Genomic DNA, 144,179 nt, shown 5'->3' with positions numbered 1-144,179 from the left:
TTAAAACTAGGTGAATACTACTTTCGACTACGTCATTAGCATAAACTCCAAAAGACTGAGCTTCGCTCGGTGCCTGGCACTCGGCCCAAGACAAACTTGTATATGCGTGATTCTCGAAGTATGTGTTAGCATAATCCTCGTGTTATTCTTTAGTTTTAAGTCGTGGGGTGGTAAATCAGTAATTTCAATTGAATTAGGAAATTCTGGCGTGAATTCAATTCCTCCCTTCTGTTTATCCTTCACAGAATCATAAATTTATGGGATATTTATTCTCCATGGATTCGTTGTGATTTCCGCTGCTGGCCCTTTTCTAACCGTATATTTCGTTATGTGTCATTTCCGTTTATGATACAATTTGATCATTGCTGTCGTTGGTCTTCCAACCGTAGATTTTGGTTTCATAATTTTCATTTGTGATTCATTGTCATGTTTGTTGTCGTATGTTTTCTAACCACATCTCGCTGTGCTTCATTTTCGTTCATCATCACCTCAAACATTTTTTCCATGCCTTTGTTTTAGCTTTTCGGATTCATTTATCATCTTGTATAATTTTGCAATATGTTGTAGATCCCAAAAAACTTCTTTTCCAGCTTTCCTCCAGTAATTATACTTTCTTTAATTACGTTGTTGGAAAATTCAGTAAAAAACAGGCATATTCCATTGCATGTACCCTTAGAAATATTTAAATTATCCATTAGCATAACTATCGTATTTTATTTAATTTTAAGTCATTGAGTGGCAAATCAGTTATTTGTATTGAATTAAAAAAATTGTCGGGTAAATTCAATTCCTCCTTCCTGTTTATTTTCCACAGAAATATGATTTTAGGATTTATATTTTCCTGTGATGCGATTGATAATCTTAGCATCAATTATACTTACTTCTTTTTGAGTGGCGCTAAAATCACACGTTTCTTCATTCCATTGTAATATTCGATTTATCTTTTAACAATAGATTTCTGTTTGTAGCATTCTAATTTGCTGTTCAATGTGATCCTCGCTATCGCTTGGTCCATAAATTTTGCTTTAGCTGTCTGAAGTAATTTGTCATCTTTTATAATTGTACATGTACCATAGATGCTAAAAACAAAACGATCATTCAATGAAAAAATTTTTCCACAAAATTAAGGTTCTAATTGAGTTTTCGCAAATCGTGACCAATCTAGATCGTTTTATCGGGCCAGAAAGTGTTAGTATGCCAATTTTCGTACAAATTATGATCGTTTTCAGCCGTTTCAAAGAAAAAATACATACATAATTATTACTCGCTGAAAGAGAGTAGATATAGCAAAGGGAGGTTTTGAGGGTCTAAACCCCTTGTAATGCAAAAAACTGGACAGAAACTTCAGCTTTTTTGTAGTGATAAAAACTTTAGGCAGTTGAACCCCTTTCCCCCAAAACGGGCGACATTTCTGAAGTGGAATCCCCGATGCATCCCAGGCTATATTAGACTTTAAAGATGGAATTAGCATTAAGGTGATATTCACGATTTCGGAGTCCTGAATGTATATGTATAAATCAACCAATAGGTTGTTCAATCCCCATTCTATGATAGTTTAGCCAGACTTTTATTGCAAGGGATTTATCATTAACACGTTGAATGTCAGGGCAATTTTCAGAATTCCGCTCTAAAAAGCCAATCATAGTAAATTATCAAAAACCCTGATTATATTAGTTATCATAGTTATTTCTTTATTAATAAATTTTGTGTTCATGTAATTCAGCATTGATTTTTTCTTCCCTTCCTAGAAGCTGGCCATCTATATTAGCGCTGCTATACTACGAGTTTAATTGTAGCTGCACAACACAGTACGAGATAAAGTGTAGTCGTTGTCCTAGTAAAGAAAGTAATCTACGAGTTATTTCGTAGTTAGCAGTCAACGCGCTAAACAACATTAAACAGAAATTTGATTAACGTGCTAAATAGTTATTAAAATAATCTACTAGGGATTCCCAATCATGGTAAAAGTAGTGATTTATTCTATTTGACATTTTCTTTAAGGTCAAGAAGTGAGGACTTTTATGGACAAGTGGTAGTTGTTACTAGCATTTATGAAAACGACCTGATCGAAGCAGAGAGAAACCGAGTTAATTGTAGAAACTCTTGTGACTAAAAAATTTTCATTCCTTTTACTACTACTACTACCACTACTAGCAACTCAACACAGCACCAAGCCACCTGAGGCCAACACAGCTACGCACGCTCCTCTTCCATCCCAGTCTATTCAAAGTCTCCCTCTTTGCACCCTCCCAAGAAGTTCCCGTTTCCTTTAAATCTTTCTTTTTGACATCCTCCCATCCTAGACGAGCACGACCTGCTTTCCATTTAACCCTCTACGGTTGGCCAAAAAGGACAACCTTTGGCAATCTGTCATCCTTCATCCGCAGAACGTGCCCTAACCATCTCAACCTATCTTTGGTCGAAACATCCTCTACCTTTTGTAAAACCTCTCTGTTCTTCTCTTAAAACTTTGTCTACAGCATCTCTCAGTCTAAAAAGTATTGTACTACTAAGTAATTTACTACCTACAGAAATTAGATTCATGCCTCGATAATTACGACACTCACTCTTATCACCTTTCTTATACAGTAGTTTAAAAAAAGTTTTCCTAAAATCGTTCGGTACTTCCCCTTTTTCAAAAATCAAATCCATACTCTTCAGTAACATATTTATAACCTCGGAGCCACCATATTTAAGAAACTTATTTACCACACTATCAACCCCCGGAGCCTTATTATTTTTTATCCTTTTAGTATTGTCGTTAATTGTTCCTTACAAAATAAATCACCAAGTCATCACAAACTTTTTCATTTTCCTCTATATCTTTTCCTACAGCTGTATCTCGGTTTAGCACATTCTCGAAATGTTCCGCCCATCTCTCTTTAACTCTTTCTTTATCACTGATTGAGGCCCTGTTCTTGTCTTTAACTGGAACAGGTCCGGTTTGACTCCCTCTCAATTTATTAACATGCCAGTAAAATATTTTACTATTATGTCGTCTAGCTGCATCTTCCAGATCCTCAGCAAAAACCCTTCTCCTATTTATTAAACATAAAGCTTTTTAACTAATATTCCTAGCTGCAGTCTTCACTTTCTTCCCTAAGACACCATCAGCAACTTCACAAATTGTTTTTCTACGATTATTCCTACCATCTTCGGCATTGTCAAATTTAAACTCTCAAATTTAGGATTCAACTGCTCCTTCAAAGTTTCTCTCAAATTCTCATCCTGGAGTCTACCGACATCATAACTTCCCGCGAGATAGTTACCCTTCGGAAATTTCAGCTTTAAATTAACCCTAGAAACTATAAGATGGTGATCTTTACTTTTAACATCAATAACAGCACTCCTATACACCCAAGTATCTTGTATTGATCCTGCCAGTCTTTGGTTTACTATAACATAATCAATAAGGTTTGCTGTCTTACCATCACGTGACTACCATGTCAACTTACGAGCCGTTTTATGGCCAAACACCGTATTGTTTGTAATTAGATTGCTATACCTACAAAATTGCAAAGGTCTGTAGCCATTACCGTTTTCTTTTCCTACACCAAATTGACCTAGGCTAGGATACCATCTATCCCTATTTCTACCGACATGGGCAATGAAATCTCCTAGTAATAGCACATATTTTCCACCTTGGGCCCTGTCTATTTGCTTTTTGTAACCATAAGTAAAATTCATCTGAGTCACTAGTATCTCCGTCAGTCGGTCCAACAGGGGCATATACTATTATAACTGATAGCCTGAACTTTTTAGTCTTAAAACGAACAACTAGTATTCTATTATTAATACCTTTCCAGCCTAAACAAGACTTAGCAGCTTCTTTATTCATTATTGAGCCCTATTCCCTGCTTATGGACCCAATCCCCCTTGTGCCTTAAAATTGTGGAGAACCAGGCTAGTGTTTACTTTCTGATCTATTAAATTTTGCCAACGCTTCGGGAGAAAAAGTACCGTAAAACGCTCTAAAATTGTACCACTGATTAAAAAATTGTACCATATCTATTTTTTTGCGTGTCGTGCTACGGGCACGACGAAAAAAATTTTTTTGCGCTACGCACAACACGTGGACGATCGGAAAATTACATTAGAATAAAGAGAACAAAGTATCAGATATCTTCTTTCAAAGATATTTGGGAGACCTCCTTTCTCCTACAGAGACCATTTTGGTGTCACTCCTCCAAATACCTATTTTCACTCCTCACCTATTTTGTACTTACCGTACAGATGGCTGTGCTGCTTCACGCTATATTATGACCGCAAGAGGCCAACAACAGGCACTTAAATAAATGTGTAAAGGAAAACTTAAAACTCTAGAAGAGAAAACAAATAAAAACTACAATTCCCTCTGCTCACTGCATCCTGACGCCCAGTCAAATTTTATTGTACGATATTGTACCACATTTTGTAAAATGTGCCAGGAAATTTTTGATTGTATCAGAATGTACCTTCAGAGGTGAAATGTACCAAAATGGTACAATTGTACCACTGTTGGCAACCCTGGATCTATTTAGTTGGTTTTAAGATCAGTCAGGTTTTAAAAGGGGGAGGGATTCATTTGTATTTCCATTAATGCAGAATATTGTGAATGGCTAATGAGAATCTATCACATGTGTTAAACAATGAAACATATTTTCAATCGCGGAATTATAGGAAAGAAGTCTCATTCTTTTTCGTCAAAAATAGGAATAAGGGACAACCTTGTTTCTGACTTATAAGAGTTTACCTTGGTAAATACTAGGACTAGCTGGCTAAACTAAAGGATTTACGAAATTTGGGCTTTTCCATTGACATATACGGAGACTTGGATCAGAACAATAGCCTGTATTGACTACGATTGCAATAAACAGTGCGCAGCTCCTTGCAGGAAACTAGGGAAGTTCGTTTCTCTTTATCCCATGAATTGATATTAAAAATTTATCCTTTATGTTGCCTTTCATATTTCTTTATTTCACGTGTTCTAGCTTAAAGTGAAGCGACGACGTTACAACACGAAGAAAAAATTACACGGAGGTAGTTCCCCGGACAGACTGGATTGGCAATCGCAAGAACTTGATGGCTAAGAAATACGAAGTTCCCAGCTTTCTTTTTTATATTTGCGCGATCTTTCTTTTTGTGTTCCAGCAGTCGGACCAATGAGCATTAGAACGAATCAAAATGAAAATAAAGAACAGAGAAATGTGTGATTAGGACGTTAGAAGATATACGACCGCGGGAACGAAGAAATATGCAATTAGAAGCTAATCAGAAGCGAGAATTACAAGCAACAGCAAAAATCCGAGCTTGCCAAAGATGAAAGTGAAGAACAGAGAATTGTAGGATTCGCAGACACGCTAAAGCAAGAATCAAGAGTGTCAAAAATGACAGTGAAGAACAAAGAACTGTACAGTCAAAGGATAGCAAGAATCAGAACGAGTCAGAAATGAAAATGCAGAAGAAAAAAAGGTACTTGTGTACATAATGGTACAAACTCGAGAATAAACCGGTTTTATCTGTCTGCATTAAGAGACATTTAGCTTGCACTCAGTGGAAAACAAAGGACGGGTGACAGAGTATTTTGGAATTATTTAATTTTGACAATATATTTGCAAATTAGTAAAGGGGGAGGGTAAAGTATTCGGACAGCGTGAAGTTAGAAAGCAATTCTTACTTCAAGATACGCAGAATAATTGTAGCTAACACATTTTGCATATATATATATATATATATATATATATATATATATATATATATATATATATATATATATATATATATATATATGTATATATATATATATAAATATATTTATATATATTTATCTTTTTTATGCTGGGAATGAATTTTGCTTGCAAATTAAATATATAGAGGGGGCCCCGCAAAAAATCTAATCGGGTCCGGCACCTAGTTGATCCGGCCCTGCGGACTATTAATCTCTAGTTACTAGAATGTAGGTGAATAGTATTATATAAACTTATGATATTATATATAGTTATGGAGGAAAACTCGGGAAATTATTAATTCGGTGATTAGACCAGCTTCCTGTATTCCCAATCTTCCTACTTAACTGGTTTAGAATGAAAATACAGTGGAAGATCCAACTTTAGTAAAAAACTTCTCTCTTTTCTTTTTTTGCATGAGTTGGTGGGAATACAGAAGAGCGAATTGCATCAGGATCTCCTTCTGCTAGTGAAGATGACCTAAAATATATGGGTCCGTCTTGCCTAAAGTCCAATGTCCTTGAACCTGTAACAGAGATTGAAGTTACTAGACTTTTTTTGGACTACATGGCTCTTCGTTGTCTGGACCTGCTTATATCCCAACAAAAGCTATTAAGCACGTTCTTCCGGCATTAATTGCTCCTTTAAATAAACTATATATGGCGTTTGAGCAAGGCGCTTCTCTCAAATCCCTCAGGACAGCTAGGGTGATAGCATTATTCAAGGATGGTAATAGAAGTGATCCCTCTAATTATAACCGATTTCTCTACTGTCTGTTTTCTCTAAGGTATTTGAGAAACCTATGCAGAAACGGCTTCTTAGATGTATGGAAGCTAAGGAATTTCTGCATAAGCACCAATTTGGTTTCCGCCCTAAGCACACAATGGATCAAGCTTGTGCAGTTTTATTAAATTTCCTTCATAGTGCCCTTGAATCTGGTAAAATACACGCTGCTATATTTTCTTCATGTAAAAAAGGCATTCGACAGTTTAGCTCATCGTATTCTTCTGGTTAAGCTTTCCCATATAGGTATAATATGATCAACTTTAATATAGTTTGAATCTTACCTTCATGAAAGAAAAATTTTGTCTAATCCACATATCGTCTTTTAATGATAATTTTGGTGGGCCACAAGGTTCTGTCCTCGGGCCGACACTGTTTTTAATCAATATGAATGATCTTTATAATGATGTTTCTAATAATTTTCCAAGCGTTTGTTACAATCTGTTTTACAGCAACGAATTCCATCCCTCGAATGCTGATGAGACTAATAATAATGAAATTTTATTGGCGTTTGCTAATGATAGTAACTTCGCCTGCACTGAGCGGACAGGGTTGGCATTGAGAGCCAAACTTGAAACTCTTGTGGAAAAATATACTTGCGGTTTGACTCCAATTTGCTTGCTCTGAATATATTAAAATCACACTTTCTGATATTTTCGAGGACTAAATAGATATATTCATCATTTACTGTAATTCAGACATCTAATGGACTATTATGCCAATCCCAGGAAAGATGTGTGAGATTTATTGGTGTTTTATTGGATGAAAATCTGTCTTTCAAGAAGCATATTGAGATGATCAGAACAAAACTTTCACGAAATAGGGGCATCATTCGTAAATTAAAACACACATTTCTGGGATCAATTTTACGTAAACTGTATTTTTCTCTGATTCAACCGTATCTGACTTACTGTAACACTGTTTGGATGTCAACATTTCCTTCTCTGCTGCACCAAATTCAAGCAATCCAACAGAAAGCTGCTCTAATTATTAAAAAAACACAAATTTGTATTCTCAACGTGACCTCCAAACTAAAGATGCTGTACATGCTATGTCGTGTGCAACCCTGATTTTTAAGTTCCTCCATGGTGAGTTGCTTAGGTGCTTTGAATCTTTTTTCCCAGATTTTTATGCAAGATAAAAATTCGTATATGCTTCGAAATAGAAACCACATGCAAATTCTGCAAACGAAAACAGTCAGGTCTGATTTTAATCCTTCCGTCGCGTGTCCTAAAGCATGGAACACACTTCAGAATGAAATCCGTGGTAATCACTCGTTTGGTACTTTTAAAAGTCAGCTTAAGAATTTTCTTACATTAAAATATAAAATGGAGATTTGAAGTTTAATTATGACATTGATTAGTTTAATTTTAATCTATTTGTTATTGTTTGACTTATTATTATTATTACAGGGGCTTGGGTGGTTGCTGTTTTTGCCCTATGCACTGGGTGGGGTCAAAGAATCGATAGGTATAAATGTGGGGATGGATCAAGGATTGGTGTATTCTCTTGTTGCTTGAGTTTTTCGTATTATTGTATTAACTTGGTGAAGTGAATTCTTTTGTTTATTTTTTAGGTTAAGTGGTATTTAGCCTCCATACTACGGGCCATGGAGCCTTATGGAGACCATTGGAATAGTGCTATTGTAAATATTTTTGTTGTAATAATAAAAGGAAGGAAGGAAGGAAGGAAGTTACTGCATCTTAAATTTTAGTTCAACTCTTGTTTTTTTTTGTTAAAAAAAGGAAAAATTGTCAATTAATAAATAATAAATAAAATTTAGAATCATGAAGGAGGTTTGATATGCAACTACGCGAATAGCTGTTGGCCCAATAGAGTAAGTTAATTTGTTAGATTTTAGGAGTCCAAAGCCCATCAAAATTTGAAGATAAAAAAAAATGTTTTTTCTTAATTATTTATTTGTTACTTAAAGGTATTTTCGTTGCTATAGTTACAAATGAGCTGAAATTACCTTACACCTCGATGCAGCAGTTGCCCAGTTCTAGTAAAGGGGGTTGAAATTCTCTAAAGCTAAAAATTGGTAAAACAGATGAAAATTGAAGCCTTTACAGGAAAAAGAAAGAAAAAATGTTTGTATTCACACCCTCCCCTGAACAAAATTCCCCCTAGGACTGTAATTCATCACTCCCTTTTTATGATTTATATTTCTAATCAAATGCTGTACAGATTCGATCATTCCTAACATCTTTTTTCCCTTTTTAAATAGAGGAAAAATCTATTGTTTTAATTGCTATTGAGGTTGAAATTGTATTTGAAACTAAGCAATCTCGATCTCATTAAAACTATAGAAGGGCCATGAATCCCCACCCCAAAATGGCTTCTTTTACGTAGATGGGGCCAGTTGACATCTGAATTTGTAAATGTAACAGATTTGTGGAAAATAGTCTCGTTTGCTTTTAGAGTGATTTTTTTTGCAAGTAATCAGTAATGATTCCAGATCAAGATTAAACTTGTTTTGATTGGAGGCATTATCTTTCTTTGTTTAATTTTTTTAAACTCTATTTTTCTTCGAAAAAACGATATTGATTGGTACCTAGCGAATACATTATCTTGGTCTTAAATTGTTTAAATACAATGGATGATCGGCTTTGACAGAATGACTAACTTATTAAACAAGTCAGAGAACAAAGTCCCATGGGAGACTATGGCCGCAGCTATCAAAAAAGTGTTGTGTTATATAACATATTTTACAGAAGACTAAAAAAAACAACTGAAAACACGTTTTGGTCTTTCGACCGTAAGGCTAGATATTGTAGAATATGTAAAAATATTTTGTTTCTGCATCCTCAATAGAGATACGCAACGTCACTTGGGAAGACGGATAAATCTAAACATCTTAAGGAATCCAACAAGATACAGGAAAACGGACTCAACCAATCGATGAGTGGGCTCAATTTAATGGACTAAGCTGTAAATCAGTTCTCTACCAGATTTGTCCGTACTTTGTAAAAAAGGCGTTATTTCACATTTACTGTCAAAATGAAATTTGTAGCCACATCCCTAAATTGAGCTCTTCAGATTTATTGGTGAAATGTATTTATCCACGTCTCATTTGCTTCTTGAGGGCTCGCTCAAAGCTTTTAGAAGCTTTGATTTTCCGAATAGCACCATGGTCCTCTTCTTGCTTGGAAAAAATATTCAAAAATAAATTAATCCGTGTCAAATTTTCCTTTTCCAAGTCTTGAACGCCTTTAGAAAATTGATCTTCTACTAACAACCGTTTTTGTGAACAATCCAAAAGCCAAAAGACGATTTTCAGCATATATACTCCCCAGCAAAATGGATATCTTCTGTCTTACGACCTTTGGATGGCACAAACAAAATTTTCCTCTAGCTGTTCACTGGCTTACCGTAAGTTTTTGTGAAGCATTGGTTAATTTGTTTTATACCCCCTCATTAAGAAAAATTAACGAGATGTGGCACATCATTTCTTACTTAGTTTATTATCCATGTGCGGCATAATGACAATGATGCACTTCTTTTTTACTAAGGTGTTTCAATTAATTTTCTACCCCCACTTCTTCCTTAATTGTAAGACTTAAAACGTGAAAATATTTATGAAAACAGTTTTTATAGTCTGATTAAACTTTTAAAAAAGGATATTAAATCGAGTTTACGTTACCCTACATCCCTTGTCTGTGATTCTTAGGATTTGAGATGAATTCTATATCGAATAGGATATTTATTTCTTTGTTTTATTTTTATGTCTGGGATTCTTTTCGTAGCCTTTTTGAGCTTTACTGGTTAGGAGGGGATAATGTAGGACCTTTAAAAACCTTCCCAGGCCCAGCTTTGGGTATAGGTCCTTGATCTTTCCCCGAAAAATAAGGTTTCATTTCCTTACCACAAACACTTTAAGTTCACGAGATGTGTGTGTTATAAAGTAAGGAAAGATGGTTAAAGGGGAGCTTAAAAACCTTCTAAGCCCCTAAATTAGGCTTTAAATCCCATCTTAAACTGTTATTTACCTAACCCAAAAAAATGTTGAGTTACCAAAAGCTGACCTTCCCAGCTTGGACCTAAAGATGATAAATATATAGAAGAAACAGACTTGCATTTCATCAATTCATAATCACACTTTCCTGCAGTTTTTTGTTTTTAGCTGAATTTTTCATTCTCTGAAGTGAATTAAAACCAACTTGAAACTGTTCCAAAGTGAATAATTCAGGCTCCTGTTAATAACCTCTCGGAAATCTAAAAGGCAACTTGAACGGGGACTATAGGAGGCAAAATTTTCACGGCCCAAAGAGCTCAGTCCATTGTGAAGTTAACTATTTTGCTCATTTTTATGAATTAACTTTCAAAGCCAAACAATTTGGTAGGGGGTCTACGAACAAAGTTCAACCGGGGCCTCCAATGTAACTTTTCCCAGTCTTCCATGTAGTGTCGTTTCGTTGCGTGTTTGTTCTCGCACCTTTTCCTTACCAACGCGAAATTGAAACATAAATTTCTATTTTTTTCTGAATTCTAAGTGTTTGGTCTTTGATCATACACTGTATAAAGTACTTAGGAACACACCCACCAAAAGGTATCTTTTGATCATTTTTGTTTTGATCTCTTTAGTAGAGTAACATCTTGCCCGATAGAAACAGAAGTTATAGAGATTGGAATCATTGCTTCGATATCTTGATGCACATCATGCATCAAAACCTTACGTTTTAACAAATAATGTTTTAATGTTTATGTGTTTACAAACTTTATTTTCCGGATGTTTCGTGGAGACATCGGAGAACCCAATTTTCTGTTGTGGAAATTCAGAGAATTCCCTGAAAACTTGAGGGCACTGGAAGCACTGTCGTGACCGGTCCTTATCCTCTTTTGTCTGGGCAATCAAAGACTCATATGGCTCCACTCGAACACAAGCAAAGTCAGCTTCTAGCAATACTCACAAAATCCCTATCAAACAGTTCGTGGTTTAACTGTAGTAAGGAGCGACCCGGCTCAATAGTAAACGAAACTCTAAAAAACGGAATTTTGATGCTAAAATATACATCAAAAGAATCAGATTTTCATGCTGATGTTAAATATATAAGTTTCATCAAAGTTAGTCTCTGTCATCAAAAGTTACGAGCCTGAAAAAATTTGCCTTATTTTAGAAAATAGGGGAAAACACCCCCTAAAAGTCACAGAATCTTAACGAAAATCACACCATCGCATTTGGCGTATCAGAGAACCCTCTAGCAAAATTTCCAAGCTCCTATCTACAAAAATGTGGAATTTCGTATTTTTTGCCAGAAGACAAATCACGGGTGCGTGTTTATTTGTTTGTTTTTTGTTTTTTTTTTCTCCAGGGGTCATCGTATCGACCAAGTGGTCCTAGAATGTCGCAAGAGGGCTCATTCTAACGGAAATGAAAAGTTCTAGTGCCCTTTTTAAGTGACCAAAATAATTGGAGGGCATCTAGGCCCCCTCCCACGCTCATTTTTTCTCCAAAGTCAACAGATCAAAATTTTGAGATAGCAATTTTGTTCCGCATAGTCAAAAACCATAATAACTATGTCTTTGGGAATGACTTACTCCCCCACAGTCCCTGGGGGAGGGGCTGCAAGTTACAAACTTCGACCAGTGTTTACATATAATAATGGTTATTGGGAAGTGTACATTCGTTTTCAGGGGATTTTTGTTTTGTTTTGGGGGTGGGGTTGAGGGGAGGGGGCTATATGGGAGGATCTTTCCTTGGAGAAATATGTCATGAGGGAACAGAAATTCAATGAAAAGGGCGCATGATTTTCTAAAATTAGTATAAAAAAACAATGAAAAAATAAACATGGAAAAGTTTTTTCAATTGAAATTAAAGAGTAGCATTGAAACTTAAAACAAACAGATTATTACGCATATGAGGGGTTCTAAAAATACTTTAGCATAAAGAGTGAGGTATTTAGGAGGAGATAAATACCTCGCTCTTTATGCTATTGTATTTTTAGTAATTTCAACTATTTATTCTACGGCCTTTCTGATTCAGGGGTCATTCTTAAAGAATATCTCAATTTTTTCCATAGGGGAAAGGAATTTTGTGTGCTTGTGTATTATACGCCACTCACTCAAGTTTATACGCTGCGCAACACTCAAGAAAACATGTTTCTTCGTTAGTTTCTTTCAGCTTAACACGAGACAACACAAAGACAAGTGGCAGAATAGATGGGAAATATATAATTCGGGCTATATATATGCAAATAAAGGGGGGGGGGAGGGGTAAAGTATTTGGACATTTTGAAGTCAGAAGACAATTCTTACTTCATAATACGATGCAGAATAATCGTACCTAGTGCATTTTGCATGAAGACCCGCTATACTTTATCCCCCTCCCTAATGTGCATATATATACCTAATTTTGTTTCTAAATATAACGAAGAAACTAACGAAGAAACCGGTCTGTTTTCCAGTTTTAGACATCATAAACTTGAGTGAGTGGCGTATAATACACAAGTGGTGGAATTTTTCACGGAGAGAAGGCCGGATTTCTCGGTATTATTTAAAAAGGATCAGAAATTAAATTTAAAAAAAAAAACAAGTTTCAACTAAAAGAAAGGAGCAACATCAAAACTTCAAACAAATAGAAATTTTTACGTATATGAAAGGAGTTTCCATTCCACAAAATCTTGCTCTTTATGCTAAAGTTTCGACATTTTGTCCTAATTCTTTAAGAACGATTCCTGAAACACAATTGCCTTTTAATTAGAACAAAAAGCTTTGTTCTAAAGCTCTATAAAAAAAAACTTTACCGTAAAGAGCGAGATCTTGAGGATGAGGCAACCCTTTTCATGTACGCATTAATTTCTATTCATTTTAAGGTTTGAGCTTGCTCCTTACTTTCAGTTGAAAAATTTGTTTTTTTTTTACCTAATTACTTACAGACAGTATCTGTCAATTGAAAATATACGGAATAAATTTTTTTTAAAGGAAAGTAAAGAGCCTCATTGAACCAAACATGAGCAGAAATAAAGTCAAATAATCTTCAAAGTAAAAACTATGAAGCCTAGTAGAAAACAAAAAACAAAAAGATATAAAATATATTTTTTATGAAAAGGACTGTCAATAAAAATGAACAGAAATTAATTTAAAACTTTTTCTAAAAAACAATTTTGTCAAAGAATAGTGAAGAGCGTTAAGCCAAAAATGAGTAGAAATAAATTCAAATAATTTTCCTAGCGTAAAACTACCACAAATCACCATCAATAAAAGAATTAAACCCAAAACGAACAGAAATTATAATAAACTAGCTGTTGGGGTGGCGCTTCGTGCCACCCCAACACCTAGTTGGTGGGGGCGCTTCGCGCCCCCCAAGCCCCCCCACGCGCGTAAGTCGTTACGCGCTATATTAGTTACGCGCCATTGTAGTTGTGTGTCCCACCTGTGAATATATATATATATATATATATATATATATATATATATATATATATATATATATATATATATATATATATATATATATATATATATATTATATATATATATATATATATACATATATACATCTATATATATAAAAATAAGTTGTCTGTCTGTGGATGGATGGATGGATGTGTCAGGTGACGTCACCTGAAAAAACTGGATTAGGTGACGTCAAAACTGAAAAAACTAAAAAAAGGCAAAAACTACAAAAAAAACTAAAAACTAATAAAAAAAATAAAAAAGCTAAAAAACTAAAAAAACTATAAAGGTAAAAACCAATAAAAAACTAAAAAAAAACTGAAAAAACTAAAAAAAGGCAAAAACTACAAAAAAAAACTAAAAACTAATAAAAAAAGTAAAAAAGCTAAAAAACTAAAAAAACTAAAAAAACTAAAAAAAGGTAAAAAACTAAAAAAAATAAAAAATAAAAAAAAAACTAAAAAAAAGGAAAAAACTGAAAAATAAGCTAAAATAAAGGTAAAAACCAATAAAAAACTAAAAAAAAAGGAAAAAACTAATAAATGACGACACTCAAAGAGAAAGCGACCAGGACAAAAGGAATGTTCGATTAGCAATCAACAAAGCACCGGGACACAGGGAGTATAAATGACGACCAGGACATAAGTAAAAAAAAACAAACTATCTATATATATAAAAATAAGTTGTCTGTGGATCGTGGATCAGGTGACGTCACCTGAAAAAACTGGATCAGGTGACGTCAAAACTGAAAAAACTAAAAAAAGGCAAAAACTACAAAAAAAACTAAAAACTAATAAAAAAAATAAAAAAGCTAAAAAACTAAAAAAACTAAAAAAAGGCAAAAACTACAAAAAAAACTAAAAACTAATAAAAAAGCTAAAAAACTAAAAAAACTAAAAAAAAGGCAAAAACTACAAAAAAACTAAAAACTAATAAAAAAAATAAAAAAGCTAAAAAACTAAAAAAACTAAAAAAACTAAAAAAAGGTAAAAAACTAAAAAAACTAAAAACTAAAAAAAAACTAAAAAAGGTAAAAACTAAAAGAACTAAAAAAGAAAAAAATAAATGACGACACTCAAAGAGAAAGCGACCAGGACAAAAGGAATGTTCGATTAGCAATCAACAAAGCACCGGGACACAGGGAGTATAAATGACGACCAGGACACAAGTAAAAAAAAAAATTAACAAAACTAAAAAGAAGGTAAAAACTACAAAAAAACTAAAAAGAAAAAAAAACTAAAAACTAATAAAAAAACTAAAAAATCTAAAAATCTAAATAAACTAAAAAAGAAAAAAAAAGGAAAAAAATAAAGGAGAAAAACAAAACTAAAAAACGAATGTATATACAGACCGGTACACCGGGATACAAATGACGACCGGGACACAGGGAATATAAATAACGACCGGGACACAGGGACACAACTACAACGGGGACACCGGGGGAAACAGGGGGATATAAATGACGACCGGGACAAAAAAACTAAAAAGAAATAAAAACTAAAAACTAATAAAAAAAACTAAAAAATCTAAAAATCTAAATAAGCTAAAAAAGAAAAAAAAAGGAAAAAAATAAAGGAGAAAAACAAAACTAAAAAACGAATGTATATACAGACCGGGACACCGGGATACAAATGATGACCGGGACCCGGGACACAGGGAATATAAATGACGACCGGGACACAGGGACACAACTACAACGGGGGGGAAACAGGGGGATGTAAATGACGACCGGGACACCGGGACAGGGAATGGTCGATTAGCAATCACCATCAACAAAGCTCAAGGGCAATCATTAGAATCATGAGGTATAGATCTGAATACAGATTGTTTTCCCATGGACCATTATATGTTGCATGTTCAAGAGTCGGTAAACCTGACAATCTATTTATATGCAAAGACAATGGGACAGCAAAGAATGTTGTATATTCGCAAGTTTTACGTAGTTAAAACCATATATATATATATATATCTATATTCACAGGTGGGACATAGGGACACAACTACAATGGCGCGTAACTATTATGGCGCATAACGACTTACGCGCGCGGGGGGGCTTGGGGGGGGCGCGAAGCGCCCCCACCAACTAGGTGTTGGGGTGGCGCGAAGCGCCACCCCAACAGCTAGTATATATATATATATATATATATATATATATATATATATATATATATATACATATATATAATATATATATATATATATATATATATATATACATATATATATATATATATATATATACATATATATATATATATATATATATATATATATATATATATATATATATATATATATATATATATATACATATATATATATATATATATATATATATATATATATATATATATATATATATATATATATATATATATATATATATATATATATATATATATATATATATATATATATATATATATATATATATATATATATATATATATATATATATATATATATATATATATATATATATATATATATATATATATATATATATATATATATATATGTTTTTAACTACGTAAAACTTGCGAATATACAACATTCTTCGCTGTCCCATTGTCTGTGCATATAAAAAGATTGTCAGGTTTACCGACTCTTGAACATGCTTCTAATGAACATGATTCTAATGATTGCCCTTGAGCTTTGTTGATGGTGATTGCTAATCGACCATTCCCTGTGTCGCCGTCGTCATTTATATATCCCCCTGTGCCCCCCGGCGTCCCCGTTGTAGTTGTGTCCCTGTGTCCCGGTCGTCATTTGTGTCCCGGTGTCCCAGTCTGTATATACATTCGTTTTTGAAATGGTATACGATGAAATCAATTTTTATATTTTTCCCCTTTTTTTCTTTTTAGTTTTTCTTTTGGTTTTTACTTTTTTTTACTTTTTTTAGTTTTTTTTTTCTTTTTTCTTTTTATTTTTTTTTTATTTTTATTTTTTTTAGTTTTGTTTTTCTCCTTTATTTTTCATTTTTTTCCTTTTTTTCTTTTTTTTCTTTTTTAGTTTTTTTTAGTTTTTTAGCTTTTTCAGTTTTTTATTAGTTTTTAGTTTTTTGTAGTTTTTACCTTTTTTTTATATTTTTTTTAGTTTTTTTTTTTACTTATGTCCTGGTCGTCATTTATACTCCCTGTGTCCCGGTCGTCATTTGTTTCCCGGTGCTTTGTTGATGGTGATTGCTAATCGAACATTCCTTGTGTCCCGGTCGCTTTCTCTTTGAGTGTCCCGGTCGTCATTTATATTCCCTATGTGCCGGTGTCCCGGTCGTCATTTGTGTCCCGATGTCCTGGTCTGTAATTTTGTCAGTCGAAAACGTGACGTCAGTCGACACACAAACATGACGTCACTCGACACACACACACAAACACACACACAACTTATTTTTATATACACAGACAACTTATTTTTATATATATAGATAGCCAATTCAAACTCAAAACGAGTAATAATTAACATGAGTAGGCCTGACAACCTCCACACCTCCTCGAGACCAGTTTCTTTAGTTTAACAATTAAAGAAGTATTAAGACTATTAGAAGTATTTAGAGTATTAAGAAGTATTGAGACTCGTTCTTGCTGCGACCTGATATTTAGCTTACGTCTTCCACTGCAGGAATCAAACGAATCGCCAGTGCAGATTATTTTAGTGTTTATAGACTTCTTGAAAGCGTTTGACTCTGTGCACCGAGAGGTAATGTGGAAAAATCTCCTAGCGTTTGGAATGCCTCCGAAAATTATGAATATGGTTAAGGTCCTGTATGATGCACAGGTCCAGTGCAGTCCAGACGGAGAATGGGCTGTCCGAGTAGTTCCCTGTCGAGTCTGGTATGCGTCAAGAATGTTTACTATCTCAAATATTATTCGCAATACTTATAGATTTTGTGCTTCGAGCTTGTCACTTTAGAGGAGGCATACAATTAAGCCCCGACCGTCAAATACACGACTGCAATTTCGCTGACAATATTATTCTCATGGCTCACTGCCAAGAGGACATTCAACATAAACTGAATGAACTAGCAGCGAAAGCTACCCATATGAGCCTGAATATTAATGTTGATAAAACAAAAAGTCTGTCAAACGCAGTTGTGACGACCATTGCAGCTGGGATTCAGTACGAAGGCACTGATATAGATGAGGTCAGAGAATTTAAGTACCTCGATAGTACAATTACCCAAGATGGAAATTATGATAGGGAAGTTTGTTAAACATAGTGTATGCAGGTGGAGCCTTTTCTCAGCTGAAGAATATTTGGAGATGTAGATACTACTCTCAGAAGTTGAAGTTGTGATTGCTTAGGAGTAAGGTACTCGCTGTACTTTTGTATGGATGCGAGTCCTTGAGCCTTTCAAAGAATGCTGAGAAAAGACTACTTGGCTTCGATAATAATTGTCTGCATAGAATCCTTGCGGTACATTGGACCGACAGAGTAACGAAAGCCCAGATAGGGCTGACACCGAACAACCAGTGGTGTCCGACGAGATCAGAATAAGAAGATGGAAGCATTGGTGGCATATGGCCCGCATGAGCGAAGGACGCCTCCTACACGATTTATAACGTTGGACCCCACCTAGCATTCGAAGAAGTGGAATACAATGCAACAAACTTGGTCGATCTCTGGAGAAAGAGGCAACGAGTCTGAACCACTACGAATGCACTTCGGTCTTTGGCACAAGATCGGTCAAGTTGGAGGTCAACTGTTGCTTCCCTAGGCGTAGGAGGGTCCAAGTCTAAGTAATTAAGACTGTAAGGAATAAATATCAGAATATATATATATATATATATATATATATATATCAAAATACACGTTTATTTGTTTTTGTTTTTTAATTTCGTTTTTTTATTTTTTGTAAGTGCAAATTATGTTCTGGTCTTGAGAAGACATGGGTGTTGTCAGCAATCGTTTTGAGTTTGACTAGGCTACCTATTGTAATTCATTCTAGTTTTGGGTTTCATTTATTTACTAATGGTGATTTGTGGTAGTTTTACACTCGGAAGATAAGAAAAAAAACTCGTATCTATCTTCCCGGGAGTGTTTCAAACGGGGGGTGGGGGTTCTGGGGAGTTGACACTTAGAATCCTTCCTTAGCTAGTTATATTTTTGGAAGCTCTGCTGTAGCAAAAGGCATTATTTTCCCTTACTGAAATGAGCAAAATCCAGATTAGTTTATAAGGCTCCGATCTAATTTGGCCTCTCTCTCTGGCCGCCCCCCCACTCTTTCGTGGGATTTCTTATTAAATGGATAACTTTAGAAAAAATTTTGTCCCCTATCTTGCTGCCTTGGCCCTTGTTCTATCTTCTTGTCTCTTAGTTTATTTCTATGTCTGATTGCTATAAGCTTTCTAGTATTGCCCTCAAAATTAAAATTGAAGGGCTTGGATTCCTTAGGAATACTATCAATAATACTTAACATCATTCTTCCTGTGTATTTATTATAAAGCTTCACGTTAACTAAACAACCATCCTTCAAAGCTGAAAATGAAAGATTTTAAGCTTTCCTACCTGATTGTTTACTATTGATGAGCAAAAATTTCCAATATCTACATAATAACAGAACCAACGTAAATTTTTATCTTTAAACATTATTAAATATGAAAAAAATAACTCTTTTCAGCTGAAAGTAATGAGATAAAATAAGTGAAGTTTTTAGTATTGTTGGAAAAGCTTCTTTTTCTAGTTAAACAGTGCTTGTGTTTCAGGAGTTGCTCTAAAGATTTGGGACAATCAACTTTAAGTCAAAACAAGTTTAAGTTCAACAACAAGTCAAACTTTAAAGTAATGGACAAGGTACTGAAGAGAGGGCCATCCCCCTGAATGTATAAAATGATTTCTGTTAGTTTTGTTTATAGTTGCTCTTTACTTTCAGTTGAAAAAAATAATTTTTTTCTTTAATTTCTAATGGTTTCTCAGATAATGCTGGGAAACCTGGCCCCTCCGTGAAACCCCACCCCAAACGAAAAATTCTCAGCTGAAGTATTTTTCCATGCAAAATACTCACCTCGCCAAAAAATTCCCTCCGAAAAATTCCATTCTCGTTGAACCTCCCCCCCCCGTAAAATTTTCTGCAGACGAGTCAGTCTGAAAAATTCCCCTTAACATACTTTCCTTTGAAAAAGACATTAATTTCAAATTGTTTTTCAAAACAAAATGGAAATCTACTCCCCTGTAGAAGGAGTATGGCTGACAACACCCATGTTTTCTTAAGACCAGAACATAATTTTCAGTTTACAAAAAAAAGGAAAAAAAAGAAAAAAAAGCAAATAACCGTATGTTTTCAGTTTGATATACATATTCTAGTATTTATTCCTTATAGTCTTAACACTTCTTTATTTTTTTAAAGTAAAAAAAGTAAAAATATTTAAAATGCCTTTGTTTTCAAAGAAGTCCAAATTATGTTCTGATCTTGAGGAGGTGTGGGGACTGTCAGCCCTATTCATGTTAATTATTGCTTGTTTTGAGTTTGAATCGGTTATTTATTGCGATTTCTGTTCGTTTTGGATTTAGTTCTTTTATTGATAGTGATTTGTGGTAGTTTTAAGCTTGGAAAATTATTTGAATTTATTTTTGCTCATTTTTGGCTTAACAAAGCTCTCAACTAATCTTTGACAAACTTGTTTTGTACGAAAAATTTTTAAATTAATTTTTGTTCATTTTTATCGACATGGTCTTTTTGTTTTCTATTACACTCCATATTTTTTACTTTCGAGATCATTTGGCTTTATTTCTACTCATTTTGGCTTAATAAGGTTCTTCACTTTTCTTTAAAAACTTGTTCCATATGTTTCCCTTTACCAAATACTATCTCTAAGTAATTAAATAAAAAAACAACAAGTTTTTAAATTGAAATTAAGGAGCAGCCTCAAACCTTGAAACGAACAGAAATTATTACATATATGAAAGGAGTCACCTCCTCTTCAAAACCTCGCTCTTTACGCTGAAGTTTTTCTTATCGTATTCTAGAACAAAACTTATTGTTCTAATTCAACAGCCATTGTCTTTCAGGAATGATTATTAAAGAACTAGGAGAGAAAGGCAAAAGTTTCGCGTAAAGAGCGAGGTCTTGTAGAAGGGGAAACTCATTTCATGTGCGCAATAATTTCTGTTCGTTTTAAGTTTTGATTTTGCTCCTTACTTTCAGTTGAAAAAACTTTTTTTAAATTTAATTTCCGGTCGTTTTTAAATAATACCGAGAAATCCGGCTCTCCCTTCATGAAAAATTCCCGTCCTTGCATATTTTACGCCACTCACTCAGGTTTATCGATCTGTAAAACTCGAAAACAAACGGATTTCTCCGTTACTTTCGAAAAATTTGGGATATATATTTGCACATTAGGGGGAGGGGAGAAAAAGGTAAAGTATAGTGAGTCTGCTTACAAAATCTGTTGAGTATAATTATTTTGCATCCGTATTATGAAGTAAGATTGGTTTTCTGACTTCAAACTGTCCAATTACTTTACTCCCCCCCTTATGTGCAAATAAATAGCCCAAATTGTATATTTCCCATCTATTCTGTCACTTGTATTTGTCTTGTCTGATGCTAGGCTGAAAGAAACCAATGAAGAAAACCTTTTGTTCTCGAATGTTATACAGCGTAAACTTGAGTGAGCGGCCTATAATACACAATTACTAAAATTCCTTTTCCCAATGGAAAATAAAAAAAAACATAACTCAAATAAAAATATAAAAATACAATAATTTGGAAATCCTGATTTTCCGCAGGGGGAGGGGTCTTTTCTCGTGGGCATTTTCCGGGCTTTTTTTTTTGGGGGGGGGGGGGTAAACGCCGGCCACCAATTAATTTTTAATCACAAGTCCCTCTTTGTAGACTATTGTGGAAAAATATACTCACTGTTAATTGTGGGCTTAAATGTATACTAATTAAAGGTCTATACACTCGTTTGGAATGGCTTTAAAAGTGATTGAAGTAATAGAAAGGCGAATGAGCTTTAATGTGAGGAAAGAGATTTCAAGATTCAAAATTTAATGACAGAAACTTGTTTTTCCTTAATGAGCCTATGCATAAAAAGTATTTATTATGGCGTTCGTATTCTTTTTTCATCCATTTCAATATGTTGAAATATTCTAAGTTTTCCTTGATTATTACATATTTTGTATAACTATCTTGAGTATCTTTTTAGTTTCTTACCAAATTTTTTTTTTAGCTGAGCTTAATTGTGGATCTGGACGTCATCATCCCTAGAAGCAGTTTTGGTTCAGCCAAGGTCAAGGTGAAGGTATAGATGAATGAAAAGTTAGCATTTCTCTTTGTGTTTTCAGAATTCTTTTTTTGGCTTTGCTAGGCAGTGACAACTAGCATTTGTTATTTTCCTGTAGACGAGCCAGTTTTTACTTTTATTTAAAATTCACGTCAATCTTTCCAAGAAGAATTGAATGAAAAATGTCGAAGCTATGTCAAATAATCCACAACATATTAATATCCATATTTTTACTACAGCATAGATTTAGTTGTTTTTTCATAAGCATCAAGTTCACAGTTTACCATATATATAGGCTCTTTTTGGCCAGTATATCTTCAGACTATACTACTCTCTCTGGTAGCAAGAGGCTAGGGATTCTTAACAAAGAACTAAAAGTTTGTAAAAAGACACCAGTGCATGTGGGACTGATCATTTGTGAAGATTCCATCTCTTTCTATGATCTGAACAATATTATTTTCTGGCTGAAAGCCCTGGGGATCCAATTTGTAAGTGTCCATGCACCTTTGATGGAAGAATGGCAAGGTGAAGTGCAGATTGAGGGTAAGTCATGCTACTATGTAGTTTGTCTAAAATTGATCTTAGTGTTTTTTAATAAAAAACGTTTTTATTCTTTAAGATAGATAGCTTAATGTTTAGGGGAAAATGCAGGAAAGGAACCCTGACTTGGCATAGCCACATGACAAAATCTATAAAAAGCCATTTTTCAAAATTTAGGGATCCTGTGACAGGGTAAAAAGTTTGTTAAAGTCAGAGACAGTTCCATTGTTCATGTAGAGACAAAGTGAAGATAACAAATAATGTCTTTTTTGTCCATTATCCCATTATGATAATTGGTTAATTTTTAATAGTCTTGAGTTACACCATAACACCTCAATAAAGTGAAAATAGTTCTTTACCATTAAATTCCTTTGTTCTGGCTTCTTTTCAGCACAGTGCTCATTACTCTGAAAATGCCCCTCCCCAATGGTCTTAGGTACACCTTAATCCAAGATTTACATATTCCTTATTAAAGTCTCAAAAATTCAATGAAAGAATAGACCTGGTGAGTTAGGATTGCCTACAAACTAAAAACTAGGGAAACTTGTTTTTCAATATTTAAACTTAATAAAAGTTACCTTTACATTATAGACTATTTTATACAATTATTCTGCTTTGCAACAGTTATCTTAGATTAAATGTATTGATGATAAGCTATATTACATATGTCATATAGGTAATTTGTTTGGTCAATGTTGGTAGTACCTGAACAATTGTTTGGGGTCATGAAACTATTGTTAATAGATACATTTTGACTTTTTGAATATCTTTTCTCTCTTACAAAACTACCACAAACTCACCATTATGGAGTTATTCCAGCCCAAATATTCTTGTATTTACATGAATAGAATTGTAATCACTTCTGCTTTTGTTGATTGGATATTTGAAATCACAGATCTCTAATAGTTTAGAAACAAATTTGTGTTATATATTTGCACATTAGGGGGGGGGGGTTAAAGCATAGCATATATTAAATACATAAACTAACCATTGCTGTATTTGATATTTGCTATGCTTCCCCCACCTCCATCCCCTAATGTGCAAATATATAATATCTGTAATGGTGAGTTTGTGGTGGTTTTGCAAGAGAGAAAAGATGTTCAAAAAGTCAAAATGCATCTATATGGGATCTGAGGATCCCATGTTATGTACTGAAGTGTTGATTTTATTTGTTGTATTAGCATTTAGTTTTACTAGTTGCTCCAAGTGTTTTATTATACATCTGTATTTTTGCACAGCAAGCAGAAAACTCTGTGCATTGTGATAACAATAAGTATGATTATTCTACAACAATCACCAATTAATTGTCATGAGGAAAAGAGCCTTGCTTTTCTAAAAAACATGCAAATGTTTACAGTTAGTTGTATATTCATCCATTATGGACTAAGGGAATCAATGTGCTTTTGTTGTTTAGATAAGTAGCCTATGTTTTTCATCAGAATTAATTATTTTTATCATTTGATAAATTAATTAATAAGCTCAATCATAATTATTGGTATTTTTTTTGTACTGTCAAATAATTTTGAACAAGGTGTCACTTTAAGAAGGGCTCAAAATAAAATTTGCAAATGAAGTAATTACTAGGTTAAATCTAGAAAGAGCATGAAAAGATACAACAAGTGGTGTGCTCACATTCTGCCTAGCTAAGAAACAGAAAGAAAATCCTCAAAATTTACCTATTTCCCAAGAGAATTTTTGAAAAACATCTTGAAGAAACTTGAAAACTTCAATATAAGAACTTTTATCAACCTGGCAAGCAGTAAAACTCACTTAACTTCTTGGGCCCTTGATGTTTTTCTCTAAGTCATTCAAACCTTGAGAGCTGTCTTCTTTTTTTTAGCCATCATGAAAATTAAGAAAAAAGCTCCTTGTTTTTCTTCAATTTTGGCTAAAGTGGCATCTTCTTTTCCCATTTTTTTTGTTACTTTTTCTTTCCTTAAATCTTCTGTAAATTTGGCAATTCTTGGGTCACAATGTTATGCATTATCCACTAGTGAACAAATTCTTGTGCTTCCTTGTTTTTTCTTCTGGTTTATTCCACCTAGGTTTCTAGGTGGTTTAATCAAGATTTTAAGATGATTCAACTATTTAAGTGGTTATTAACTGTCTGATTACTCGGTATCTTAAACAATGGGTTTTATTGAAAAAATTACTTTTTGAAATAAATACCAGAATAACAAAATTCCTTATTAGATTTTCCCATTTGCTTCCAGTATAAACACATTTTGCCCTGTTCTTTGCTAATGCCAAGAGCCAGATATACTCATTGGGTATATTGAAAAGTTTGCTGACTTTGCAATATAAACCAACTGTTAATCAGAAATAACTGAAAAAAATTCAAACCAGGAAAATAAGTATTTTTTGGGTTTTTTAGCCTAGTATTGGGCTATACTCAACCTGTCAGAGGGGGTGGGATGCAGTTAAACTGCATCCCTATGCTTGGACCTAGTTTTCATCCCCATCAACACACATTAAGCTACTGTTCAAATTGACTTATCTGACAAATAATTTAGTACCTAGTTAAGACTAAAGCAAGGTTAGAACTAGAGAGTGTTTTAGAGGTGGGCGCTTCCCCCTAGAAGGTCAAAAGATGCACCAATTACAGAGGTAGAGGTAAAAAAATTCAAAGGTGTCGGCAGGATTACCCCCCCCCCTTAGCTGTATCCCTGTTTTTCAGTAGTACAGACAGTTTTGCCATTTGACCAGGACTCTGCTTTGCATTGATAAACTTTTAAACAAATCTCAATCTATCTTGATCCATGTTGTTGTCTGCTTGAACAAAGGAAATTTGTTTGGGCTATTGGTTATTATTTTCCTAAAAGATCCACATGTAAGAGCTTTGGCTATTGAGAAATCTATTAATATAATTGATGTTTCCCATCAGCTTCAATATCTTGTAAGGAAACACCTTACCATTGAAACTACAGATTACTATTTCTACTTTACATGGTATGAAAAATATAGCATAATATTAAGACCTGAAACAAGTAGAATAAAAGTCACATGGTGAGTCAAATTTAAAATAACTCGGGGTGAAAAAAATGAAACCTAAAATGGTCAGAAATTAAACTGGATAATTAAGTCAAACTTAAAAAACAAAAACAAATATATACAGAGACAAGAATGCCAGAGCTGTTGCTGATCATTTTAAGTACACTAATTACTGCCTTTGCAAAATATGAATTTTCAGAGGAAAAAAAAATCACAGGAACATGTAAAACCTGAATACCAAGATGCAGCATGATTTTTCACTGTTTAAAAAAAATTGAAAAGAATATAAAGATAAGTGTGCTCATCAATATGAGAATGTCAGAAGACATATTAATGACAGTTTTCTAGTATGGTGCTGAAATGTGGGTGCTTTGAAAGGTTGAAGGAAATTAGCTAAATGTGTTTCCAATGAAATTGACTAGGGATAATTTAGCTACTCGTTTGATTGACTGTATATTGAATAATAAGCTGTGCATAAATGTGGCTCCATACCAATTTTGAAAAAAAAGTTTTAAGGTGACTAAGCCACCTTTTACAGATAAAGGATGGCAGATTAGAAGATTGAGCTTTCCAGCAATTTATCTGGGAACAAATAAAAAGCAGGTTGCCCCTGAAAGGGATGGGGAGAGATTATAAGAAGGTATTTAAAGGAACATGAAACTTCATGGTATGACGTAAAGGTAGAACCTTTGAATAGTGGGCGGAAGAGGAGCATATGCAGCTGTGTTGGCCTCAGGCAGCTTGGCATTGGAGTGAGTTGTTAGTAGTAGTAGTATGGTGTAATATATGTAGTTTTTATGATCTAGTGAATTAATTTGGATGCAACTGTTTACAGTTTCAACATAGACATTTTGAATAATGAAACACACAATCTTGAAGACATTTTGTTTTTCAATCATATGCAGCAGCAGATCCAAGACTTTGATAAAGATCTTAATGCTACTAAATGCTGGTTCTAATATGCATATTCAATTATGCCTCAGTGACATCCTAGATGGGGAAACAGATAGGAAAACTTCAGAGACAAAGCTACCATGAGTTGCCAGTATATCCTCAAAACTTTGAAGGTAAATACATAACTTTTCAACTGTTTTGAATCAGTGACTCAAAAATTTTGAGTCACTTGACAACATTTTGTCCCTGTTCAGGCTAAATTTGTCATTTTGTTGCACAAAATGACCAAAACAGTACTTATGTATAAGCTAGATGTCAAATGAAGCTTTATTGACCTTTTAGTAGTTTCCTAGTGTTGTTGAAAAAAAACTAAATTAAAATTTGACCAAAAAACTCAGTGGAAGGAAAATTTTTGGCCGAAATGATACCTGTTTCTGGCCATGGTGATTCTTATTTTGATTTTCTGCTGACTTAAGGAAGTTTTGGACTTCATTGAAAATTCCCAAAAAATTATTGCTATTTACTTGAATCTGTATCATAGTTACAGTTTCCAAATCAGCTTCAATTGCAAAATTTTCCTCATCTAATAGTTTCTTTGAAAAAATATCTGTAAGTTTTCAGTTGCTACTAATGTCAGGTTTTGCTCTTAGCTTCATTACAGCTACTGATGCAACCATTTTAAGGCTACATGCATGTAGAATGTCAAAATTGTCTGTGGAAGATTTTGTTTTAGAAGGGTGATGGTTTGATTTCTCTTTCTTTTTATTAGTCAAATTCAGATTTGTGTATTTTTTAACTTTTTTTGGTAGATGGCTCTATTGCTATTGGTATCTTCCCTGCATGGATATATATATATATATATATAAAAATAAGTTGTCTGTCTGTGGATGTGTGGATGGATGTGTGGATGGATGTGTCAGGTGACGTCACCTGAAAAAACTGGATTAGGTGACGTCAAAACTGAAAAAACTAAAAAAAGGCAAAAACTACAAAAAAAACTAAAAACTAATAAAAAAAATAAAAAAGCTAAAAAACTAAAAAAACTATAAAGGTAAAAACCAATAAAAAACTAAAAAAAAAACTGAAAAAACTAAAAAAAGGCAAAAACTACAAAAAAAAACTAAAAACTAATAAAAAAAGTAAAAAAGCTAAAAAACTAAAAAAACTAAAAAAACTAAAAAAAGGTAAAAAACTAAAAAAAATAAAAAATAAAAAAAAACTAAAAAAAAGGAAAAAACTGAAAAATAAGCTAAAATAAAGGTAAAAACCAATAAAAAACTAAAAAAAAAAAGGAAAAAACTAATAAATGACGACACTCAAAGAGAAAGCGACCAGGACAAAAAACTAAAAAAAAAGGCAAAAACTACAAAAAAACTAAAAACTAATAAAAAAAATAAAAAAGCTAAAAAACTAAAAAAACTAAAAAAAGGTAAAAAACTAAAAAAACTAAAAACTAAAAAAAAACTAAAAAAGGTAAAAACTAAAAGAACTAAAAAAGAAAAAAATAAATGACGACACTCAAAGAGAAAGCGACCAGGACAAAAGGAATGTTCGATTAGCAATCAACAAAGCACCGGGACACAGGGAGTATAAATGACGACCAGGACACAAGTAAAAAAAAAAATTAACAAAACTAAAAAGAAGGTAAAAACTACAAAAAAACTAAAAAGAAAAAAAAACTAAAAACTAATAAAAAAACTAAAAAATCTAAAAATCTAAATAAACTAAAAAAGAAAAAAAAAGGAAAAAAATAAAGGAGAAAAACAAAACTAAAAAACGAATGTATATACAGACCGGTACACCGGGATACAAATGACGACCGGGACACAGGGAATATAAATAACGACCGGGACACAGGGACACAACTACAACGGGGACACCGGGGGAAACAGGGGGATATAAATGACGACCGGGACAAAAAAACTAAAAAGAAATAAAAACTAAAAACTAATAAAAAAAACTAAAAAATCTAAAAATCTAAATAAGCTAAAAAAGAAAAAAAAAGGAAAAAAATAAAGGAGAAAAACAAAACTAAAAAACGAATGTATATACAGACCGGGACACCGGGATACAAATGATGACCGGGACCCGGGACACAGGGAATATAAATGACGACCGGGACACAGGGACACAACTACAACGGGGACACCGGGGGAAACAGGGGGATAACCTGACAATCTATTTATATGCAAAGACAATGGGACAGCAAAGAATGTTGTATATTCGCAAGTTTTACGTAGTTAAAACCATATATATATATATATATCTATATTCACAGGTGGGACATAGGGACACAACTACAATGGCGCGTAACTATTATGGCGCATAACGACTTACGCGCGCGGGGGGGCTTGGGGGGGGCGCGAAGCGCCCCCACCAACTAGGTGTTGGGGTGGCGCGAAGCGCCACCCCAACAGCTAGTATATATATATATATATATATATATATATATATATATATATATATATATATACATATATATATATATATATATATATATATATACATATATATATATATATATATATACATATATATATATATATATATATATATATATATATATATATATATATATATATATATATATATATATATATATATATATATATATACATATATATATATATATATATATATATATATATATATATATATATATATATATATATATATATATATATATATATATATATATATATATATATATATATATATATATATATATATATATATATATATATATATATATATATATATATATATATATATATATATATATATATATATATATATATATATATATATATATATATATATATATGTTTTTAACTACGTAAAACTTGCGAATATACAACATTCTTCGCTGTCCCATTGTCTGTGCATATAAAAAGATTGTCAGGTTTACCGACTCTTGAACATGCTTCTAATGAACATGATTCTAATGATTGCCCTTGAGCTTTGTTGATGGTGATTGCTAATCGACCATTCCCTGTGTCGCCGTCGTCATTTATATATCCCCCTGTGCCCCCCGGCGTCCCCGTTGTAGTTGTGTCCCTGTGTCCCGGTCGTCATTTGTGTCCCGGTGTCCCAGTCTGTATATACATTCGTTTTTGAAATGGTATACGATGAAATCAATTTTTGTATTTTTCCCCTTTTTTTCTTTTTAGTTTTTCTTTTGGTTTTTACTTTTTTTTACTTTTTTTAGTTTTTTTTTTCTTTTTTCTTTTTATTTTTTTTTTATTTTTATTTTTTTTAGTTTTGTTTTTCTCCTTTATTTTTCATTTTTTTCCTTTTTTTCTTTTTTTTCTTTTTTAGTTTTTTTTAGTTTTTTAGCTTTTTCAGTTTTTTATTAGTTTTTAGTTTTTTGTAGTTTTTACCTTTTTTTTATATTTTTTTTAGTTTTTTTTTTTACTTATGTCCTGGTCGTCATTTATACTCCCTGTGTCCCGGTCGTCATTTGTTTCCCGGTGCTTTGTTGATGGTGATTGCTAATCGAACATTCCTTGTGTCCCGGTCGCTTTCTCTTTGAGTGTCCCGGTCGTCATTTATATTCCCTATGTGCCGGTGTCCCGGTCGTCATTTGTGTCCCGATGTCCTGGTCTGTAATTTTGTCAGTCGAAAACGTGACGTCAGTCGACACACAAACATGACGTCACTCGACACACACACACAAACACACACACAACTTATTTTTATATACACAGACAACTTATTTTTATATATATAGATAGCCAATTCAAACTCAAAACGAGTAATAATTAACATGAGTAGGCCTGACAACCTCCACACCTCCTCGAGACCAGTTTCTTTAGTTTAACAATTAAAGAAGTATTAAGACTATTAGAAGTATTTAGAGTATTAAGAAGTATTGAGACTCGTTCTTGCTGCGACCTGATATTTAGCTTACGTCTTCCACTGCAGGAATCAAACGAATCGCCAGTGCAGATTATTTTAGTGTTTATAGACTTCTTGAAAGCGTTTGACTCTGTGCACCGAGAGGTAATGTGGAAAAATCTCCTAGCGTTTGGAATGCCTCCGAAAATTATGAATATGGTTAAGGTCCTGTATGATGCACAGGTCCAGTGCAGTCCAGACGGAGAATGGGCTGTCCGAGTAGTTCCCTGTCGAGTCTGGTATGCGTCAAGAATGTTTACTATCTCAAATATTATTCGCAATACTTATAGATTTTGTGCTTCGAGCTTGTCACTTTAGAGGAGGCATACAATTAAGCCCCGACCGTCAAATACACGACTGCAATTTCACTGACAATATTATTCTCATGGCTCACTGCCAAGAGGACATTCAACATAAACTGAATGAACTAGCAGCGAAAGCTACCCATATGGGCCTGAATATTAATGTTGATAAAACAAAAAGTCTGTCAAACGCAGTTGTGACGACCATTGCAGCTGGGATTCAGTACGAAGGCACTGATATAGATGAGGTCAGAGAATTTAAGTACCTCGATAGTACAATTACCCAAGATGGAAATTATGATAGGGAAGTTTGTTAAGCATAGTGTATGCAGGTGGAGCCTTTTCTCAGCTGAAGAATATTTGGAGATGTAGATACTACTCTCAGAAGTTGAAGTTGTGATTGCTTAGGAGTAAGGTACTCGCTGTACTTTTGTATGGATGCGAGTCCTTGAGCCTTTCAAAGAATGCTGAGAAAAGACTACTTGGCTTCGATAATAATTGTCTGCATAGAATCCTTGCGGTACATTGGACTGACAGAGTAACGAAAGCCCAGATAGGGCTGACACCGAACAACCAGTGGTGTCCGACGAGATCAGAATAAGAAGATGGAAGCATTGGTGGCATATGGCCCGCATGAGCGAAGGACGCCTCCTACACGATTTATAACGTTGGACCCCACCTAGCATTCGAAGAAGTGGAATACAATGCAACAAACTTGGTCGATCTCTGGAGAAAGAGGCAACGAGTCTGAACCACTACGAATGCACTTCGCGAAGCGCCCCCACCAACTAGGTGTTGGGGTGGCGCGAAGCGCCACCCCAACAGCTAGTATATATATATAAATATTAGAGTGTTTTTTTCCTTAACTGTAAATTCTTGTCATTATTTTACTGCCTTTTTGCTAAGCTTTGTAAGCTTTGTTCTCTTATCAAAACATGTGCCTTTCCCCTAAAACGTAATCAAAATGATTTTAATTAGCTGTTTTCTTTGTCCACTCTTCCTTTCTGTCAATTTTTATGGCACTTGGCACTAACCAAGTGACATATAGCAATCATGAATTCTGTTGGTCTGTCTGTCCTGGTTTTGCTAGCTTAGGCACTTCCAGATAAGCTAGGACAATGAAATTCGGCAGGCGTATCAGGGACCAGACCAGATAAAATTAGAAATAGTCTTTTCCCCGATTCGACCATCTGGGGAGGGAGTGGGGTGGTGGTTAATTCAGAAAAATTAGAAAAAATGAGGTATTTTTAACTTACAAACAGGTGATCAGATACTAATGAAAATTTATATTTAGAAGGATATCGTGTATCATAGCTCTTATTTAAAATCCCGACTGGATCCGGTGACATTGGGGGGAGTTGGAGGGGGAAACCTAAAATCAGGGAAAACGCTTAGAGTGGAGGGATTGGGATGAAACTTGGTGGGAAAAAAAGCAAAAGTCTTAGATACATGATTGACATAACCGGAAAGGATCCACTCTTTTTGGGGGAGTTGGGGGGAGGGTTAATTCTGAAAAAACTGAAAAAATGAGGCAATTTTCTTATGAAGGAGTGATCGGATCTAAATGAAATTTCATATGTAGAAGGAACTCGTAACTTAGATCTCTTATTTTAAATATTTCAGATCTTTTAAATTTATTTTCTGACCAGATCCAGTGTCATTTGGGGGAGTTGGAGGGGTAACCGGAAATTTAGGAAACACTTAGAGTGGAGAGATTACGATGAAACTTGGTGGGAAGAATAAGCACAAGTCTAAGATACATGACTGACATAACCGGACCGGATCTGTTCTCTTTGGGGGATTTGGGGGGGGGTAATTTGGAAAAATTAGAAAAATGAGGTATTTCTATCTTATGAAAGGGTGATAAGATCTAATGAAATTTGATATTTAGAAGGATCTTGTGCTCCAGAGCTCTTATTTCAAATTACAACCAGAATGGGTGATTGGATCTGAATGAAACTGATATGATGATATATGTAGAAAGATCTCATGTCTCAGATGCTCCATTTTCATTTCGAATCGGATCCAAGGCATAGGGGGTCGGAAGGGGAAACAGAAACCTTGGAAGTTGGAAATCTTGGAAAACACTTAGAGTAGAGAAATTGGGATGAAACTTGATGAGGAGAATAAGCACAAGTTGTAGATACGTGATTGACATAATTGGAAGGATCCGCTCTCTATGGGAGAGTTGGGGGGGGGGGTGTTAATTCAGAAAAATTAGAAAAACTGAGGTATTTTTAACTTAAGAAAGGGTGACCAGATCTTAATGAAATTTGATATTTAGAAGGAACTCATGTCTCAGAACTCTTATTTTAAATCCCGACCAGATTTGGTGACGTTGGGGGGAGTTGGAGGGGAAACTAGAAATCTTGGAGCACACTTAGAGTGGAGAGATCAGGATGAAACTTGGCGGATAGAATAAACAAATGTTGTAGATACGTGATTGACGTAACCGGATTGGATCCGTTCTCTTTGGGGGAGTTAAGGGGGATCCAATGCTTTGGCGAGTTTGGTGCTTCTGGATGTGCTAGGACAATGAAAATTGGTAGGCATGTCATCGACCTGCAGAAATTGACTTGATAAAGTTGTTTTCCCCGATTTGGCCATCTGAGGGGGGGGGGGGTTGAAAGGAGAGGAAAAATAAAAAAATTTAGGTATTTTGAACTTACGAGTGGGTGATCGGATCTTAATGAATTTTGATATTTAGAAGGACCTTGTGTCTCAGAGCTCTTATTTTAAATCCCGACCGGCATTAAGCCTCTGATTTTCCTTTTAAATCAATCTATTTATTCTTAGAATTTTGCTAGAGCTCATGCCATATGAGCTCTTGGCTCTTCCGACCTCGTCTTAAGTGCCATATGAGCTCTTAGCTCTTGTTTGTTATTATATTGTGCTTACTAGTTGCTTAGGAAGTTATACCACATGGTAGCGCATTCTCGTGAAAAGTCACTTAGGCTTTACAAGATAAATGGTTAAAATGGACAATTAACTTGTCCTCTCTCATTTTGTGATATATTTTATTTCAATTCTTGTTTTGATCTTAAATGGTATTTGACTGTTCTGAAATTTATTTCTTTTCTTTTTATAATTTTTCATTTTCTCAACTACTTTTTAAAAGCCCAAATCATTCTAGAAACGTGCTCAAGGAATGATATCAAAATATATTGTTGCCAAGCCCATGATACAGTCCATTCCATACAGAAAGTGACAACTTTAGAAAAAGATGTCAATGCAGATCAAGCTATGGGCTTCCTCTTGAAGCACAAATCACCTGAGCCAGAGTTGGTTCTTCAGTTTGGTTTACCAGGTTTATCTTTAGGATATTCTCCCTTGAAACTAAGATTCTCTACCATTGTGTAAGTTATCTATCGATTGTTTACATGCTAAATTTATAGGCCTATATCTTTGTCCTACTCCGCGGTTTGATCATAAAACAGGTAATTGGCAAACTGAATGGATTAGTTGAACGGGTAGTTCTGAGGATTTAGACCTCAGCACGTAATTTGGATTATTAGAAACGTCTTGAAAATATTTTCCAATTCCATGAAATTTTGATGGTTTTATAGTTTTCTACAATCTGGTTTTACTACCAAGTATGTTGTTAGCTATAGGACATGAATTTGTTCACCAGCAAGGGAGGATTTAACTGATAACGTCTAGTTAAGGTCTATATTACAAAAATTTTAAATAGTAACTATGGTTGTCATTTCTGGTTGGCTGCTGATTATTTGATGATATATTATATGTAGCCCATGGCTAGATGTTGAGCACCTGTTGAGCTCTTTCCATTTGATCCCACAGCCTGCTGTGCTCTCTTAGGACAAAGTCTACCAAAATAATCCGTAGAAACGTGATAGGACACAACCCCTCTCAACTCCTGATTCCACACCAAACCAACTACTAACCTTACTTTCCTACATTAAGCAAAGCGATATTATTTTATACATAGGACTAATCATTTGAATGTACTTATCTGGTGTACCATAGAAGAAATCTTTTCTGTCGGCTGAATAAAATGCAGGTTCTTAATCTATAAAACAAAGGACTAAAGGCGTCTGACAGTTCTGATACTTCTTAATTATTAATCTAAGAGTGAGAATTTGGTTATGGCATTCTCTCCCCTTCCTAAAGCCACACTGTTTCTCTTTGAAAGTTTTACCTACAGTATCTCTTACTCTAATCAGTATCTTCAGGGCAAGCACTTTGCTTCCTAAATAAATCTAGTTAATGGCTGTTTATTTACTACAATCACTTTTATCACCTTTCTTATAAAGGGATTTAATTAGTTTTTCTAAAATCCCTAGATACTTACCTTTATATTTTTTGGTTTATTATTTATTTATTTTCTAACCTGTCACTAAAAAAGCAAGGAAATGGAATACAACATAATACAAAAAAAAGAAACAATAAAAAATACAGGACAACATAGGACAAACTCTTATGAAGGATTGTGTCGTCGATCGGTTGAAAAGATGACGCGTCTGTCTTTTCCCACTCTTCTTTGACATGCCACACTGGAATATTGGCTGTCAGGGCAGCAGCAGCAATTTTAACTTTAATATTTGTCGGAAATGGTCAGAAGTGAATGTTGAGGACAAGACTTCCACTTGGCCTTGGGACATATTTCCCGATGCTAAAACGTGATCAATGTTCGTAGTGGCCCCAGTAAGATGAAGAGAGCTTGCGCCATGATCTTTCATTAGAACTTCTAGATTACTGGTCAGCTGCAAGATAAGATTTGATCGAGTTGAGGATAAGTCACAATTCAAGTCAGATCAGTCTCAATCAGAAGTTTTTCATGGATAATAAGATGGGCAACACATTTTTCAAGACGTTTGGCCGCGAGAGCGAATCATTTTTTGATTTTTTGGACTTATAGTCTGTTGGAGGGTAAGTGTTAATAATGGACAGATTCGCAATTTCAACAGCTATATTATTAACTGAGGTCTCCACTGCGATACTGGGAATTGTTCAACAATTCAATTCTCGCAATTTCAACAGCTATATTATTAACTGAGGTCTCCACTGCGATACTGGGAATTGTTTTGCGAACTTTGGTAGCAATGCCATCAGATAGTCTGCCTTGGCTTTAAAGACGCCTGGCTGGCGAAAAAACCCCCATGGGAATCATAGAATTTAAGGAGGTCCTTATTGCAGTCGATTAGGGAAAATTCTTGCAAATATAAAACATCAGAATTTCTCAAGAATTCTTCAATCATAAGGGTGCTTCTTAAGAGCATTACCATGTATATTCCAAGAAATGACACTAATTTCCATAAGTTAGGATTATCTGCAATCATTTTTTTGGTTTTCAGGGCATCATACGTGATAGCAGGTTTGAGACGACGAGTTACAAGCTAAATAGCGCATCGGCTTCGTAGTACAGGTATTGTCCTAAGATGGAAAGCATCCAGGACTCGCGCATCGACCGTAGACAGCTTCATTTGTACATAAGTGACTTTATGCCTATTTTTATGGCACCTGTAACCCTTGAGATGCAAAAATATAAAGTTTTTCATTTTTAATGATCCTATTCGAACCATTGGCGGGATTTCGACGGCAAGTTTGAGGTCAGCTGAGGTTTCGAAATCGTTTAATGCATTTGCAGTACCACAACGTTTGGCCTCAATCAGGCCCTGAAGAGGGCCATCAATTTGTCCTCTGTAACATCCCGAGGCACTTGTCTAACGATACCAATGTAGGACAGAGCCTTCCCATGGGCTTCAAGGTTCGAACATGATTTTCCAATTTTTTTTTTTCGGCGAAGTTTGTGGCAGCATTCTTGTTCTTAATAAGTAGCTTCATTTTAGCTTTTTACCAGAGTCATCTCCACATAAATGGGTAACAACTACTTGTGGTATTCGGGATTTTTTAGTTCAAGTGGAAAGTTTTTATTACTACTGCAGCGTAGGATAACGGTTTGGGAGGGGAAAAGGAAGTTTTTAAAGTCTGGGGTAAGTATGTATGTATGTTTGCTTGCTTTGGGACACAACAAGACCATAGACCTTTCTACACATCTCATTGCCACAGGTAATTACGACTGCGCTAATTACCCAAACTTTGTAACTTCCTTCATTTTAAAATGTCGAAAATTTTCTCACTCAGTTCTGTATAATTTCTTAAAACTTCATCATGGTTTAATACAATCTCAAAATATTCTCCCCATCTGTCCTTAACACCTTCTTTATCAATAATTGAGGCTCCGTTCTTTTATTTAAATGGAACAAATCCCGGGCTGTTTATTTCCTCTCAATTTTTTAACATGCCTATTTAATATATCACTAGTTTACTGTCTGACTACATCTTCCAGCTCCTTGTCAGTTTTATTTGTAGCTTCCCATTCTCCATAACTGACATTTTAACCAGTCTTTACTTCCTCTACCATCTCTTATATACCGTTCTATCAATCTCAAATCTTTTCTTTAAAATGCGTCTCTTTCTCCAAGCTTAATTTTCTTCCCTGAGACATCTTTATTATTTTTTTTAAATGAAAATTCTTTCAATTTTTGGTCGGTTTTCAGATTCAGCAAAGTATAGGAAATAATTTTTTTTTTTTTTTTTTTTTTTAGGAATGTGCCAACTCATCGATCAATAACTATGGGGACTTTCTTGAATGCCATTCAAACATACAAAAGCTGCAAGCAGAATTTTGGTCGTTAGATTTATTTGTTATTTTTGTACTCTTTTTTAAAATGATGAACATGTCCAGACACTGGCTAGGTATATCTAAGTAGTCTTAAAAGGTTCGATTAACTCATTTCGAAATTGTCTTTGCAAGGTCATCAAAACCAACTAGAATTCCTCTAAAGAAATGTCACGGGCTTGGGTGCGTAGAAACACTCGCTTTTATAGAAATGATCCTCCCGGCACCAATAATGGAAAACAATACTACATCCTATGCACGTCTATTGCTCTGCAAAAATCACGGCTCAACAGCATACTTAAGCTTCAAACTTACATTAGGTTAAATGTGGACATTAATTAAGATTAAGTGTCAGGTATTTCAAGAATTTTTGAATCTTACAGTATATAGTCGTATCTTTCATCCCTAATTTACTTTAGTGGAGCAACCAATTTAAAACACACCAAGCCTGTGAAATTTCCGTTCTGATTGATTAGTTCCTGACACCCTTTTCCCTAAAGACCACTTTTCTTGTAGACCAGTGGTTCCCGACCGATTTGCAACCTGGGCCTTACTAAAATTCTGATCCCCCTCCTCATGATGTTTCTTCTTCTTCTGTTTCAGCAAACGAAGGCTTTTCAGTCGAGACTATTCAGCGGTTTTCCTTTTTGATTCAGTCTGCGAGGTGAGCAGAGCTACTGAATTGGTTGCTTCTTAGTTACCTTGAATCTGCTCAGATTTCTTACAGTAAATCTTTTGATTCTATGAGCTGAAATTAAAAGGATAAACATTGAGTTGTGAGCTCTGTGTGCAGGTATAATCAGATAGACTCTTAGCTGATAGTGATATTTTGTGGTGTTTGAAGCGCTTTAACAGTTTACATTGCATGGTTTACAGTTCATACGTCAAGCTTTAAATTTGTTGTTCAAAATTTTATGCCTATTCATCTGAAGGAAGCTTAAAAGACCATTAACTAGGTGTTGTAATAAATAATAGGTGTTGTATACAACACCTTTTACAGAATGCATGACATCATTCATATGAAAAATGTTATTTTTTCAAAATTAGGCTCTAGAGCAGCGGTTACCAAAGCTGATTGAGCTCCAACCCATCTAACAAAAATTTTCAATCTTGGACCCACCTTTTTCTGTCTTAGAGAAAAAAATAGTAAATATTATACTCTACAACTAGATGAGTCTACCTACTTGCAAGGCCTATCTCAGCTGCTTGTTTTTGTACGTTAAATGTACAACGATGTGCGTGAAGGTATCTTATTCTGCAAGTCAACAAGTCGTGGAACTGCTGAGGTAATTTTCAGTACAATTAATTCCCATATAAAAGAAAGCCTTTCAGTCGAAGAACTGTGTTGGTATATGCACTGACGGTGCGCGAGCTATATGCGGGATAAAAGGCAGTGTGGTTACGAATGTTCTTTAACGAAGTCCTTGTGCTTTGTGGACACAATGTAGCCTTCATAGAGAAGCACTGGTTTCCAAAGAATTGCCCAATGATTTCAAAACAATACTTGATATAGCTGTAAAAATTGTAAATTATAACCCTTACAGGCTCGCCTATTTAAAAAACTATGTTAAGAAATGCGCAGCCGCGATACACCTTTTCTTCTGCCCTCAGAAGTTTGCTGGTTGTCCAGGGGAGAAGTAGACACGATTAGCGGAGTTGCGCAATGATGTTACAATTTACTTGGAAGGAAAAACTGAACATACTATGCATCTACTGGACGACGAATTCATTCTCAAGATCTTGTTAGGCGGATATTTTTTTCCAAATTAAACGAACCCAATTTGTATTTGTAAGGTTCACACAGATCAGACATTTTTGCAGTTCATGAGAAAATTTGAGCATTCAGGAAAAAGCTTACGCTGTGGGAAAGTTGCATTGATAATGACAAGTATGAGTGTCTGGAAACACTTGAAACTTGTGAAAATCAAGAGCAGTCTAAGATGAACGTACTATCTGAAACTTCTTTGACGATGATATTGGGGAAGAGATAAAAATTTTGATTCGGTGAGTGGGCTTTGTAACCCGTATCACGACAACTTACCAACTAGTATGTCAACAAAAGCAAGTGAAGAACTCGTTGATTTATCAGGTGATACGTCACTGAAAAATAGTTTTAATCGTAAACAGTTATCGAAACTCCTGCTCTCAGTTGCTGATAACGTTCCTTGCCTGTTTGATGAAGCTATAAAAGTCTTCCTCTTGACTAGCTCATATCCATATGAGGCCGGATTTCCTGCTATGGTTTACATTAAAACTAAGTACAGAAATAAATTGGATATATCAAACTCAAAGCAATTAAAAGTAACTGAAGTTGAATCTGAAACTATAATGAAGAAAAACTGAAAACAAATACATCCTTTCCATTGCAAAAACTTTGTAAAAAAAAACTTGCAGGCGTAGTTATGTAAGTAATAAAACAGTTTTTTCAGTCGTGTTTCCTACTTTGACACTTGTAATTTTCATTTCGATTCGAATAAGCTACTCGCCACAATGGATTCTGAGCATTACCAATATTGACGCTCGCGACCCATAGTTTGGGAACCACTGCTCTAGAGCATAGTCAGCTTAAGGGTGCACTTCCTGCACACGACCCACTAAAATTGTCATGCTCCACTGGTGGGGCCTGTGTCCCACGTCGGGAATAATGGTTGTAGATCCTTTTACTTTATTCTTGTTATGGATAATTAATGACTTCTTCCTCCCTCCTCCCACAGTTATTCCCGTTGGGCCTATATTTGGCAAAATAACGTGGCAACAAGATACTTTACCGGCGTTTAGCATAACTTATTACAATTATTTGCAGCTTGTTGAGCTCCAAAGCACAATAAGGAAATAACCAATTGCAAAAGATTTCAATAAGTGATCTTAAAAGCAATTCAGTAGCTGCCATTGCCTATTGAAAGCCAAATTTCATAAATTAATTGCAAGGAGCTTATAGAACGTAGGGTTAAGGTAAGTTGAAGAAGCATAGGAAATAGACTAAAGGTATCAAAACTACTGGTGCTACAGTTGACATAATTAAATGGAAAAAGAAAAATAACAGTGCCGTGTATATCGTGCCTTTTACGGCGCTAAATACCGCTGATAGCGGGATCAACTTGTATTTTCAGTTTAGTATCCAATAGTCTTTATTCAGATAAATAACTTATTTTCTCTGCCTTTTGTTCGGGGCAGAGGAACAAAAGAGAAAGACAAGCATAGCTTAAGTTTTAGAAGAACCAATTAAACCTTCTATATATTTTTTTTTCCTGATACCTGTTTGATAATATAAAGAGTCGGACGAATAGCATTATGTCATGGGACAACAAAACTCGAAAGTATAAACAATTTCGAGAGAATTTCTGAAAATCTTTTCGAAAATCATTTCTGTTCATTCTTTGTAACTTTGTACCGCGAATTGGACGAGCAAAATAAAACGTGAAAGGAACTTTTTTGCAGTCTTTATGAGAAGACAGCAAGTTCATTATCATACGTGGAAACAATTTAATTTAGTGACAGATGTTTTCAAAAAAAAAAAAAAAATGACAGGCAATCAACACTCGTTATTGATATTTATTGGGCTATACTAATTCATACAGACCATTTAGCGTCTGATGCTTGCAGAAATGGTAAAAACTACAGCAAAAACATCTACAAAAAAAAAAACTTCACATAAAGAGGAGGGGGAGACGGGTGTCAGTGAGATCGGTCACCGTTCTGAAAAGGGTGATCTAAACGTGCACCTTTATCAGTATCCTTCACCCTCCTACTCTAGGACAATTTCCTTACGAGGAAAACTAGAAACAACTTTGTGTTTGGCCTTACTTCAATTCAAAAAAGGCTGAACAATCAAAAAGATCAGTGCGCAGTTTAAAAGTTACAATTAAAACCGAATACGTTTTTTTTTATTTATTTTTGCAGTTTTATTCTCTGGGTGATTAAACTGGCTTCAACCGTAAACGATATTAGGGTAAAAAAGCAGCATAAATGGCTTTCATTATGTTTTTTCTGAAAGACTGTGTTGAGGGACGCTTGCTGACCCACAGAAATTTACAAACTTGCAATTTACTCCTAATATTTTTTCTTTCCGTTTTCCCAGTTCTAATTTGATTGAGGAAACTAAGCTGTAAGGCACTAAAGAGTGCTGAGGGGCTCCTAAGCACAGACCACTGTTACTGTAGAAGGATTTTATTTTTGTTTCAAGTAGCAGATTAGAATCAGTTACTTAAAGGGAGAAGGGGAGGGATAGGGCAACATAAATTTTTAGACTGTTTTTAAGGGATACTTTATAGAACTAATGGCAAAGAAAATAGAAATAATACTCTTTCAAACCTTTCTCTTTTCTTTTCTACTGCCCATTTTAAGTAGCGTTCAAGATCGTTTCTACTAATTTGCGTCAGTTTTGGCTCCAATTGGGCTAAAATGTCTACAAGTCTAAAAGGTACTTCATATCTATTCGATTTCAGAGTATCTAAAAGCCTTAAAACATTCTACCACAGGAATGTTAAAGGCGCTAAAGGTAGTCTTAGATTGCAACACTTTGAATGGGAATACATGAGACAACATTGAGTCAGAGCAGGAAGTTAGGGTACTATAACAGGAACAAACCATTAAAACTGAACCATTAGAACAATCCATTTCAAACTGTACTTTATCCTGAAAAGGGGGGATAAATGCCCTAATATCAAATTCTATTTTGCTCTGGAAAGCAAACTCTCTTTACAAAAAAAACAGTACAATGGCTAATTACTTCAAAGAGGGTAAAAAGTTAGACGAAAAATGAGTTAATAATTGGGCAGTGACTTTACCGGATAATTGCATGCTGTAAAATCCCTCCGAAAAAGGCTTCACACATATCTAGATTCTTAATAAATGTCCTACTTTTGCCAGAAATCCAAGAAACCATGGGGAAATTAAACATTTCACAAAATTTCGGGGGGGGGGGAGGCCCGAATCCCCCCCCCCCCTTCGTACGTGCCAGGCTGGAGTAAATCCTAAAAAGTTTTCAAATGGAGAAATTTTAAAAATTTGGAAACTATATAAGGCTAAAGTTTAGGCAAAGTTTTAGACTGAGAATAGTTTAAAGGTCCAAGCACTGACGAAACACTGGATGTCAAAATTTTATAAGTGTTCCATGATTTATCTTCTGATCATAAATCTGACATTCGAATATGCTGATTGATGGCAAAAATGAAAAAAGAGATCTAAATAATCAACAAAATTATAAAATGAGCCTGCATTCTATTATAGAGCCTTCATTCTAATTATAGAATACATACAAGAATGCAGCATGAGTTCTAACTGTGCTGTGACCCAAAATACCTTTGATGGGCCTTAGAACCAAATAAGACCAGGGAAGAACAGATGGAACCAATCAATAGGAATTACCAGTTTAATGGTATGGACTGAAAAATTTAAGTTTGGAAAACACTTATTCGAGGCGCGAGAGCCCAAACGAGTAATATAAAACGAAAAGACTATTATATCGAAACTCCGTCAATATGAATATTATAAGAGCGAAAGTCGAAAAAAAATTACTAATGCTTGCAATAAAGAATGACACTGAGTAGGCATATTCACGTATTTCTAGTATTATAATTCAGATTTTAATGACTCAGACTCTGAAGTTGTACATATATTTCCCCGGAACAGAGTGAATCAGAACTACGGAAATTGACGGGGAGACTAGACCACAAAATGACTGTTTTTGTCCCATTTGAAAGAAATGTCCCCCTTCTGAAACCGGCTTGATCAAGTTTTCCAAGACACTCAAGGGGCGTACTGATGTTTATTCAAATCATTTTTTGCAACAAACAAGGAAGGACTAACTAAGCTTATCTTAACCCAATTTGCGATGATATCTCCTAAAATAGTGCATTCCACGTCGACTTCGGTATTTCCGAAGGTCATGAAGTGAAATTTTTCGGCTTTTTTTTTTCTGAATTTGCGAGGTTGATGGGCTTATGCCATATCTGCCTCTCACTCACTTGGACTATCCGTCTTAGCTTTTTATACAATTATTGTCATGGCTTCATTACGCAACTAGTTGATTTCTAATTAAAATCATTTAATTTAAAACCAAGTAGTTGTGGGCAGCAAGCCATGCCTAATTGTAGAAAAACCCAAGACTGATAGTCCAAGTGAGCGAGAGGCAAATATTTAAAGGTTACTTTCAGGGTGAATTTTACAAGTACAAGTTCCACTTCACGCATGTTGCCAATTCTTTTTTTAAATAAACCCAAATGCTAAGAAAAAAGGGACAGTCACACCATCCCCCCTTAAATTCAATGAATTCTACCCGTTGGTTCAATTAACCGAGTGGGTTGGTGCGCTGGATTCGAGATCCCTTGTCTGAGAGGACGCGGGTTCGAATCCCAGTGTACCCAATTCTTCAGTTTGGGACGGGGGTCAGTGGCGCGACTCTGTAAGCTTAGCCAGAGTCGACCCAGCTCTAAATGGGTACCTGGAGAAATCTGGGGAAGGTAAACAGGAAGGGGGTGCGAAAGCACAGGATGGGGCCCCACAACCCCCCATTGCACTTCCTGGCTGAAAGGCCAAGAAACGGAGATCAGCACCGCCGGTACGGACTGTAAAGTCTAATTCCGTATCCTTTACCTTTACCTTTATTTAGTTCCGTAGTAGCCGGTCTTACTTGCAACCAATGACACTGACACTGCTTAAAATATGACCTTTTTTTCTTTTCTTATCACAAAATCTCAGCACTATTTTTGAAATCTAACAACGTTGAAAAAACAAACAAATATTTTAATTTCACAAAATCTTAATAAATGCAAATATCACAACAGTCATAAAATTTTCGAAATTTGAGAATCTTCAAGGAGGACGCCCCAACCACCTGTGAAAAGAACAGAAGAATCGAAACAAATAAAAAAAGAAATAACACCATCCAAGTTCTTTCCAACTACCATAGATGCCATATCAATTAGACGCTAAATATATTCCTTTATCCCTTTCGACTTCGGTTGGAGCAAATGACATCAAGAAAGATGGAATTTAACAAAATGTTTCCATAACAGAAAATAGAGCTGCTACACACGAATAGTGCAACTATTAATTTCACAACCAATTTCGAAACACATTTGAAAAGCTGAGACACCCAATAATATTAAATTCATTGCTTAGAGATGAACAGAAGAAAACTAGCATGTTTTGGTTGCTTCATACATTCATGTAATTACATAATAATCTGAAAACATCTACGCTTGTGTTTTTACATTTCGAAAAGACCATATGTTGGAAAATCAACTTATTTTAGAGACTTCAGAAAATGCATGCTTATGTAACAGGTTTATCTACAGTCTAGTCCACTAGTAAAAGCCATATTCTCTAAAAGCCCTATTAATTACTTTTAGGTAATTGAAAATAAATTCAGAAGCTGGCTACAATAATCTAGAGCGATGAGAGTTAACCAGTAACACACAGGCAACACGTTATTTCTGCGTGTCTTAATGTGACTCTCCACTTTTTATGTGCAGTTTAGAAATACATTCGGTAGAACCAAAATATAAGACAAAGGCAGAGACAGAAAAAAAATTAGACGCAAGTTAATTTTATAGAAATAGACGTTAGGGAAAGAAAAAAAAATATTGGTTGACAATCTCTTTTTTTATAATGCTATCCTGATTAGTAGGGATAGGAACAACAAGAATTATTTGTTACACAAAAACCTGATTTGAATATTTCACAATGCCTTTGAAATACAGCCTGCCTATTATTCTCATACTTTTGCAGAAGAACAAACGAAATTTTTTAGATCTTTCCATTGAAACAATTTTTTCTCAGTACGAAAAAATCTGAAAAAAATTACAGACAAATCTTGGCTTTATCTTGGTAGCCAGCAAACAAAAAGATGTATGGTACAACTTTTTGAGCTAGAAATACTTTTTTTTTTGTAGAAAACGGCTAGTTTTTCCCCTTCAAAGACTTTCGCAGATTTGACCAGTGGTCAATTAACTAGATATCAAATGTAACATAGCAGCACATTTTTTGTAAAAAGGCGTGAGATGCATTCTTTAAATCGCACCTACGTAATCATACAGAATCTGATTTTTTGTAGTGATAAAAAAGTGATAGTAAAAATCTTTAAAAAAAATGTTCATAATGAAATTATATAAATACATAATGAAAATACATAAATGAAATTAAACAGTAGCAAGTGATAGAAGAATCTTGTAATGTTTTAGATTCAGAGCCAAGTGAAGAATCAATCACTCTCTTTTTTAGCATGGGGATTTTTCCCTGAAAGATCTTCTTTAGGTAGTTAGGATCTTTGATTAAGACCAAGACTTGTCGACTTATAATAAAACAGTAGAAGCTCAAATCATCGCTTTAGCCTGTTTCGTAGACATTTACACAAAATGATGATTCACAAGACACCATCACAAATACGCATCAAAAAGAACACAAGTAATTTCAAGATCAAACTATCTAGACATGGTTGCCTGGTTCTTTCAATTTTTCCTTTTTGCTTCAGTCACTTATTTTGTTTTGCGCGTTTTATTCTATATACTTTTCCCCCTTGTTGCAATGGTCTCAGCCAAAATATTTGCATTATCTCCTGGCTTTTATAGTCTTCTGATATTTCCTCGTTTGTTTGCTGTGTTTTTTTTTTTAGATAATTAAAAATAACTTGTTTCGGAAGTTCTGAACCCTTATTCAATGAAATAGAGATAGGGTAAGTGTCTCTTCTCGGAAAACACTTTCTTTAATACTTAACCAAACCCAAAGAGCAAGCCAAAGAAGCAGAATGTGAAAAAGAACTACATCCTTCTTAGCATTGTTCCTAATATTCACAATGGATCTATTTCAAAAGCACTTACCAAGTTAAACCAGGTTAAAAATTAATGTATGAAATTATAAATGTAAGAAGTTATTTTCAAAATATTTTAGCTTTATTGAATATATAAGTGATATCTTTTGAAATAAGTAGAAAATTGTCAGTTCTGTCAACTCATAATGTAAAGTTTCAGGTAGCATGCAAACTATTTAATCATCCAAAATAAACCAAAACAAAAGATTTAAAAAATTAAATAAAAAGATAAAGAAACAGAAGAAAAAATGAAGAATATATTCTAATAAGTCTAACAATGGCATATTTACATTTATAGTGCCTGTCCGAAACTAATTATAAAATTAAAATCGGAAATAAAGGTTCATAAAATAATCTCGAAAAACTCAATCCTTTCAACTGGCAGTCAAAGCATTCATGTTAGATTTCAACTGTTCTCGAGTCAATGATGCAAGTTAAACAATTATATATATTTATGTATCTGCAGGTCAATACAAAAACCTAAGTCGTGCGCATAGCTTACTTTGATAGCTGGAATACTATAGTAGCTGTCATATGTACTTCTAATTCAAGATTTTATACTGAAAAGAGGTTTCCCACAAAATGCAGACCGTAGGTACAAAGGGTGGGATTTTAGGGGAACAAGTTCGAAATCTTTGAATAAGACAAGTATATGGATACAAATTTGATATTCTTGTACACATATATTTATTGGAATTCTTCCTTCTACTTTCCTAGTGAATGGGCCAACACACACTTCTTACGAAGATCCCTCCTGCCACGTCTCTCCTACGTTTCTGTATGGTCCAAATTCCACACACGTACCTGCACTTGGTGGAGGGAGCCTCCATGATTGGGTTAAATGTTCCCCTCTCTGGGAAATCAGTCTCAAAATTGTTTTTTTTTAAGTTTTCAAAAAACCCTTCTATCCCCTCTCAAGAATGACTTCTCTGATACTCTCCAACTCCGCTTAGAGTAAGACCCGGGTGAACACATACTTTCAGGTTGAAATAGTTTAATTTACCTTAGTTTAATAATATTGATTGTTCATTGCAAATCAGTTGCTCTGTTTCGAGCAGCTCAAGACGGAACTCCCCCCTTTTCTTATGAATATCCCCCTTCTTGTATTCTCCCACCCAGTGTCAAAATATGTACAAAATCATTATAAGAAGCTGTCCATCCTTCCATACCTTGATAAATCTGTTTTCCACAGCTAAGCAAATCAATTGCTTTAATAACTTGAAATAATTTTATACACAGGATTTTTTTTGTCACAAAAGGGATTCTATATCAGGGGTAGTAAATTAAATTTACTACGAAGGGAATTACTCCAATGGCAGATGTGCCAGAGGACGTTTCCAGCATCTGTTGCCAGTCAGTAGCACTTTTTCGAGCGGATTCACAATAGTGGGGTAGCATCTGAACTAGTGATATTTAAGAAACATACCGTTGTCATTCCCAGAAAACTTTCACTTACGACCTTTGAGACGAGACGATGCACTCGTCGAACTTGACTCTGATGATGATTCCTCGCTGGATGAACTACTTGACGAAGAATAGGAGGTGCTGTCACTGCTACTTGATGAAGATGATGACGGACTTCTCCGCCTCTTTGTCTGAAACGAATCACAGTTCTTATAAATGTTGAAACGGTTTTTTTTTATTTTAATCATTACTAAAATAAAATTTGTGTTTATACATTTTGGTATTTGCAAATATGGAAAAATTACACTTCCTTTGAATTTTCTGAGCTATTTACTCAGAAACTTTGTCAAAAGTTCAGACAAAATTAAACACTTGCCCAGAAGAAATGAAATGCTAATATTTATTAAATATGACGTGGCTTTTTAAATGATACAAGTCAATTGCTAAGTTTGTGGATGCTCATTGTAAATGGTCAACCTTCCTCATATTTTAAAATCAGAAATGATGTTCAGCACGTCTGCGCTACTACACTCAAATTCTTCAACTGTGTCATAGACAGAGGGGTAACTGCCCAAAATATTTAGGGGGGGGGGGGCAATGGATTTTACCCACTGGCATGTCATTTCTACCAACTAGTTAGGGTGATATTGCTAACAAAATTACTTCATTTTCTTTTTTTTTTTTTACTAATTGAGACTGATCTTGCTTTCAATTATGTTACATCGCATATTTTTATCAACCCATTTAGCCTAATAAAAGAAATAGAGCCAGTAAAATAGTACCACTTCACACCACTGTTTTACCGACTGGCTGAAAATATCCGGGTTGCCCCCCTTCCCTCACGTGACACCCCTGGTCAAAGGCCATGTTCTAAACGAAACACTACTGACACAACCGATTGGTATCAATTTTGCTGAAAGAGTTGGGTTGGATGTCAAATTTGTTGACGATGTGGCACAAGTGTATGAAAATCTCAGTGAGCTCAAAATTGCACTGGAAACGCTGCTGTCTGCAATACAAAACTTGGTTTAAAAGTAAACGGGTGTAAGAATAGAATAAATCCTTTGGACGTTGCACAATCCAGCCCTCTGACATCCGTGAACGTGTGTGAAATAGTCAAACCGTTCACCAGCCTTGGCTCAACTGAGAATCTATATGCAGAGATATCAGCAAGAGTGATAGAAGCGAATGCCCTTTTCTGAGAACAACATTTCGCAAATTCCAGGATAGCCGACCAAACAAAGAGCAGTTCTACTCAGCCTCGAAAGCTAGCATTATGAGCTACTCGTAAGAGACTTGGCGCATGACTCGTACTCAGATACTGAAGGTAGACAATATTTAGATAAAGCATTTCAGAAAAATCGAGCGCTTTGAATGATTTGAAGGGGTACAGGGCTCGGAGATACGCCTGTCCTTTAAATTGTCACCCCAGTCAGAATTGGCTGAGTCTCGCTCGCTGCGTCAGTATGCTCATGTACTTTGCCAGCCAGCTGGAACACCGCCTTACTCGCCTATGTTGTTTTACCCGAAAGGAAAAGGCTGGAAACCCTGTATAGGAAGATCAAGCACAAGATTGGCGGAGGTCATCCGCGGTCGAGTCACTATCCAAGCATCTAACCTAATAAAGCTCTAGTCCTTGCCCAGGACGGATCACTCTGGAAACGCCCAACGACACTCACGACTAATTCCGTCTACACTGGCAACGCTGCCCGGCAAGAGCTTTGAGACAAGTTTTAATAAAGTCTTTATTTTTGTTCGTCGCAATGTCAAAATATTTCGAGTGCATTGACAGAAATCTATTATCCATTTAAGCAACTGGTGCAAGAGAAGAAACCAAATCAAAAAGCATTTCGACGACTCAAAAGGAACTGACGTCTCATAGCTACCTCATTGAAAAGCCCATACATAAAAAAAACCCTCAGACATTCATCAACTGAAGAACAATATTCAAATTAGAGCACTACAACCAACACCAGTTGTTTTTCATGTAAAATACCCAACAAACGGCAAGCTTGTACCATGCTCAAAATGGACAGCATTTGAAAGATTTGATTTTTAGTTATTGTTTAGCACGGTTTGTGCTCTATATCTAGAGCACGGGTAATAGGCAATCTTGATATCTCATTGTACATTGTTGATTGTATCGTAGAACCACCAAAAGTTGAAATTAATTGAACAAGTCAGAACACTCGATCCAAATTTAGATCTGCCATTTATTTTTCAAATAAAAACCTCAAGTCTTTGCAGGCCTGTTTATAAGAGGGGAAGGCGAGAACTCCCACTAAGATTGTGAAAATCCATTTATATGCCCCCTACATCACCATACATTTGAGGCTCCGTGCACCTATTTTTATTAGTATGCATCTCATTTACTTTGTAGGCGTAAATCGTCCTTTGATTTTTTTTTCCTTACTCTGAATGTATAAATACAAAGTACTAATACAAATACAAAATTACAAAAAGAGAGCAATGAGCTAGTCTTCCTGGATAGAGAAGGCTTTCCAGAGTCAGTTATTGAAATAATTCCAGACTTATCGTATCGTATACATATCTTATCTATCAAATTACCCAAATTCAACACCCCCGTGAAACTCCACAAATATCGCTTTTGCAACCAACTCGACAAAAAAAATTCCAACAGTCTTATTCTAAGTAAAATTTGTGGAGGGGGAGAGAGGGTTAAGGTTAAATCACGGTTAAGGCATATCTGCAGTGACAAAGGAGAGGGAGTGCAGAAACGAGGTCCTCTGAAACACCATAATTTATGCAGATTTCCTGTAGTTCATTAGGATCTCAGTTATAGCACTTTTTCTTTATCGACAAGTTTGACCCTCAAACAGAAAACAGAAGTTCCTGTACAAGTGCTTGTCGCAATTTAAGCTACAGATTCAACATAATATAAACAATGGTTCCATCCTTTATTTTCATCCAACGTTGAATTTCCCAAATTTGACAGTATCATCAGGTAACAAGTATCCAATTTCTTTTTTTCCAAGGAAGAAAGAGCAGAAAGAATCTTTTTTCAAGAACTTTGACCTTTAGAAAATTGACAAACAAATAAAAGGAAAAGATAATTACAACATTTTCTACATCTGTCGTTTGGAGCACAAGCATCACACCATTCCAGCGCACGTATTTAAAGATGCTATGTCTGTTTTTTCAATTGCGTCAACATTTTTATCAAGTGTCCACACGATCAAAGTCATTAACAAAACATCTGTCTCAAACAACAGAATAAAAAAAAGAAAGAGAAAATAGAAACGTTTATACATTATAGACGTGAATTATCCCTATAAATAAGGAGCAGATTTGATCATAATTAGAATGGATTCTTCTGGAGGGAAGGGGAGAGGATGCTCAGAAATAAAAAAAATGTGATATTATATATATATATATATATATATATATATATATATATATATATATATATATATATATATATATATATATATATACAACAAATTTGGACAACATTTGCGAAATCTATGACGGCGTTCTGACAAAACATTTTTTTTTTCTCCAACCTATATCCTCCACTGTCCTGAAAGGTTTGCAAACTTTTCCCCAATCCCTGCGATTGGGGACAGCATTTGCGAAATCTATGACGGCGTTCTGATAAAATATTTTTTTTTCTCAAACCTATATTCTCTACCGTCCTGAAAAGTTTGCAAACTTGTCCCAAATCCCTCCAAATAATTTAAGCGGTTTAATATCTAATACTAAACAACGGCACGTCATAGACGCTGAAAACTCATTTCAGTATCATTTCTATCCTTCTCATACTTTAATTATTTTAGCCTCAATTTCAATATATATGCAGAAATGACAAATAGCATACCTCTTAATAAGTACATGCATATTGGGGAAGGATGGGAAACCATGTAATTTCATGCCAAACGATCAGATACATGATAAGTCCATTTTGAGACCAAAATTTCCAAGGAGGGGGGGAGGGAGTTGTGTCCCGATGTACAGGTACACATTTCAAAAATGAGCACAGGAATCTATCATCAATGATCCCACCCTGAGTTTTTCAGGTTTTTCACTTATCTCTAACTTTTAACCAAAATATTTACCACACTATCAACCCCTACGGCCTTAATCCTTTTAGAACTTTCAATAATTCTTCCTCATGAAATAGATCTTCATTCACATCATAAATGTCACAAATTTGCATTTTTTTTTCTATATCTTTTTCATAAGATGTTTCAACCTTTATTCACATTGCTTTCAAAATCGTTGTGTTAATCACATTAATATTAAGCCAATTTTTGTTATAAAAAAGGGGAAAAAATGGACTCCAACTTGGGAACTCTCAAAACAAGCAGCACTGATTCTCTCTCTTGCACCCTACAAAACTACAGGCTCTGCAATCTCACTTCAAGGATAGGTTCTAAGTGGTTACAGAAATGAAAATCTATAAGTAATTCTATGGCCATGAAGGATTAGATTGGTCCAAAAATTCATAGATAACCAGTGGTGTCAATTCACGAAAATATAGAGGGGGAGGGGGGCAAGGATTTTCTTATAATGAAAAACGGAACAACATCGATAAAACATGCCTAAACCACTATCAAAGCCTCTAGCTTTCAGGCATACCGGCCGTTCTAAGTCAGAACAGCATTGTGTATATTCCCAATAGTGTTAAGTTTTAAAATGAGCTGCTTCTAAGCCAAATTGGCTACATCATTTAAGATTATTTTATTAATTAATACCTAATTATATGCACGGATCAGTGAAACAGAACGTGATCGCCTTCCTTGCCGAGTTGTTTTATTTATTTGAAGTTCGTCCTGCGAAATGCGTTAAAGTTCCGGGTTTGACTGTAGAAAAGACGCACGATGGTAAGCTCTCACGTACTTTTTTTTATTAGGATAGCATTTTTCTGTCAGTTTACGTTTAAGCCAATCTTATAAAGAGTTAGGAACCGGCTTAATTGTGCCCTTCAAGAACCTGGTAGACCATGGCAACTGTTTTTGAAGTATCTACCCAAATTTTGCTTCCACTGAGAACCCAGACATTAAATGATAAACATTATCTGTTAGCTGTTTGACCAGAAAGCCCCCATTTGACTGCCTCCTTGCGTCAGGCACACCCAAATAGTTTTGTGGGGTATTATAACTTGCAAAAGTCACGGATTTTCTTTGAGGAGGGGGGATGAGACCCCATGCGTTGGCACCTGACCTATAAAATTGCTTACCGATTTGAATGTTTCTTCTTTGTTTGGGGGTTAGTTACGCTCTTTGATCTAATCGGAATAACTCCACTGTACTTGGATTTCTCCTTCACTCTGATTGCGTTCTGGATTGGACAGAGGTAACTCCATTGTATAGTTGTTTTTTGTTTTTTTTTTTTTTTTTTTTTTTTTTTTTTTTCACCCGGATCTTACTTATAATTACATACAGTTTTAAATGCTTCAATTTAACGCCTAGAGTAGCTCCATAGGAGGCTTAGACCAAGTAGGACCTTGTCCCAGTGGGGCCCATAATAGAAACTGGGAAACCCTCCCCTGGGGGTCATAATTTGAGGTGGAGGAGGAAGAAGGCCCCTCAAATGTACACTCAGCAGGGCCAACTGCCGTGTTCACGCGTCAGACGAGTTACAAACCTTCTCCCAGTAATGGGTTAAATTGCATGGTGAAGCAGAACACCATCGTGGGAGGATCCTCTATAGGAGGACAACTGCGGCAGGGCGTAAGATCCAGATTTATGGACAACGGCCTCTGTAAAGGGCTGCCTCGACCCTTTCGGGGTACCTGCAAGACTGGGAAACTTGCGGTCAATTTTTCCCACTTGAGGAGTGGCGCCCCTCGAGGAAATTATAGCCTAGTAAACAACACAGCACTCGTACGGGATTCCGATTATTGGATAATTTTCTGGGCTTGTTTTTTTTTATGGGCGTTTTTGGGCTGAAAAACCTCTTCCTAGCTAATTTATCTACTATGGGCTGCCTCCCCGTAGTAGCATAATATTTGTAGGCATGAATATATAATGAGTCGGAGGTAATAGCTTGGGACTGTCTGTGCAGGATTTCGACTCTTGTTGATAGAAGAGCATCGCCAAGTGCTGAAAACCATGTTGTGACCAAGATGGGCCCAGGATTGCACAAAGCCTCCAACTTACTGGAGGTCCCAGGGACTTCTTGCTGTCCGGTTCTAAGCCGGCTTAAGCGCTTCGGTGTAGACTTGAGAAGATATGTTGGTCCCCATCCTGCACTGGTATCCGGGATCACTGCTTTTCTTGAGGCCAAAATAATTTCAAAGATTTAAAGAACATGAAAATTGGAACTTGGAATGTTACGACGTTAAAAAATGACTATCGCATCGACATTTTGACTGACGAATTCAGACGGTTTGAACTGGATTTATTAGGAGTTTCAGAAACTCATATCCCAGGGGTAGGAAGCATGAAATTAGGTGACATAGAATTTGTTTACTCAGGAAGGAAGGATGGGGTACATAGACAGGGAGTAGGGCTCATGATGAATAAGGAAGCTGCTAAGTCTTGTTTAGGCTGGGAAGGTATTAATGATAGAATACTAATTGCTCATTTTATGACTAAAAAGTTTAGGGTATCAGTTATAGTAGTATATGCCCCCATTGAACCAACTGATGGAGATACTAGTGACTCAGATGAATTTTACTTACAGTTACAGGAGCAAATAGACAGGGTACCAGGTAGAAATATGGTGTTTTTGCTAGGAGATTTTAATGCCCAGGTTGGTAGAAATAGGGATAGATGGTATCCTAGCCTAGGTAATTTTGGTGTAGGAAAAGAAAACAGTAATGGCTATAGGCTTTTGCAATTTTGTAGGTATAACAACCTAGTTATAACCAATACGGTGTTTGGTCACAAAATGGCCCATAAGTTGACATGGTATTCACGTGATGGTAAGACAGCAAACCTTATTGATTATGTTATTGTAAACAGAAGACTAGCAGGATCAATACAAGATACTAGGGTGTATAGGAGTGCCGTTATTGATGTTAAAAGTAAAGATCACTATCTAGTAGTGTCTAAGGTTAATTTAAAGCTGAAATTTCGGAAGAGTAACTCCCTCCCGGAAAGTTATGATGTTGGTAGACTTCAGGATGAAAATTTGAGAAAAAAATTCCAGGAACAGTTGAGTACTAAACTTGAGGGTTTAAAATTTGACAATGTGGAAGATGGATGGAATAATTTCAGAAAAACAATTTGTGAAGTTGCTGATGGTGTCCTAGGGAACAGTGCTAAGACAGCAACAGGAATATTAGTGAAAAAGCTTTAGGTTTAATAGAGAGTAGAAGGGGTTTGTATAAGAATTATCTGAGCGATAGGTCGTATGAAAACAAAAGGAATGTAAAGAAAGTGGAGAAAGCATTGAAAGGGAGTAGCCGATCCGGACTAGTCCCAGTTAAAGATAGAAATGGGGCCACAATTAGTGATAAGGAAAAAGTTAAAGAAAGATGGGTGGAACATTTTGAGAATGTGCTAAACCGAGATACAGTTGCAGGAAAAGATATAGATGAAAATGAAAAAGTTTGTGATACCTTGGATGTGAAGGAAGATTTGTTTAGTGAGGAAGAATTAGCGACAGTACTAGAAGGATTAAAAAATAATAAGGCCCCAGGTGCTGATAGTATGATTAATGAGTTCCTTAAATATGGTGGCTCTGAGGTTAGGAATAAGCTACTGAAGATTATGAACATGATTTTTGAAAAAGGGGAAGTACCCAATGATTTTAGGAAAACCTTAATTGAACCACTGTATAAGAAAGGTGACAAGAGTGAATGTCGTAATTATCGAGGCATTAGTCTGGTCTCTGTAGGTAGCAAATTACTGAGTAATATGATACTTTTTAGACTGAGACATGCTGTAGACAAAGTTTTAAGGGAAGAACAATGCGGTTTTAGAAAAGGTAGAGGATGTGTCGACCATGTTTTCACTCTTAGGTTAATAATTGAGAAGTCCCTTCGTTGTCAAACACCTTTGGTCCTTAGTTTTATCGATTATGAGCAAGCTTTCGATTCTGTTGATAGAACAGCGTTAACAAAGGTCTTATCGTTATATGGTATACCAGAAAAATACATTAAAGTGATTTGCACTATGTACGAGAATAATACTGCTGCGGTTAAGGTAGGAAATGAGGTTAGCAACTGGTTTTGTATTAAATCAGGAGTTAAGCAGGGTTGTGTTCTATCCCCCTTTATATGGATCATTTTGATGGACTTCGTCTTAAGGAGCACAGGAAAGGCAATTGGAGACCATGGAATCAAATGGGGAGGAAGAACGCTCCTGGACTTAGATTATGCTGATGATTTAAGCATATTAGATGAAAGTGTGAGCAAAACGAATGAATTTTTAGAGGTTTACGAGTTCAGGGTGCTAAAATAGGCTTGAAAATTAATGTTAAGAAGACTAAGTCACTAAGGCTAGGAATAAGTGAAGATGAACAGGTGACCTTAGGTAACGAAAAGATTGATCAGTTTGGGAGCTTCAGTTACCTTGGTAGTATTATTAGTAAAGATGGTGGGAGCAGTGAAGATGTTAAAAGTAGAATAGCTAAAGCTCAGGGTGTTTTTTCACAGTTAAAAAAAGTTTGGAAGAATAGAAAGATAAGCCTACAAACCAAGATTAGAATATTGGAAGCTACAGTGATGACAGTGGTCAAATATGGCTCTTAAGCATGGACACTCCGAAAAGCAGATGAAAATTTACTAGATGTTTTCCAGAGAAATTGCCTACGGATTGTTCTGGGTACCCGGCTGACTGACCGTATTTCAAACAGTAGGTTGTACGAAAAGTGTGGTTCAATCCCGCTTTCTGGGGCTATAATGAAAGAAAGGTTGAGATGGCTAGGCCACGTTCTACGGATGAAGGATGACAGATTACCGAAGATTGTCCTTTTTGGCCAACCGTCTGGGGCTACACGGAAAGCAGGTCGTCCTTGTCTGGGTTGGGAGGATGTCATAAAAAAGGATTTAAAGGAAATGGGAACTTCCTGGGAGGGTGTAAAGAGGGAGGCTTTAAATAGATTAGGTTGGAGGAGGAGCGTGCGTAGCTGTGTTGGCCTCAGGCGGCTTGGTGCTGCAGTGAGTTATTAGTAGTAGTAATAGTAGTAAGAAGTTTCTAAATAATAAGGTTCAATACTCATAAGCGACAAAAACAATATTTGGCTATTGGATAGCAAAATTATTCTTTCGTGAAATAAATTCAGCAATTTACATGCTCAATAGCCCCCCCCCCCCCCCCACACAACAAAAAATCTTGATTGATACAAAATTAATAGAATCCATCACCCCTTAGATATTTTGAGTCTAGACCCAAAGAATAGGTAAAAGTAAAATCAGTTATATAATAAACTCCTTACAATACCAATCAATAATTTAGGTCTAATTATCTGTTTTTTTTTTTTCAGTAGAGTCTATTCATTTTATTAGTTACATATTAATACATGCTTATGTGTTGCTGCATTTACAAAAAAAAATACTTTACAAAACGCTACCAAAATTTATTTAGGTTTTTGTTTCATTTTCACGCATCAGACGCGAATTTTTTCATTCAGTTTAATGTTAGATATGAAACACAACGAGCCTGACAAAACTTGCCTAATGTTCGAAAAACCGGAGAAATACACCCAAAAAGGCAAGTGAGCTTAACCATTAGATTCAGCATATTAAAGAACCCTGTTGTGGAGGTTTCAAGGCCCACTTACGAAAACGTGGAATTTACATTTTTCTCCAAAAGAAAAATCACGGATGAGTGTTCATTTTTTATCTTTTTTTAAAATTTATTTCCCATGGGTAATCATGTCAAACTGTTGGTCTTGGAAGACCGGGAAAGGGCTCATTCGAACGAGAATTTTCTTCTTTTTGAAGGAAAAGAAAGAAAAAGAAGAAGAAAGAAAGAAGAAAGTTCTTCTTTTTGAGACAAACAAAAAGATTGTGCTATAGGAGAAGCATTTCTACCATTTTGTGACGCAAAACTACAATTTTACCCCATGGAGGACCAAGTTGCACTTTGATTGAAAATTCTGAGATAGCCAATCAACTTAAAAAAATATCAAAAACAAATATTGAGCTTCCAAACTGCTGAGGAAGTAATGCCACACGGTTGCACATTCGCTCCTGAAAAGTCACGTAGTCCATCCAAGGCAAATGATTAATACGGAAATTTATCTTAATGCTTTAGTTAACCAAGTTAATTCCCTTGATCTTTTCATGAAATTAAGTTTAGTGGTGTATAATTGTGCACCAACTATTATGAAAGAGGACGTTGGGTCATTTTGTAGTCAAGGTGGGAGGAGTCATATATGCCTCCAAGGGTGCATTATAATACCAAAATATCCTAACTCTCATTGAGCCTTCAGGTAAGTAAAGAACGAGTTCTGGGGACGAAGGGGAGCGGGAAAGCTAGAAATTGATGTCTTCTCTTGGTTCCCGGGAATATTTTTGGTTTAACCTTTTTTTTATTGGTGCTGGAGCGGGGGGGGGGGGCGAATAGCGCCCCTCCCATTGTAACAATTTTTTTCTGTGGCATAAAATATTATATTCGTATACCTAACAGCACAAAGGTAGAAGAGGAGGGGAAGGGCATCATGAGCCTCATCACAAAATTTCTTGGGAAGAGGGGGAGTGGCAAGTGCTACCAGAAACTTCCAGCGATTTTAAATGGTAATATTTCTTTTTTCATATCGGTTTAATACATTTAAACATATATGTACAATGTATTTAAACATCAGCGAATCCTATTGTAAAAGTTACAATGGCCTCAGCAGCGTAGAAGATCAAAAGTGAACAAGAATTTCCATCCATGTGAAGAGCAATAATCGTCTCCGTCCACCCAAAAATCCGAAGTAACAATAATAAGAAAAACTAATTCAACAAAATAACTGTTCGCCGAAAATTTTGACGAAATATTCAAATTTTGTCCAGAATTTGAGTTACTATCCAATATTTTAGATCTTAAGCAGAAAAACTGAAAAAGCGGGACGCTACCAATCAATTTACAATTATTGATATACACAATTTAACAGAATAGAAATAGTCAATTTATCAAGCGAGTTACTATTAGACGGTTATCGGTCCTTCTTCATTGACTGTCGTTACTAGATCAGTTAGGTGCCTCCTTTTCAATGTCCAAAAATGTGATTTTGGTGAGAAACACCTTCAATACATATTTTAATATGGCAACTCAACATTTTTTAAAACCCTTTTTTCATCAAAAAGCAAAAGAAACTATTGCAATTATTAAAATGACAATTTCTCTGCCGAATTCAGGATATTTTTTATGTAACCCGAGTTCTATAAGAAGTGAAAGAGAGGGAAGTTTAGCCCCCCCCCCATATTGTACACCACAGTGTGTCATAATATTCTAGTTATACACATTGGCTTCAAACAACATTTGCTCATGAATAATATTCAGAAGATTAAGAAAACAATTTATACATATTGATACTGGTCTCAGCGACGTTAGTAATTAGTATAAGGCCTACAAAAAGCTTACCTTTTTCCTTTCTTCTAGTTTTTTCTTATCTCTGTTTTTGTCTTGCTCCCTTTTCGTACTCGACCTCGAGTCTCTACTTTTTGATCTTTCTTGGATTCTCCTTGACCTCTCGCGTCGTTTCTCTCTACTGTCTAACCGCTTCCGCTTTCTATTCCGAGATACTGAACGCCTCGAATATCTTTCACTATAACGATCAGAGCGATGACTTCTTCGCGATCCTATTCTATCAGATCCGTCTTTCTTGTAACGACGATCTTCATCGCTTGATATAGAGCGTTCTCTTGCCACTGATGATTTTCTACTTTCTCTTGTACTGTGATACCGTTTTGAGCGTTCTACATCGCTACGATACCGTTTTGAGCGTTCTGCATCACTACGATAGCGTTCTGAACGCTCCGCATCGCTACGATGACGTTCTGAGCGCTCTGCATCACTACGATAGCGTTCCGAGCGTTCTGCATCACTACGGTAGCGCTCTGAGCGTTCCGTATCACTACGGTAACGTTCTGAGCGTTCCACGTCGCTGCGATAGCGTTCAGTTTCACTTCTACGGCGTTCCCTAGAACTTCCACGTATCTTATGCTCTTTTTCAGACTTGTTAGGTGTCCTCACTACTTCTCTGGGAGATGAGGGTTCCTCTTGTTTAACAGAATGAGGTGACACAATTTTAGTAAGATTATCTTCTTCTTGTAATTTGTCATTTTTTTTGGAATTATTTTTACCTGCTTTATCACCCCAGCGACTCACTTTTTTACGCTCTTGTTTTTCTTCTTTGATTGACACTTGTTGCTCTTCAGAAACAGCTCGTTGATCTAAAGAACCTGCAATGGAATATATCCAAATTAATTCTAGTCTAAACCTTACTTTTGCATAGACCTATGCTGCTACTTACCGTCCATGCAGGATAACGGGACTAAGTGCAACAAAAAGAAGACAATTTTTGGTGAGTATTATTAAAAATAATAGGAATTAAAAAATACAAGCGCCACCGACATTACAGCACCTCAGTCTCAACCGAATATCCTTTTCATTTATCAAGTTTTAAATTTTGATTAAAAGTTACTAAATTCTTTTGCTTTATCCTTTTCAAAGCAAACCTCTTCCACTCTTGTAAACCTCAAAGCAAACCTCTTTCACTTGTAAACAAACACAGTGGAATTAAAACTGTCAGAACCACCTTCAGTGCAGTTCTTGAGCTTAAACTTAGTTTCCTGTTGATTAAAAAAAAAAAGTTCTTATCTTGTCGTTTATAGAGCTTGTCTTTTTCTGGACTAGAAAATAGTTACCCTAGATTAATCAGCTAAACATAAGCTGTTTAAAAAAATGTCGTATATATAAAGTTTGTGGCATTTGGGCAAAAGTAGGTTTTCTATTTTTGGCCCAGTTTAAAGGAAAAGTTAAAAGGATATAATAGAAACATTATTCTTGCTAAGCTTTTATAGTTTTCTTTAAAGATTTACTATTTAACACTAGATGATATTATTTGCCCTTTTTTGGAGCTTACAAAGTTCAGTTGGCTATTATCAGTTTAACATATTCTTCGCCTTAAATTTGAATTCTAGCAAAATAATTAGTTGAAGAATATTTCTCTACAAAAGAGGAAAAATTCATTGGCAAAACCATCTTTAGCTTTTTGCTGACAGAATCGATTCATCTGATTAAATTGAAAATGACCAGAAATAAAGATAGAGAAGGAGAGCTTCGGACCAGTTCCTGAAACTTCAAGATTTAACCCCCCCCCCCACAAAAAATCCTATATGTCTTACCTAATACAACTTGTCCTCATTTTTTTTTATCTGCTCTCCTCTTTCCCCTCAAATAAATGAATGCGTGCACTGGGCTGGATAGACTGATGGGGGATTCTCCAAACGGAAGATTTCTACAAATGACTGCATTACATTCGATAATTAAATTTTCTAGATGAACGTCCATTTTTAGGGTTTCTTGCTTTTATCTTTTTAAGCTCGAAAGCTTGACTCGGTATAAACTGAACGTTTTTTAACAGTGAACTAGTCAAAATTTATTACTACAGAGTTTTAAGTTCATTCAAATACATTTCAAACATTGAAGGATGACTCGGAAAATTTCACTTTGACAGTTCATACTTTATGAATTTAAAATATTTGCCAAGAAAACTCTAGTATTTCAGAAACAGTGACTCATTTTTGCACACATTCACTGATTATATGCTACGTCTATCCAGCCCTTAAACAACCTTGCCCTTTCTATAATTTTAAGATGCAGACAATGAATTTTTTTTTATTAAGAGCATGAAATTATTTTTCATTGTAAAAAGCCCGAAATTTCACGTTAATTGAAAACTTGATGTTATTAATTGAACATACGAATACCAGAAATTTATATACTCACTGGAAAGTAAAATATGAGTGACCATGCTAACTGACGAGCTAAAAAGATAAGCTTTTAAACTTCATATATTGACTTTAAACGATGAATCTTTATTATTGAAACAGTTTTACGCATGGTTCAAAGTTATCAGATATTCGACCAAACCCATTCGCTTTTCAATCACGGAACAAATTTTTCGTCATTCCGGAGACACTCGAAGCTATTTACCGGTAAAGCATCTACGATCCAGTTCTTTGTTATAAGCTGTTTTCTTTAGGTTATTTCACCCTTCTCCTGGTGTATTTCAAATAGTTTGTTTCTGCATTTTAATTTGATAAAAGGTATTCGTTTTTCTCTTTTTTCTTCTCCTCTTCATTGTTGCTATCTTTTTACATTTATGATGGGTAACAATGTAATACATATATGTATATAGTTTCAGCCTTGAATGTATAAATAATACATTAGTTCATCTGACAACACTGGTGTTATCACATATTCTTTTTGATTGTGGGAAATACTAATTTTTATAAGGATTACAAAACAGATTTGGAGAAATTCAGTGACGTTCCGTCTAAAGGTAAATTAGCGAGTTAAATTGACAGTTATACCTTCTCTATAGCTCCATTTTTATTGGACTCAGAGACTCATATTATTTGAAATAAATGCTTGAAATCAGCATGGTGACGAACAGTGTTGCCAAAGCACGATGCTAGTTTTGGGACAGTGTCATCCGAGAGTATCGTCATAGTAGCGTCTAAATAAATATTAGCCAAATGGGTGGATCATCTAAACGAGCTCGTCAGTCACCGAAGAAAGGCGTCGATAAATGTGCAGCATGTTATGCCAATTTAGCCGATGATTGCTACGCACTACTCTATGACGGCTGTGAAATGTAGTTGTGTGTAAAGTGCCTGGACATGTCGAAGTCGGAATACAAACTTTTCACGAAAATGAGTCGTCGCCTGAGGTCAACATGTTACTGCCCCGTTTGCAAATAATATGATCAGGAAACTACTCCTGAGGTTATTAAGAAGATTGCAACTGAATCTCTCGCTAAATTCAAATTAGATTTACAAAATGAGCTGGAAATCAAATTTCAAGCTCTACTGAAACCAGTTAATGGAAAATCTCGAAATCAGGAGCGGAAATTGCGGATAAATGCTCAAGAAGCGAAGTAAAAGTCGCAGTTATGCAGGAAATTTCAAAAGTGAAGGAAAGTCTATGTGAAGACCCATTGAGCACCCAAGTAAAGACCTGTACATATTCTACTCAAGCAGTGCAACGTCAGCTCTGTGATATAATACAAAAACAGAAAAACCTTATATTGTTCGGATTAGAAGAAAAAGGGATGGTAAGTCAAAAACTCCAGAACGAAGCTGATCAACAGTTCATTAATAATGAAATGATGCAGAACTGTTCAGTTAAATGTTCTTTTCCGGTGGGATTGGGTCGTAAGCAGACTAACAGAAATAGACCAGTTAAGTTAATATTTAAGTCACCAATTTGCCGCCTTCTTTTATACGAAAAAAGAAGCCGCCTTCTTTTTTACAAACATAGAAGCTGGGATTAAGGCGAATATTCCGTATTTTCGGATTGCGCAAGACAGGAATGATGCTGAGCTGGCAATGAAAAAGAAGTATGATGCTTTGAAACAACAACTGAAGGAAAAGACTGATGCTGGTGAGATTGGTTAGAGGATTAAGACTCGCAGGAGTGAGCGGAATTAGTTCAAGAATAGCGGCCTTTTCGTCCCCGAGCCGAGTTTGGAATGTCGTAGTGATCCACTTTTAGTGCTTTACACTAAAGCCGATTGTCTCTCATCCAAATGGGTAGAGTTTAGTGAGTTAATGAACAGAAGCCACACGTAGTCGCTGTTACGGAAGTTCTACCAAAACATTTCAGTGATCCATCTATTTTTGCTCAGCAGTTACAATGTTATAGTTTAGTGTTTAACAAATCACCTAAAAGTGGATCTGTGTTTACATTCATGAATCTTCAAAGTTTTCTGCGGTAATTGATCCATTAGTAGATTCAGTGTCAGAATGTGTTGGGATTGATATCAAGCTACCTTCTCAAAGGAGTTATATAGGTATTGTTGTTTTTTATCGAAGTCCAACACCCAGTCTTACAAGCCCTATTAACGATGCTAACATTCTTGCGTGTCTTTCTCGTCTTGCAAAGTGTCGTTCCAAATTACTTATTTTGGGTGACTTTAACTTACCATGCATATATTGGTGTGTCCATAGCACAAGTCAGCCAAGTCTGTCTTATGAACAGCAGCTTTAGATAGAGTGAATGATCTTTACTTGTACCAGCATACAAATATGCAAAGTCGAGCAAGACAGGATGCTGCTCCATCTATTTTAGACCTTGTTATTACTAAATCTGTAGATGATGTTTTGAACATAGATTTTAGGTAAAATTGATCATGTTGTTCTTGAGATTTATATAAATACTAACGTTCAGAGAGAGAGAGAGAGAGAGAGAGAGAGAGAGAGAGAGAAAGAGAGAGAGAGAGAGAGAGAGAGAGAGAGAGAGAGAGAGAGAGAGAGAGAGAGAGAGAGAGAGAGAGAGAGAGAGAGAGAGAGAGAGAGAGAGAGAGAGAGAGAGGGGGGGTTGACACTTCGAGGTATAATTATTTTAATGCAGATTATGAATCTATGAACAATTTTATTTCGTCTCTTAATATTATGAATGAGCTAAAAATTTGTCGGGTGTCACCAGCCTTCACATTTTTAAATAGTGATAACACCACCTGAAACTGCTCCACCCTTTAATGATTCGGATTTTACAGCAATTGAAGTGTTTAATATTCTTGTAAAATTAGACGCATCAAAATTACCAGATGTAGACGGATTTGCAAATGAAATGTTAAAAAAAAATAGCTCGGGAAATTACAGAGCCATTTACTTTCATATTTAATTTATCTCTTGCACATGGGTCGTGTCCCTCTGGCTGGAAGAATGCATTAGTGAAACCCCTCCATAAAAAGGGTTCCGAATCAGATTTTTACAAGTTATCGGCCAATTTCAATCACATCTATTTTTTGTCGAGTGATGGAAAAATTGATTGTAGAGCGAATTCAGAAGTTCTTCGATGACAAAAGTCTTTGGAGTCCTGCTCAACATCGTTTTCGAAAACGAAGATCTTGTAACACCTAGCTTCTTGAGGTATTTGTTGACTTTCGGGGCTTTGCAGACCTAGGTTATACCGTTTGATCGTGTTTATATTGACTTTTCAAAGGCCTTAAATAAGGTTCGATACCCTTACTTCTCCGTAAATGTGCTATGCATAACTTAGGACCAAGAACAGTTTCATTCATAGCTGATTATCTAAAGAAGCGTACTCAACAGGTACTTGTTGGGAAGGTGATATCATCTACGATTGAAGAAATGAGTGGGGTACCCCATGGCAGTTGCCTAGGACCTGTTTTACTCTGTTTATTTGTGAATGATTTACCCTCTTCTATCTATTACTCATTTTTAAGTTGTTTGCCGACGACGTGAAAGTCTACTTACTCATAAAAGATCTAAAAGAGGTACAACTTATGCAGGAGGACCTGGATTCCCTAACTCAGTTGTGCGAGTCCAATTCCATGTTTATAAATCCGTCCAAGTGTGTATTTTTACATTACGGTCGTAGGATACTTCCCAATTACACATATCTCCTGTCTAGTAAAAATGTCCCTTCTGAAGAAATGGTGCGAGACTTTGGTATCCATTTCGATACCCAACTAAAGTTTGATAAGCATGTTTTGGCAATCGTGAGAAATGCAAACTACCGCCTACTGTCTTGGAAGAGAAGTTTCAGAAAATTCAATCTTCGAAGTTTTTTTTGCTTTACAAGTCTCTTGTTCGCCCACTTCTCGAGCATAACACTTCCGTCTGGTTTCCTTTAAATGTAATGGATGAGCTTTGCGTCGAAAAGGTAAAAAGAAGAGCGTCAAGGATGATTCCGTACCTTCAGCATCTTCCCTACAAAGAGCGACTCTAGGATTGGTATTCCGTCATCAAATTTCGGACGGCGTCGTGGTGACTTTATCAATGTGTTCCGTATTATTAAAGGTGTAGATTGCCTAGATTTTGAATCATTTTTCAAATACAGTCGCTGTCACACAACCCGCCAAGACCATTACAAACTGTACCCTTCAAAATCAAATAAGAAAATAGGGCAATGCTCATTTTCCAATGGGGCCGTTTCACCTTAGAATAGTCTACCCGTTGAAGTCGTGAAAGCTGGGAATGTGCAGATATCTAACGTTCTTTAGTGGAGACACCTTTCTATTTGGTAGTTTTTGATGTTTAGTTATAAATTGATCTTTTGGTTATGAGTTTTTGTTTGAGTTTAAGAGTTTTGGTTTTTTTTTTCTTCTAAGTTAGTTAGTTCAAAAAAATGATTTTTTTTTTCTTCTAACATATCTTCTTCTAACATTCGTAAGTGCTGCTAGTGTTGCTAATTAGCTTATTTCTTGTTTTGTGTATATAGCGACAAAGATTATTGCTTACCGTTTGAAGTATAAATAAATAAATTGACCAGCACAAATAATTAATTCTTTTGCTCTAGAAATCTAGAAACATTTGCACTAGCTGTAACCATTATAGTAGTCTTGCAATAGAAATCTTCCTGCTTGGCTTCCCGATTGCTAGGTGAATACAAAAATGCCTTTTTTCTAGGAAATTCATTTATATGGAGCTGGAGCCTTGTCCTTCTTCCACAGAACCATTCAATTCAAACCATATACATTTTTTTTTAATATCTGAATAAACCATTTATCAATGACTCCTTAGAAATTCATAATATCTAAGAACTAATTAAACAGTTCCTTAATACATAGTAGATGATTCTTCAGCTACCCAGGAAAAGACTTATAGATTTGATTCTCATCCCAAGACATTGAATTGTTCATAGAAAGAATAATTCTAATTTATTTTTCCAATTTTTCAATTCGATGTTATTCGTATTCCATCTGGTTAAATCCACTATCATATTGAAGTGCTATCAAAGACTATAACTAACGAACAAAATAAATTCCTGCAACCGTGTCTGGATAGCACAGCAATACACTCCATTTTTAAATTAACTAGACAAAGATTTCTCTCAATAAATTATCCGACAAAAATTGAAGCCAATAGCTCACATAACATGCATAACTGGTTAAGAAATCCATCCATGTATAGAGGCATTGCAAATGAATTTGCCAGTATCCAGAAGAAACTCCTAGTGCCAGCAGTCTATTGTACCTACTTCCCCCCCCCAGGGAGTTAATCAATCCCCATACTAAATACTAACTTATCAAAGTGGACTAATGAGCTTACCCCCATTGCTTTCATCCAGAAAAAATTGCTGAATTTAATACAATTATATATAAAAACCATTTCCCAACTCTTGTTGATGGGTCCCAAATGAACGAGAAGATGGCAAGTGGAGCTTTTCTCCCACCCCTTAATATTGGAATGGGTGAGAGACTGTATGATAATGTATCTATAGGGCGTGCAGAGTTAAATGCCATAATTATGTTATTAGAGCACCTTATGAACAATGAACTCTTGATTCCTAATTTACAAAATATTATAGTTTATTCTGACTCTTCGTCAAGTCTACAGCTGCTGTATTCAGCTTCTCAGTATAAGATGGATATGGACACATTTTACAGTTTTAGCATTATTGACACTCTTGCTTCAAGAGGCATAAGAACATACCTTCGTTTCAAGCCACTCAGGTATAACTGGTAACCATCAGGCAGATGAAATTGCAAAAAAATGATCTAAATATTGACCAGCCAAGCGGGAGACAATCCCCACTAAAACATTTATCGCTGGAGACTATCAGAGGTAATATTAAATAAGAATAAACCAATTTGTCTCCCTTCCCTAATAAGCACCTTTCTAAGATTTATCATTGAATTCGGTCTGTCTCAAATGGACTAAATCCTCCGGGGTTTTCGTATCAATTTCCTAATTCAAGTGGCTCAATTCCCTCTTTGCGGACATTGCAACATAAAAATGAAACAATTGACCATTGACTATTTGAATTTAATATGCTGACGTCTGCAGAGTATACCCTGCAATGTAAACTGTTAAAGTCCTTTAAACGCAACAAAATCTCACTAGCAGCTAGGAGTCTAACAGACAATACCTTCACACAGAGCACAGAACTCAATGGTTATCTTCTGATACTTAAACTCCTGGAATCAAAAGATTTACAGCAAGATATCTAGGTAGATTCAAGATAAATAATGAGCAACCATTTCAGTAGCTTATTTCAAGTCACAGAATCAGTCAAAAGGAAAATAGCTAAATAGTCTTGACTGAAAAGCCCGCGTTTGCTGAAATAGAAGAACGAGTACACGAGGAAAGTATATTCAGCACCATCTAATAAAATCCAACTATAGATGGCTACAAATTAAATCCACCAAAGACATTGAAATACCTAACACAAGATTCACTCTTATCCTAATTCAGGAGGCCGTATTAAAGTGCCGCAAAGGTAACTACAATGATAGAACGAACAGTATGATATATATGAAAGCGAGGATCAATAATTCCTCTTTATGTATGGTAAACATTTCAAGACCCACGAAATAGTTTCTAGAATCTTGAATTGAGATTTCCCTATCCCATAACATACAAACTGAGGTTTCATCATTATCTATTGTTCAGCCAGTACGTATTCTAACCCAACAGTGCTGTTTGCTTGGCCTACGGCTCCTAGATTCGGCAAGGAATGTATGCGAGTGAGTAAACATAATGCCAGCTTCTGGACTACAAGACTTTCAGACATTGTCGTTCGTTTTTAGGCTGCAACATGGTATACATATTATATGATTTGGCAGTATAACCAACCACAGGTCATTGGTCAATTTTATGATAATCTGCCCTTTAGACATTAGCACCCATTGGCTACTCCATCCCCAGCTATGTTTCTTGGACTTCATAGGGGGATCAGAGGTTGGAATAAAGGTAAAGGTAAAGGATACGGCATTAGACTTTACAGTCCGTACCGGCGGTGCTGATCTCCGTTTCTTGGCCCTTCAGCCAGGAAGTACAATGGGGGGTTGGGGGCCAGCCATCCTGTGCTTTCACACACCCTTCCTGTTTACCTTCCCCAGAGTTCTCCAGGTACCCATTTAGAGCTGGGTCGACTCTGGCTAAGCTTACAGAGTCACGCCACTGACCCCCGTCCCAAACTGAAGAATTGGGTACACTGGGATTCGAACCCGCGTCCTCTCAGACAAGGGATCCCGAATCCAGCGCACCACTACTTGATCAGGAATAATCCTGATCAATACACAGCCTCGCTATTTTAAACTAGGGAAAGTTTTGCCTTGATTGTTAAAGAGTTGTTTTTTAATCCTAAAAATTTTTGTGTAATAGCAGTTTTGTAACAAGAGCTGAAATTGATGGAGCGACGAACTGGTATTATTTGGTCCCCCACTGAATAGGAAGCTTGCTTTTAAGGCATATAAATTTTTACACCGTTGTTTTAAAAATACCCATTGTGACACTGGATGCAAGAGCTAGTTGTGTGGTAAGTTCGCCTTACCATGGTGGTTTGACTGCACCTGCCTTTCGTTTCCTCTTTCCTCTTCACTACTTTCTTCTTCCGCTGAACTCTCCTGACCAAGAAATTTTCTTTCCAGGTGGGCAGTTCTTTGTTCCAATTCCCTATTCTGGCGTTCTATTTCTAGTTCCTTCGTAGCAAAACTTGACTTGTACCTCTGGATTCGATGCTGAAATCATAAAATAATCAAAATAGCTCAGTTCAAACCCCATAAAATAGGCATGTTTCAACCATTCAAAAAACAAATAGTTACTAACAATTGTTAGTGAAATTCTCTGATACAAGTTCTGTTTTATATCCTTGATTACAATTGAAAGCCCCATTTAAAATTTCCTCCCCCATTAAAAATAATTTGTGCTTATGAATAATTGTGTTCCAACAATCTAACAGAAAATCGCTACTAGCAATCAGGACAGAGGAAAAAAGGCCTAATAACTGATTGTTTGAGACACGACTCCATTTCTACAAAGCAACTTTACCCTTTGTTCGGATTTACTGTTCTATCACTTTCAATTTTCTAAAATGTTGCATTTGAGATATACACATTGCTAAGGCAACATACATTCTCTTGTTGGTTTTATTATGCTCTTTATTTGATCTTCTCTCTTCTCATACTCCGTATACTCCTGGAGAGGAAGGCTCTCAGAGATAGTTCGAAATATCAGCACTGTATTCTGCTTGATCTCCGTCATTAGTTGTAACGATCCCAATTTTTTCTTTATCAAGTTTCAATGATTCAATGACGAAGGATTCCAGAAAATACCATCTCTCCCCCAACTATTTGTCAATCTAGATTGCAGATAAACGTGTTGAAGCTACTTCCAGCTCCAGGCGCTACAGGTAGATAGATAGATAGATTATTCACACGAAAGCCCAATTGGACCACACAAAACATAAAATGAAAAGATACTTAACACTGATTATTTAAGAAATATGCATACCAAATTTCGCAAGGTTTGATCAAAATAAATATTACTTTAAAAAGAAAATCAATAAACAACAATTGAGGATTGCCAGATTGACATATCTGCTAGAAATCTAGAAAAGAAACAGTATTATTGAGATTACACTTCGAAAAGTTAATTTAGTGCTAGATTACGTGAGCCTGGTACTAGATAACCTTTAAGAAGTTTACATTCAAATTTAGAACCACTCTAATTTATTTATGTTTTATACTATTTAGTAGCCTAGAAAAAACATTCAACAAAAGCTGGCAGCTTCACTAACTTCAGTGGAACATCTCTTCGCTATTTCACAGTCCATGTATTTAAAATTCGTTTCGATTCGTATCTGCGATTGTCATCAAGCTACAGACCATTGATCACCATATAAAAAACAAAAAGAAGCAGAATAAAAGGACTGAAATAATGGTGTTGCTCCGTAGCATAATTACAATGATCACAGGGATCATCGTTGGCACCCCCAAACGGCCAACTTTTAAAGACTGTTGTATCTATGTTCTTGCCATCGGGGATATCGCACTCTAAACCTCAACTTCTACCATTGTCACGCCTCCTTTTGACAGGAATGAAGCCTCTCCGGGTACAATGTTTGCGGGGACACCCCCCTCATAGTGAAAGTCTAAACATCGAATTTAAAGAAGAACAGAAAACATTTGAATTCAAGAAGAATGGCATTTGTTTTTCCTTTGACAATAACCAAATCTATTAACATTTGTAAAAAAAAAAAAAAAAAAAAAAAAAAAAAAAAAAAAAAAAAAAAAAAAAAAAAAAAAAAAAAAAAAAAAAAAAAAACAGAGTAAAAGGAACCCAACGGTAGGTTTTAAGCAATTTCTTATAAGCATGTTTAGGTAAGGTTAAAAAATAAAAAATAAAAATAAGGTGAAAACTGATCCCAAAATCTTTTTATTGTCGCTTTTCGTAGTCATTAGTCATTTAAGAGTTGAGCACCTTTTGAACAAAACTTACTTTAATTTTATCATCATCATCATCACTGCTTTCCAAGTGGCTTTCTTTCTGCACACCGATTTCTTCATCACTTTCTTCTGAGTCAGAGTTGTCATACAGCCCCAGACCTACGGAAAAATCAGAAGAAAAATGAATAGCTCACTCGGCCTTATTAGAATAATCAAGCTAGAAAATCAATCAGCCCAACTTTGACCGAACACTCTATTTAAAGCTTTTACAGACTTTTAACAAGCCAGTTAATGCTTAAAATTCCACGCAATTTTCTAAAGTTATAACTACAAAAACCTAATGTAAAAAGTATATTTCTGTATAATTCAAAGCGTAAATCAGTCGAGAGTTCTTGAAGTTGTTCAATGGACCAGGATCAGAGCTCTTCTTAGAGTTAGTAGTGCCGCGGCAAAAATCGATCAGAGCCCCCTCCCCGATTCAAATATAAGCAAAAAAGCCAAATCAAAGTGAAAAATTCGGTCAAAGTGGGCAGTCCCCCAGCCGCCCCCTAACTATGGTGCCCAGGGCAGCTTACCCAGTTGCCCCCTCCCAGGAACGACTCTGACTAGGATGCAACCGCTTTTGATTGTGTGTGCAATCAGCCATAGGTTGTTGCCTGATGAAGACTGTTGAAGAATCAGGCACAGGTTTTGAAAATGTATAATTTTCTCATAATACTTTTTATCTCTTTATTCAAACATATTTTTTGGCTCCTAAAGTTGGGTTTCGTTGAAACCTCACGGTAATGCTTTTAATAGTACTGAAATTAAGCTAACGTTGATTTTGGGTTTAGAATCGGTGGATACTGCATAAACAATTAAGATTCATTTCAAACCTGAAGCGTGATTTAGCCAAAATCGAAGTTCGATTTATTTAAAATATCTCAAGGCTCAGCTAAATAGGACTTCAATCCAAATCACTAGTCATATAGTAAGAAACTGAAAGATTAACAAGAAAACTAAAAAAACAAAAAAACTGATAAATGAACATAAATTTACTATCGAAGAGTTTTCCAAAATTATAAGAGCAAAAAAGCATCTACTTGGTAAGGTACGTTCTTGAATAATGAACCGGGAATTTAAGATAATATTACATCCAAATAAGTCAAAAATAGTCAAACCTATCATACTAAAAAGAAACTGATTGCTTACAATCCTCAAAATTACGACAATTCACAATATGAATAGGCCTTGCCCCAGTAGCCTCTAAAATGGGTATGTGAATATCCTGACAAGTCGTGTTCTTACCTTTTCCCTCAAGACCGAATGGCACAATGTTCCGGTCTAATGCACGAGTTTCTAGCTTTACACTTGTAACACTTCCACGTGGAAATCATTTAAACTTTTAGTTCAAGCTCACTGTAGCACGATTTAAATGGTGGGAATAGATATAGGCTGTACCTTTGTGGCTAAATCCATCAACTACGTTTATCATCTCCGGCAGAGTATCGACCTCTCCGTTAATGATGAAACTTGAACGATCTCAAAACTAAACCAAAGAGACCAGCATCATTGACCAGTTTTTCAACCCAAGTTCCCTACATGATTGTCGATCACTTACAATATTATCTGACGTTCCTGTTATTCTTCATGAAAAGTTTCTTACGCATTATGTTATCTGAGCACAGGCCATTAAAATTTTGGGATAATGTTCATCATAGCCAGAGTCAATCTTAACCATGTTAATGGTCATTTCGAATAGAACACACAAGGTATAATTATTCTGACGTATCATTTTCACAAATTGATTCAAAGTATTCCCAGCCAAGACAAAGTTTAGCAAAAACTGGTAGAAACACATATATCAAGCAACATAACTCTCAAATTTATTCTTTTAATTACAGGTGGTACTAGGGAAAATTTTATCTAGCTAAATAATATGAATAATGGAGTGATTATGTCAAATATGCACTCGCAGTGAATTAGCATACAATAAAATCAGATGAAAACCACAAAATACTTAGCTCAGATATAAAAAAAGAGTAAACAACAAAGAAAAATTTGAGAACAACACGATTAAGAACGGTCAAAGTCAAACATAAGCTTGCTTTTTTTTTTTATAAAAATGAAGGTCCTACCTTTGGTTACAGATATCTGTGAGAACTTATTTTTCAAGTTAAAACATATCAATTTTGAAATGCAACAATTTAATTTTATTCTATGAAAATATGAGTATTAAAACAGAGCCAAGTGTAAACCCCACAAACAAAAGAGCCCATGAAGCGGATATAATCGTGACTCAAATAACATAAGTCTTAAACATCCTGTTTGGATGTTTGTTAAACATCCTGTCTTAAAATGGACAATAGTACTTGGTATCCATGCTACAGTTTGACAGTATACAGATGGAGTAGTGCTATGTTTTTCCTTGAAAATTCTGTCTTTTATATCAACTGGCTGAAATACTATGGATCTCAATCAAGCTGCTTTCAATGACACTTCGAATACTTGAACCCCTTGAAGATCTTCAAAACATGATATTGTGTTTGAGGGATCAAAATTATCAATATTATACTGAACAACCTAACCTAACCTGAAATACTATGGATCTCAATCAAGCTGCTTTCAATGACAATTTGGATATGAGAACCCCTTGAAGGTCTTCTGAACATGATATTGTGCTTCAGGGACCGTAAGTTATCAATATTATACTGAACAGCCTAACCTAACCTGAAATACTATGGATCTCAATCAAGCTGCTTTCAATGACACTTTGAATACTTGAACCCCTTGAAGATCTTCAAAACATGATATTGTGTTTGAGGGATCAAAATTATCAATATTATACTGAACAACCTAACCTAACCTGAAATACTATGGATCTCAATCAAGCTGCTTTCAATGACACATTCAATATGAGAACCCCTTGAAGTTCTTCAAAACATGATATTGTGTCTGAGGGATCGAAGTTATCAATATTATAGTGAACAACCTAGCCTAACCTGAAATACTATGGATCTCAATCAAGCTGCTTTCAATGACACTTTGAATATGAGAACCCCTTGAAGGTCTTCAAAACATGGTATTGTGCTTCAGGGACCGTAAGTTATCAATATTATTCTGAACAGCCTAACCTAACCTGAAATACTATGGATCTCAATCAAGCTGCTTTCAATGACAATTTGGATATGAGAACCCCTTGAAGGTCTTCTAAACATGATATTGTGCTTCAGGGACCGTAAGTTATCAATATTATACTGAACAGCCTAACCTAACCTGAAATACTATGGATCTCAATCAAGCTGCTTTCAATGACACTTTGAATACTTGAACCCCTTGAAGGTCTTCAAAACATGATATTGTGTTTCAGGGATATTATGTTATCAATATTAAACTGAACAACCCAACCTAACCTAACCTGAAATACTATGGATCTCAATCAAGCTGCTTTCAATGACACTTTGAATATGAGAATCCCTTGAAGGTGTTCAAAACATGATATTGTGCTTCAGGGACCGTAAGTTATCAATATTATTCTGAACAGCCTAACCTAACCTGAAATACTATGGATCTCAATCAAGCTGCTTTCAATGACAGTTTGAATATGAGAACCCCTTGAAGGTCTTCAAAACATGATATTGTGCTTCAGGGATCGTAAGTTATCAATATTATACTGAACAACCTAACCTAACCTGAAATACTATGGATCTCAATCAAGCTGCTTTCAATGACAATTTGGATATGAGAACCCCTTGAAGGTCTTCTGAACATGATATTGTGCTTCAGGGACCGTAAGTTATCAATATTATTCTGAACAGCCTAACCTAACCTGAAATACTATGGATCTCAATCAAGCTGCTTTCAATGACACTTTGAATACTTGAACCCCTTGAACATCTTCAAAACATGATATTGTGTTTGAGGGATCAAAATTATCAATATTATACTGAACAACCTAACCTAACCTGAAATAATATGGATCTCAATCAAGCTGCTTTCAATGACAGTTTGAATATGAGAACCCCTTGAAGGTCTTCAAAACATGATATTGTGTTTCAGGGATCGTAAGTTATCAATATTAAACAGAACAACCCAACCTAACCTAACCTGAAATAATATGGATCTCAATCAAGCTGCTTTCAATGACACTTTGAATATGAGAATCCCTTGAAGGTGTTCAAAACATGATATTGTGTTTCAGGGATCGTAAGTTATCAATATTAAACAGAACAACCCAACCTAACCTAACGTGAAATAATATGGATCTCAATCAAGCTGCTTTCAATGACACTTTGAATATGAGAATCCCTTGAAGGTGTTCAAAACATGATATTGTGTTTCAGGGATCGTAAGTTATCAATATTAAACAGAACAACCCAACCTAACCTAACCTGAAATACTATGGATCTCAATCAAGCTGCTTTCAATGACAGTTTGAATATGAGAACCCCTTGAAGGTCTTCAAAACATGATATTGTGTTTCAGGGATCGTAAGTTATCAATATTATACTGAACAACCTAACCTAACCTGAAATACTATGGATCTCAATCAAGCTGCTTTCAATGACACTTTGAATATGAGAATCCCTTGAAGGTGTTCAAAACATGATATTGTGTTTCAGGGATCGTAAGTTATCAATATTAAACAGAACAACCCAACCTAACCTAACCTGAAATAATATGGATCTCAATCAAGCTGCTTTCAATGACAGTTTGAATATGAGAATCCCTTGAAGGTGTTCAAAACATGATATTGTGTTTCAGGGATCGTAAGTTATCAATATTAAACAGAACAACCTAACCTAACCTGAAATAATATGGATCTCAATCAAGCTGCTTTCAATGACAGTTTGAATATGAGAATCCCTTGAAGGTGTTCAAAACATGATATTGTGTTTCAGGGATCGTAAGTTATCAATATTAAACAGAACAACCCAACCTAACCTAACCTGAAATAATATGGATCTCAATCAAGCTGCTTTCAATGACAGTTTGAATATTAGAATCCCTTGAAGGTGTTCAAAACATGATATTGTGTTTCAGGGATCGTAAGTTATCAATATTAAACTGAACAACCCAACCTAACCTAACCTGAAATAATATGGATCTCAATCAAGCTGCTTTCAATGACACTTTGAATATGAGAATCCCTTGAAGGTGTTCAAAACATGATATTGTGTTTCAGGGATCGTAAGTTATCAATATTAAACTGAACAACCCAACCTAACCTAACCTGAAATAATATGGATCTCAATCAAGCTGCTTTCAATGACAGTTTGAATATGAGAACCCCTTGAAGGTCTTCAAAACATGATATTGTGTTTCAGGGATCGTAAGTTATCAATATTAAACTGAACAACCTAACCTAACCTGAAATAATATGGATCTCAATCAAGCTGCTTTCAATGACACTTTGAATATGAGAATCCCTTGAAGGTCTTCAAAACATGATATTGTGTTTCAGGGATCGTAAGTTATCAATATTATACTGAACAAATTTGACAGCATAATCTCTTGCTATCTCAAAGAAAATTGACGATGAGCAAATATGAAAACTAGTTGGTAACATGCAGATAAGGTTTAAGTAAAAATGCTCTTGTACTGATGATGAAATAAGAACATTTCATTAAAACCATGCCTTTGTAAAAAAAAAAAAATCAGCCTTTCAAATAGTTGAAATTACGCTCAACATTACCACTGTGAAATACACATAAAGTATTTCAACTATTTATAAAATTAAATGAGTAATTCGATTGTACCTGACGAAATTTTTACACAGGAAAATTTTAAAGTAAAGTTTTTTTAAGGATTTTCACTAGCAAATCTTTTTTTTTACAGATCTTTTTGTGTTTTTACAGCATTCACCATTTATTATGATTTAATAACTCAATAAGAAAAACGAGCGACACTTACCAAGTTTTCCAGATAGAGACTGCAAGGCCTGTCCCTTGACTAAGGCTGAATTGGAGGCTTAAAAAAACAATCAATTTAATCTCTTACGTAATTCAGATGTAGAACTTGCAGAAGAAGTTCATCGGCTGAAAAAACTCAAAAAGAGTAGCATTTTCCTGCAAATTCTAAAATTTTTAAAGAAATACCTATTTTAGAAAAAAAAAGAAAATTATCACCTATTTTATCACGCTAAACAGGAATGAAATTTCCTCAAAACATTTTTGACCCTGAACAGAACTGGAACTTACTTTTCAAATGGTTGAAAGTTTTGAAGAAACAGCGAAACTTGTCTGACTTTAACCTTATTACCCAGTAGGTGGCAATTGCAATTCTATGGATTGCATCCAAAAATTCCATTTCATTCAGTTTACGATCGAAATGCGCGAACTTTTTCATTTTGAGGAAATGCCATTTACTTTACATTCAAATACGGGCGAAAAATTTTGTAATCAGCTCCAAGTTTTTCTTTATAAAAAGTTTCACATTACTAGTTTCCTTTTCTTATCAGTTTTTAAAAATTTTATTGGATAAAATACTCTATTTGTAACTTCAGATAAAAAAAAAGAAGCTTTTTCCAGGCTTTCATGCATAAACACTAAGTAGGCTATATGAACAGTACATTCAAATTGTAGGGATATGTTACAGAAATAACTTAATTAGCTTCAGATCTAACTTTTTACGTTACATTCAGAACGGAGAAATTACTAGAAGTAAAGTTATTATATTTTTTTTTCAATCTAGTTAATTTTACTTTTTAAATATTATTTGGTATACTGTAAATATTTCTCAATGTTCAGCTACAGGCAATTTACATTCCAACTAGCATAAAAAACTTTCAATTTTTGACTTGTCACAAGGAATGCAGTTAAATGCGTTTTTTTGAACTCTTGGAATTTTCACACTCAGTTTTTACCATTAAGCATATGTCAGGTACTATTTATTTTCCGATTAGTCATAATTTCTCTTGTCCAAACCTTGGAATTCGTTGTTGGCTTAAACTCGTAGATATGAAAATGACCTTAGGAACAAAAAGATGCGTTCGGAGCTTTTAACAGTTTTGAAGTAATCTGAGCTCTCTTAGATTTTATAATACACTGAATATATCACTTTATAGAGTAGGAGCGACAAAACTGTGTCTTGCAAGCTTTATGCGCATTTTGGCCTTTGGATTCTCTATCCGATTTTATAGCCCCAAAAATATTAAACTTCGTAGGCCAGGAGTGGGCTAACCACGGCTTGCGAGCCATAGAGCCTTTCACACCTTCAATATGCAACTTGCGTAAAAAAAAAAACACTTACCGAACTCTTTTTTGCATCATAGTTAATACAAAAAATGCAAAAAAATAAAAAAATAAAAATTGGATAATAGTTATATTAAATTTTCATGCTTCTTATTATATTTTTAATGCTTTGTGCCTTTCAAACGTTAGACACGTCTTACGCAGTTCAAAAGAACTTTTTTTTTTTTAATAGATTGCTCAACTCATTGACAATTGTGGTCGCCTCCTTGCATTAAGTAGCCCTGCCACATAGAAAAAAGGAAACCAGCAACTGACAAATATAACGATTTCACTAAATAACAAAATGATTAAAATTTCGCATTAACCCATTTCTATAACCGGGGGAGGAGTGTCCCTCCCTAGAAAAAATTGTACAAAAAACGTTTTACGGATTTCAGACTTCCCTCCTACTTAGAAAAACTTCTAAGTTTTAAAAGTTTTTAAAACTGGGCACGTATGACAAAAAACTGAAAATTAATCCAATGACATTCCCAAGAAAAAGTACAGGTATATTTACAGGGAGAAGCCAGGAAGAAAACCCTTGAAGATTGTGTACACTGCTCAATAAAGCGATATAGTGGTCAAGTGACATGAGTGTACACACGCCAAGATAAGAGCAAAAAAAAGATAAGGCGCTAACATGAGCTGAATTTTGCCACTCTAGCCAAAAACTAACTAAGCCGAATATTCAAAGAGGACGTACTGGGAATCTGTAACTCAAGACAGTTATAAAGTGTTCCAAATATATTAAACAAAGAGAATTGTCTAGAACAATAAGAAACATATAATTCAAGATAAAACCTTTAAGAAAAGCATAGTTTTTTGACGATAGGCTACCATTGAAAATACCTTTCTTTTTAGCTCTACTCAGCTCTTCTTTCGCAACACTGTTGATTTCCACTGTGGTTACATCTAGTAGTACCTCCGTCATTATACGCTTCACTTTGATCAGCTGAAAGAAAATAAATGAAGAGTTCAATTTTAGGGTGTCTACTGATCTCATTAATATATGTCACTATTTTAGAAAGAAACAGAACTGGAGGGACTGTATAGTTTAACTTCTTCAACTTGACTCAGGATTTCATCTTTAAAACAAGGTATTCATAAAAATAAAGAGATTCGCCTTGGAAAAACTACGGTATTAGCAGCTGAATTAAAGCCCCCCCCCACCTTTTCTTTAGGGTCAATTTGGTCTGACGGCCCAAATTTTCATTTTTGATCCAAGTAAGAAGAGATCATAGAAAACTGTAAAACAATTGGAAGTATATTCAGTGAAAAAACTAGTTTTAGCCCGCAAATTTTCTTATGCCATGTACCCCCTTTTTAATAATCGGAACCAATTCATAAAACTTCTAAAACTCTCTCCATCGTCCATCTCTGGCACATCTATTTTCCTTTCTTCCATGGAGCTCTAAGGAGTTTTATTCCCATGATATCCTGAATAGAATGCCCTTGCAATGGTTCAGAATACACGCGAAAATAACTTCCAAACCAGCAAACTCACCCTTATTGTGTTTTTCTTTATATTATGGAAACTAGACTTTTTTTTAAAGGACAAAATAAAATAAAACAACAAAATGGGCTTAACTCATACAAAAAACATTGAGATTACTTTCACGCAGATAACCTACAATAAAAACAAGAAGAGAAAAACATACCATTTCCTGAAAAACTTCTTCTTTAGTCTTGAATATTGGTTCATGAAAATCTGGCTCCACCTTCAAAGCCTCTCTTTCTCTTTCAAGTTTGACTTTGAAAGGCTCCACTGGATTTTGCGGCTCTTCTGTATCACTTTCGCTATCACTCTCCTAAAATAAGAATTTAACTCTTAAAACTTCCTATAAATCATCAAACTGATCTTTAAAACGCTCCAAACACGACAAAAAGAAGCTTTTTCAACTGGAAGCTTCACATTTAAAGTGTTCCATCAAGAAACGAAAGCCATAAAAACAATAGAAAAAAACTTGCTAACTCACCATTCAGTATGTCATCAATTCAAACTACCAATTCAGCTTTTTGAAATGTCTATAACAAAGTCAGATACTTAATAACAGACTAAACCAACTGACCCACCATTCGGTGTTTCACCAATTAAAAACTAAACCACCAATTCAGCATTTCGAAATGTTTATAGCCAAGTTAGACACTTAATAGCAGACTGATTAAACTAACTCACCGTTCAGCATTTCACGAATTCAAACCACCAATTCAGTGTTTCAAATTGTTTATAACCAAGCTAGATACTTAATAACAGGCTGAACCACCTAACTCACCATTCAGCATTTTGCCAATTCAGCAATTCGAAATGACTATAAGCAAGTTAGATACTTAATAACAGACTGAACCAACTAACCAACCATTCAGCATTTCACCAATTCAAAACTAGACCACCAATTCAGCATTTTGAAATGTCTACAACCAAACTAGATACTTAATAGCAGACTGAAACCAACTAACCCACCATTCAGCATTTCGAAATGTCTAGAACCAAGTTAGATACTTAATAACAGACTGAATCAAATAACTCACCATTTCGCATTTCAACAATTCAAAACTAAACCACCTATTCAGCATTTCAAAATGTCTAGAACCAAGTTAGATACTTAACAACAGACTGAACCAACTTACCTACCATTTAGCATTTCATCAATTTAAAACTAAACCACCAATTCAGCATTTCGAAATATCTAGCAAAATTGTAATTTATCATTTTTGCACTCCTTAACTTATGGCCAGTCATCCCAGAAGTTTTAGCAGGAAGTTGGCCAAACGTGAAAATAAATTAACGGGGTCTTCTTATCTCATGGAGGCAATACTCAGGAGCCCTCAATCACAACTGTAATTACGTCAATTTGCATCATGGAAGGCAATTACAAAATCTCATGCTAATATTCTAATATGACCAATGCGTATGGACCATTCAAGAAGAACATGCAGTATCTATATATTTCTATCTTTTGTCTTCTATCTGGCAAATACATTTATTAACTAAACTCCGTCGGTTGACGACATCTGATATGCTACTAAATTTTATTTTTCTCATTCCTATAGTAATATACATGTATAGCATCTATTATTTACTATAAGGTAAGTTCTTAACGCAGTGGATTTAAATTAGTTTTTGAACTTAAAATGTTTCGACTCAGAAAAAAAAATCTAACATTAGGTGTAAAACCCTCAGTCTTTTTCCGACCTTTCCCCTCCTCTACAATTTTTTTTTTAACACAACGCCATTTTACTAAATTTGCCATCCTTTTTATCACAAAGAGGGACAGGTGAAACATCACAACATTTCGTGATAATTTGCGCTTTCATGGGTTTCCAAACACTTCTAAACACTCTTATGCTCATATGAAATACTAGGGACTTTTGATTGTTTACTGAAGGGCATCAAAAATCCCCGGGCTTGAAATTTATTTTAGTAAAAGTTCCATTGATTTATCCTTTGTTTGCCCAAAGTACCTTTTCTTGTTTTATACTGAAATGAATTTTAAATTTCAATCTAAATAAATTTCTATGAATATAAGCCAGTTCATCCCTGAACGAAAATTGGTTTCTTTCAAGCACCTCCAAAAATTGAATTTTTCAAATAAACAAACGTTAATGCGAAATATAGATTTTTAGCAGCCACACAAAAAGTAAAAAATAGATACCTCAAAACATCAATCAGATATCTTAAGGGGTAACAAAAGGACGAGACTTCTACCTCCACCCCCTTCGTTATGGCTAATTATGTATTGATCTGAAGACTCAATAGGAGCTAGGATGTTTTTGCATTAAAATGCACCCTTTGAGGCATCTGCCTCAAAAAAAAAAATTACTTAAAAAACAATCAGAGAACCTTACTGCAGAGGTTTCAAGCTCTTGCCTCCAAAATTAGAATTTTGTACTTTTTGCCAAAGAAAAATCATGGATGCGTGTTGTTTATTTTTTTCCCAGGGATGATCGTATTGAACCAAGGGTCCGTAAGCTCGGAAGAGGGCTCATTCAAATAGAATTAGAAGTTTAAGTGCCCTCGTGAGTAACCAATCAGATCAGAGGACAACTAGCCCCCTCCCCATGCCCACTTTCCCCCCAAGACATCCGAATGAAATTTTGAGATAGGCATTTGATTCGTCATAATTGAAAAGTCAAATAAATATGTCAGGGGAGAGAGAGGCTGGATGCCCCGATCACTTTTGACTCTTAAAAAGCAGGCAAAAACTTTGATTTCCAATCGAATGAGCTCTCTCCAAAGTTTAAATGACCAGTTCTTCCATAAGAACCATATATGTAAACGACGGGCAACTTGCATTACTTACAGCCCTTGCCCCAGGGGCTGAAAGGGGGTATTTCTACCTCGGAGGCATAATAATTTGACCTTTGGACTATTTTGAACAAAATGACTATCGCAAAAATTTGATCAGATACATTTGGGGAAAAGAGCGGGGGGGGGGGAATAGGCTGGTCACTCTCTGATCCATTCTGACTCTTAAAAGGGCAATAGAACTTCCAATTCCCAATTGAATGAGTCCCTCCAAATTTTGTAGGACCATCACTTACATATGAAGTGCCTGTGGTAAGAAATATAAATATATAAATAGTAATACATTGAAGCTTTATGACCCTTTACTATAGACAATGTAGGAGCGTTACTATTTTGCTTACTCAGGAAAAACACTAACTGTCAATATAATCTGCCCATAAAAATGTGGCAAAGAAAATGATATTCTGCGTCATAAAACTTGAATCTTGCCTTAAGGAGCTAATTGAATATGAACTTACAAATTTACTTTTCCCTGGGATGAATACTAGACCCTTTTCTTCTGCTTCTTTTTTTCTCGTGTCTTCTTCTTTTTCTTTCTGTTTTCGGAGATTTTCCAATTGCTGTAACTTTTGAAGCTTTATCTGCTCCTTTTTTATCTTTTCCTGTTCCATTTTTTCCAATCCTTCACGCAACCAAGCAGGAAGTTGCTTCCTCTTTACTGCATCTGTAAAAATAAATAAATATAGAAATGAAAAAAAATGATGATTGCAGCTTCAATAGCTGCTATACAGCTCATGCAAGTTGTACAGCATGTGGTAGAAAAACAGCAGTTCGATCCAACTTTCTTCACAATCTTAATCAACCAGTGTCAATCAAATAGCATAAAAGCGACTGAATAGGAATCGAAAGTTATCCGATTAAATCAACTCTAGCGGGATATTACAATCCCAGATATACCGTTTCCCACTGTTTCCTCTGCAATAATGGTGAGCGTCACGTTTACAATTGATTGCTCGTTTAAGCGGCATGTAGAAAATATTATATATAAAGGCCACTAATCACTCCAGAGTTAAAACAAAAATGCTCAGGTTGAGCATCTCGGATCGCCAGCTTCTCCTAGGGTATACAAACGTCATTGGTCTATCTTCGAGCATAGTTGCCCCGTTGGGGGTCCCCAAACTCAAAACACTACTTCATCTCAGCAGAACTAGAAGATGTTCAAAACGCGCTACTAAAATAATGCTCGGACCCTTCTTCAGCAACTACGAAAGCGCCCTTGAGTTTTTGAATTAGCCCAATGTATTCCCTCAAAGACATGGTTTAATAGTGAAATTGGGAAAAGCACTATTAGCAAACGAGAAGCAATAATCTATTCTATCACCATCTGTACTGATCAGCAGAATTACTAGGCATCATAATAAACTTCAACCCGTTAAGTGTCGAACCGACAGATTTGTAAACTCCTTTGCGTCATATTTTGAAAGTATTAACAAGTGACTTTTTTTTACATTGTAAAAATAGCATAACTTGGCGTTCATTTTTGAGTTCTATGATAATTATTTAAATAAACAAATACGAATTATGCTGCTAGAGTTAAGCTTTTTTCGACTTTTGAATTAAACTTGGTAACAATGGACTTTCTGTGGCTCTACGGATTTTAATATGGCTTTGGAGTCAGAAAATTAAAGATACCTGCGCTAATCCCCCTAGAATGCTTTCATTTTCAATCTCAACTTTCATAAAACCACTTACGCTTCCTTCTAGGCACTATCCTCAAACTGAACATTTTTATAATATTTCGCAGTTCACCAAATTTGATACATATTATTTATATTTGCAAAACTGTGGGATTATTTCTTAAATTAATAAAGCCGAAAAAATTAAAAATATTAACAATATCCTTGAATTTACCAGAGTAAAAAGATTCAACTCCCGAACATTCAATACGTTAATATGAAACAGGGTTACAATCCTGATAGATTATAGAAAAAAAAAAACATTGTTTAACATTTAAACAGGCACTTTTTTTTTTTTAAATCCAGCAAGAAAAAGTGATTATTAAAAAAAAAAACAGACAGAAGTCAAAGCGTCATGACGACCTAAAGCCTTAGATGCGTGACATTCTTAATGATAAATCAGCTAATAAATTAGAAAAAAAATGAAGAAAAAAACAAACAAAAAACAAACTATTTAACTTCTGATGACAGAAAAATGAAATAAAAAAAGAAGAAAAATACTGTTGGTAAAAAGTGTCCACTAAAGGTCCAAAAATGTCATACAGACACCGAGACCACTTGAAGTATTAAATTTACAGTTTTAATTTGTAATGAAGTCAGATTTTGTTCATTTTTAATGGTTCCGATGCAAAAGCTTTCATTACTACAAGGGCATAAACTCTGAGGCCTTAATTTTTAATGACTCCAGTTTCAGCAGTAGGCTAAAACTTGCACCAACTCCATAGCCCTGGCTTTTAGTCTCACCCTACCTTCATAGATAAGATTCATATCAGTTTCTTATGATTCTTGGTCTTAGCTGGAGCCGGCTGTGAAAAAGAAAAATCTCCAAGCCATAAATGAATACAAATACATTTACCCATAAAAAGGTTAAAAATAATAACCCCGTTTGTCAAAATTTATAAATGCTGCCTGTCACATAAAAGCAACAATCTTTTTTTATTGTGCATGAGAAAAAGATGGGACAAAATAAGGAAGAGATTTAAAGACTGCTTTTAATGAGTAGGAAAATAAAAAAAATTCGTTTTTATATAAGTAAGAAACGTATTTCCATCATTCATTCTTTTATGTATTTTAACTAAGATTACAATCTTACGAGTTATCGATAGATCTGGGCTGTTATAATACCTTTGCCAAACTCTAAGCTATTCATTTTTCAACTCCTAGTTGAGGTTCTCACTTGACACCTGAATTCCAGACGCCAGGTGAGGCTGGAAACGCCTGGTCCTGCTGCACGAACAATAAGAGCAACTTCTATTTCAGCCTTATATGGTATGTATCATCAACCGGATTCATGACCCTAAATTCTTTTATTTGCCTTAACAAAGTTTTAGAGGAAACTTAACAGAACCACTTAATTAAGACACACTAAGCAAAAAAGTTTCACAGTCACTTCATCTCTAATCAATGATCAGCGTAGCGACTGTACATCATCTGCAGTAAAATAAATTTATAATAATGAATCTATGCAATTAAGATCTTGTTCCAACATGCACCAAAAAAAGCACACAAACCTATCATAGGTATATCCTCCTGTTCAGCATCAAAATCGTCTTCTTTGTGACTGGATTCAGCTAAGAGGCTTTGTCTTTCTTGTTTCAGAAAAGCAAGTGGTTTGGCTGTGTTCCTAGGTGCTGGTGCAGGGGGCACATTCAAGCTCAGTAAACTTGGAACGTATAGAGCTGGCTGCGGCTGATGAGGTCTAAAATGGGGTACAGGCGCAGTCCAATATGCTGGAGACTAAAACAATGAACACAGTTTTTTTCAATTTTGTCTAAATATCAGCTAAATAACTAAAAAAAAGCTAAGAAGGAAAACAGAGAACGGGAGTTATTTTTTGATTTCAGGATAAATTTAGCTTTTAATTGTGTGCTTTTTGTTCTAGATTACAAGTGTGATATCTTTGCCCTCCAAAATGGAAAGGGATATCTAACCTATTTTCCAAAAATGAGTTGCATGAAAAAATTCTACAAGCAAATATTCATCCACTAGCAGCTTCCTCTCATTGCAAATAAATACAAGTTACCTGAATTAATATGTTAATCACTGTCTTTGTTAACGTAAAAAGAATAACTAAGAAGATGATTCTTTCAGCCTACAGTAGAGGGCTGTCCTAATCAACTTTGAATTATTTGGTGATTCCCATCCTTATCTCCAGTTACTTTTTTCTTCTCCCTTTTCTTTCTTTTTTTTTGCGAAGAATACAATTTTTGGTTTTTCTCTTTTGTGATAGAAGACACGGATCGATTTCCACCTCTCAGTCTACTTGTGTTAAAAGTTGTTGTTTTGTGCACTGTGTCTTTCAACAAAACCAGACTTTATAATGCTTCAAAAAGAAGCTTACTGCAGCTATGATATGCCTACAGTATATTCACTTAATTTAGATTTGAGGCATTATCTTTACTGACCTCAGCAACCTAGGTATAATTGTCTCTGTGAGCAAAAAAAGATGATGTTTGTTTAACACTGAATTTTTTTAAAGAAGCCTACAAGTTATAAATCAACTGACTCTTATCTTCATACTTAACTACTCGAGCAAATACAAAATATAAACAGCATTGACTAAAACCCATACCTCAGTCTGTATATATAACGATTCTAAAGAAACAATACGCAAGTGACAGACTATCAATTCTTTTTTCAAGTACAGAACAGTTGTTACGCATGGGAAGGGACCGCCCTGCCCCTATATAGGTCAAAATAATCTCCCCTAGGAAATTGAAAAGATGCCAAAACAAACCCTCTTTTGAAGTTTTGTACTCCCTCTTGGAACCATGCTACACCTATGTAGTATTGAATATCGCTATTTTTTACTAACGAGCTTAAGCACTATGGAGCTCATGTGCAACTATAGTGGTTTTTAGAGTAGATAAAGCATATAAGTATGTAATGTACATAATAGTTGAACATAAAATCACTTTCCAAATAAGCCTGCATATGGTTGCCAATCACTTTCTGTTTTCGCTTAATTTCACAATTAAGTACTTGATCTTAAATTCACAATTCTAGCCATAAGGAATATAAAGCCCTACCGTATTAGCTTGGTAGCTGAAAACAGCCCTGATGATAGGATTGACAATAACAGACAACAAAACTACATAGAAAGTTAACACAAACAAATTCGGTTGTTACCTGGGGTGGAGCTGGAGGTGGCACATGATGTACAGTTGAGCAGCCCGGTGCAGTCCAATGTTGATTAGGATGCCACACTTGTTGCTCATTCCTATTATCCCATTGCTGCCAGGGTTCTGGGGCTGCTGAAAACAAAAGAGATTTCCTAATTGTGCAAAAAAATAAATGAGTCCTGATACGTGTTAACTCTGATTCCAAGCTGTGTATGGGTTATTGAAACTTGCATTTAAAAGTTTTGAGAAAAAAATATATAAAATACTGATTTACCTAAAGATTGGCCATTTTTTTAAAAATGGGTTGAAAAATATATATTTAAATCCCTAGGTCTGATGTAAAAAGAAAAAGGAAAAAAAAAAAAAAATCTTACAGACCCCCCCCCAAAAAAAAAAACTGACTGAAAGCTTTTTTGATTGACTGAACTGTATATTCCTATGTCCTTGACCCAAGAGGACTTAAATACTCAAGTAAAAAATTGGAGAGAAAAAAATTATTGGCTTGCCAATTCAAGTTTCTTAGACAGTTTGAAACTTATGTTCACAGGTTCCTGGGCAAAGGGATCCTAATGTACAAAAAGAACATTTAGGCTGGAGACACAGCCACCCAAATTGGATTAAAAAATAAGCACAAGATTCTTTGATTTTTAATAAGGTTTGAATAAATATCTGACACTAAGAAAGGTTTAGGGGAAAAATCCTACTCTAATTGGGTGATGTCTATGCGAAGTTTTATCTATTCAATCATATCAATAACTTCATCTATTCACCAACAATAATATCTGTCATTATTTTTCCATCTAGTATGATTACTCATTTTAATTTCTGTTTGTTTCAAGTTTCATTTATTTATTTAGATTAATTCTCTACGTTTAAGTTTGACCTATTTTCTACTTTATTTCTGCTTATTTTAGGTTTTAATAATGTTCTTAAGTTGTTTTTGGAGGGCATATATATATATATATAAAAAAAAAAAAAAAAATCTCGAATAAATGATTGGCAATTTAAGAAGGATTCATTAGTCAACAAATTTTGAGACCAGGCACCTTTTTTGAGCAACAAATTGACCATTTTAATCAAAATTGTAGAAAATGCTTAGCACTATGCCAATTGCAGCAGCATCAAGTGCAAAGCCCAAGGAGCAATGCACCAAATTATACCAATAGCCCATTTTAAATCAAAAGCTTCATTAATTTATTTTAGTAGAAAAATGAGCACAAAGCCCTTTTCTGAGATCTTTAGATTTTAGTCAGGGTAATTAGAGAGCCCTAGGGCCCACATTCCATCCCATACCTCAACTTCATATTTATATATATTGCATCTCTTTCAATTGGTGAGTATCCAGAAATCAGAACATTCATGGCACCAAATAGTAAGTAAACAGCAACTCTTGTCACAAGAAATAGAGAGGGAATTGATTTTACCAGCTCTTGGTCCTTTTTGCTGCCTTAATTAAGTGATATTGTTATTGAAATTACTTTACTATTTTTAACAACTGAAACAGATATTCTTTTATCAATTTTATCTCTAACAAAAAAAAGGCCATTAAAAGAGTAGAGCTTCCTGCCATTATTTTACCGACTCTTTTTTTACCGCCTGGCTGAAACCACTGGGTAATGTGACGCCCCAACCTGAATCAAGTAGAAAAAAAAAACTTGCACCACCACAAAGTGTCAATTTCTACCATTTTGTTCTGCAGAACAAAATTTTGGTCAGGACAGATCCAAAATGGTATTGAACAAAGTCATAAACTATAGGTAGTGAGCAGACATCAGCTTCTCTCTTACTTTAGAAACACTAGTTTTTTGAGAATTGGAGCATCATGACGAAAAACAAAACAAAAACAGTTAAACTTGACCTAAAAGAGCAGGGGATTCAAAGGAACTCAAGTACCCCTAATATGACCCAAATTATCCTAACCGCTGTGAATATTAAAATTTCATGGGTAAATGTTTTGAACTGTAATTAGTAAATACAGCACTGACAATAAGCAGCAACTAATATCTCTTTCATTCTAAAATGCCTTCAGGTAAGCAGCAGTCAAGCTTTACTATAAAGAACATAGGGTGAATGAGTGCCAGCAGTGTCTCTCATGTTAATAACACTTTCTGCTAATTATAATTTTTAACAATGACCCTTTACTTTCATTTAAAAAAAAATTTTTTTTTTAGTTATCTAGTAAGGGATTAAAATAATTAAATGTCAATCAGTAAGAATCAACAACATTGATAAGTTACTTTTAATATATAGATCAGTACATTAGCCAATAACAAGTATAACTCTAAACAATAGTACCTTTGTGATGTACATCAAAGATAAGTGGATTTTCAATATCTTCTTCAATTTCCATAGTGTCCTCACTTCTGACCATAGGTGGCTGAGGGGGAGTTGGAAGCAATGGCTCTTTAACATTGTTGATAAAGCCTGTGCTGGTGTCTTTCATGGATATCCATTGTTGGGCAAGAGCTGCCCAGTCAACTAGAAAAGAGTAAACATGTTACAATAAGGATTGGTTCATCTTCTAAAAATATGTACTCACTTAGTTGAGGCTTATAACCAGTTTTACACTTAAAACCGTTAAAATATAAAAAGTGCTTTAAAGATTTTCACTTTATTTTTCTTCTTCTTGAGAAGCATTACTGTGAACAGTTTCATGCAAAGCTGTTTGACGAAATTATAAGATATATTTTTTTTTTTATTTGGCATAAGCATGGGAACAAGCATAGAAATGTACAGGCATTAGAAAAGCATGAGATTAACTTAAAGTATGATTTAGGCTCTGAATCCATTCCTGGAATTTTACTTCTCCAAAATCAACCAAATCCTAGAATAGCAAAGATTCCCCCCCCTTTTTTTAAATTGGCATTACTTTGCATAATGGTCCAACTGATGGTGGTATGGACCAACTGATGAGGGCTAAGGCTGTTTAAGAACAGAACAAAAAGACAAAAGATACTATTTGATTCTCCATTGAATGTTCTTTTGAAAATCTAAGTCACAGCAATTGCAATTTCATTCCATCCCCAAGACCCCCCACACGGGACCAGAAATAGTCCTAAGCCATACACAAAAGTTTTTTGACTTTCATTTCAAACTTGCTTTATTTGACGTCATGAAATAATCATTGATGAGAAAAAAGCACATTAAATGACGATGATCCCATAAAATCAGTAAACTTTTCTTCAAATGCCTAGGACTATATTTAGCCTAATTAATGGGGAATGGGACGTAATTATGGCATTTATTGGAATGAGCATTGAATACAGAATCAAGTCAGGGTGGCAAATGTGGTCCACCATTTGCATGGTTATTCTAAAAACGGAATGCATGATTATTACAATTTTGGAACACTATTCTCTACACAAATGGCACCAAAACCATGAATCTCAGAAAATAGAACATTACTCTCCAATTTCAACTAATCTCATTAGTTTTGCTAATCTCATGAAATTTTGATTTTGTGTGCATATAAATTGACTAGGTTTTTCTTGCTTATAGGTTTAGCCATCCATTGCTTGGAATGTTGTGAATATACAGACATAGGAACATATAAACAGAAGATAGAACATCTAAAAGGAAGTTCTTGGTTGAATAAGCAGAATTGCTCTACAGGAGTTATTTATGCCAGAGTAGGTAAGCTAATTCAAAATTTTAGCTTGTAATAACATTATAGGGGTAGATAATAAGGTAGGTAACCCCTCATTAATTCTGCTGATAATTTTATTTTTTCAAGTTTTATGTTTAATTAATTTCATTAATTTTTTTTTCCAAGTACTAGTATTAGGTTAATGCAGTGTTTCATTTAAGTCTTTTATGATAATTGCTGATCAAAGTTTGTGTTATTTGTACCTTTTGTTTATTTTATTGTACTGTGTTCATGGCTGTGTATTTGGCTTTAAAATACACTTATCTATCTATCTATCTACAGGACAGAAATCATTTTGAATGAAATGTTGGTATTCAAAATGAACACCAAGGTCACTGACATTTTCAACAGGTAAGATTGAATGTCCAGCAAGATGGTATTGGTAACTTTGTTCTACTTTGCCGAAGTAATGGATGACCCTACACTTATTTTCGTTGACAAACAATGAGTTAGCATTACACCAATTGTGCACTGCATCCAAGTCTTTTTGAAGCAACAAAGGTTCATCTGAATTTGTCAAGGAGCAGTAGAGCTTTACATCATCTGTAAAGATTTTAACTGTGGAATGGTGGACAACAAGAGGCAATTCATTGATGAAAAGGCAGAAAAGTACTGGACCAAGGCAACTACCTTGTGGAATGCCACTTAGAACTATCTCAGAAGAGGACAAAGCATCACCTACAATCACTTTCTGCGTCCTGCCTGTTAGATAATCACCAATCCAATTCAATGTTCTGGCACCAAGGTGATATACCTCACACTTTTGAAGTAAAAGCAGAATGAAAATTTTATCAAACGCCTTAGAAAAATCTATATAAATGCAATGAAACCTGAGACCTTCATCTGCCATCCTATAGAAGTCAGTAATTACTTCCAAAAGCTGTGTATAACATGAGCGTTTTTTTTTTTTTTTAAGGAAACAGTGTTGAGATGGATGCCAAAGAAGATTTGATTCAAAATAATTTTGTATTCTCTTGACAATTAGTTTTTCCACAACTCTGGAAAAAATTGAAGTGTTTGATATTGGTCTATAGTTTTTAAATTGTGTTTTTGTGCCACTTTTATACAGGGGTTTAATTATTGCTTTTTTCCATGCCAAAGGGCAAGTACCAGATGCCAAACACACTTATACAAATATGTCAGTGGTTCAGTGAGTACTGTTGCAAACTCTTGGATCATATGGTTTGAAAATCCATGAATGTCTGGTGATTTATTTGTTTTTTGATGCTTCTGGACCTCAAAAACTTGTTGATCATCAAAATCAGAATCATCAAAATCTATTGTGAAATTGGTAGAGAAAATAGGATCAATAGGAGTTTCACTGTGAGGTTGTGTAAAAACAGATGAGGAAAGTTTATTAAAATGTTTAGCTTTTTCATTATCATCATCTATATTTGTCTGTATTTCAGGGTCAGTGAATGAAGTTGAGGATGGGGACTGTGAAGTCTGGTTTTTTCTTATATATTTCCAAAACCTTTTTGGGCAACTTTGAGCAGATGCAATGATAGAAGATTCAAGTGCCTCATGATTTGACTGAAGAAGCCTAGTTGCTGTATTTCTTGCTCTTTTATATCTTATCCATGACTCAGTGCTTCTTATTTTAATATGCTCACACCACCAATAATTTTTTTTGCTAATAGCTTGTAGAATTTCTCGAGGAAGAGTTTGCCTATTTTTATAGAGCTGACTAAAAGCTATAGTTTGAATAAACTTGTTTTGACCCACTACCAAAGCTTCATGAATCAGCTCAAATACCTCATTAACATCATATTTATTTTCCCTCAACTGTTCTGTGATACATAGTGATAAAATGAAATTTCGGAAAGACTCATAATCACCTTTAGTGTAATTATATTTAAGGGTCTGTTTTTGAGGAGTGGAATCATCACTTGAAAATTTTAATGACAGTTTAAGAACAGTGTGATCACTTTTCCATAATGGAGGTAGAATTTCAATATTTCTAACATTGTCAGGAGATTTTGTTATTACCAAGTTAAGGACAGAAGGATCTGAATCATCCCAAAATCATGTAGGCTCCTGAATGTGTTGGCATAGGTACATATCCTGCAATTTTTGAAGGAAATGATTGATTAGAAAGCAAGGTTATTTGATTTTTCCAATCAATGGAAGGTAGGTTAAAACCACCCACAACTAATACCCTTGAACTAACTGTTGAAACATTGTGAAGATACTGCAATAAATTTGCATTATTATTTGGAGATAGCTCATTAACACTAGGACTTCTATACACTGCAACAGTTCTAATACTATTTGTAGACCTAGGAAATTTTACATCAACCACTAAATATTCATTAATACTCAGTGCTAAAGGATCATTTACTTCTGTGTACTTAAGCAACAAATGAACATAAAACAAAAATTCCATGTTTATAGTTAGTATTCACTAATAAAGTATAACCTTCAACCTGTTGAAAATATGCTTCTGGATGTGCACAATTCTTAGGCAAAGATTCAGTAACAACAACAACATGAGGCTTATGCACAGACATCAATGACTGTAATTCTTCAACTTTATTTGATAAAGTATCTGCATTGGTGTAGAGCACTAGGAAATTATTGTTCCATAACTGCTTCCCTAGGGATTTGCAAGCTATGTTCTCCTTGAAAAGAGCTTATCTTTACAAGTTTTAGATCACCCTTTCCATCTTTAATTTTCTAGCCTGATTCTCCTGCTGTCACTTTTTGGTTAAGTTCCTCTTTCAGAGCATTATACCTTTTCTTTTGAGCAAGTTCCAATTTTGTGTGACCATGAGAAAAGTTAAAAGTTGGGTATGAGGATTTTATGGTGTTCAGGTTACCACTCAAGAAGAAAGAAGCAGCATCACATTCTATGGGGCTATGGAAAAACAGTATGATCAGACAACATTTTCCATTATTTAGTCTTCCCAAACAAACTGTAAATGAACATTTGACTGGGCAATTCTGCAAAATTACTTGATTCAGGAGCTTTAAATCAACCTTATTTTGACTCTTCTTAGTACTACAGTTTGGATTCTCTTGAAGTCTAAATACAACTAATTTTTTTTGCTTCATGACCAAATCTTCTAGAATATCATTTGGATGTTTCTTTGCTTTTTATTTCATTTTCAATTTTTCACTAAGGTTATCAAAATGAACTTTGAGCAATGTAGTGGCATGCTTCTTTACATCCTCAACACAACATTTGGCAGATACCTCTTTTTCTATCTGTGTTAATTGATCATTTATTGGTTTTAGTAGTTTTTCAAATTTATCTTGAAGCTTAGTTTTGATTGTTGAAAATGAACATCTAATTTTGCTCTTACAAACCAAACTCCAACTTGCTCATTTCAATGCATTCAATGCACAAAAATGCATCACACATATTGAATGAAAGGGCAAAAGTATCATCCTTTAGCCCCATCTTACATGCTTTGCAGCAATCCAGATTTTTTCTTGGTGACTGTCTCTGATGTTTGCTGCTCATTTCTGTATTTAGTCAGACTACTACAGTGCTCTTTGAAAAATAAGATAACACTGCTCAGGGACAGAATTCAAGATATGTTAGAAGCATACTTTTGTTAAAATGCAATTTTTATTGTCAATATAAGTAGCACTAAACATAATCAAAAATGCTGAGATCATATCAAAAAAAAAAAACTTCATTCAATTACTTTTGAGCCAATGCTCCAAAGGTTTCAGAGATTAATTATTGCCTTGAAAATTCTGGATGTAGAAAGAAACTGTGGGAAGTGCAATACTCAAATCATCTATTCTCAGCAGCTTAAGGATTAAAAATCTAGTCAGTACAAGTATGGTCTCTTGATTGTTTGATATTGCTCTCTTCTGCACAGACTATCTCTGGAAGTACATGAAAAACAACTGAAACAATGTGTTCTATGGTGTTATAGAAATGTAGCTTTTGGCAAATGCAACTTTATAAGTTTGGAAAAAGAAGAAGTGTTTGGTTTGTTTTGATTATTTGGCTTGTTGGGAAATACCCATGGGGATAGAGAATATCTACTAGCTTTAAAATCCAGGTAATAAAAGTCAAATGCTAAGGGAAGCCACTTAAAATGACACTAAAGGATAAATATAAGCAGAAAACTGCAAATATAAGCAGAAATAAATGTTCTATCTCACAAATTTAGCCAATAATACTTTATTCAGTTTTCACACACCCAGGTACTGTTGCTGTTTATGTATTTTTAGGTTGCCCCATGGAGGAGGAAGGTCAACCAAAAATGGATGCACTTCTAGAATTAGCATTTCTAAGTGCTCTAAACTGTTTAGAGCACTTGGAACAAAACTAAAACTTTACTGCTCTTTGCATTAAATTGAAAAACTTGTTTTTAATATTTAGGCTAATTTCTCATCATTTTTAAATAATGCCAGACAATTTGGCTTCTCTCCTTAAAAATTCCTTCATGTAAAGTTCTTCTCACTTAAACTACTACACTCCCCCTCCAGCCAAATCCATTCTAGCTGAAAATTTCAGGTGAAATTTTTCTCAATGTAGCCTACTTTCATTTGAAAAAAAAACTTTGAGGGTCAGGCAAAGCTTGGATGAGATGACAGGATGTACAAAATTTTTAGACATTCTTACTAACTGATTAGGGGATGGTTGTGGAAAAGTATGCTAGATTTGTAATCAAAATGTGTAAGTTACAGTTACTCTGCATAGGCCTATAGGCTAATGAAATAAGAATTGTTTTAAAATGTTTCCTTCTCAATAGCCCATAGTGTAGTCCTTTATCAAAAGATATTTTATGAATTTAATGAGGTGAAAACAGTGTTACTCTAATGTTAAGCTTTTTCACTGCACAGCTTGGCTGATACCTACCTTGGTCATGTTGTAATCTTTTGCAAATATTTTCTTGGGCTTGCCAATCAACCCATGAATGATTACTGTCTTGCTGCCACATCTTTCTTTATACCAAAGATCCTCCTAAACTAGAAACATTTAAAACTTCCTATTCTTTATCTATTTTCTAACTCTTTCTTATTGCTTCATCTTTTCTTCTCAAAGTCAGGCAAGATTTAAAGCCCCGTTTTCAGCTGATCCCACATCCAACAAGGATTTGACGCTTGTTGGGCAGATTATCGTTTTTAATGATTGTTTGGGTCTTTCAGAAATAATGTTTGACCGTAGTATAAATCGCCTCCATCCGATGTTAGGTCCTGTCACGTTGCCTATGGCTCTTCGTTCTGCAACTTCCCAAAACGTCACCTTTCTTTTCCTCGTCAAATATAAAAGTTGCCAAACGTGGTTTATTCGTAATGGCAGTTATTCAAAGGATTAAGTAAGATATTAAGCAGACTTTTTGCCAAGACTGTGCCAATGAATCATTAGAACTGTGGAATATCTTGGAAACTGTGCTTCAAGATTCCCATTATGAACAAAGAACTGTATTAAAAGAGTTGTCCCATTGCCTATTTAGCATTGTTTCTAAATTTAACCTAGTCCACCCCAGTGGTTGCTAGTGTGACCAATTGTGTCTTAGCTCCCTTCTAGTTGGATTTTATCTGGTTCTATGTCTCAGCCAAAGATGTACATGTGTAGGCCAAATATTCATTCATTTTAGTCAAGGCTTAGGTTATTTACTATAGCCAAAATCATTTTACCCTATTATCTTTTTTATTTGACATTATATTGCATTGAACTCTGAATTAAAACTGCTGAAAAATGAGTTCAAATATAACACAAATAAAAAAAAATCAGAGTTTATATATACACTAGGCATAGGGTTTTATTAGAAGACAGTAAAATTCCAAATGAATGTTTCTTTGCTTTTCTAAATGCACCTCAGTTGGGTAAATGAAACTCTTAGGAATAAATCCAATATTTAAAATATAGTCCAGGATATAGATTGGTGCTTATCAAACCACACATTGAAGAGAGCTTGTTGCAATCAATTACATTATTTTTTATAACAAGCATAATTATTTTGGTCCATCAAATAAAGAACTTCAAAATGAATTTCTTGCAAAAAAACAAAACAAAAATCAGAATAATCTTGGACACTTGTAGAACCTTTGAAACTATCAAAAATTATTGCTAGCTTGTACAAATAGGGAAATGTATAAAGAATCTTGTAACCATAAAAGAATAAATTATATTTTTGAGCTCTAAAGCACATTAAACATTTAACAAATTTCAATAGGTACAATAGGTACTTTCTAATTACAGTTAAATACTTCCAAACATCTATTAGACACAAGGTAAACTTTGGCAAAAATGTTCTACCTTGACTTTGATGTTTATTATATTTTTTTTTTGTAATTGTTCAGTAAAGTCCTGAAAAATTCTGTCAACTACATTGCAACAATTATTACCTTAATTCACACTTTGGTGCAAATTAGTTGCAAGAATTCTGATGCTCAATAGTTGGTGACAGGGATTGATCTTGTTGCTATGTTAAGGTCAAGCAACAAACTATCAGGACTAGAGAGAAGCAATTTAAGCCCACCTGGTGAAAGTGATCACATGGTAGGCATGATTCAAGAATCATTCTCCAACAATTTAGAGTTGGCACCACTGCACAACAGCAATTTCAGATTAAGTGTGTAAAATGGTTGGATATGACAAGCTCTTATCCTCCAAGCTGACTCTCTATTGTCTTCCAAGAATGTTATGGTAGTGAGGGCTAGGAGGGGTTTTCCCACTGGAATCTCCATGGTTTGGCCTCCCATTCCTTGTTGAGCCTTCTTTTGAATTGCTTAGGCAGGGTTGCAGGGATTGTCTCTTGGCTTGGTTGGTTTGAATTTTCTTTAGTTGGCTGAAAAAATATAGTCAGACCTTGGTGTTAACAGTGGATCTTTTCTTTTAAATCCTTTCCTGCAACTTCTTCCAACCCTATTCAAGGACATTCCTTTTATTGTTCTTTCCCAGATGGACAGCCTAAAAGTGCATTTTTGGCAACCTGTAATCCATTGTCTGTAAAATGTGCCCTAACCATCTTAATCTTCCTCTCATTACATAATTAAAAAGTGGGACTAGCCTTGTTTTTATACAGTTTATCATTTGACATACAACCAGTCAAACAAGTACCTAATATTATTACTAGTGAATTCCCCTAAAAAAAAATTATCTGGCACATCTTCACCCCCTTCCAAATTGCCTAGATTTTAGAGCTACAATTGACCACTGTCATTACTGTGGTTCCAAGTTGTATTTGTTCAATTACTTATCATCCTGTTCTTAAAAAAATTAACTATGGTAGAAACTCTTTGCCATGACTGTTGGTGCTTTTTTAGTATTCACTGCATCTATCATTCATGTTAATAATGCTTACTAATTCTTTATTCTTTAATTCTACTGGGCTTCTAATGAATTTCACTGTAAAGTTGAATTGACAAAAAATATTCTCTAAGAATCATTTATGATGAGGATAAAATGCTTTACTCTTACCTGCATAAAACAACCCATTTGTTTACTTTAAAAGGTGGAAAGACTGATCTGTTTTTAAAATTTACCAAATCCTTTTTGTTTATTACTGAAACCAAGGTACTCACCAGAACCCTGTAGTCCTCATAAACCTAGCTCTCTTCAGCCAGCTTCTTCCAAAGTGCCCATTAATTTTTTTTGTTAATTCTACAAGGAAGGTGATTTAAAATGTTTGCAACCCTTTGTGATTGAGCTTTTCAGTTGCTGATCCCCTCCAGGTTTTTCCTTTTAAATCCTTTTTACAGCTTTAATGTATTGCTGTATTTTATTCTACAGAGTTGTTTGTCTTTTTTTACCTTTTTAAGCTGAAGTGTTTTACTTGTTTTACTGAAGTGTTTGCTTTTAATTTTTATGTTATTCAGTAACTCTCTTGTTTTTGTTACCCATAGTTTTTATCCTCTTATATTATGTTGTCTTCAGCCCATTTTTGTCCTAGTTGATTTTATTGTTTTTGCTTATTTTTCTCCTTTTATTTCTATGTTTATTTTTTGACTTATACTTTGTGTTAGATTAGTTTATTTTGACACATAGTTGCACACAGGCCCAACCTTTGGGAGGGGTGGGGGGGTAGACTATTTTTCCAGAGTGGTCAAAATATGAAAACATAAATTTTTAAATAATTGTGATTACCTAAAATTCAGGCCAATGTCAAGGATGGGGGGCCATACATTCTATGTGCATGTATGTATCATTTGCTGTAAAATGCAAAGGTGGTAAGTTTTGTCAGTGAATGTTTTCTAGTTTTCATTGTTGTCTTACTTCATATAGCCAGCATATAGCTTTGGTTCATATAGTAAGTTAGAAAAACTTTTTCCACAAAATGAATTTTTCAAGAAAAAGTGAATAACTCCATTAAACCAAAAATGAACCAAAATTGAATCAAATAATCTACCAAGCATGCAACTACCACAAATCAGCATCAATAAATAAATGGGACCCAAAACAAACAGAAATTACAATAAATACCCAAGTCAAGCTCAAAACGAACAGAAACTAACTTGAGTTGGCTTCAAAACCCTTATGCTTTCTAAAAGCCAGAATATAATATGCACTATTCTGAAAAAATTCTTTTAAATGTTTTCACTTCTATAACTTTAATGAATTAAAATTTTAAGGAATAAATATCAGTATATGTAGGCTATATTAAACCAACAATGTACATTCATTTGAATTCTTTTTCAGTAAAGTGCAAATTATATTCTGGATTTTAGAAAGTATAAGGGTTTTGAACCTTACTCATGTTAATTTCTACTCATTTTGAGTTTGACTCAGGTATAAATTGTACTTTCTGTTTGTTTTGGCTTTCATTTATTTATTAATGCTGATTTGTGGTAGTTGTATGCTTGGTAGATTATTTGATTCTATTTTTGTTCATTTTTTGGTTTAATGGAGTTCTTTACTTTTTTTGAAAACTTTTTGTGTGAATTTTTTTTTTTAATTTATTTCTGTTCGTTTTATATTGACATTGTCTTTTTCTGGGAAAAAGAAAATAATAGTTTGAGTTTTTCTGTTTTTTTTTCAAGAATTTATAGTGTGGCTTGCTATTTGTATGCTGGAAATTTTTTTTCAGCAATTTAAAACAACATAAACCCTTTTGAAAATATTGATGCAAATATAGTATTTAATTTAGTCATATACATCCTCTAGTTGACCTGATAGGTAAAACTTAATACCATTCCCCCCAAAAAATATATCTTTGCTCATTCAGAGCCTGGATACACTTGCACTCTTTTGATTTTGTAAATTTTAAGAGCACAAATAGTAATAGAAGTATCCCCAACAACTACCCTCCGTCACTTTTGACTCTTAAAAGAGAACTAGAACTTCAAATTTATAACCAAATGAGCCTCCTCTAAAGTTTATACAACCATCCCTTCCATAAAAACCTTAAATACGCCTTGGGCATAACTTGCAACCCTTGCCTCTAATTCTATTAGATACATTTTGGGACAATATGTCGTGTGTGTGTTGTTTTTTTTTTGGGGGGGGGGTAGCTGTCCAATCACTTTGACTCATAAAAAAAGCAGTAGAGCTTCTGATCACACTCCAATGAACCCCTTCCAAAGTTTATATGACCATGCTTTATATAAAAACCTTATATACTCTCAGGGCATAACTTATAACCCTTGCCCTGAGGGCTGGGGGGATATGCTATCCTCAGACATAATTTCCAGATCTTTCAAATACATGGAACAAAATGGCTATCTCAAAATTTTGATTGGAAGTGTTTGAGGAAATGATGGACATGAGTGGGAGAGTATGTCATTTGCCTTCTGATCACTCTTTGACTAATAAAAATTCCAATAATCCTCTCAATTTCCGATTGAATGAGCCCTTTTTGAAGTTTCTATGACAAACGCTTTGTTGTTGTAACAACGACAACGCTTTTTTGTCCTGAGGGCTATGGGGAGTGGGTGGTTTGTCATTCTCAAAGACGTAATTTCCAGACCTCTCAACTGTGTTGAACAAAATTTGGCTGTACCAAAATTTTGATTGGAAGTCTTAGGGGAAATGATGGACGTGGTGGGGGAGGGGGTGATTCATCCTCCGATTACTTTCGACTATTAAAAAGGGCACTAGCCCTCTCAATTTCCAATCTAATGAGCTCTTTTTGAAGTTTTGATGACAATGCTTCCTATAAAAAACCTTAAATGTCCTCACGGCATAACTCACAATCTTAGGGCTGTGGGGGGGGGGGTCATCCTCAAAGACATGAATTCACGATCCTTCAACTACGTTGAACAAAATGGCTATATCAAAATGTTTATCAGGAGTGTCCTTTAGAAATGAAGGGCAGTTGGGGATATTTGTCCTCTGATCACTTTTGACTATCAATAAGCACACTAGCCCTCTAAATTTTCAATTGAATGAGCCCTTTTTGAAGTTTCAATGACAAAGCTTTCTATAAAAACATTAAATTCCTCCTGGGCATAGCTCACAACCTTAGCCCTGAGGGCTGTGGGGGGGGGGTTGTCATCCTCAAAGAGATAATTTCCGAAATTTCAATTACGTTGAACATAATGGCCATATTAAAATGTTGATTGGAAGTGTTTGGGGAAATGAAGAATAGTGGGGGGTACTTGCCCTTTGATCACTTTCAACTGTTAATCAGGGCAGTACCCATCTCAATTTCCAATCGAGTGAGCCCTTTTTGAAGTCTCTACAACAATGCTTTCTGTAAAAAACCTTATATGCCCCATAGGGAATAACTTACAACCTTTGCCCTGAGGGCTGTTGGGGGTTTGTAATCCTCAAAGACATTATTTCCGGACTTTTCAACTAGGTTGAACAAAATGGCTCAAAATTTCGATTGAGTGTGTTTGGGGAAATGGCAGGCTTAGGAGGGGGGTTAGCTGCCCTCCAATCCCTTTCAACTATTAAAAAGGGCATTATTCCCTTGGATTTCCAATTGAATGAGCCCTTTTCAAAGTTTCTAAAACAACTCCTTCGATGTGAAGTGCCCTGGTCTAAACAAAAACCAAAGAATAAATAACACATTGTGCAAACATTGTTCTTTACTTAGGCTGTGCTATTGTATTGCCTATGATAAGCATCCTAAATCTTAAGAGTGCGACTGAATTAGTCTATTTTATGCCACCAGCATACAGGTTTGGTTCCTCTAGGCACCTTTTTTAGGATCTTTGAAGTCCTTGATGTTCATATCTTGCATCAAAAAGGTTCTTAAGTCCCTAGTTCTGTGTCACTTAACATGAGGTAACCACTCGTTATGTAGTGTCCTTGAGTACTTTCTTTTCTTTTGGGTATGATTTGCTTGTCTGTTACAGGCAAAAAAGCCTGTGAAGTTACTTTTCAACAGAAAGAGTAGGCTACTTATACCCCTCTTCCGTCACAAAGCTGCTTTACAGGAGACTTCTTTGTCAGAGCGGATTATTCGTTTTACCATAAATTACCTTAAATCGGACGCTAGTAATAAGATGAATCCCGGGTCCACCAGCTTCAGTGATAATAGTTAGTCATCAATGACCTCCCAAACAGTGCACCACAGTTTGTTGAGCCACTCCTTGTCTGCTGATGACTTGAACGCATCCATACTGGTAGAAGTCACTGTTTCTTCACTAAAGGAGTTCCACAAGCTGACAACTCTATTTAAAAATAACTTATTATTTAGTCTGGTATTTGCTCGTTTTCAGGAAAGCTTACGAGGGTGGCCACGAGCTCTCTTTGAATTGTGTGGTTGGAAAAGACCAAGAATGGTATCTTTAGCATTTAGAAGCTTGCGTGCTGTTATCACATCGCCTCTTTTGTGACAATATGTTAGAAATGCTATACTAAGCTTGCAGAGACGGGAGGGATAAGGGACATCATAGAGGTCTTTAATACATTTCGTTGCCCTGCTCTGTACTGATTCCAGGGCTGCTTTGTCAGTCTTGTTGATTGGGCATGCAATACAAATTCCGAACTCTAGCCTTGGTCGAACTAGACTTGTCTACTAATGAATGTTCGTTTTATTAAGCCAAGTGCCTGATTAGCCTTCGCAATAGTTGCTTGTGCATAACTATCAAAAAAATTCAACTCGTTGTCTACCAAGACACCAGGATCTCTCCGCGTGGCTGCTGGAAATAGCTTGTGAGACCTATCACTACAATTCATATGGTACTGAGTGTGTGCGTTTTTCTTCACAAGGTGGAGAGTCTTGCATTATTATGCATTGAATTCAAGGTTCCAAATATTAGTCCAGCGAATTATTTTGTTTTAGTGCTTGGTGATTTTAAACCCATCTTGAATTCTAACCCTCATGGGAGCTGAAGCTGGTTGGCTCCTTGGTCTATGGAGACGGGGCACTAGATTGCGATCTGAAACTGTAAATTTAACATGTAGAAGCCTTAAAATAGTGTTGTGCTGGAAATACAATTTTTTCTAATTACTGTTTTTTTTTTGTTTTTTTTTTTTTAGGAAACCATCTAATCAGAGATCAAAACGAGGTCTTATAAAGAGGGCACCAAAATTGATAGAAAACCCCAAACAAGCAATTTTTGTACGTGGGGCATCATCAAATGGACACATTTTACAGTGCATGAAAAATTTGGTATTTACATGGTTTTTATTTAATCATTAAAAACACAAATTTCACTGACATTAGTTTATTGATTGCTTGATTTAGTTAGTTGTAGCAGCATTTCAAATTCGGAATAAAAGAAAACTCTTATGAGCCAGTGCTATTAGAAGCAGATAATTAGATTGGTATTCAGCCAAAGATCAACAGTAGTTATTAATTACTGATTATTGACAGTGTTTCATTTTGGGAAGGGTTCAACTCGTTTTAGGGAAGGAATCTAACTATAAAGAAGGTTTTTTTTTATCCTCAATATAAACTCAGAATGGATTTTTCTTTTTTTATGTAGAGCTTGCACTCCCCTCGGGGCTAAACCGCTAAACTCTCCTCAAGGCTACGTCAGTGGCATAACTTAGAGGAGGGAATGTACCTAAGAATTGTAGACCAAAAATATGAATTGAATCCTGTTGGGGATATCCGGTTTTGCCTCTACCTTATAAATCAGCGATCAGTAAATACTTCTTTCCTTTGTATTCAGCAAGTTTAGCTTTTCAAACTTAACTTTGACCCAATCCAATTGGCACTGTCCAATCTAGATTTCATGTACCAAAACGTATAAAGGGTCTCTTTAACATCGTCTTCTGTTTAACATTTCGATCATTTTAAAATCACTTGTTAATAGTGAATTAAAAAACTGTGAAAATAATTAATCCAAAATTTAATATTGTGCCTCGTGGTCATGCGTATAGATGTATGTACTTTGTGGTTACTTTGGTTACTCGTTAAAGAAGAGTTGTGATTTTTTTTTTGTATATAGCATTAGAATTTGTATTAAAAACACAATGAAAGGTTCTAGAGCCAAAAACTGGGCCTATCTTGTGTAAATAGGTCAAGCTTTTAGGGGGATGTTTAGAGAATTTTTTCTGGAGCAAGGGGGGATCTAAGCATAAAAAGTATATATTAAGGTTGGTTTAAGTTTTCATGAAAGGGGGTCCATAAAAAAAAACTTGGGTGAACCATTCCTCCTGTGTTCATGTATTGTTATTGGCACTTTGAATTAGTAAATAAATCTATTGTTTGCTAGATACAGATTTCAGTCGTATAAAACGGATATTTATGCTGAATTTGTATATTGTACATTTAAGTTGAAGCTGAACATAACATATTTCTTTTTTTTTGGCGGGCTCTAATATTAAAGACTCGTAGGACCTTTGGTTTGAACCTCACATTTTAAGATGATAATTTTGCTACCGTTTGATAGCAGAGATTCAACCTGGTCCATTCAATAAATTATACTTTTGAAATTTGCTTTGTATTTTCTATTCAGATTGAAAAATACACCAACAATATGTCAGAAACATGTGATAGTTTTGCAGAATTTTGTCAGAAGCCCACATTTTACTCACTGTCAGACCCATAAGCTATGTAAAACTAGAAAGAGAGGAAACCTAAGCTTGTCTCCAAGAAAAGAATAACCAGTGCCATCTAGCATTACCAGTAAAATCCTAAATTGAATCAGTCAAACTTGTAGTTAAATATTATTTGTACTTCTTATCTTTGTTTTCTTTTGCTTTAAATCGGTCAATTTTCATTAAAAATCCATTTTTTTTTTTCACTTTTTTTAGAAATCTGGTTTACCTCTTTTTCACTTTTGCTCTTTCTGTTTTACTTTTGCTTTTCTCTCCTTATTTGGAAAGATTTTAATTTGAAATTCATTTTTAGTCAATTAAGATTAAACTTAATCTAAGAGTGTTTTAAATTTTATAGTCCTGCTGCGTATTGTTTCAGTGTCAATGGTACTTGCAGTTTGGGATTACCATTATACCTATGATTGACGTGCCAAGGATTCCATTATATGCAGATTCCTATTTTCTGTGACCTGATTTCTGAGTGCTTTCTATAAAAGTATTGTGCCTAAAATGGTCCGTAAGAATAAAACTGTTTTTTTTTATGTATTTAGTTTAACATTAGAAGAGCAAATGCGACTCTATTATCACAAAAGCATGACATGAACCCGTTTGAAGATGTAACCCTGATTGAAAATCTTGGACAAAAAATGGATGCTTCATTGTTTTCGTTCTGTTCCCACAACAAGAAACGACCAAATAACTTGATTTTAGGTAAAGAGATTCGAACTTTTTTTTTTATTATGACTATCCCTAATTATGTTATTCCTTTTTTTCCCCACATGGAATCTTAGTGTATGTTTAGAGATTATCTTCGAAATCAAGAATGGTTAAACGTAAAAAAAAAAACACACAAAGGAAGTTTAAAATGATTTAATTAAACATTAATTAGGATTCTTCTTTTGGCATTTTGTGCTAATCAGTCTGCAAATTTACTTCTGCTTAATTGCAGCAAAAATATTTTGCTACTCCTTTTTTTTATTAGCCGTTCACTTTGCAATGTCCAGAAAACAATTGTAACAATGCTCATCAATCAAATAAAATTATATTTTCAAGTCTTAGAAATCGATCTTGAACTTAACTTTATTGAACAAATACGCTATGTATAAATTTTGTACAGAGGAGACAGAGAACCAACTCGTTTTGTGTCCTTTAGCAATAAAGAAAAAGAAAACACTTCCTGCTGATATAATTTCAAATAGAAAGAAAAAGAAAACGCCCTAGCTCCTGATATATCCTAATCTAGCTAGGGTACATCAAGTTTTTGTATCCTTTAAAACCCAGTATTGAGGAGAAACTTGTTGCCAAATACATAAGGACATTTGCATAATTTCAGAAAAAAGGGGGAAAATTTCCCCTAATAAGGGCGATCTTAAAGAAGGACTACATCGTTAGATTCAGCATGACCCTTAACCCTAATCTGAAGGGCAAGATCCTTTATGTATAAACCCAAAATTTTCGTATTCCCCACTAAGAAAGCTGGTTATGAAACATGATTACATTTTGCTGCTGTTGTGTTATTGTGTTTCTTTCCCCGGGGGTGGTCATTTCGGACCAGTGGCTATAGAATGTGGGAAGAGGGATAATCATACCTGAAACTCTAAGCTCTAGATCCCTTTTAAGTGACTATTATGATCATGCCTTGGCAAAGTGCCAATTGCTGCCATTTTGTGCTTCAAAACAGCAGTTATTGCTTGATTTGGGCGAAAGTGTTATCCGTTGAAGATTTTGAGATAGTCAATCAGCTTAGAATTATCAAAAATTTGTTCACGTAGCGTCTCAGTTTCAAATGAAATACTGGTGCAAGGTGGCACACTCATCCCTTAAAATGCTTGTATGCACAGTTCTTGCAAAATGCACGGTTGTTATATAGAAAGTCTTCACAGCGTCGCCAATGGTTACATTGCATAGTTGTACATAAATTGTCAGGGGAGGGGAGGTTAGGGACCTTACTCGGAGGATGGGGTTCTTGAAGCCTCAAAGAGATAATCAGGACCAAGTCTTTTAACTTTTAGTGAAAGTCCTCCAGACTAATTTGAAAATGGGATTTACCCCAGGATTCCAACAATGTCCAAATTCTTCTATTTTTACCGGAAAATAAAAAGGGCTCTGCTAAATGTCCCCGAAAATTAAAGTTAACGAAAATTGGCACTTTGTATTTGTACTAACTTACAAACTTAATTTTTGGAAAGATTCTGGAGAACCAAATTTCCTTTCTGGAAAATATAAGTTGAGAAATCCTGGTCAATAATGTGTTACCTATTTATATCTTCCTTTTTTGGGAGAATCGGATAAAATGGTTTTTTGAATAATGAATATGAATTTGATTTATTGTATTACCTTGCCCTGTACTTGTCCTCTGTAAAGGTGGTTGTACTTCGAAAGGGTTTTGCGGCGGAACTTTGTGGTACTTTTCAAGCTCAGCAGATGGGGTTGCTTACTTGTTTCACAGACTGGAGCCAATCATACTAGTATCAAAAGCTATTTAAGTTTTTATTCTAAGTTATTCGGTTGTCTATGAAGTATTTCTTTCGTTTTTGCTCATATGCAGTTGTAAAAGCGTGTCATGAAGTTAGTATGAACATTTCTGGATTAGTGTTGGATCAAAAATTAGTGTTGGATCAAAAAGGCTTATCACCTTAGTTCATATAGCTTTTTTACGATAATGCTGCGGATTTTGCTGTAGCGTGCTGTAAGTACACAAAAATACTGCCAAATGCCTGTGATTACAAAACAAACGCCTTTTTTTACAAATCGTCATTTCAAGGCCAATAAAACATGGAAAGTCCCTTTACGAAATTCCCATTTAGGGTAAAAGCTTACGTTCTAAATGCTGAAAAAGCGAGTTCATGTTGAAATTTATCGTAAAGTGTTAACAGAAATACTCAAAAAAGCGAATGTGGTGACAATCAAATGCAAAATTTTCGTTTCTTTAAAATGATTGGCTCCTCGTGTAAAATTAGGAAGTAATAAGCTCTACGGATCTAAACGGAATGGGCTTTACATGATTTGATCCCGTCTTTATGACATCAAGTGATTTTGGAAATTTATTCCTATCTAGATTTGAAATGCTAGTAAGATTGATCGTAGAAAATCCTTTGGTCTCACGAAAGATGAAATTCCAAAGCCTGTAATGAGAAAAAGTGGATATTTAATTCGATGTAAGTACAATATACCTGTGATGTTTCCAAGTTTTTCTTGCAATTCACAAGGATCACTGTTGCTACTTTCTAAAAGACATTCTCTGTTACAGTAAGCTGAACAATTTGAACTTATATTCGTGTGTTGATCGCAGCGCGAAATCTAGTCTACCCTACATATTATTTATTAGGACCTTTTTGTATTCATTTAAACGATTAGGGAATAAGTGTTGGCTTACAAAACCGATGTTTTGCCTGGTACTACTTTGTTTTGAGAGTTGGATGCGTTGGCATATTTCAACTCGTGTGACATTCTTTGTGACTATATGTGATTGTATGTGTGCACTGTATATGATTGTATGTGTGCACACGTTTGGGCTTTCAGGTTTTTTCAGGTTAAACGTGGTGTTTCAACATGGATGGTTTGGTAAGTTCTAAAAAAAAAACAACCCTATAATAATGGCATCAAAAGCTTAATTTTCTGTGTAGTCTTGAAGATGAGAAAAGGAGAAATAACAAATACTAGAAGATTTAGTCTTTAAATATCTTTAAAACCAGGTGAAATATTAAGAAAAAAGAAGAAATGCAACTGTTTTCATCTGGCATTCTTAGTTTGGGAGGATGCATTATGTATCTCATTTTGACAGGAAATGTCGCATTATGCATTCTGAATTACCATACTCACAATAATGAAGCTCAAATTATAGGAAGGCTTTATGACTACCATCTCCTGGATATGGTTGAACTTGGTATTGATGATTGTCAGCTTATCGAAACATTTAAGAACCAAAAAATTGCTGCTGGAATTAAACCGTGTCTCTTGTTTGCTGGGGAGCCGTTCAACTCGAGTTCAGAGTACCAAAGGCTCAAAAATCTTCTTGTGGATTTTTTTCGTGGAGAAGAAATCACTGGTCTTCGATTGGCAGGCTTAGAACATGTAATATCCTTTACAGCTGCTGAAGGGAAAATATTTATGAGAAGCTATAGGTAAGTTTGTTTCATGGAATATTCACTACTACTCTTGAGTCAGACATCAGAGGACTTTTAAATCCTTTCAAAAACAGAATCAAACTTTTCTGAAGATGTTTATATCTCTGATCTCCAAGGGTTTCGCCAATAGACGTTAGTTTGGCTACTCATAAGTAGCCCATACTCGTAACCCCTGTTAAGGATCACTAAAAGTCTTTTTTGTGTCAGAAAATGCGAATATAACCCGAAGACTTAATGAGAGAGAAAAAACGACTAATTGCCCTCAAATATAAATTGACAAAGGTAATAATCACTAAATAATGTAATGCAAGATACAGGTGCGAGCTGAGAAACTAGAAAGCATATCAAGTCCATGAAAACTGTCAAAATCTTTTTGAATGAATCCACTTCTAAGCTGTTTACTATTGATTTGGCAGACTATTTCGCTTGCCGATGACTTAGTTGGAGAAGCCCGATGTTCCGATGTCCTCGAAGAAGCATCTACCTTGCAGTTTAAACTGTAGACATGAGGTACTGAACTGTAAAATGTGGGGTGGAGGCAAAGTAATCATAAAAGGTTCTTTTGTAGATCTTGTAAGTTCCAGTCGTGTGGCCACGATGAAAACGGTGAGCCACAGTTGTTAGTTAGAGCCCCCAGAGCCATGCATCCTAGGAGAGGTGAGATAAAGTTTTGCAGAATTTTGTCATTCTGTACTGTTCGGCTTCAACTGTGACGATGCTTTTACCGGAAAAAGAGGGTAAGTCCCAATGTCCATACTCAATGATTTGCCTTACCAAGGCCTTGTACAGCATGCTTAGCATTTCTTTGTTGAGAAAAATGACTGATCTACGGAAGGTTCCAACGACCATTGACGCCTTCTTAATGGTTGCCCACTGCTTGAGAAACACAGCTTGGCATCAACGATTATGCCCAAGTCGTGCTCTTCAAGGCTAGGTGTTAGAGTTTTTCCAAGGAGCTTTGAATTTTTGTTTGCTAATAAGGGGCCTACTTGTAGATGGTGGGATTTTGTGGTATTAATTTCCATGAACCAAGTTGCCACTCCCTGTCAACTTTCTCTAGGTTTTTCTCTAGAATGCTCTGATCTACCAGTGTAACTCGAAAAAGCTGCGTGTCTTTGGTATATATGATGATACTGGAACCGATACAATAAAAAACGTTTATCTAGATTATAAAAATAAGAGACCCAAATACAGATCAATGGGAAACGCCATTGGTTACGTAAATATTGACTTCACTGCTCGAATTACTTGTTTTCTCCTGGTATGGAAACTTCTGACCCAGGAAATTATATTAGTCATTCCCTCATTCTTCATAACAAGTACAGTTCTTAATTTTTGTTGTCGTCTGTTGTAGGGAACCTTGTCAAAGGCTTTCATGGGTTCCAAATAGAAATTTGTGGTCTGTGATTCGTGTTTATTTTCCATTCATCAACAGCTAGTAGAAGTTAGAGCTCTGTGGACATTTTTCCACGAAAATGGAATTGCTTGTGCGAGATCTTATTGTTGAGTCACTTAGACTTACGGCTCTTGCCAGGACGGCGTAGAGAACGTTGATACTAGGTGCCTCCAGGTTGACCTATCGCTTGCCATTTTCGCAGCTACTTCCATTGGGATGTGGGCTTAGGCAAGGAAATCGTTGGCTTGTCTTTCCACCTACTTGGGGTGGGGGGGGGGGGGGCAAAGGAGGGGGCTGTACCAGCAAACAGTGCGCTTGTCAAGCTGGACCAAGAAAGGAGCTTTCGAGGTGCGTGACAGGAGGGTCTGGTTTGTAACAACATTAGTCCAGTGAAAACCGTTGGTTCTTGGAAGATGTTTGGACAGATTTTGTGGCTGGTCACGTCCCTGCTCCATATAGTAGGACGGTACTGACTGACACGTTGTAAATACGCATTTTAGTATGGTAGCTTGTGTTTGGTTTTTGCCAAATTCTATTCAGCCTCCGACCAACTGCTGACGCATTGGCTGCTCGGGATGTAAGCTCTTTTGTGATCGAACCATTCATCGACAGTGTGGATCCCAGGTAAGTGATGTCTTCAACCATGTCTACTGAGCTCCTTCCGATGTGGACTTTCTTTAGAGTAGATAATGGTGTTGGGGGCTTCATGGGCATAACTTTGGCTTTCTGCTAGTTGATCCGAAGACCAACTTTCGAGGCTTCTTCTGAAAGCACATAAAGAGCTTTGGTAACCCTTTCGATAGTGTCTGCAACTAAGACTATATAACCAGGGATGCCAGGATCAGTAAGTACACGTTCTCCAAACTGGAGACCGAATCGAAGGTAATTTTTCGTTCAAGTCATGATGTAGTCTATCACGCAGTTGAAGAGCTCGGGAGTGACAGTGCAACCTTGCCGGACGCCTGTCTTTACTGAAAATGTGGGACTGCGTGTTCCATTGACTTGCATGGAGCTCTCCGTACCATCACATAGCTTTTCATAAAGTAAGCAATATTTATGGGATAGGACTATGACTCTTAGTATCAGCCAGAGCGAACGGTGATCAACCGAATCGGAGGCTGTTTTGAAGTCCATAAATGCAATGTACGCTTTTCGGTGAAACCCTCGTGTCTTCTCCATCAACTGACGCATAGTGATGACTTGCTCCGTTGTTGACCTGCTTGGCATGTACCCGGGTTGCTGAGCTTTTCTATTTCTACGCAGGAAGGCATAGTATCTGTCCAGTAGTGTCTTGGCAAAGAGGTTTTTGGGAACGGAGAAGAGCGTAATCCTGCGATAATTAGAGCATGCCTTGTTGTTAGCTCAGAGAGATACAATCTTGCGGACAGTTATAAGAGATTCTAGTACCTTGTATGGTATTGAGGTCAGACTAGTTGGTCTGTTATTTCTAGGCTGTTCATGTCATCACTTTTAAATATTGGGGGATACGACAGATTTTTTTCCAGACAACAGGCAGTTGAACTAACTCAAGGTACCTTCTAGAAATGTAGTTAATTGGCTCCACAATGTCTTCAGCTTGCTGTTTTAGCATCCTTGAATTGTCACGGAGATTATCATGTCTCAGCTTTTTCAGTGGTTTCAGCTTTTTGGATTCGTTAGTCGCTGCAGCTAGAATTTGGCTAATTGGTAAAAACTTAGGCGAACTGATCGTTGAGCATGTTTACTTTACATACAGGATCATTGCGTAAAGCATAGTTATGCGTAATGCATATCTCTGTCTGTATACTTTGGATTTTGGAAAATTATGACTTGACAGGGGAAGGGAAAGGTGTTTTTAGAAAACCATAAAAAAGAAAAACGTAAGATGTTTTGTAATGAGTGATGAAAGATCATAGTTAACTCAGCGCTTCAAAACTATTAATTCTTTGTGAACATGATTTAAAACGCACATATGCGTTTTATATACCACACTCATTCTTATCACCTTTCTTATAGGAAGGTTTTATTATTTGATTGAAAGGTTATCTCTAACTTCATAACCAACATATTTAAGAAGAGCTCATTTACCAGACCATCAGAATCCGTGGCCTGATTGTTTTTTTAATCCTTTAGCATTGTCACTAATTCTTTCAACCCAAGTTTCACAAACTTTTCCATTCTCTTCTATATTTTTTTGCTGTAACTACTGTTACTGTTTAAAGCATTTTCAAAATGTTCAGCCCATCTTTACTTAATTCTTTCCTTCTCACTAATTGTAGCCCGTTCCTATCTTTAACTGGGACAAGTCCAGATTGTCTATTCCCTATCAATTTATTAACATGACAGTACTATTATGCCGTGTGGCTGTATCTTCTAGATCTTCAGCTATTTTATCCATGGTCTCCACTTCACATCTATTAATTCTTATTCCAATACTTTCTCTACTTTCTTTACGTTCCTCTTATTTTTATATGATCTATCTCTCAAATAATTTTTGTGCAAGCCCCTCCTCCTCTGTATTAAACATAAAGTATTTTCACTATTATTCCTAGCTGTGTTTTTAATTTTCTTTCCTAAGAAACCATCAGCGATTTCACAAAATAATTTCCTAAAACTATTCCATCAATCTCCAATTTAGCATTCTGCTGTTCATGCAAAGTTTCTCTTAGATTCTCATCCGGTTTACCTACGTCATAGTTTCCCAGAAGGTAGTTACCCTTCCTCAGCTTAGATTAACCCTAGACACTACTAGATGGTGGCTTTTACTTTTAACATCAATTACAGCACTCCTATAAATCCTATCTTGTATCGATCCTGCCATTCTCCAGTTTATAATAACATAATCAGTAAGGTTAGCTGTTTTATCATCGTGTGTATACTATGTTAACTTATGGGTCATTTTATCACAAAATGCTGTATTGGTTATGACTAGATTGTTATACCTACAAAATTACAGCAGCCTGTACCCATTGTTTTTTTGTTTTCCAACAATACATTTACCTAGGCTAGGATACCATCTATTTCTATTGCTACCGACTTGGATATTAAAATTTTCCAAAAAAGATACTGTATTTCTACCTGGGACCCTTTCTATTTGATCTGCTAGGATACTTACTCTTACGTCTAACCAAGTTAGGCTGAAACGTGACGACTCGCAGTGGTAGATATCATGTTGACAAGAATGCATGTCCCCTCCCCCTTATCGCAGTTTAAAAGAGGGTGAAAACAAATTTAGGTACCTATTTTCTAGTCACTCACTGATATCAGTTCGAGCTTTGATTCCCAAAAAGCGCAGCTATGACAGTAGTATTTCGATCTTACCGAGTTTGGTCGACACCTGACAACGCATTCTTCTTGATACCTTGATAACAGAAGTAAAACCACCCTCCCCATAGTAATACGAATATGCATCTCCCTAAAGGCTCAACTAGGGCACATACTATTACATCATCTAACATTGGTTGAGATCCAACAGCCTTTTCTGCTAGATGTTTTGAAAATAAGAGTTTAAAGATCCTTCTTCTTCCTACCTTGCATAGGTTTGGTTGAACCCTCTCTTGCCTTCCACCAAGTTTTGTTGAGGTTTGACAACCGCTTCTGACACATGTTCTGATGACAGTAATTACATGTCTCCACATAAGTTGGATCTTGTAGGAATTCTGAAAGAATTCAAATAAAACCCTTGCTCTTACCTTCTACCAAGTTTGGAGAAGACTGACCACCTGCCCTTTCAGATCTCCTGACAGGACAACTTGTCTTGTCAGGAAGAATTTGGGAGTCCTCTCCTTCCACAAAGACCAATAAAAGGCAAAGGAGGGACTCTTTCACTATTACCAAAGTTTACTTGAGATCCCAATCTTCTTTGTGGTAGATGTACTAATGTTATCTATTTAAGGACCCTTTCCCCTCCTCTCACAGCGGATGGGTTGTGTCTGTAAACCTTAAAGACCCAATTAAGACAGTTAATCTCTTTCCTCGAAAAGTTGGATTGAGATCTGGTGAATCCTTTTGTTAGATATTTTAGATGACAAGAATTTAGGATCCCCATCCTAAAGATTAGACATGATATGAAATATGAACCTCCTGAAATTACAACTAGGACTTTTACTCTTATTCTTCACCAAATTAAGTCGAAATCAGACCCCTTTTATATGTCACAATAACAGTAGCTAGGGAATACCCCTCCTCTTTACTGAGAACTGAGTACTCCCCTTTCGCAGAGTACTGACTACTCAGTCACCTTCTCAGTAGGGGCCCACCCCAGGCCACTCAGCGCGTCCCCAGGTGTCGGATAGGGGAAAACCTTGCAGATATACAGGGTACTTCCAGTGGTGATGGAAGCGCGGACCAAGGGGGACCCAGCCCCTGGGGGTCTTAAATATAACTGGGGTACTCTTGCCTGGGGGACATAAATTCAGGCGGAGGAAGAAGAAGGCCCCTCTGATGTAGACTGAGTTGGGCCCACTGGTATATGTATATTTCCCGTCAATTTCAAACCTTCTCCCAGAAAAGGGCAAAATCGTATGGTATGGCAGATTATCATCGTGGGAGGATCCTCTTCAGAGGACAACTGCAAAAGGGTGGATGATTCAGTGACGAGCAACGGCCTCTGTAAGCTGTCTAACCAGCCTTGAAAACTTTCCTTTTAAAATATGAATTATGGGCTCTGTGAATCAAAACAAGCTTACTACCGCGTCCGGGGAAACCCACAAACCTAGCGATGATGATGATGATAGCGAATAGGAGTAATATTGAACATGCTACCTTGTACGGGGAAGCCAAAGATCATAATATTCAACATGTTACCGCTTACGGGGAAACTGACCATCATAATAGGCCTATGACTACCCCCGAACGGGATGAAGATACCCCGCGACTCATCTCTACTAAAACTGTACTCAGCATAGGACACTCAACACCCAGACTTTAGCCAAATCAGGAAAAATGGATATACTACTGAGAGAACTAAACCGATACAAGTGGGACTTAGTCGGGGTACCCGAGACACACCTCCTGCGAACCGGAGAAGAAACTATATCTGGAACCACCCTCCTACTCTTGGGACGCACCGATGGCACACATAGACAGGGTGTTGGATTCATCCTCTCACCAGCTACAAAAGAGGCGCTGATTTTTTTCACGCCTGTATCAGAAAGGATAGACTAAAGGGATCCGTTTCAAACCTTACCATCATCCAGACATATGCTCCTGATTCTGCTGGAAGCAATGGAGAGTGCGATCAGTTCTACTTTCAATTTCAAAGTGTCAATTACCAAACACCTAAGAAAGATATGCTGATCGTCATGGGCGACTTCAACGCTATCATGGGCAACGATCAGATTGATTAAAGAGATGGAATGGGACCGCACGGCTATGGCCGACTGAACAGAAGAGGTGAAAGGCTAATTAGTTTCTGTAGAGAAAACGCCTTGTATATAACGAATACCCCTTTTAAACATAGACACCGCCGTAAGGTCACCTGGAGATCCCCCGACGGAGTAACTGACAGCTTGATGGACTATGTGCTGATATCTAAACGCTGGAAGTCCTCAGTAATGGATACTATATCCCTTCCTGGTGCAGACTTTGATTTGGAACACTCACTCCTGATGTCCAAACTCTAGCTAAGACTGAAACGGCTCCCTAAGACGACAAGAATCCCTACATTCCGGACAGAGCTGCTTCGCGACCTCATAAAAAAAGGCGCCTATACCACCAGCCTATTGTCAAAATTCTGAACTATCCTAGAGAGCTTCACTTCCCTCACTACCGTCGAAGAGATTGACCAACTGGGTGAGTATGCAACTTCCGCTGTTTTTGGAAACAGGAAATGATGTTCTCGGGATGAAAACGAAAGGTGAAAAGCCGTGGATTACTGAAGAAATAATCCAACCATGTGAACAAAAGCGTTTCTGCAACAGCAAATCTGACCGGTTCAGCCGAGACAGCTGCAAATTTCTCAAAAGGAGAATTGAACGGGAAGTCCGAAATGCCTTGCGTAACCATGTTACCGGGAAATGCAAGGAACGTGAAACCCAGTTTAGGAACGGAAACAGTCAAAAACTCTTCAAAACAGTTCGTTAACTGTCTAGCAGGAAAGACCCCATCTCCACAGCAATCCAGGACAAACAAAACAATGCCATCAACGACTCAAAAATGAAACTCGAACGACGGAGGGAATGTTTTGAAGATAAATTAAATCCGCAGATCATTGCCGATCCCAACATCCTAAACTCCTTCCCCATTAATTATTGAGAATATCCACCGCCACCCTTAAAATCAAAAACTGAGGCAGCGACAAGATCCCTGAAACAAGGGAAGGCCCCAGGACCGGACAGTATCACTGCTGAACTAATTAACATTGACTCAGAGGACTTCGTCGAATTTTACGACAATGTTGTGTCAGCCGCATGTTCAACGGGCCACGTCTCACAGCTATGGTGTATGGCAGCAGTGGTCCCAATCCACAAAAAAAGGCTCAAGAAGATAGTTTGAGAACTACCGCCCTATCAGCCTGACCAGTCATCAAACCAGAATACAGACCAAAATTCTCCTACGCAGAATCCAAGCAATTACAACCTCCGTTCTGGGTGAATACCAAGCTGGCTTCCGACCTGGACGATCGATCATTAACCAAATCTTCACCGTTAGTCAGCGCATGGAACGCTTTGTCGAGTTCAACAGAGATCTGTATCATCTCTTTATTAACTTTTGACAAGCCTTCGATTGAATCTGGAGGAAAGGTCTATGGCACATCCTAAGACATTACGATATCCCCGACCAAATCGTCAAGGTCATTGAGAATATATACAGCCAATCCAGAAGCCGGATACTTACCACTGATGGACTTTCTGATGAATTCTCAACCTCCTCGTGAGTTCTACAAGGATGTATCCTGTTGCCTCACCTATTCAACCTGTTTCTTCACGCTATACTGTCACTGATACCAGACGAACATGGAACCAAAATAGGTGGAGTCCTAGTCAACAAGCTCGCCTATGCTGACGACATTGATCAGCTCTTTACAACGGCAGCTGATCTCCAAAGACAGGTAGAATGTCTCGACGAACCCATAAAACCTTTCGGCATGCAAACTAACGCCAAAAAAAGAAAGTTATGGTCATGTCACGCCAAAAACAAGCAGCTACCCCTTTTATAATGATTGACGGCCAGCCAGTTGAAACGGTCGTAAGTTGAAACAAGTAAGTAAGTTAAATAAGTTCCATCACCTACAGATGTTTGATTAGATTTTATTCCCTAATAGGTGTTTTAACACAATTAAGACTATTATATTAATCATTCATTTTCATGTTGAAGTCCGTTTAAAAAAAAGAAGCTGTATTTGGCTGTTATGTTTACGATAAGAGAAATATGTTTAAAGGTGGAGAAGAAATATAAGAATATTTTACCACTCGTATTTCCAAATATATTTGAGTATTTAAATATCTCCTTAATTCTTATTAATATATTCTAGTAAATATTGAAGTCTTCCTGTTTGAGCACTTTAGTGACACTATCCTTGTGACATACAAGTTAAATCTACAATTGAAAATAAAGATCATTGTGTTCTTTTTTGTCAAGTAAAGTGATAAAAATACTGATATTCAGATTTAATTTGTATTTGGGTCTTCATAAGTGACAAGGATAGGCTTGGGTAAACTATCATAGGTGCCGATAACAAATATAGCTTAATAATCTGAATTTCTGACTTGAGGTGAAATAAACGCAAATTGAAAAACGATTTTTTTTTTGTATTTCTGAATCTCTTGTATTTAGGATATTAACCAAGAAATCTGGTGCGAAGACTCCACGAGTTGATCTTGAAGAGATTGGTCCGCGAATGGACTTCAGCTTACGAAGAACTAAACTAGCATCTGATGACTTATTTAAAACATCGTGCAAGAAACCACGCCAGATAAAGGTAAGCCTAAAATTTAGCACAGAGATAGTGATAGAGTTTAGTAATCCCTAGTATATTCTGTCCGTGAATGATGACAAGCGTCGCACAAATACGAAATACGAGAACATTGACCTCAATTCAAGCACTTCCTCTAGTCTAAGTGATTAAAATTATGCGTACTCTATAGCGCAAGTATTCACCTTCTATGAATTTAAATTTAGATCTTTGGATCAAATTTTCATGGTAGTGAATTGTAATTAAAAAGTTACCTTCATCCAAGATCGCCAAAACTCTAAAAAACAGAAGTCTTTTAATAAAATATACACCAAAAGAATCAACTGATTCCAAGTGTTTGAAGTCTGTGTATTTTAAAATTGCGAATGACTAACTTTTAGAATACAGAAATTTTTTAAAAACTTATAAAGGAACACATTTTGCCAGCTCTTTCATCTTTTTGTGGCTTTGTCTCTTCTACAGAGAGAGAGACAGAGAAATTTACTAAGCAGAAAATCAATGGCATAAAGTCCAAGTTACAAAAAATTACTCGTTGGGGTCGGTTTTAAGTCTAATCTCTATATATTATTGTTATTGTTTATCATTATTTATTATTTTTTATTAGTTACATACCTAAACGTATTTATTTTAGAAAAGTAATTAACCGCTTAAATGGAAATGATACAGGTTTTTTTTTTGCCATCTACATTTAGTAACTGGAGAGGCGATTACCCTTTCAAACTAAACAAAGTCCTTCAACTCGAAGCGCAAACTCAGATAATCCTCTAATATGTTAATTATCTTGGGGTACATCCAACCAATATTTCGGTCCTGTATACCGAAAAAAAAGTAGGTCGCATCGACGGAGTAAAATGTGCTGGGGATTCTGACTTTGTAAAGCTGGATAATTATTGACTTGATTTCCGAACTGGAACATAATATTAGAACAAGATTTTAGATTACTATTCATAATTAGATGCATTAGCTTTACTTTACTGAAAACGCAACCAATCACCGGTACTATTCTAACTATTTTTATATGTATCTCCAACTGATATACTTGGGTTTGACTACGCTTGGGTTATGACTGAAAAGTTTCATTTAGTCCTATAAAATTTCAAGGACAACAAATCATTTGGGACAAAATCGTAGATGAGCCCTCACTTTGTCATGCCAATTGGTTTGTCCTCTTTACAGAAAGGCATCAAAGTGGTATCTATCGTCTTTCGTTCTGTATTTTGTCAAACACTACAATGATAAACTTTTTGAATTTATTTTATGTTTATCATTCTATTGTGTGTTATGTTTTCTTGTCGTGCGACCTCCGCTGCTAACTGTGTGCAATTATGCCAAAAAGAGTATTTTTTAATTTATACACAGAATAACTGTAAAAAGGTACGCATTTACAGTGAATAATCCCAGCTGGAAACATATTTCTCAACTTTTGTAGGATTCCAATATGGTGGGAAATCGTAACACTAATTACCTCAAAAGGGTTGGAAAAAAAAACAACGTTTCAACTCTATACACCCCTAAATACGTAACCTCAGAATTCCTAACCTCACTTAAAGTTAAACCTTGAATCCACGGATAGTAATTCCTGAAGCGACAACAAACAGTAAATGATGATTTTCCAAAATGTATGAGTAGTCGGTTGGCCTCGTCGCCAAATTTGAATTTTACTAAGGACTTGACTCACCATCGACAGTAGCTGATTCTCAGTCTTTGCTGCAACTGTAAGTTATGTATCATCTGAAAACATAGCTAGAATTTCTGTAACTGAATTTTCACTTCCTATCTTTCCACGTGGTAGTTCAACATATTGAATATCAACAGCGTTGCACAAATCATTATTCTACATCAGGAAAAATAAAGGCCCAAGAGAAGATCCTTGTTGTAATCCATGTTTCACTTCGTTTAACCCAGATATTTGACTAGTAATGACCACACAGTGTATTCTACCAGCGAGGAAGCATTGAATGGATTCCAAAGGATTGCAAGCATTGGCCAGCTTTCAAAACAGTATTCTGTGGTTGACACAGTCAAATGGTTTCACAATATCCAGGATCAGAGAAGCAATTTTCTTAATAGTATCTTATCTGAATCGGTTATCACGAAAAATTTCGGGCCTCCAAAAAAACTCTAATAATGGGATTATTTATAATGACTCTGTTACAGCTAACGCTGCAACTAGGAAGATCGAGTTTTAATTTCTTTTTTGTAGGCTCGGTATCAAAAGCCTTTTTATTTATTTAATTTTTTTTTTTATTTTAACTTTACTGAAAGTGGATAAATGAAAGTAATATTTTCAAATATGCCCTTGACCTTCTATCTACGATTTGACACTCACCTGCTAGACTCGAGGAAAAATAAAATAAAAGGGACACATCAATGCTATAAGATAGGAGGGTTGACCTGCGGTATAGGGTTTTCAACCCTGGTGAGTCCAATGGTATAGCTTTTACTTCGATCCGTCAGGATTTTCAAGGGTTCTTGTGCTATTTTTAATTTTAAACTTTTAAATTTTGGTTGTAATGGGTTATATTGGGGCGAGGTTTGCTCTTTACTAGGTTATTGCTTTTTCTACAATCATGATTTTAGCTGTTGCTCCAACCATGATGGAAGGATGATTTGGTACATTGTTTGAGGCAGTGTCAAGGGCTTTCTGCGTTAATGGAAAGTGTTTCGGGAATTTCGGGTGACTGGTTCTTGGTGTCTTGAAGACTACTTCAGTGCCTTTCATTTATAAAGTAGCAAGGTATCAAAAATGTGTGATATAAGTTACAGAAAATGTTAATTTATCAGTCCAAAGCTGTCATTCTGTTTCGGCATGATAAAGACCTCTGTTGTTCACTTATTTGGTTTCTGATATATTTGTGTACATTGTCTCTTTTTGCTTTTCGTAAAAGTTGTCTTGTTGCATGTTAATTTAACGTTTGTTACTCCAAGTGAGTTCGCAGGTTTTTGTCACTTTCCTCGCCACCTTTAATTCTTTGCAGTTGACACATTTCAACTCAAACGTTCTGTTGGGGGTGCAGAGATTTTTAGCTCTAGATGACTTCATCTTTAGTTTCTTTCTTTTCATAGATAATTTGTTAGCCTTGTAAAACCTGCTTTAATACTCATAGCTTCAAAACTGTTTTGTAAAATCTATTGCTCTTGACACCCTCACCTCTTTAGGAGACATGCTTTCAAATAACATTGAGTGATGTATTTCTTTTTTTGTGTATGTGCGGGGAGGTGTTCTTTCATTTTTACAATCCCCTCCCCCCCAAAAAAACCGCCAACTATTCTGCTTGCTACCTGGCTTTTATTGTCCTTCTGCTTCAGGCGTGTACTCCATTGTTAAGCATTAATTTTTTGAAAATTCAATTTTTGAATCAATTGAATTAAATTTGTGTTTTTTAAAAGTTCTGATTTTTAAACTCTTTTTTAGCCGAAGACAGTAAAGAATATCAAGAAAGATGCTCTTGGAACTACAACGGGTCGTATTCATCTCGGCAAACAGGACCTATCTAAACTTCAAGTAAAGAGGATGAAGGGACTGAGAAAAGTTAAGTCAGGAAAGAAGACTTCGAAGGGACCGAAGAATCCCGCATCAATATAATTTCCTTTTCTGTCTAATAAAGGGGATATTATTTTCAAAGTCTATCTTTTAATGTTTTTCATTTTTATGTATAATGACTTGTAGAGAGGCCCGGATCGAAAGGATAGATTGACTGCATATTATGTTATATTTGGGGTATACTTGGCTCGACATAAAATAGGAGAATTTCCCTCTATGATTAAGACGGTTCTTAATCAAGAAACAAGTAACAACATCATAATTTTTATATTTGAGAATGGAACCGCACTTTTGCTTGATGGGTACACGTTCGAGTGGGGGTATTTTGTGTTACAATGGTGCTACAAGAAAAAAAAAACTAAGTAATTTTTAATGTAGATTTTCTTTTACGGATCGGTCAAAAGTATAAGCATTGTTGCTGTTTCTTTTTACCAGTTTTGTCCAGTTACGTGTGCCTGTAGATTGCGAGTAAATCAGGACTTCTTGACTATTTTCGTGTTTGACTATATAGTGTTTATTTAATGAAACCTGACTGGATAGAACAAATACAAGAAAAAGCGATGCTATTATGAAGTTAAAATATCTTTTAAACCCCTCAAACGGAGAAAAAGGCTATGATGACATTAGGAAATATGCCTTTTTCTTCTTGTCTAGGCATTCACCCTATCTTCATCCGACATTCGATTCATGTCCAAGAATTCGTCAGCCTCTTGGGATGGTTTCAGCACTCACAAAGGGTGTAAGCTTGAGAAATGTGTGTTAATGGTGAAAACTGGAAATCTTAATGTTGAGTTAGTCTTTAGAGTAGTCAGCACTTGGGGTTCCCAACTGAAAATGTAAGAAAGGGCCTTTGGGGGTCATTTTAGAAAGTATTGCCATAGAAATACCTAATATAAAAAGAACGTATGTACAGTAATAATTAAAAAAGATCTTGTAGCCTCTTGTTGAGATTCTGTTGTAACATCTAAAGTGCAGACGGGAATTAGGCTTTGAGGTTTAATTTGCAAATGAGAAAATCAGTTTTTGAGCCCTAATTGTATTTTATGTATCTTTGGGCCTATAAAATTTTACATTCTTGACTTTTATATATAAAAGTTGACGGGAAAACTAGAAATTCAGAAAAAGTCAAGCTAAGTAATATAGAAAAAGTAAATTAGTATTTTTTTTTTAAAGGAATTGACCTAAATCTCTTTAAAATTATATGGTGATTGAGCCGTGATTTACTTGACAAATGGAATTGTGTACATTGGCTTAATCGATGATCAGATTCTTTGTTTCAAATATCAGGTTTCGTTTGCAGACCACAAGTTTGGACGCATATTACGCTTATTTTTGGCTTTAGCACCAACACAGGACTAAAAACATGCACAGAATTTAACGTAAACCTGAAAACGGGCACTTATTTTTGTATTTTGCGTCTTTAGTGTATACGTTTACCAGTCAGTATATGCTTTAATAATCTATATTTTTATATCATTTTCATCATACTGTTATGGTAATCCAGCAAAATACCCCAAAATAAGTTTTTCTTTTAGAATTTTTTTTTTATATTGTCTTCTTTTTTTGAATTTTTCGGTGCCTTTGTCAAACTCGTCTCGAATCATGCTCCTCTTACATACCCTAATTTAATAGAACTCATGTTCAGGCTGCGTCATGAAACGGTTCATAGTAGGGAATGACTCCATACATTTTCGATGGAAATAATCTGCCAAGCACATTTTAGATGATATCCTTGGATTGTGGAGACTACTTAGTGAAATTTATGGCTTTTCACTCGTTATCATTTTGCTGTTATGAGCTAAAATGCATATTTTAAGGATTGCTAGCTTGGCGTGTGATGGCGATTCGTAATATGACTCTATTGAACTCGTCTGGTATTCTTCTGCCACTTATGTTGTTTTGTTGCTCGGCAAAATTGGAATTTCCAAGATAAAATTAAGGTCCATATTTTTGTTCTGTCTCTCAATTTAAAGGTTTTTTCTCAGTGAAGTGACTCGAATGTCTTTAAAATTTTAGTGTCTGAATTGAATAATTATAATCCGTCATTTCCTTGATTCGTTAGTTTTGATGCCAAAGGTTGGTTTTATATATATATATATATATATATATATATATATATATATATATATATATATATATATATATGTAAATATATATATATATATATATTTACATGCTAGCTGACCCCTGCCACGCGTTGCTGAGGTGCTGCTCGCCCCAGCAATACGTGGAGTGGCAGCTAGTCCCCCCCTGAACCCCCAATCCCTGCTACGCGTTGCTGATGCGCTATGTGACTCAGCAACGCGTGGGGTGTCAGCTAGTCAACCGGCCACGCGTTGATGTGGCACTGCGTGCCCCAGCAACACGTATGCAAGGTGCTAATAAATAAATTTTGTTGATCATTTTCGATATTTCAGAAGGGATCCAAGCTGATTGGGGCAAATACAGTTAAACGCTCCTCCTCCACGCCAACCTATTCAGAGCTTCACTCTTTATCCCATCCCACGAAATTCAAGTTTCCTTTGAATGATTTCTTCCCATCCGGGGACGTCATATTGCTCGCTTGTTCCCTGGTAGATGACCAAAAAGAACAATCTTTGGCAATCTGTCATCATTCATCCGTAAAACATGGCCTAGTCATCTTTCTTTCACTGTAGCCCTGAAAAGTGGAATAGAACAAAATTTTTACACGTACAGCTTGTTGTTTGACATATGGTCAGTCTAACGGGTATCTAAGATTATTTGTAGACAATTCCTCTGGATTAAATTCAACAAATCTTCCTCTGCCTTCTCAAGTGCCCATGCTTCAGGACTATTTTTGGCCACTTTCATTACCTTAGCTTTCAGTATTCTAGTACTGGTCCGCAGACTGATCTTCTATTATTCTAGTCTTTTTCCGACGGTAAAAAAAACACCCCAGGTCTTAGCTATTTATCTTTTTACATCTTCACTGCATCCACTATCCTTACTAATAATGCTACCCAGGCAAGGTAAGCTATCTACTAGATGGATTTTTTCGTTACAAACATCACCTCTTTATCTTCATTTATTCCCAGTCTAAGCGATTTAGCCATTGAATATTAATTTTCAAACTTAATCCTGCACCCTGAACTTTCAAGACCCCGGGGAATTCATTTATTTTGCTATTTTTTTTTTTATATTTAGAAAACTCAAATGCGCTTTATCAAAGCCTAGAAGATTTTTACCTGCACGTTTGTTTTCATGCTCTTCCATAGCCTTTGCCATGTTTCTTAGGACAAGATCTGTCAAAATGGTCCATATAATGGGGTTAAGATACTACTCTCCTTAACTCGATTTAACACCAAACCAGTTACTACCATCATTTCCTATCTTAATCGTAGGAATTTTCTTCTCGTACCTAGCACTGATCTCTTTAATGTATTTCTCTGGTATACCATACAAGGATAGGATCTTCACTAAAGTTCTCTTACCGACTAAATCAAACATTCTTTCATAATCTATAAAATGAGGGCTAAAAGGCCATGATGATTCATCAGACAGTTCTTAATTATTAATCTAAAAGTGAAAATTTGGTCAAGTCTTCTTATTCTCATCCTAAAACCACGCTGTCCTTCTCTTAAAACTTTATCAATTGCATTTCTTAGTATGATAAGTATCATCATGCTAAGTAATATGATTCCTATTGAAACCAAGCTATTGCCTCTATATTTACCCTACTCACTTATCACCTTTCTTATAAAGGGGAATAATTAAGTTTTCCTAAAATCACTAGGTACTTCCCCATTTTCAAAAATTAGATGTATAATCTGCAGTAACTTATCTCTATCTTCGCAACCACCTTGTTCATAAATTCGTTTATAACATTATCTGCACCCGAGGCCTTCATATTTTTTTAATCCTTGCTATCTCTAACTCCTGTCTGCAAAATAAAACTTCCTTCATCTCCAAATTGTAAAAAATTAAATATTTTCTACATCATTTCCTACAACGATTTATTTTACATACAGGTAAATCGTGTTATGTTAAATTAAATTTACTTTATTTGGCCATTGACATAATTTTTGGTAGTCAAGAATGATATTGCTTCTCAATCTCATGTAGATTTTTCTGATGCCTCTGGCAGGTGCTGGGCAGGATTTCTTCGCTTTGAATTTTTTTTTTCAATGAATTTTAGTAGACAATCCTTGTAGAAAGCGAGAAATGGGCTTTGTTTTTGGATAATGTTGCACTATACCGCCATATCTTTGTTTCATGAGCATTTCGAAAGTCGTATCTAATAGGAATGTAAACTTAGGCTGTTGTTTATCTATTTACAACCCTGCTCTAGATGCAAATTAACAGACAAAGTTAAAATAGAGAGTCAGACAAAGATAATAAAGACTTTACCCTTCTACATGATGGCCTCCAGTGTACTTCTTGGGAACAACGGTCTAAAAAGAGAATGACACGTCGTGTGGGAGGTTACATTTTTGCTTTGTTGAGGCTGTAATGGTGATAAAAAACAAAAACGTACAGAGCAAACTTTCTTTGCTTGCCTGTAAAGCCAAAGAACGGAACTAACGCATAAACAGAAAGACTAACGTCCTCTACTATTAATTTTACTGTATAGATAGGATTTTTAACTCAATTTGAATATTAGCTAACAATTCTTAATGGATATATCTTAGAGGTAATTGCCTCCCAATTAGAGCTAAGTCTGCTTGTCTGTTTTATAAAGACGAGAATGATGATTTTGTGTATTGTTTGAGTCAATTTCTGGGGCTTTCTACCTTAATTGGAAAGTATTTTGGGGCATTATGAGTTGCTGGTCCCTGATATCTTACAAAGTACGATATCACATTTCATTTCTAGAGTAGGAGGGTATCTAAATTTTATTATATTATATAAACTTATTTACCGGCAACCATTTCTGAAGCATCTCTGATGCGTCTGCTTGACAACCTGTTTGGGCATAGTGTGTTTCGAACTAGTCCCTTACAGTTTCTATTTATCACAAATTTTTCGCCTTAGTAGTAGCACTAGATTTAATTGTAGTAGCCTAAGCTTTAGTGGCAGTAATAGTAATAGAAGCGGTAATAATAGTAACAGTAGTAGTATGAGTAGAAGCGTAGCATTGGGATGCGAATATTTTCTTTTGATTAGTTCAAGATCCCTCACAACACGCTCTATTATTTTCAACTTCACGCACCAAACTGTTTCAAAGGTATTGCTGTTACACTCTTTTGACAATCTGCATACAGACCGCGTTTTGTGATTCAGTTCTCCCTCTCTCAAAATTCCTTGAAAATTTTACCTTCATAGCCTTAGACATAGTTGTAATAGTAGTCACAGTAGTAGTATTGATATTACTAGTAATAATATTAAACAGCGGTGGTACTACTAGCATTAGAGCATTAACATATTACCCTTTGGTCAGTAGAACATTCCAACTTAATGCAATTAGCCATTGCTGATATGTCCTTTTGAAAGCCTGTATTTTCATACACTTTTTGAAATTGTCATCTTAATGCTCTTGACCTTGCAAGTAGTTGTAATAGAAGTAGTAGTAGGAGTAGTAGTAAGTGTAGCAGTAACAGTAGTATTAGTAGTAGTGTGCAAATATTGGCCTTTGGTGAGACAATCTTCTACCTTAAGCGTTCTCTGAAAGTTCCAACCTAATACCCAAATCAATGCTTGGGATATTCTATTATGACAACGTTTATGCACATAGCGTCTTTTGATTTCGTTCAGATTTCTTCTCAATATTGTAATTGGAGTAACGTGTTATGTTGGTAGTAGCTGTTGTAGTTGTAGCAGTAATGGTAGCATGCAAATATTGCCTTTTTGATCATATTTCTTATCATTTCCTGAATTTCCCAAATTAATATCTTCAGTTATTCCTGTGTTATGCCCTTTTGACAGCCCGTATACACATAACGTTTTTTGGTTCAGTTCAACACTCTCCTCAGCATTCTACAAAAGGCACACCCGACTGCTCTTCGTCTTCTTGGAAAGAAAAGTTCAAACATGGATACCTTTCTCAATAACATATACTATGTGTGAACAATGAATGAATTGCCAAAGTTACAGCCCTTGTCCTCAGGACTGTGGGGAGTTTGACATCCCCGAAGACATTATTACGGGACCAGTCAACAAAACTGAGCAAAATAGATCTCTTAAAATTTTGATTGTATATTTTTTTTGGGAAATGATAGACTTGGGGAGGATGATTGCTCTCCATTCATTTTTGACTCTTAAAAAGGGCACTAAGACTTCCAAATTCCAATCAAATGAGCTCCACCCGATTCAAAGTTTATGCGACCACCCATTCCATGAAAACTTTAAATGCCCCAGGGCAAAATTTACAACCTTTGCCCATGGGTTTAGGGGGATTGTGTTCACCCTAAAGACATTGTTATATGGTTTTTGGAGCGTTGGTAACAAAAGGGCCACATCACAATTTCAATTGAATGTGTTTCGCAAAAGGAGGATGTCAGGGAAGGGGGGGGGGGCTAGGTGCTCTCCATAATGTTCGAATCTCAAAAGGGAACTGCAACTATACATTTTCAATCAACTGAGCCTCTTCTAAAGTTCAAATGACCGCCCCTTCCACAAAACCTTATTTGCCCCTGGGGCATACCTTAGAACCCTTACCCCCAGACTCCGCGGGATCTGTCAACCCAAAAGGCCTTATTATAAGATATTTGGACTATTCTTGAACAAAAGCTATTTCAAATTTCAATCGGATGTATTTGTGGAAAATACGGCTTGGGGGAGGGCTGCATCCCTATTACTTTGACTCATAAAAGGGCACTAGAACATCTGTTTTCAAATCGTATGAGCCTTCTCCGGAGTTCTTACGACCATGTTTTCCATACAAACATTTTATGCCCTCGGGGAATAAAACAACCCTTGTCCTTAGGGCTATGGGGAGGGGGGTTGTTGTCATTCTCAAGACATAATTTCTAGAATTTTCAATAAGGCTTATCAAAATCACTATCTCAAAATTTTGATCAGGTTGGTTTTGGGAATCGATGGGTGTCGGGGGGGGGGGATTGTTGCCCTCCATTCACTTTTGATTATAAAAAGGGCACTAGTCTTTTTCAATTTCCAATCGAATAAACCTTTTTCGAAGTGTTTACGAAAATAAATGGCCATCTCAAAATCTCTATGAAGTGCATTTCGGGAAAATACGAGGTGTGCGTATGTGGGGTGGTGGTGGTGGTGATGGTATCCACTCTCCGGTCACTCTGAATCCTAAAAGGGGCACTAGAACTACCTACTAATCTAATGTGCCTTCTCCGAAGTTTATACGATCACCTACCTTATGGGCGTAACTTACAACCCTTGCGCTGAGGGCTGTGGGGGGATGTTATCCTCAAAGACAGAATTTCCGGACTTTTAAACTACGTTGAACATAATAGTTATCTCGAAATTTTGATAAGACGTGCTTCAGGAAATGGTGGGCGTGGGAGGGGGGTCAGTTGCCTTCCAATCACTTTTGACTATTGAAAAGAACACTAGCCCTTTCAATTCCCAATTGAATTGGCCTTATTTGAAGTTTATACGACAATTCCTTCGATTTAAAATGCCATGTCTAAGACAAAACAAAATGAGTAAATAATACATTGTGCCCACATCGCTCTTTACTTAGAAAGCGCCTCTAATGCGCCTCTAAAAGATAGTTCACCTACACTAAGCACATGCACAGGATAGTATTTGATAAGTCAAAATTAAAGAGACCAAAAAACTACGAATTATTTAGATATAAAATATATCTTGATCGTAAAAATCATGTATTGGCTAAGGAAAAGATTTTAAAAACGAAGAAATGGCATTGGTGGGGATGTTTTTTTTTTTTTTTTTTTTTTTTTTTTTTTTAAAGTTGTTGCTGAGAAAGCAGAAGGCTAAAAAAAAACGGGTTAAACTTTATCCCAAGCGGGTTATCCCGTTTGAATCCCGATCCCAACACTTTTTTAAGCTTCTTCAAGATACAGATGTCATTAATCAAACAGTTCTTGGAAACGAATAGTAGTAAGGAATTACTAAAGAATTGAGCGACCCGGCTCAATAGTAAACGAAACTCTAAAAAATGAAATTTTAATACTAAGATATCAAAAATGTGGAACTTTGTATTTTGGAACTTGCCAGAAGACCGATCATGGGTGGGTGTTTATTTTTATTTCTTTTTTTTCCAGGGGTCATCGTATCGACCAAAGTGGTCCTAGAATTTCGCAAGAGGGCTCATTCTAGCGGATATTAGAAGTTCTAGGGCCATTTCAAGTGTCCAAAAAATGGAGGGTACCTAGGCCTCCTCCCGCGCTCATTTTTTCCCAAAGTCAACGGATCAAAATTTTGAGATAGCTATTTTGTTCAGCATAGTAGAGAAGATATTTTTTAGATACTTTCCTGTTGACATTCATGCTTTAAATCCATTGGTTTGTATTTTTGCCAGCCAACCCTCCGTGATACACCATATCATTTCACACCACCGTGCCGCACTGACTGGCCCTCTGGAACCGCTCGTCGTTCCCAAGACATTTTTCAGATTTTTTTTTTAAATAAAGTGATATCCAATTCCGCTTCCACCACTTCTATTCCCGATTCTGCAGTTCCAACTCCAACAATTCCACTCCAAGTTCCATCAGTTCTAGTTCCAGCGCCCAGTTTCGCCGATTTTGGTTCCGGCAGTTCCGACTCCAACAATTCTACTCCAAGTTCCATCAGTTCTAGTTCCAGCGCCCACTTTCGCCGATTTTGGTTCCGGCAGTTCCAGTTCCACCACTTCCGCCTCAATTCCACAGTTCCAATTCACCAGTTCAGCTTCGAATTCCACCAATTCCAGGAGTTCTTATGTGGGTGCCTCCGGGTTAATCTATTGCTGGTCATCGACAATAACTAGTTTATTATTCGTTTTTGATTAGTATCATTTGTACATTGGAAGGATAAACACTCACATTCTATTTTAAAAGGTAAAGATGAAACATTCCAAGAAAGTTTGTGCACATGATAAAGTTATCGTTGCGTCGAATGGTGACAATGAGATATATTTGAACTATGAAACAAGCATTAATGGGATTCATATTGGAAATGAATGTGTTCGTTGTCATGATAGTGAGGCGTTAAATCCCTTTCGAATACTGGAAAGACATATAAGTTAAATTATGCGATAGAGGATATGCGAGAGTGACATTTGCAGAGATGATACTGCTCAAAGAAAATGCAAGTCTAAAATTTTTATTTGATGTCAATGACCAAACTAACTTATCTGACCTAACCTACACACGAATATTTAGGTTAGATTAGATGATGCACCATCTAAAACAACTTAACTTAACATACCGTTTATAAGTTGGCCGGTTAGATTAACCTAATATATTAGCATGTAAGAAAAAGGCTGAATACTTAAAAACAGTGTGCTTTGCATGAAATGCCCATTGGAATAAAATTCAGGAATCTGACGATTCAGGCGCATCAGTATTGAAGATTAGTTAAGTGTGTCAACATTAATTTTTTTTCAACAGTTGTTGTAATGTTCGGTGTAATTGACTCGGAATATATTTAAATGAAACATTCTTCGTGTGGTGTCATTTTTGAAGCAGTATTCCTATTCTTAGATGAACAATGTTGTGAAGGTGTATAGCTATAAACGGAATCTCAAATACAATATGTTCAAGTATAACAAAAAACAATGGTGTCTGTCATTCAACTTTATAAGCCGAAATGGGTTTTTTGATAAAATCATACGACCATGCAATGAAAATGGTCATACAATAAAAAAAGTACAAGAAGAAAACCGAGAAATATCCAGTTTCTTTGGCGTGCAAGCTTTTAATGTTAAGGGAAACGTTCCAACAGACAAAATCTTAATAGTGGAATATGAAAAAACAAATTCTATTATTCACCTTAGAACACTTCAGACATGAGAAATACCTCCATTCAATTCGTGACCCCGAAGATGAAGTTCGATATTTTGCTCAATGGATGCCTGATAAGATGTCTGGTAAAGAACAATACATCAGATATCTGAAGACCCAAACCTTCTCTCCTTCTATAAAAAAGACTGAAATACGGCAAAAGCTTAAGTGAATCTCACCATTACCATAGGACCAAAATTACCCAAGAGCCCTTTTAAGGGCTAAAATTGAGTGATGCTATAGTAGGTGATTAGATACAAAGGACGAAGCTATAAAATGAAGTAAACTGGATGTAAATGTGTGTGTGTGTGTGTGTGTGTGTGTGTAAGTGTGTGTGTGTATGTGTGTATGTGTGTGTCTGTGTGTGTGTGTGTGTGTGTGTGTGTGTGTGTGTCTGTGTGTGTGTGTGTGTGTCTGTGTGTGTGTGTCTGTGGGTGTGTGTCTGTTTGTGTGTGTCTCTCTCTCTCTGTGTGTGTGTGTGTGTGTGTGTGTGTGTGTTTGTGTGTGTGTGTGTGTGTGTGTCTGTGTGTGTGTCTGTCTGTGTGTGTGTGTGTGTGTGTGTGTGTCTGTGTGTGTGTGTCTGTGTGTGTGTGTGTCTGTGTGTGTCTGTGCGTGTGTGTCTGTGTCTCTGTGTGTGTATGTGTCTGTGTGTGTGTGTCTGTGTGTGTGTGTGTGTTTGTGTATGTGCGTGTGTGTATATGTGTGTGTCTGTGGATTTTGAAAAAAACCCAGCTCATCTCTCTCTGACTTTGGTAAAAAAAAACCTGTTAACCTGTCTCAGACTCTAGTAGACCCCTTATGAGCACGGTAGTAGTACCTATGTCTCTGAAATTTCTGTTCCTTACGTTTCGGACATTTGAGTAAATATTCTAAATGTTGTAGTTGTTAGCACACCCTGAAAATGATGTGAACGTAACAAAACAATACAACGTAGATAATTTTGAAGGTCGCACTTTCTTACCATGACGATAACTAAATGTTCAAATAGGGATAAAATCCTTTTAATGGACAGTGATAAACTTCACGAAAATACTACTAATCTATATCAGACTCAAGTAAACCCCATATGAGCCTGGTAGTAGCACTTATGGCTCTGAAATTTCCCTATTTGAACTTATATTTTAAGCAATTTAATAAAAAAATTTTTACTGAGATAATGGCATGTGGAATATCATCATAAGAAAATAATTACTTTGAATCCATTTCGTAAAATACTTTACAGTGTTTTCTCTTGAGATGTCATATATTCCATTTTGGGGTCATACACAACTTTTAACAACCTTGCCATGCATTTTACCACTGGTATTATCGGGTTCATGGACTGTTACTGCTGGGAAACCCCTTATTGTACTAGTAACGTTTGCGAGTGCTTCATTTTTCACCAACTCATCTTTCTATTCCTTGGTGATATTATATTTCAATGCCCGATTAATGTTACTTGTGGTTTAATCGTTTATTAAGACATTATTTTTACATAGGTTGCAGTTTTGTCATCTGAATGAGATATACAATATGATGTTGGTGCTGCAGTATGCTTGTCTTCTTGTTATCTTCTTTTGAATGGAAATGCCAAAAAGATGATGATATTATCTATCAACGGTTAACGTGTTACCAGCAAAAGTAGCAAGAAATCGGCCTTCATCACCAAATAAAAGTTTTAGACTTGAATTATCTTTGAGCACTTTCATCTTTAGAAACGTTACTCTCGTATATCGACCATTTTGATTGTAGAAATTCTTGGGCACTCCAAAGGAATTTAGTCTCTCACTTTCAAGACAATGCAGGCAAACATTTCCTATAATATCCCCAAAAATGCTTGTTTCTTAGTTCAAATTTTTTTGCGGCAATTCAATGCTACGATAACTTGATCGTGAACACACACTTAATTGAATTACTTTACATCTTCACTTTTTCTATGATAGTACTAGTAAAACTTGCTGGCGCTTTGGTTTTCATCAATTCCGCTTTATATTCCTTGGTGATATTGTCCATCAAAGCCCTTTTAATTTTACTTGCGGCTTCATCGTATATTACGACATTTTTTGCATAAGTCTCAATTTTGGCACCTTGATAAAATATGCATTATGATGCTAATGCTGCAGTAGGCTTGTCTTCTTCTTGTCTTCTTTTGAATACGAATGCAAAAAAGATGGTGATAGAATCTATCAACGGGTAATGTGATACCAGCAACAGCAGCAAGAAGTTTGCTTTTGTCATCAACTAAAAGTTTTAGACTTGCATTTTCTTTGAGCACTATCATCTCGGGAAAGGTTACTCTCGCATATCCACCATATCTTAGGTATTCCAAAAGAATTAAACCTAACTGTCGTGACAGCGCACCCACATATTTCCAATAAGATCGCCCTTAATGCTTGTTTCATTTTATTGTCTGCACTCAATGCAACGATTACCTTATCATTTGCACAAACTTTCTTTGAATGTTTCATCTTCACCTTTTAAAATAGGATGTGAGTGTTGATCCATCCCATGTACAATTTGGTGCAGATCAAAATTATAGTAAACTAGCCACGCTGCAGGAATGCACAGCAGGGCTGACGCAAGGACCTTAGTAGTCAAGAAGCGTCGTTAATTCTTAAATAATAATAATAATATAGTAAACTAGCTATTGTTGATGACCATTCATAGATTTCCGTGAAAGCAGCTGTATAAAAATCCTGGAATTGGCGGAACTTGGAGCAGAATTCGTGGAATCGGAGCTGTGGAATTGGGGACAGAACGAGCGGAACCAGAGCTGACTAAACCAGAATCAATGGAACTTAGAGTTGGGACTGGAAATGATGGAGCTTGGAGCGAAATTGGTGGAATTGGAACTGTGGAATTGGAGACATATGTGGTGGAGGCAGAATTGTATATCACATTTTTTTTAAATATCCAAAAAATTTCTTTGGGGTGATAAGAAAGGCCAGAGCACTATCATCTCGGGAAATGTTACTCTCGCATATCCACCATCACATATGATGAATTTCTTAGATATTCCAAAGGAATAAAACCTCACAGTCGTGACAGCGCCCGCATACATTTCCATTAATGCTTTTCATCTCTATTAATGCTTGTTTTCTAGTTCAAGTATTGTTTATTGTCAGGATACAGCGCAACGATAACCTTATCATGTGCAAGAATTTTCTTGGAAAAATTTTCATCTTCACCTTTTAAAATAGGATGTGAGTGTTGATCCTTCCAATGTAAAAATGAATCTGATCGAAAACGTATAGTAATCTAGCTATTATCGATGAACAGCCATAGATTACCACGGAGGAAGCCGCGTAAAAATCCTGGAGCTGGTGAAACTTGGAGTGGAATTGGTGGAATCAGAACAGTGGAATCGGGGACAAAAGTGGCAGAACCGGAGCTGATGGAACCCGAATCAGTGGAAAAAGAGTTGGGACTGGAAGCGATAAAGCTTTAAGCAGAATTGATGGAATCGGAACTGTAGAAGTGGATACAGAAGTGACGAAAGCAGAATAAATCACTTTATTAAAGAAATATCCAAAAAACATCTTAGGAATGATGACAGGTACCAGAGGGCTAGTAACAGTGTGATTCAGTGGCGTGAAATGACATGGTGTATCACGGAGGGTAGGCTTGCAAAAACATGAATATTTGGATTTAAAGCATGATTTTTAACAGGAAAATATCTGAAAAATATGTTAGGAACGATGAGGGGTGCCAGGTGGCCAGTAACAGCGTGGTACATGGGCATGAATTGGCATATTGTATCACAGAGGTTTTGCCTTCAAAAACACGAACCATTGAATTGAAAGCATGTTTTTGAACAATAAAATATCTGAAAAATATCTTAAAAATGATGAAGGGTGTCAGAAGGTGCAAAAGAGGAATTCATAGTGTGGCACGGTGGCGTAAAATGACATGGTATATCACGGAGGATTGACGTACAATAATGCAAACCAATGGATTTAAACATGATTTTTAACAAGAAAATGTCTGAAAATACCCCAGGAATGATGATGGGTCCCAGAAGACCAGTAATAGTGTGGCACGGTGGTGTGAAATGACATGGTATCAAGGAGGGTTGGGTTCCAAAAATATGAATAAATGGTGTTAAAGCATAATTTTTAACAAGAAACTGTCTGGAAAAGTCTTAGGAAAGATGAGGGGGTGCAAGAGTGCCAGTCATAGTGTTGCACCATGGCATGAAATGATATGTCACGTCAAAGAGGGCTGGCTTGCAAAACCATGAATCAATGGACTTAATGCATAATTTAACAGGTAAAAATCTTGAAAATGTCTTCCAAGAATGTTGTGAATGGCGTGAAAATGCCCAAGGAATAATGAGGGGATGCCAGAGGGCCAGTCATAGTAAGATACGGTGGCCTGAATTGTCCTGGTGTGTCACGGAGGGTTGGCTCTCAAAAACACGAACAGATGGATTTAATGCGTGATTTTCAACAGAAAAATACATGAAAAAGAATGCTTTAGAAACGATGGGGGGTGACAGACGGTGTCATGTGCTATCCTTAGTTTGCCATGGTGGCATGAATCGCAATGGTATATCACGTTGGGGGTGGATTACGAAAACACGAACCAATGGATATAAAACATATTTTTACTATGAAAATTTTCTAAAAAAAAAGCTTTGAAATGATGAAGGGTGCCAGAGGGTGCTTTGTGCTATCCATAATCTGTCATGTTGACATGAGTTGCTTGGACTAACTTTTTATCTCATAAATATTCCTCAATGTGGGTTAAATTTACCTCTAACGTGATCATGCGAAATACGAAGAAGAACATTATTAAAATGTGCGCTTATCAACCAGGAATGCATAGTCTTGGCTCAAAGAAACGTAAGATTTTCATTAAGACCTCTAAGAAATAACCGAATGCAAAAATGTTTCGCTTTTTTTGGAGGTGCGTCTAATAGAGTAATACAAATGATGCATTTTCATTAGTACCTCTCAGAACTATCTTGTAACGTAGGTTACATTTACCTCTAATAATAAACCTCCCTTCAGGAATTGCTTGCCCGAGTGGGCCTGTTACATATTGCCACGGTAGCGTGAGTAAACATGGTCTTGGCGCAAAGAAACGGGATATTATCATTTAAACCTCTCAGAAATAGCCGAATACAGAAATGGGTCTCTTTTATTCTCGCAGGTCAGTCTAATAGAACGATAGAAAAGATGCATTTTTATTAAAATACTCAGAAGTATATGTGAATATGGCCTCGAACTTGCCTCTAACTTATTGTGAAGTTGAAAATTTTTCTTATTATTATCTAGTGTAAGTAATGATGCTTCTACTGTATAAAGCATAATGCCTCAAACAGCCGTACATTGTTCTAGCGCCCTGCTAGCAGTGAGGAAAAAAGAGAGGATACATCAGTGCTACCCATTCAAAAAAGAGATTTTACTTGTTGAAGAAGAGGGCGAGGGGCTTATAAATTTCCTGTATGAGGTCAGTGGTAATTCCAATGGTTTAGTTTGCGCTTCGATCAGACAGAAGTCTTGAGAATTTTCAAGCTATCTTTTGAAATTCCCATACAATATTTTTCGCACTAAACTCTTACCGTTAAGATTAATCGAAATCATAATTGCAATTCCTAAATCATCTTTAAATGGCAAGTTTTTCTCACTTGACAGTTTTTATCAAGAAGTGTTTTCAAATTTTTAGTTAGAATGGGCCATGGCTCGTTCTTTACCAGGTTTTAGCTTTTGTCACAACCATGATCTAGATTTGACCTTCTTAATTTTTAAATTTTGGTATGTCATGGCTTAACTTTAAAAAATTCATTTACCTGATTTTCTTCTCTTTTAAGGACGAAGCTATTAATAAGAAAACAAGTTTGTATTTTGGGAAAAGCATGTAGCTCGCCATTACGTAGAAATAACAAAAAAATTTAATAGCATTTATTAACCGAGTTTTGCTTTGAGTTTTTCAGAGGATTTAACGTGCATGCTAGAAATTATCGATATAATGACCGATGAAAGGCTATTGATAGCCTTATAAATTAAGGTTTCATTTTCTGCAGGCCACTCACTTCTGTTCTTGTAAGAACATCCTGTTTTTTCGTTGGTTTTCGTGTTTTATCTAAAATGCTAGATTTCCTGAATTCTACAAATGCATGGAAATATCATGACTAAGTTTATTTGATTTAGTTTTGCATCTAAATGTTGCATAAGCTAAAAAACGATAATCTTTGCTCCTTTGCTAATAATGTAATAATCCTTTGATAATCTTTGCTCCAGTTGTAACATTCAAAGAAATTCAGCTCTTAAAAGGGGTATCGAAGTGCTCTCGTTTGTTGCTGGACAGAATTCTTAGTCTACAAAATAAAATTAACAACCATAATTTTGCTCCATTTCTTATGTTGAAGCTGTTTCTCGTGAAGTAATCCACATGTCTATAAAATTTATGGTGTCTGAAAGGTATAATTTAAAATCAGTTATTTCCTGGAATCGTTACTCTACGTAGCAACGGTAATAAGTTTTTTGTATATTCTAAAATAAAATAGACAATGATTTATGCCCATCTGAGAGAGAGCTGCCATAGCGGGGGTCCTGTTTTAGGGCGGAGCTAAAAGAACGCCATTGTATTAAAAGAAAATTAAATTTTTGTATGTCATTTTTGACATTTCAGAATGGATTATAGATTCTAACTGACAGTCTATTATCTGAGCTGTTTCAATTTCTATAGTTTGGAGTTTAGCTTAGCTGAGAGAGAGCTGCCATAGCAGGGGTCCTATTTTAGGGGGGAGCTAAAAGAGCGCCATTGTATTAAAAGAAAATTAAATTTTTGTATGTAGTTTTTGACATTTCAGAATGGATTCTAGATTCTAACTGACAGTCTATTATCTGAGGTTTCGCAATTTCTAAGTTTGGGGTATAGTTTTAGAGAGGAGCTGACAAAAAATCCTGGCTGGATTCCTTGTCTAATTTTATCCACCTTCCTCCCAAAAAAAGAAAAATCATTTTTAAACAAACCCCTTTAGAATCGAGAAGACACCTCCACTCGTGTACGTCTAAATCTCTAGTTATAGCAAAGATCCTTCTCTCTGTTTTGTTTATTGCCCTAATTATCACCCAACACTAGCGGATCCAGGGAAAAGGGAGCCCCTTCCCCAATATTTTTCTGGTTCCCTCATTCTGTGTTTTTTTCCCTGTTTTTAGCTCTATTTTTTGAATAATCTTGTCGATTTGGTTAATTATTGGTACTCTTGTCACATTCCTCATCCCCTAAGGTTCGCTCTAGATCCGCCCTTGTCACTAAATCCGCCCTTCGTAAGAGCTTAGTGATGGGCTTGCGTAAATTCTTTGTCGCTGAGAACCCCAAAATACAAGTTTGCAAAATCAAAATTGGACGCTAAACTGAACAGATGAAAAGAAGTTGTTTGCTCTGTTTGCAAAACAATTATCGTTGCATCGAACAGAACATTAAAATTAATTTAAAATGTTAAAATCCATGTTATGATCAACTAAATTTATTCGGTCATTGAAATGATTTTTAATAGTCAAGAATAACATTATTTCTCAATTTCTTATGTGGATTTTAATAAATTCTATAGCGGGTACTGGATAGGATTTCTTCTTTAGGTAGTTTTTTTTAGTGAAGATATTTGTATACAGTCCTTTTAGAAAGCAAAAAATGGCCTTTGTCTGTCAATAGGGCCACACTACGTTTTAGCTTTGCTGAGGTAAAGGCTATAAACAACACAGAACAGATTTTCTTTGCTCGCCTCTCAAAATTGGAAAATGGCAGGGATATATAAGTAGGAAAACTAATATCTCCACTAATTATTGTAGCGTAGTGACAGGATTTTGCCTCAATTCAAATTTATAAGCCAGGTGTCTCTTAATGGATATAGTTTAGTTAGGTATAGTTAACTACCCTTAAGCTGTGTTTTTTGCACTCATAAATGCTTTCGCGATAGCACTTTAAACTCTAGGATAAAGAGCTGCGTTGGACGGGTGGGAGATCTCCCCATTCTGTTTGTTTTAGATTTATTGTGGACTGCTAATTGCTTACATGTCGGTTTTACAATGGAAAAAGAGGGGCATAATTGATCTTGGGTGTCCGAGTGGCTTGGAGGTTGTAGAGATCATTCTCTGCTCTGGGCGAAGAAGATCAAAGATATTGTTGTTGGTGGGCGGCTTGGAGGCCTATAAGTAGGCACAAAAAACTTTTTATCCCTGGTCAGTCTAAAATGTACAGCAGTCCTTGGAGCAAGAGCAGTCCAAATGCAAAAAAGCAAATTGTTTGGGAGCACAGCCCCCACCCCCAACTAAAGGACCTAAACCATGTCAGGAACTTTTTTCTGGTTTGGCCTGACTCCTATATCTATAAGCTCTTGGGTTAGGGAGACCCTAATGTAGAAGGAAAAAAATACAGAAAGGCTCCCCGGAAAACAAGGCCCCCTTTACTAAGCTGTAGCTGCTGCTGCAACTATAATCAGAAGCAACTTTCTAGCTTCCTCATGAAAAATTCACAAAAGAAGTTATTCAAAGAAAAATTAAGAGCTTCATTAAACCAAAGATGATAAGGAATACACTTAAATATTTTTTCAAGCGTAATATCACAATCAAAAATTAAAATAAAGTTTTTAAATTGAGAGTAAGGAGCAACATTGAAAGTTAAAACGAACAGAAATTGTCACGTATATGAGGAGGTTTGCCTCTCCTAAATACTTTGTTCTATACGCTAAAATTTGATTTTTATTCCAGTTATGTAAGAATGACTCCTGGATCACAAAGGCCGTTTAATTATAATAATAGGCTCTTTTAAAAGTTGTAAAGAAAACTTTAGCGTAAAGAGCAGGACATGGAGGAGAGGTAACCCCCCTCACATACAGGATAATTTCTGTTTGTTTTAAGTTCTAATGTCGCACCTTAGTTTCACTTGAAAAAACTTGTTTTTCTTTGTTTAATTTCTGATCGTTTTTTAAAAAATTCTGGGAAATCCAACTCCCCCTCCATGGAAAATTCCCTTCCCCAACGAAATTTCCTCCGTGGAAAGATCCTCCCACGTAACCTCCCTCCATTCCACCAGAAAAATCCCCTCTCTGAAAGACATATGTATAAGACCCAATAACCAATACTATGTTTACATAATTAGCAAAGTTCATAATTAGCAGCCCTTCCCCTGGGGACTGTGGGGGTCAAGTCATCCTCAAAGACATAGTTATTAGATTTTTCAACTATACTGAAAAAAGGCTATCTCAAAATTTTAATCAGGTGAATTTGGAGAAAATTGAGCGTGGGAGAAGGGCTAGCTGCCCTCCGATATTTTTGGACACTTGAAAAAGGCACTAGAACTTTTGATTTTCGATAAAATGAGCGCTCTCTCGATGTTCTGTGATCACTGGTTTGATATGATAACCCCTGAAAAAACATGCCTCCGTGATCTTTCTTCCGGCAAAATATGCGAAATTCCACATTTTTGGACATAGGAGCTTGAAACCTCTACAGTAGGGTTTTATGGTATGCTCAATCTGATGGTATCATTTCCATTAAGGTTGATTGATGCTTTATGGGTGTTTCCCCCCTTTTCCAAAATTGGGCAAATTTTGTCAGGCTCGTAACTTTTGAATTTTACGTATTTTGAATAAGCATTAAAATTTGATTCCTCTGGTGCATCTATTATTATCAAGACTCTGTTTCTTAGAGTTTCGGTGACTATTGAGCCGCATCGCTCCTTACTTACAGCTCGTTACCATGAACTGCTTGATTTCTGTTTGTTTTGGATTTCACCTATTTATTGATTGTGATTACGGTAGTTGGACGCCTGATAAATATTTAAATTTATGTCTGACCGTCTTTGGTTTAAGTAGCTCTTTACTTTTCTTTTCGAAAAAGTTGTTAAAATTAATTTCTGTTCGGTTTTAATAGACACAATTATTTCCCTCAATACCCTTATCCTTAATCGTTCACCTTAATACCCTTAACCTTAGTAGCAGTCGTGATAGTAGTAGTAGTTGTAGTTGAAGTGGTAATAACAGCATTGTAGTAGTAATAGTAGTAGTAGTAGTAGTAGCAATAGTAGTAGTAGTAGTCATAGTAGTAGTGGTGATAGTAGCAGCATTGTAGTAGTAGTAGTAGTAGTAGTAGTAGTAGTAGTAGTAGTAGTAGTAGTAGTAGTAGTAGTAGTAGTAGTAGTAGTAGTAGTAGTAGTAGTAGTAGTAGTAGTAGTAGTAGTAGTAGTAGTAGTAGTAGTAGTAGTAGTAGTAGTAGTAGTAGTAGTAGTAGTAGTAGTAGTAGTAGTAGTAGTAGTAGTAGTAGTAGTAGCAGTAATAGTACTAGCAGTAATAGTAGCAATGGTAGTAATAGTAGTAGTGGTTGTAGTATCCACATATAGCATTCTTGTCAATTGATCATCCCCCTCGTCATTCTCTGAAAGTTCCATCTTAATATCTTAAGCTGTTCCTGAGATAACCCCGTTTTGAGATAACCCCAATCCCCTTAATATTCCCTGAAAGCTTTACCTGAATGAATATGGTCTTTTTGGACACCAAAGGTCAAACATGTCCCCTTTCTGATGGCAAATATTATATTAAAACAATGCACGAATTGCTAGCTTACTGACCTTGCCCCAAAGGTTGTGGGGGAGGAGTGTGAGGGAACTGGCTACCCTTCAATAACTTTTGGCTCTTATTAAGGGAAATATAACTTTCAGTTTCGAATCAAATGAACTCCTATCAAAGTGTCTCTACAACTTCTTCCATACGAAGTGCCTTGGTGAAACGAAAAAATAAATAAATAATACATAGTGCACACTTTGCTCTTTATTTAAAAAAAATGTTGTTGAAGAAATAAGGTTTTTCAAAGAAACATAAAGAGCCATGTTAAAACTGAAAACTAGGTGAAATAAGCTACCATTATAATTCTAACTTGGAACGAACTGAAAATTACTATCACTGAACAAATGAATCCTAAAGCAGTAATTAAAATAAATAATCCTATGAAACACAAGGATATAAATGTGCAAATAAATCCAAAAACGAACAGAAATTAAGATGATTAATCCAGCCAACCTTCACACGAGTAGAAATTACCACAAACAGGAGCGAGGCCGGTCTTGAACCTTTTAAGGGCCATGTCGTTATTTGCACACTAATGAAAAGTAAATAAATTTTAACTAATTTGCTCTTTCTTATGGTTGGCATGTTGCTACACTTTGGACTTTTCTTCACCATTGGTTAATTATTGTTAAATATTTAAAATCGTATGACCTAAGACCAATTTTGTCTGAAAAAAAGTGACACGTTCCTTAGCGATGATCTCGAATAACGTGGTTCTCCTTAAAACCCAAGTTTTTCCATATTACATGACACTCCATGAATGTTGTTGCATTTAAATCTGTATAACTGGTTGTTGTTGTGCCAGGAACAATGCTATAGTGTTAACTATAGTAAAGAGCCACGAGCCTTCAATGCTTTATTATCATTTTTTTCCTCAAGAGGCACATCATATGGAAAGGGTGGTCGTAAAAACTTTAGAGGGGGCAAATTCGATTGGAAATTGGAATATCTATTCCTTTTTAAGAGTCAAAAGTGACTGGTGGGAAAATAGCCCCTTCCCCTCACTGTTTTTCTTAAATGCTTCCGATTAAGACTTTGAGATAGCCGTTTTGTTTGAAATAGTCCGAATGTCAAATAACTATAGTTCTGGGTTTAACCTTCTCCCCCAACCCCGGGGAAAGGTCTGTAAGATCTGCAAGTTGGTCATTGTTAACATGTAAGGCTTTATGAAGAGAATGGTTGCATAAACTTCGGAGGGGGCTTATTCTACTGGCAATCAGAAGTTCTAGTTCCCTTTATAAGAGTCATAAGTGATCGGAGGGCAACTGGCCCCCATGCCTTTTTTCTCCAAATACTTACTATCAAGATTTTAAGATTGCCATTTTGTTCGAAACATTCCAAAGAGGACATAACTATGCCTCTAGGGTTGACAAAACCCTCACAGCCCCCAGGGCAAGGGATGTAAATTATGCAAGTTGCCTATTGTCAATAAATAAGGTGTTGTGTAAGGGGTGGTCATATAAACTTCAGAGAAAGGTTCCTTTGATTGGAGATAGAAGTTTATATTTCCTTTCTTAGGGGTCCAAAGTGATCAAAGGGAAACCAACCCCCTACCAGACCCTTTTCTCCAGATGCATCCTGTCAAACTTTAGGGATAGCCATTTTGTTCAAAATAGTCCCGATTTCAAGTAATTGTGCTTCCAAATTTGACAACCTCTCCCCAAGCCTGCGGGGCAAGAGCCATAAGTTATGCCAGCTCTCCAGTTGTATAACTGTAACAAAATACTATAATCACCTTCTAGTGCTTCCATCTACTCACTTATAGTCTTAATATTTGCCATGGTCATCCTTGGGTCTCAATACCTCCTATGGTCGCCCTACTGCTACCATCTATTCGACTATAGATGTAACAAATACTATGATCACTCCTATCTGTATCCATACTAACTAATATAGTCACCCCTATCAGTAATATAGTCACCAGTTATAACAGCTACTATGGTCACTCCTATCTGCTTCTGTAATACGTCCTGACGGTCAATTCTATCTTTAGCCATTACAAGTACAATGTCACCATTGCCTTGACCATAATAAACACAAGTGTACCAATGGTTTACTCGTCTAGGTGAATTTTATTTTACTAACGGCCTAGTGGCTGTTATTCGAGGTTCCGTCACTAAATGCATAAAAG

The 144,179-nt window shown here is 35.6% G+C and overlaps 4 protein-coding genes across 5 annotated transcripts; 3 read left to right on the top strand and 1 right to left on the bottom strand.

Annotated features, from left to right (window-relative positions):
* The first annotated feature begins 17,715 nt into the window (after positions 1-17,715).
* LOC136030660 (uncharacterized) lies at positions 17,716-18,093 on the top strand. The gene has a single exon (XM_065709729.1). It carries the CDS (start codon positions 17,716-17,718, stop codon positions 18,091-18,093), a length of 378 nt encoding a protein of 125 aa, XP_065565801.1.
* A 4,157-nt stretch (positions 18,094-22,250) lies between these two features.
* Positions 22,251-37,441, top strand: LOC136030318 (dehydrodolichyl diphosphate synthase complex subunit nus1-like). The gene is made up of 3 exons (XM_065709214.1): positions 22,251-22,645; positions 33,860-34,082; positions 37,296-37,441. The coding sequence occupies exons 1-3, from the start codon at positions 22,285-22,287 to the stop codon at positions 37,384-37,386; spliced, it is 675 nt and encodes a 224-aa protein (XP_065565286.1). The 5' UTR covers positions 22,251-22,284; the 3' UTR covers positions 37,387-37,441.
* A 6,651-nt stretch (positions 37,442-44,092) lies between these two features.
* On the bottom strand, positions 44,093-95,824 carry LOC136030317 (arginine/serine-rich protein PNISR-like). 2 transcript variants are annotated; one of them, XM_065709212.1, is made up of 13 exons: positions 95,634-95,824; positions 89,461-89,643; positions 87,173-87,297; positions 85,555-85,780; positions 82,826-83,031; positions 79,720-79,869; positions 78,911-79,013; positions 76,743-76,799; positions 70,903-71,009; positions 68,957-69,143; positions 59,066-59,886; positions 47,605-47,773; positions 44,093-44,204 (listed from the first exon to the last, which is right to left on the bottom strand). In XM_065709212.1, the coding sequence occupies exons 1-12, from the start codon at positions 95,713-95,715 to the stop codon at positions 47,627-47,629; spliced, it is 2,394 nt and encodes a 797-aa protein (XP_065565284.1). In that variant the 5' UTR covers positions 95,716-95,824; the 3' UTR covers positions 44,093-44,204; positions 47,605-47,626. The 2 variants fall into 2 exon arrangements, with proteins under 2 accessions (XP_065565284.1, XP_065565285.1); XM_065709213.1 differs by having other exon boundaries at positions 87,173-87,294; positions 95,634-95,823.
* A 173-nt stretch (positions 95,825-95,997) lies between these two features.
* On the top strand, positions 95,998-121,702 carry LOC136030314 (ribosome production factor 2 homolog). Its single transcript, XM_065709209.1, has 6 exons — positions 95,998-96,093; positions 103,152-103,284; positions 105,212-105,371; positions 108,505-108,784; positions 117,939-118,083; positions 121,493-121,702. Exons 1-6 carry the CDS (start codon positions 96,071-96,073, stop codon positions 121,661-121,663), a joined length of 912 nt encoding a protein of 303 aa, XP_065565281.1. The 5' UTR covers positions 95,998-96,070; the 3' UTR covers positions 121,664-121,702.
* Positions 121,703-144,179: the final 22,477 nt, after the last annotated feature.

The sequence above is a fragment of the Artemia franciscana genome, chromosome 8 (genome assembly GCF_032884065.1).
Source record: "Artemia franciscana chromosome 8, ASM3288406v1, whole genome shotgun sequence".
NCBI classification, from domain to species: Eukaryota; Metazoa; Arthropoda; class Branchiopoda; order Anostraca; family Artemiidae; genus Artemia; species Artemia franciscana.
This window is presented reverse-complemented; position numbering and strand designations above follow the sequence as displayed.

What these genes read in the sequence shown, in the direction of transcription:
- LOC136030660 (XM_065709729.1), top strand. Translation starts at nt 17,716, where the DNA reads ATGCGTCAAGAATGTTTACTATCTCAAATATTATTCGCAATACTTATA.
- LOC136030318 (XM_065709214.1), top strand. Translation starts at nt 22,285, where the DNA reads ATGTCGAAGCTATGTCAAATAATCCACAACATATTAATATCCATATTT. An exon ending in AGGTGAAGTGCAGATTGAGG is followed by an intron (nt 22,646 to 33,859) that starts GTAAGTCATGCT and finishes AAATCATTCTAG; the next exon opens with AAACGTGCTCAAGGAATGAT. An exon ending in CTAAGATTCTCTACCATTGT is followed by an intron (nt 34,083 to 37,295) that starts GTAAGTTATCTA and finishes TTTTTTTTTTAG; the next exon opens with GAATGTGCCAACTCATCGAT.
- LOC136030317 (XM_065709212.1), bottom strand. Translation starts at nt 95,715, where the DNA reads ATGTGGCAGCAAGACAGTAATCATTCATGGGTTGATTGGCAAGCCCAA. An exon ending in CTTTGATGTACATCACAAAG is followed by an intron (nt 87,298 to 89,460) that starts GTACTATTGTTT and finishes TTTTGTTTTCAG; the next exon opens with CAGCCCCAGAACCCTGGCAG. An exon ending in AAGAAGTTTTTCAGGAAATG is followed by an intron (nt 79,014 to 79,719) that starts GTATGTTTTTCT and finishes ATTTTCTTTCAG; the next exon opens with CTGATCAAAGTGAAGCGTAT.
- LOC136030314 (XM_065709209.1), top strand. Translation starts at nt 96,071, where the DNA reads ATGGCAGTTATTCAAAGGATTAA. An exon ending in GCAGTTATTCAAAGGATTAA is followed by an intron (nt 96,094 to 103,151) that starts GTAAGATATTAA and finishes TTTTTTTTTTAG; the next exon opens with GAAACCATCTAATCAGAGAT. An exon ending in TACAGTGCATGAAAAATTTG is followed by an intron (nt 103,285 to 105,211) that starts GTATTTACATGG and finishes TTATGTATTTAG; the next exon opens with TTTAACATTAGAAGAGCAAA.